We start from the raw sequence: 144,179 nt of genomic DNA, 5'->3' as shown, positions 1-144,179 counted from the left end.
CTTAAGAAATATTTGATTTCTCTTTAATATAATGCACCCTAAATGGTACTTGCTTTGTGGTGCCCAAAGTGCCAAAAAATAAATAAATAAGTGAAAATAATAAATAAGTGAAAAGTCTCTTTCCATAAATCATGAACATGCTGTGAGCTGTTTCATGTATTCAAGTATTTTCTCTTTTACTACACCTGCCAACAACTTCACTCATTCTGCAGATTAAAGCCCCTGTAGACAGCAAAAACAAAATAATAAAGCATAAAATAAAAATAAAGCATAAAAATGCTCACAATAAGGTCTTTGGAAACATGTCATGATTTCTGGAAAGAGACATGCCTGCTGAGTTTTTCAATTGCATTTTTATGGTGTTTTGAAGACCACAAGGTCTGCCATCTAGTTCCATCTTAGAAGAGGCAGCTGTAGTTCAGGAATCACTGGAGTTCATTTCTTGGGTGTGGTCTGGCTGTACACATACCATGCGTGGAAAAACTTATTTAAGCAACTCAGGGTGCTGTACACTTAACCACGCCTGGACGTGGCATGCAGCAGCCATACTTGTCAAACAAACTGGACTTTGGGATTATACTCAGTTGCAGATACGGACTGCAGCGCACAGAGTCATCATTCCTGTAATGCTTCTTTAAAATCTGACTGAAGGGCACATGTTCAATCAGTAAAGTGTAGTATCACAATGTGTCACAAAAAACAGCAGGCACGCAGACATCTACACACAGATCCTAGCACTTGCTGTCCAATGATGAAATTTACATCTCAGATATAAAAGGATCCTTTTCCATGTGAAAACCAAAACACACATTCAACAGAAGGGCGATATCTCCAAAAACGGGAAACCTACGTCAAAAATAGTCTAAACAAGAAGCACTCCAAGACTGCAAACCTCCACTGGGGCAGCTCACTCTCTGGGCAGTATTTACTTTTAAGGGAATCGTATTGTTTTTTGTATATTCATTTTGTGTTCTTTATTATTTTTAAGCATAATTTAAGAGGTTTGTAGTGCAGTAAAAATAACATATTTGGGGGCCAACATGAAAGAAAGGCAGATGTAAAATGAAAAAATGAGGTCAGAGGTCAAATGTGACATGGTATTTGGATACAAACTCTGACGGGATACTTAGAACCCCCATATATCATTCCCTATATGGCTATATGTTGTCAATGCAAACATTGGATGTAAGAAACATCTTACTTATGATTGGTCTATTGACCTTGAAGGAGAGGTCAGAGGTCGCTTTATAAGGTACGTATTATTCGTTGACAATAGCACACTTGTAAAAATCATAGGTTCTAAGTTATAAGGCTTTTTGTCAGTTTTCGATGAATAAATCGTTAAGCTGACTCTGAAGACCTTGAAGGACGTAAGCCAAGTTTAAAAGGATTGTTGACATGAGTCAAGTCTACACCTCTGCAAAGTGTTATCAGATTCCATTTAAAACTTTTTGAGCTATTGTGTTTACAGACAGAAAGAATGACATGTATATATGCATGCAAATGCTACCCCCTTGGCAGAGGTACAGTAATAAATTAATAGCTGCACATGTTCGGTAAAAAAAATGGACTTTTTTTGGAGTGGTGATCCACTCTTTTACCACACTTTACAAAATAGGTGAAAACTGTTAACCACCAAACTCTTTGGCTATCACCATTTCCAAGCTGTTTAATTAGAAACACACTAGCAGGTAGCCAACTGTTGCCTCCTTCAGTTTAGGAAACCTAATTTCCCATATCCTTCAAATATTTCAGATCTTACTGGTAAAAGAGAGTCTGATAAAATTCACAAAACAGCAAAGTGAGATTACTGACAAAACCCCACTAAACTCTGAGAAAAGATCGTATCTCTACCCTCTAGTCTCTCTTTCTCATGCCGTCCTCCTCTAACGCTGACGGATATCCAGCACTACGTCTTCACTCAGCCGTGCACACTTGCCCTCCCATTTCCCTGCTGAGAGGTCAGTGCTGTTCGTGTCTGCTGGAAAGCTTTCACAGGAGCCTCATCTTTAGCTACTCTGAGCTAACAGCAGGTAGTTTTGCTGTTGCCTCTATTTGAAGTGATTCATTTCATCCCTTGACTTTGAAGTGTACAATGAAGGAACATTTGTAGTGTTGCCGAGTGTTGATTCAGAGAGAAACACTTGTTCTCAGTAGCTCCAAAATGATGGCAAACGCATGACTTTTGCTGCTGAGGTCCCGAACGTGTTTCGGGGTTATTTCAGAATGTGTATCTGCTGCGTTGTTGCCCTCTAAATGACCTTTTTTCTAGTCTGCTAAGCACAACTGGATTGAGTATGATATCAATCCTTGGACTGCTCTGCTACACCAATGATAAATAGTAATAATTCCCACTTTTGGGGTATGTGAAAATGATAGCATGGATGAATGGCATCCCTGCTGCCTTTGGGAGCAGAGGACCTCAGAGGTTAGCATCAAAGCATTTGGGTCCATGACTCTCGGGTTAATGTACTCTAAATCTCTCCAAGGCAAACATGTGAAAAAATGCCATTTGGATCTACGCATTCACAGGCATGCAGGGAGCTGTATTTCACTTTTTTACGATTTTCATCAGATGCTGATTTGCAGCACTTGTTTTGGAACTTATCTGAAGGTAATAGCGTCCTCGGTTGATTAACTTTATTAGATCTTTACCCAGTGGCCTCATTCTCTGTGCCTGTAATGCCGACTGATTAGGTGGGAACTGCAGGGCACCAAATTGCAGAGAAGGATAATGATTTACATGCGGGAGTGATGAGAAAATGGTATTAGAAGTTTTGAAATGTTATTAAAAATGTCAGTTGTAGACCTGGATACACATACAGCAGGTGCAGATAGAACAAGAAGAATCAGAGGAATCCTAAAGAAGGATTCATGTGTCACGGTGTGCAAACAATTTAGAAGCACAAAATCCACATTCACAGGCACAAACCCCGTGCACTTGAAAACACTGCACTTCAGCATGTGCGTTTACTGTATACACTGCCTCTCTGTGACTTGCACAGTGTGCATGTCTTTGTTAGAAGAGTGTTCATGAGTCACCACTGTCTTTACCCTAAGGCTCAGCATCCAGCCAGCTGAAGGAGGGGATGGATGTTTTATTTTTGTCTCTCTAATATGGCGTGAAGACATCATTATCTCGTAACGTTTTTTTTTTCCAGAGCTTTTATTGTTTAAAATGGCACTGAATACGTGTATAACTTAAACTGTTTCATCATTAGACGTTCAATCCAGCGTGCGTCATTAGGAAAGGGTTTTGTTATTGCGAGCCTAAGCAGCGTGTGGCTGTATGAACCCTCCTCGGAGAACGAAGGATGTTATCTTTTCTGTCATGCTCATACCAGCACTGCCCATGGGGAAGAGGTGAGCATGCAAGGAACTTGGCTGATTGAGGGCACAGGGCACAGAGGCGAGCTGTGCACTGCTATGGCTGCCTGTGAATACTAAGGATGTCTCACAAGAGAATCTTTTGTCAGCGTCAGCGCCCTTTGAGAAGAGTCATAAATAGCACAGGGGGTGTGAGATCTTGTCTACATTCCTGCCATATCATCAAGATTTCCTATTTCAGTGTTTAAAACCTTTGTACTTAACAAAAACTCATACATATAATCGATAAATTATGTAAAGCTAAAAATTTTCTAACTTTCTGACACGGTGAGGGGCGATCATATTAAAAATCGCCACATTTCGAAAGAATTTCTCATGAAGTCACAGTTCAGGTGACTATAAGCCCTCAATTTTAGCTACATTTTGATACATTTTTTCACCTTTTGGCTCTGTTCGATGAAAGAGCCTTCTTCTTTTGCCTGCTCTCTTTAGGGGTTGCCACAGTGGATCATCTGCCTCCCTCACCCTCACTCCCTCTAACCCTATCCCAGCCATCCTCCTCTGTCGCATCAACCCTCTGCATGTGTTATGGTCCTGGGTGTTTGACCCACCTCTTTGAGTTTGGGGCTTTCACGTTCTTTTGGAGATTATGTATCGGAATTTCAGGAGCAGGACCAAGCATCCAAACACACTCCTTCCGGTTGTCATCTATATAGGTTCGTGCCCCACCCTCCCTGCCTCCTTGTTCTCCATTCTTTAACTTCTTCACTTCTATTTAGTACATGGGGATCTGCCAGGCCCGGGAGCCATCGCCAGTCCTCTTCGATGCCTTCCCCAAACCGCAGCTCAATTCATGTCAAAGCATTCACTTTTACCTACTAAAACGCTGTTAAACCTAAAATGAGGACGTGGGCCCAGCTAGTGAATTTATTGTTAAATATTTTCTGTTTGTCAGTTAGTTTGCTCATTATTTATGCTGTCATCTTTGTGTTATTCCTTAGCATTTTCAGTCTTCAGTGTTTAGTTCCATTTACTTTCTCTGTTTCCTATCTTATTCATTGTTCCTGCATTCTCCATTTAGTTATGGTCCTCACTTCCTGTTTTATTTTTATAGTTTCTCATTTCTAGTGTCTTGAGTTTAATTCACTTCCTCTCCTGTGTAATTGTATTTGATTACTGTGACTCTTGACCCTCCTGTGTCCACTTCCCCATAACGACTTTGTATGTAGGTAAGTTTATTTAAATAGTGCTCTTCACAGACACAAAGGTCACAAAGTGAGACAATTAAAACACAACTAATATCAACGGAGAGCCTTTAAACCAGAAGACAAATAAATAAATGAATTTAAATAAGTTTTTCAAAGACTCCACAGAGTCAGCTAAACGAAGCTGGAGTGGTAAACCGTTCCCGAGGCTTGGAGCCACAGACTGAAAAGCTTTGTCCACCCAGTTTTTTTCTTGTGTGTACTCAAGCTCTTCCTTTGTCTTTTGTCGCAGCATCTGTTAACCTCCTCTCTCTGTTTCCAGACAGTTTGGGAGTTTGTTTAGTTTTCTGATAGACTTTTTTTATGAACTTTTCACCAGCCAAAATAAAGGCTCACTTTTGATTCTGCACTAGATCCATGAGCCTTCTCCATCTTTTATTTCTGAGCTTCATATTCACCACCTGTTGTCCAGAGCATCAACTACTGGTTCGAACCATCTCAACCCTGCCTCTTTAAGTCACCAAGTCCAAAGGGCTCAACCTGAGCTCCCTCTCTGATCTACGCATGTCTAATCTTCTCCTGTCTTTTTTTTGTCAGTGCCGCCGTCAACAAACCATACAGCGTGGTAGGTCTCACTACCATCTTGTAAATATTCCCTTTCACTCTTGCTGTTCTCTTTCTGTCACAAATCATCCCTGACGCTCATCTCTACCCTGTCTGAAGAGTGATATTTTCTAGCAGAAACACTGTCTGGTGTCATCTTAAACTCTCCTCACATGTAAAATGAAATCCACTCAGCTTTTTTTTTTAATCATTACTTTACATGGTTCTAAAATTGTGTTACTATCTCACTATGCCTCTACCTCTCTCTCTTCAAAGACTCACATTTACCAGTTAGCAAAATATCAAATGAAATTTGGTATTTATTTTAAATTCCTAGTCCTGCTTTCCTCTGAGGCCAAAAAAAGAGTTGTTCCCAGGGCTTTTATGTCTGTGCTGGATTATGTTGACGTTATTCGTCTGCAGGCATCCTCGCGGTGTTTACACAAGCTTGATGGATTCATCACAAAACTCAAAACTCTTGCTGTTGCACATTGTATGCTTGAAGTGGATGAACTGTTTTGTCCTCTTGTAAACTCATGAACAAGAACATTTGGTTTTGCAGAGCCTACAGAGTTATATCCTTCAAAAAAGTATACAAAAAATATGTTTTTGGTCTTATGGATGAATTACAAAAACGAAGGGGACTTTTAAAGATGCTGCTTGGGATCAGTAGCAAAAATCTGTTCAATCTTAGTGAGTTGGTCTCACCAAATGACTAGAAGAAGCAGTCACATCTGTCTGCAGCTGTATGCATGACCCTTATTACCCCTGTTTTATGCTTAGTTGATGTTTCAAATCCATTTGCATACGTGTTTAATGTGAATACCTGTGTGCACACTGGATGTGTATTGCACATAATCCTGATTGAGCTGCTGCCTACAACTTAGTGAGTGCTCTTGCAAAGAAGATTAGATTAAAAATATAATCATAAATGATAGTAACAATGAAAATGGCACCAAAATCAGTTTCACTGAACTGTGAATATTTGGGCCTCAAATGGATTTGTGATTATAATATATGAATATGTAAGCGTGTTAGCGATAAAGCTTCAGGTCAGGGAGAATTTGCAGAGGTAAGAAAATGGGAGAAGCTCCGGGAGGAGCATCCTTACTTTTTTGCCAAGATTTTAGGTCACAACATCAGAAAAGAGTTAGGCCAAGAAAAGAGTTTTAGATAGGAATACGCTGTGTATAAATAGGTATACTGCACAAAGGTACAACGCTAGAAATCTCATTGGTATTCCATACAGGTTCAGTAAAGGTTTGAAATACTTTTTAGACTCTTTCTGCTCTACAGTAACAAAGCTAAGTAACTCAATAACCTCAATCTCTTCCATGCACCCACACTGGTAGACACACATGAACGACAACGCAGGAATCCCGACTCTCCCTCCTTTTCTAATGGAGCAGCCACCCAGTGCGTCAGTAACCTGATTACCCCAGCTGTCAGTCTGAATAAGGCCAGGCTTCGGGATCCTCCCGTCGTCTGATCCTCACTACAGGATAGAAGCAGTCCTCCTTGAGATTTTGGAGCAGAGCAGGACGGACACAATCACAGGGAAGGGAAAGAACTGGTAGGACCAGAAAAAGCCAGCAGGTAAGATGCAGTAGTTAAAACTTTGATTCTGGCTTCTTTGGTTCTGGTGAGTCTAAGTTTCTTAAATATTTGGGAGAAGATTATATTTTAAGGTAGACACATTATGTTTTATATTTACAGTATAAACACATGTGCTTCTTGCTCTATCTAAACCTGAGTTACCCTTCCAGATTTCTTTGGGAGTATTCACTTTTAGGCTTTGCATAACTAAATAAATGACTTGAACTGATGATAAAAACGGAATTATTTATTTTTTAAAAAGGCTGCATGTGTGGATAAAAGCAAGTGTAGGAGTATCAAAGTGAGCAGCCAGTTAGTAAGGGGAGGGCTACAGGATACAACTAGTGGGTGGACCTTGATTATTGTTTCCGTGCACAACAAGTCTCTCATTTGTGCCGTCTTTACCTCAAAACAGGAGAACTTTGAATGACTTTGAATAAGCTGCTGCGCAGAAAGATTAACTGATCCTTCAACATCTATATTTTATTAATCTGCATCTTCCAGTACATCTGTTGGCTTTCCACAACTACAAGCTTAAAAACTCCACAAAGACTTTGGATCACTCTCTGGACTGACTGAACAAGTTAGAGTACGGCAGAAAAACAGTGAAGGCACTGAGCTGCACTTGGCAGCTCCAGAAGCAATGGCAGAGTGCACACCGGATGTAAACCCCACCAACGTAATCCAGAATCCAGAGGCTGACATAAAGGAGCTGAGTGAGGTTTCGGCTGAGTCTGCATCAGCGGGAGCAGCCAAAGTCAGACCTGCAGACGCGGGGCTGATTCGAAGTTTGTCCAAGTCAGACTCTGATTTGTTGGCATCGCCACTTGGAGAGGAGGATGGAGGTCTGGTTGGCCGAAGTGGGTCTGTGTCTAACTGCAGCTCTGGGCAGCCATCCATGGAGCGCATGCCTTCCTTTGCCTCTGAGTGGGATGAGGTAATACTCAAGTTCTAGGGATGGGGAAAAAGTGGGAGGGTGTAGAGGACAGAGGGAGTGGTACTGTCACTATTCAGGCATGGACAGGCTTTCGAATGGAGCGTGTTAATGTCTTTAAGAGAGAGTGTGTTAGCAAGTGTGAATGTGTGAGGGGGAAAACAGAAAACCAATAAGAGAAGTAACTCTGGATTAGTGTGAAAAAAGACAAATGAGAACGGGCGAGGCAGTGCATTTCATGCTAGAGGAAGGAAGGAAGGAAGGAAGGAAGGAAGGGAGAGGGGGAGAGCGGAGGCAGCGCAATGAGAGCGATCAGGAGTCCAGCAGAAGCAGTGATAGAGTAACTTTACCCAGGCTGTTGGCGGAGAATGCCTGCGGGCGAGTGCTTGAATGCATGAATGGCTTGATCACTTGCACCGACCTCCCTGTAGCAGCCCTGGCATCCAAGACTAATTGGGCTTGTGCTGTCATTCCATATCCACTCAGTACATGTCTCAAGGGCCGACCCACGCTTCCACTGTATCCGGCTCTCTTCTGGCTCCTTTTCTACGTCTTGCGCCATCTACTTTCAGCCCAATGTGAATGGTCCTCCACCCCCCCATTATCCCCAAAAGCCTTAACTTGTGATTTCTGAGCACTTTGGAGCATCAATGCAGTACACCCTAAAGCACTGCAAAAACCACGGAATGAATAATCATTTCTTAGCAGAACTTAAATGGTTGGAGACAACGAAGACAATGGCTGACGACTGATAATATATTATTAAATTATACAGCTTAGAGGCAGAGCAGTACAATTTTTTAAAATGTCCACAGCAAAGTAGAACATATCTGACGCTTCATGCCTGGTGCTTATTCCCCATCACAATAATAACGTGAAGGATTTTAATCAGATTATCAGATTAAGTTTTGGCATAGTGCCATATGTCATCAAACCCAGCTGATATCTTGGCTAGCAAATGGTTTAAGTCGAACTGAAATGGCTCTTAAGAAAAGGCTTTAGTTGTCTGCAATTTATTTGGGGAACTCAGTTCTTCCTGCTTGCATGAATTTTTTGCTATCAGTGCTTAAGCAAAAGCTATTGGCTCCACTGATAGTTGCAACGTGACCGATTCGTTTCTTAAAAATCAATCTTTTTTATGCAAAACAGAAGAGAAACTACAATTGGGCAGCCAAATGAGCAATACGAAACCCTTTATTTTGTGGATACTCTTTCATTACATCCACTAAGACTTTATATAAAAGATGGATCTAAAAAGTCACTGTAATGCAAATGTGCATTCCTTAATGTCCAGCAGGGAAAAATGGTTGCAAAACAAGGTCACATTATACACATGTCTTTGAGGAAACACTGCTTCTGCTCTTTTACTCAATTTTATTTTTATTTACTCATTTGCTAGCTTCAAGTGTTATTGAATACATCATCATGCTCAAGTTGTAACTTGTGGGTCCAAAAAGAAGGTAAAGCAGGATATAGTATCCTGTAACTGTTAGATCTCGCTTGTTACATCCAGTTTAAAGCCCATAGATCAGCTAATGTTTCACAACAGGACTTCACTTAACATTGGGTCACATTGTGCTCACTACATCCATCTTTTATATTCAGTCTGTCATCCATTATTTTTGGTTAGGCTGGGACTATTCCAAAGTCCAGCATCTGAAGACACTGCTGTCAGGTTTCAGTTATCCAAAAAGAAAGTTTTCCTCACATTCTGCTCTCTGTGATTGTAAACCAATGCCTGTGATTCTTGTTTTCCATATATTATCAGTTGTAAGTAAATCTAACACAAAACAAAGTAAAATTCATTTTTAAGATTTTAGAATTTGTAACGTGCACCAGAAGGACAGCACTTTTTAGTTTCTTTTAGATTTCACTGATTTCATAATTTTATATATCTAATTATTTAAGATTGCAAATTCAAAGAAGACTTATGTTTGTATGTATGACTTTTAAATGACAATTAAACACAAAATGCCTTCCCTTGATGTCAATGATGGCCCTACAGGCTCCAGAAATCACGACTGCTTCCTAAAAGTTTAAAAGCCTTTACTGTTATTTTAAGTGTATGTATACTGACTGCACTGGAAAGTGCCATATGCCTGTTGGGGAAATCAGTTTTCTTTTCATTTTTTCTTCTATATTTGTAATTAATTTACAGCACTTTAAGCTTTTCTTAAAGAATGCTCAGAGTGAGTTGTTACAGTAAACGTTGCCTAAATCTGTCTCACTGTGACCATCAGTAAGACAGCTGACTTGTTTGTCCTTTTCTTGACTCAGTTTTGAGCCTGTTTGGACTTGATTCAATTTTAAAAGATTTATCTTAAACTAATCTTGCCTCATGTTTTAATGAAAGCATTTTAAAAAAATATGTTCACATTAAAAACGTATGGTTTGTACCATATGTTACAACAAGGGCTGCAATGAAGCAGTTTAGGGGTCCGAGACATCTTGAACTTGGATCTCTCTCTTTGTCAGCCCTGCATGCCCTGTGCCTGTTCTCCACTCCACCCCTGTTCTCTGACAGGCCTGTTTACCCAGGCTATGTTGGGTGGGGTGTCCTGTTCTCAAGGGCATCCTGTTTTGCAGCTGTCCTGGAGTGTCTGTTTCTCTTCCACATGTCAAGGGATTTGTTTGGGTTGGGGATATGGGTGTGGGTGAGGCTCAGGGCAAAAGTTAAATCAGTTTGTGCATACATGTGTTTATATACACTATGTGTATATATACAATAGCACCAACACTTAGGGAGACTTACACCACATTTTTATTGCATTAGCAAATAAAAAACAGCTATCAAAGGCATTACATTAAGCACAAAATGTTTGTTATGCTTAAGTTCAAATAAGGACAAAAAAGTACTTGGATGCTCTCTGTTAGCATCAAAGTCATAATATTTTAGTCTTTGCTTTCTGTGTTTTTACTTGTAGATCAGCTTGACAGCTTTCTGTTAATAGCTATGGTGAAGTTTTTCCATCATGTTTCAGTCAGGAAAGCTTTCAGAGTTCATGATTCCTTCAGTGAATAGATACAAGTTCACCTGAACACTGCCTCAAACCTGCATGCATCCACCACCTTGCTTTGTCATAATGTGCCAAAGCAAGGTGGCCTGACTGAAGATTCCCCCCCTGGCTTTCTCCATACCAGCTTTCTAGCATTAGATCCTTGTAGGTTGAATTTAAAACCATCCAAAAATAACACAAGTTTTAAAAAGCCTTACTGTGCATGTTCTTTTGCAAATTTAATCCTTGCTGCCTTATTCTTTAGGCCTACAAACGGTTTCTGTCATATCACTCTCCCTCTGTGCTTGCTCTTTCTACTCAAATGGCCTGTGAGCTGAATTTGTCTTGTTAATCCTGTTGATGCGTGATATGATTCTTGTGTTTACCAAATGTAAACACAAGAATGTACAAAACCAATGACCCTATGAAATTGCCTTATGGATCTTTCTGAAAGTCTGCTGATCCAATTATTGAGCCAATGTATGTCATAATGCAATCAACCACCACATTAAACATGAAAACATCAATGCAACGTACCAGGCCTAGAGGGGGACTGGGCTTCAGGTCATATAAATAAAATCACTTTTGTGGCAGTACATGCACACAAAGAAAGCCAAACTGTGTACACATACTGGCATTCAGATGATCTCATTAAAAAAAGAAACCTGATACATTTAAAACATTATTATATCTGGTATGTTATATAATTATAAAGCATTTTTTGTTCTCCTTTATTGTGAAAAGACTTGTTATTCTATGAAAGTTTTATTTAAACAAAGGCAGGCATTAGTTTTTGTGATGAGAAAGCTTTCCTTTCTGATACTGTGGATCAAAAATCTTCAGATTAGCCATTAGTTCAGCACTTAACGTTGTTGGTGTAGAGAGTGATACTACTGTGTAATGCTTTGACGCATACAAATCCTTGTGGATTTGTCTGTAGTGTGATTAAACTAAGCTTTAATTAAGGAAAATACTCAGCAGAAAACCTCAGAGCCCTGAAATGGCAGACATCTGCAGGGTGAGTGGTGCTGCTGCATCTGTTGTTTCACATTTATGACATGAATCATAATGTCCTGTGCTTGTCCTGTCAGCTGTTGCTCGATTACTAAATGATATTGCTGACATGTGCCTAGGACTTGCACCCTTCATCAGAATTTCTGCCTAAAGTAAGATTGTTTTGACTCCATATAATTTTATTTTATTGAAAATTCATAAAACAGATGAACAATTACATTTCCTGCATCCTTCATATTTTTGTAATTGTCCCAAATTCAGTTTAAATATGTAAACTGTATTAGTCGATATACCTTGGTTGTAAAGTTGTTTTATTTCCTTTCTGTCAAACACAATAACCACAGGTGAGGGTTTTTTTTCAATGTTTAGAACAGGTTTCATGACTTTGTAATGAAGTATTTCCTTTTGATTTTCTAAAATATTTTTCCTTTGTGAATTTGACTCTGTTAGCCACTTCTCCATTTTAGTTCTTTCCCACTACAAATAAGCTGTAAGACCAGGAAATGCTGCCTGCTTCACTGTCACTCTGGAAAGCTGAGGAATATAACAGCCGGGTGTTCTGAGAAACCGTCCTACTTTGGCAAATTGTAGGCTACCTGTAGGCAAATTTGACTTCTGACAAACCCTAACCATAACCATAACAAATATTCACAATAGCTTAAAAAAATGAAGTAAATTTGGGTTTTGTGTTGTGCGCATATGCAGAGCATGCGCAGAAACAAGGGGTAGGATAGTTTGTAAGGTAGGATGGATTCCCTCACCTAGTGGGGGTGAGGGGTCATAGTTTGGTCCCGCCTTCACTGTTGTGATTGGTGTGGGGGTAGGGACAGGCTTAGGGAGTCGGGGGGTTCCCCGGAGGCATCTTCCTTGTGGGGCTCAACCCGGGGTAGCGGTCATGTCCAGTTAGGGGCTCTGTTGGTTCTCAGGTGACTGTTTCCTCGTGGCTGCGTGCAGCGGGGCTAGGGGAGGGTCTGTGCTGACGGACGTGGGTTACTGACCTGGTAGCCTGGCTGCCCCTGGGTGGGTCCGGGATGGGCGTGAGGTTCTGGGGGCCCTGGCCAGGCCTCGGGGGATTGGGTCCTGGTTCAAGTCAAGTCAAGTCAAGTCAAGTCAACTTTATTTGTCAATTCTGCCACATGTACAGGACATACACAGAATAGAAATTGCGTTACTCTCAAACCCTAGTGATTAGAAAAATGCAAATAAAATAATTAAAAAGTAAAAATTTAAATAAATACAATACAATTTTACGTATAACAAAAAAAAGCTATGCAATATACAATATACAATATTCAAGTAAGAAGGCATAGTGGTGCAAAATAGGCAAATAGTGCAAATGGGGATTTAGTAGTGTACGGTAAGAGATAGTGTAACAACAAAGTCTTATGAGGTCCAATGCTTAAGCAGTCCAATGCTCCACAAAGTGACTGGAGCAGGCCAGTGAGTGCGTCAGAGAGTGAGTGTGTGTGTGTGTGTGACAGAGTTCAGTGAGACCGTGGTGGAGAAGAGGGGAGAGGGGGGCAGAATCGGGAGGGAGTTTAGCTTCCTGACAGCCTGATGGATGAAGCTGTCCTTCAGTCTGCTGGTCCTGGCCTGGAGACTCCGCAGTCTCCTCCCTGACGGCAGCAGCTTGAAGAAGCTTTGCATTGGGTGCGTGGGATCAGCCGCTATGCAAAGGGCTTTTTTAGTGAGACGGGTGCTGTAAATGTCCTGGAGGGAGGGGAGAGAGACACCAATGATCCTCTCTGCAGCTCTCACTATGCGTTGGACGGTTCTATGGCAGGACGCATTGCAGGCTCCAAACCACACAGTGATGCAGTTCGACAGGATGTTGCCAGGGTTGTGGGCGGGTGGGTGCATGGGGGCCCAGGTGCCGCCGGTGCGTCGAGCCACCTGGGGGGCACTTCAACTGGTGGGGGAGATTGTCACATCTTGCAGGAGCTTTCCTCTCTTCAGGAACTCTCTCTGCAGGAGGGGGAGATACAGGAGAGGTGGAGGAAGATCTCAGCCTGGGCATCTATTGTCTCATGTAGTCTGGAAGATGAGTGGATGGTGGGGTGGGTGCAATTTTCTCTGTGGTGGGGTTGGGTGGACTGTCCCGGGCCCTGTGGGGCCGGGAGGTGCTGCTGCACTGGGCCCCGGTCTGGATGGGCCTGGGCCCCCTTTCCCTGGCGGGTCGCGGAATATGGGGGTGCCTACTGGGAGGGGTCACTTGCCCCTCCCTTCCTTCCCTCCCCATCTCCAGCTGCCTCCCTCTTCCTGCTCCACCACAACCACCCACACATGCAGGGCCTTGGAGTAGGGGTATGTCACCAGGGTGCAGAGGAGGCTACCCCCCCCCCATTCTCTGCGGCCTGCTGGAGCGGGGGGGCTAGGAGGAGGAGTTGGACGTCCGACTGCGGTCTGGAGTGTGGGGCCTCCCTGCTGCTGCGGAGTCGGGGCGGTCTGCCTCTCCCCACCGCAGGGAAAAGGGTAACACCACCTGGGTCTGGGTGCAGTTCCCCCCTCCAGGAGCAAGGGTACCTAGACCCGGTTCGTAGAGTACGCTTGGGGAGTGTGATCGTGTGTACAGCGTCTCTTTATGTCTGTCTCCACGTTGGTTGAGTGTGGAGTAAGTGCATATGAGAGCATGAGGGTGGGAATGGATGTTTGTATCTGTGTGTGCCTGTATGTCTGTGTCTATATGTCAGGTTGGGTATCAGACGCCACCTCTCTGGGGACATCTCAGGCCCTCCAAGGTTTGGAGGCCTATCTCCCACCACCACCACTTCCCCTGCCAGTGGCGGACTCCCTCAGACATCGGTGCGTTGGTGGTTCTTTGTGTCTGGGGATGGGCGTCCAGGTACACACCGGCTCACTCCTTGGCGGCCGCTTATCGGGGCCTGGAGCCTGGGGCTCGGTCGGGCCACTTCGGAGGTGGGGTGCCCCCGGCCTCTTGGCCTGGGGCTCGGTCACTCAGGCACAGCTGGCTGCCGGCGGAGCTCACGGGCGCGTCACTGCAACTCCCCCTGGCTTCTGCTCCGCGGCTGCTGAGTGAGCCCTCATCTGGGACTCTCCTCAGCTCTTTCTGGGACAGTGGCGCAGCTGCCCCTCTGTTGGTCTTCCTTGGTCTCTTGTGTTCTGGGGGCCTCTGGATGTCTGGAGCCTGGATCTCCTCCATGCCTGCTTCATGCCCTGGAGGACGGGGCTGTGGCCCCCCCACACCCTCTAGCAGATCATTACATGAAGGAACCTTTTAAAAAAAACAAGCGCGTCCATGCTCACAGGTGTACACATGGGTGATCACACCCACAAACTACACCCTTTTTGGCTTCTACCTCAAAGCACACTGTGTTCTGTTGATCTTATGTGCTGCACAATAATGTTTAATATTTAGTATTTACTGTCATATTCCCATATATCATTGTGATGTTGTTTATTCTATTACTCTTGTTCTCTTCTGCTTGCTTTCTTTTTTCTTTCTCAACAGGTGATCCAGGTGATCGATATATGCATTTTTTCCCTTTTTTTTCCTGCCCATTCTGTTGGTTTTTGTTTTTTGCCAAAAATAAATAAATAAATAAATAAAATAAATAAATAAATAAAAAGACTTAATTAACAAAAAAAAAAAGAAAAGAAAAAAAAAGGATGGATTCCCAGGACACCGGCATTAACTTCAACACCACTGATGACAGCAAAGTTTGAACTACTTCTGATTTGTGGTGTCTTGTAAAACAAAATTCAAGTTCAAATTTGGTTTTAATTGTTTGTGTAAAACAAAATTACTTATGCATACATATCTAGGTTAAATCTTACAGCCCAAATTAGCTAAACTAGTAGCTAGCTAGCTTAAAACAGGTGCAGCTGAAGTTTGCTAACATTAAAAAACAAAATGTCTCATAAATCAAATAAAATTGTAGCAAGTGTTAATATTTTATGGCAAGGGTTATGGTAATTATTATTAATTGAGAATAATTTAAATGGCTTGTAAGTGGTGATATTTATTTTAAAACCTGATTTACACTTTTTTTTCAAGCACAACTATATGTTTTATGAACATCCCACCAAATCTAAATATTCCAGTACATGATTTTATGTCAGCATCCTGCACTATTTTTGTTTGAATGTATATTTTAATTATACAGGAACAAGCAAGTTTTTTCTTCTTTCTTTGAGGATAGGGAAAAAAGCACTAGCCTGTTAATAAAAAAAAAAAAAAAGATTATCTGTCAGTGATGTGATTTGAGCGTCTACGTTAAGCTTCAAAAATGCATCTTAGACTACATCTTGCAGGCCTTAATAACATTTATTAATAACTACTCAAAGATAAACTACTATCCAGTTTTACCATTACTGTTCCTGTAAAATTAAACAACATTTTTAAATTGGTTTGATGGTTATTATCAGTAGCAGGCATTTAGCAAATTTCTCCCAGTAAACTGACTACTTTCACCTTTTACTACTTTTACATGTGGATTTAGTTGTGAATTTCTCCTTTTCCCTTTTTGACATAATGCTACAAATAACTTCAATTATAAAGTAATTTTCACTTCAGTCATCTTAATGTCGTTAAGGTGATTGGCATCGTCAGTACATGTGTTGAACGCTCAAAAGCCAAAGGTTAAGCAGCCACATATTGCAGATGCTTAATTGGGTTCATTTCTGCATGTACTCAAAGTTTCCCAGTGGTATTTCTGGGGTTTCAAATTATTCTGTGGTTATAAATCACACAAGCTGATGTGGCCCTCCAATATATTTTTATCTTGTTAATTTCGTTCTGTTAAATATTCACATGCTTTATGCATGTCATAAAAAAAATGAAAAGGGCACAAAAATATCTTAATGTTGTAGATTACAGCTGGTGCCAAGTTTTTTACAGTATGTGCAAGCTGGTTCATAATTTATACAGCGAGCTACAGCAGAGTGAACACATTCCAAGATCTGGTTTGACAGATGTGGTACATTAATATGAGAGTAATGGTGTTTTCAGGGGGCTTGGTGGGGTGAGGCACAGTCCTGCTTCTGATGCCGTGTTGTCTGTAACATTTCACAACAGGTGTATCAGAAGCAGGAGACTGCTTCCACACTGCTTCCAAACTGCTTTTAATGCAGTTTTTGCACATGTGCAAGAGCTGAAACTATAATTCCTTTCAAAAATGGGAGTTTAAAATTTTGAAAATAGAAATTTCAGATTGTACATTTTAAGATGTCCCAAACTGTCGAGCCTAATCAGCATCCTCTCCTATTACCTGATTCCACTCTTTCCAGGCCTCCTCTAGCATTAAGATCACCACAAAAACTGTGACCTATGATCTTCATGGCATGAGTTCAGCTCCATTAGCAGGTCCATGTAGCATAGTTTTAATTATAAAACTGCATCAATTTAACATCTATGATTTAGAGTAACAGAAAAAAAAACATATTAGCACCCTTTTGTATGTTTTCTGGTATTTCACTGGAGAAATCTGCATTTGCATAAAAGTGAACACCCTTTTTTCAAATTTGGTTGATTTTGTGACTTGGCACAGATATTTATTTGGAGGGTTTTTTTGACAAGCAGGATTGAATAAAACTTTATTATGAAAGTTACATTTAAGTGGCCCTTAAATTTATTGCAATGTGAGCTCAACCTAAGCTAGCAGCTTTCACAATAAATCTTAAAATATTTCTTCCTCAAAAGAATTTTAGAATCTTGTGAAAAAATAGTTTCAAACCTGTTCAATATAACTATATTTACATCATATGGATTCTTAAATGATACTTGAAAAGATGAATAAGCTGAACCATAAAGGCATTCTTGACTTTACTGTTACTATTCTCGCAGGCTTTATTTATGCTGTGTGGTTTCAGAGCTGTCAAATAAAATCCGGTGGATAGAATTATGTGTTGCTGGTCTTGTATACTGTGGAGCTGCTGGGCCATCTGTCTTTATTGACAGTGATACTGAGGCGCTAATCCTGTTTCCAGACAAGGGACAGTGAAGCAGGCAGCCTTTCTAAGTAGTCTTTTTAGTATTTCTATATTCAGCCATCTATTTCTTTGTCTTTTCTGTTCTGGATTTGCAGCCATCATTTATGCGCATTCAGACTCTGGCTCAGTGAACAATAATGCTCTCTAAAGGGCATTGTTTAGGATCATTTCACATTATCTCAAACATGTTAGCTAGTATGTAGTTTGTGGAATTTAAATGCCTACTGTTGTTACAAAACTAGCTGAACTGCAAATATTTGTATATTGTAGCATTTTTATACTTTTTTGTGTTCTTGCTGCACAGAAAAAGGGAAATTAAGAAAGGATGGTGCTGATCAAGTGTGTGACACTTGCCAAGCTTAGCTTGTCATCGGGTCTTTAATATAGCTTATACCTCTTCAGCAATGGCCCCATCTGATCAATCACAGTCATGAACAGTGTTGGTCAAGTTACTTGAAAAAAGTAATCAGTAACTAATTACTGATTACTTCCCCAAAAAAGTAATCCCGTTACTTTACTGATTACTTATTTTCAAAAGTAATTAGTTATTTAGTTACTTAGTTACTTTTTAAAAACACGATTTACAACCTGAATAGGTGATAAAGTGATAGATCTTTCAGCCCAATTCTACTTTTTCTACATAATCCATCATACAAAATGTAATCAAATGGAAAGGTCCCTTTTTAAAACTTGTTTTATTAATTTTAATCTTTTAACTTTATGCATCAAGCAAAAATTTTATTATATGCAACATTCTCTGACTGGAAGAGATTTGTTTAATATTTAAACCTATTTTCTGCACATTCCGGCACATAATTTTTCTTTTTTGTGTGTGTTTACACAGTCAAATAGATGCAAGTAAAACACAGCAGAAAATAAATAAAATCAAAGACTCAGCGGTCCTTTTGCTCTATTTTCACCTGTAAAGCAGGAGCAGGGTAGGCGGAGGTTTACCCTGGTGCAGGTGTGCTGCATAGGTCAGTTGAAGAATCCGCGAGTTTCTCTGTGAATTTCCCATTACGTCGTTGCGCACTCGGTGCTTGTTTGGAAGTTTGGGGGGGGGGGGGTTTTCGCTGTAAAAAGAAGTTTTCTTCCCACGCACAACGGATGCTAATGTTTTTGTCACGTTTTATGGAATCAAACTTAAAGGAAGGTCAGTACTTCCACGCTTTAAACGCTGCACGCTCATACTCTCTCCCGGACTCCATATATTATCCACTGTTGATTTTTTTTTTTTGAATACGTTTTATTGACAAAGCACAAAATACAGATATACAAATACAAAATAGCAAACACAATGTCAGGGGGTTCGTATAAAAAAGCAAAATAGACACAGTCTATTATAGAATCACATGATATTGAACAGGGAACATAGGTTTATGGTTTTGACAGCTTTTTGATTGAGAATGTTGTATGGTTTTAACATATTGTTTGGTTTCATTTAAAAAAGCACCGAAAGGATGGTTTTTTGCTTTAGATTATCCACTGTTGATCTGCAGACAGCTGTTGTCACAAATGTCGCACTTGTTTACGTCACTGTCATGAGACATTCTTGCAAAAAAATCACGGTTTTAGTAAGGCAGTAACGCAGCGTTCCTACGGGAAAGTAACGGTAATCTAATTACCGTTTTTGCAATAGTAATCCCTTACTTTACTCGTTACTTGAAAAGTAATTGGATTACAGTAACGCATTACAAGTAACAAGTATTCAATCAATCAATCAAATCAGTTTTATATTTCTATAAGCCTCAATATATAACCCGTTACAAGTAACGCGTTACTGCCCATCTCTGGTCATGAATAAGTCTGCTTACAACGGACTGATGCATGCTACAAAGAAAGATAAATCTAGAATGTTAGAAAAATATGAATATGTTAAATATGTAGAGCCAGCAAGTATTAGTGGTGTTTGTGTGTATAATTGAAATAGTGCTGTACAGTAGTTATTAATGTGTGTGTGTGTGTGTGTGTGTGTGTGTGTGTGTGTGTGTGTGTGCGCTTTACTATTTTGGCAAGTGAAAATGTGCTACTATATTAATGATTTTTGCCTTTTTGAGCCAGACAAAACCAAAAAATATAACTGTAAGTTAACAGACTGCTCTGTCAGTAAGACATACCACTTGCACAGGGAAAATATGATAGATTATAATTGTTATTCAGTTAAATTGATGCTCAGTTTGAGTTTTTATTCTTTCTTCTGCAGCGCTGGTGGTGTTTGATGGTCTCAGACCAAGTAAAGAGTATGTGTAAAAATAGAAAATGCAGTCTTAGTCTAATTTAGACTAATTAATTTAGGCAAATTTAGGGTCAACAAGTAAAAATAGGGTTCCTGTTTTAGGGTTATATATTGAGGCTTATAGAAATATAAAACTGATTTGATTGATTGATTGATTGAATGAACAGGAAAAAAAAAGGATTTTAAGGAATTAATTAAGGATTAAAGTTGAATTTTTATTTATTACTGATGTTTAGCAAAGATAGACAAAGATTTTAGACGTTCAAAAGAAATGTGAGACTCATTCTTGGTATCTATGAGAGGTCAGAGGGATGTCGCAGGACTGTTGACACTATTTTCTAGAGAACTGATTGGTCAGAAGGTGATGATTTTGCAGCTTTTTGTTCTCTTTTCTTAAATATAACCTGCTCTAGACCGGCTTTTTTAATCATGCTTTTAAATCTAAGCCCTTTTCGTGGGACATTTTTTTAAGGGACATAAAACATAGTAAATACACACATCTATACTGTGATAAAGATGCAGTATGTCTGCCAGCACAAAACTGGAGCTGCCTTAGCTGTTTGCTGACTTGTACTTCCCACTTTGCCTGTTGATTGGTTTTTTTGGTGGAAGGGACAGGACAACCGAATAGAATATTAATTGTCACTTTGTGCATTTGACATGTTGCGTTTGTAATCATTTCAATTAAATATAGATTTTAAATGTTTTGAAATTAATTAATTGCATTCTGTTTTTATTTATGTTTGACACAGTGTCCCCAGACAAGCAGGTCCAACAGCAACTAAACCCTCTGTAATTTTTGCCGCTAGCTGAAGTTGGGGAATTTTCCATTTTTATTGTATAAACATTAAAATATTCCATCTCCTGGTTTCCAGCAGTACTTGAGGGTCTAGAATCTCTTGGAATGTCATCACACGTGTATTTATTTCTCATCTTGTGTGCACTAAAGCACCCATGATGAGAGTTAGTATCTAAAGACTGTAGAGTAACACTCACTCAGGCTGACTACCCCAGGATAAAATTGTCCAAACCCTGGCAAATAACAGGCCTGTCTTAAAGATAACAGGCTCAGTCACCAGCATGTTAAAGTGCCATTGATTTAAGTCAGCAATGTGTTATTTGTATTGATTTGTCAGTGATATAAAGGATACACAATACATCCCAGGCTGTAAAGCAACACAACTGAGTTATTGTTACAGTTCTGATAACTGACTTTCTGCTGATGATAAAATGTAGGCTGTTGCAGAGGTGTGGTCCCTGGGTTTCGGCACCACTTGTAAAATGCACTTCACGCACACACAGTTTGATATAGCGAGATATCACGTTTATTTCTGACTATGCTTTTTGTGACAGTTCACAGTCTGGTCAGCTCCGGTCTCAGCTGTTTCAAGCTTCTCTCCTCTCGTGTCCCGTCTCACTAAAAAAGGGGAAAAACTGTCATCAGACCAAACGCCACCAGCTGTGTTCTCACCTGCCTTCCCAGCACCGCCCCGTTGAGCTCACTGCACCACCCCTCCCCTGCAGCCAAGCCAGGGACCACACCTTCTCCACATAGGCAAACCTGATTTCTAACGTGATTTTTGTGTTTCTTTTCCTGCGTGCAAAACGTCTCACTCACGAGTAAAGCAGCACCAAGAGATCAAAAATGACTTGATGTTATGTCTTCCTAATTAGCTCACTTGAGTTGAGCATCATCCTCTGTAGTTAAAGCGCTGCTCCTTCCATATTTACAGCAGTTTTACTGTCCTCTTGTATGAATAAACATCATATCACCTGGTTTCTAATTAAATAGCTTTGTAAGTGTCTTAAATAAACTTGCAGATGGGAGCAGGTAAAAAGTTGCTTTTCTTTGAAAGGATACTTTTGGCCTTTTACCAGCAGAGGTCTTGATTCTGATTACAGTAAGGGGCATTGTTCTTGTAACGACAGCAATGCCTCTTTGCTGTTTGCTGTGTCTGAGGGGCGAGGCTCCAGTTCCACCATAAACTACAACATCATCCCCACTGCTGCTGTGTTGTAAACCTTTTTGTTGAGAAAAACCAACCAGCTTGAGTGGAGTATATTACATTTTATTCACACCTATGCTTCTAAATACATTTTGCAGTATGCACACATCTAATTTTAGATGCATGCAAGAAAAATCCTCATGCTGTTGTGCCTTCCTCCTTAGTTTTCCGTGCAGCTAAGAACAGCCTCTTTATCTCAGTATCCCCAACTGCTTCCTTTAAAATGAAAATAGGCTACAGACAACAGGAAAATAAAAATTGCAAAGCATTTCTTAGTACTGTTATTGACAGAAAGCAATCATTGGCCTGAATGGGGAGAAAAATTGGGCAATCAAGTTGCCTGATATACTTTTTTACCCACAGTTGGTTGAGAATTGTCAAACAAACGTCTCTAAACCAACAAAACCTGCCTTTATATCACCCACACAGAGTGGGGGTGAGTTAAGGAGTTAAATTATTTAATCACCTTGGATTTGTGTTCAAGTCTTAATCTCCTAAATTAGATCAAGACCAGTCCTCCAAAAATTTGGTCTCTGAGACAAAGTGGAGAAAAACATTGTTGTGGCAAGTGTAATTCAAAAAATGTTGATCTTAACTTGTCCTTTTGGTCAATAATTAGGATTTAAAACCTCTTCAGAAAAAAGCTTGTTTCAAGATTGAGAGGAATAAGTCATGATATCTGGAGGTGTTACAGAGTAAGTGCCAAGGACTGAAGGAGTGATCACAGGAATTCAGCAGGGCAGTTGATTGCATTGGAAAGAAGCAAAATTATTTCACCTTTACCATCAGATCTTTTTCATTGAAGCACTCGAGCATGAAAAGGTGGCACAGAGTGGATAATTTTTTGCAATATGTGCATGAACTGAGGAGCGGCTTAAACTGTATTAACATCTAAATCACTTCAGGATTTAGTGCTATCATTCAGCTGAGCACCGATTTTTATGATACAGCCCACTCAAACCTCCAAGTGCTTCATAACAGCATTATCAGTAGCATTTCAGTGTGAATACATCTACTTGATCATATCCCTTCTGACTCCCAGACATTTTCTAGAAAATACGGTATGAGTTAAACTTAATACCATTGAGAAAAGGCTGGGTTAACTTCACCTTTCAGATATAAAGGTGGGACACAGGGAACAAATAAGCCTCGCTCTGTCTAAAGTCCACAAAATCTGCCCACCAGCACCTCAAATTCAGGTGGCTGTAGCTCAGGTGGTAGAGCAGGTCATCTACTGATCGGAAGGTTGGTGGTTCGATTCCCGGCTTCCCCTAGTCTGCATGCCAAATATCCTTGGGCAAGATACTAACCCGAAATTGCTCTCCGATGCATCCATCGGAGTATGAATGTGTGTGAATGTCAGTTGTACTGGTGTGAATGGGTGAATGCACAAGTTGTGTAAAGCGCTTTGAGTGCTCAGAAGAGTGGAAAAGCGCTATATAAGAACTAGTCCTTTTACCATAATACTTAAGGAAAAAGCAGTGCTTAACTGGATTCAGAGAACAAACTGTGACTTTATAAATTGTTATTTTATACCTATTTGGTTAGGTTGATGCACGCTAGTTATACTGCTGTATTAGGCCAACAGAGCACTGCTTCCAAACTCCAGCATTACTTCAGGTCCCTGGAGTTTCCATTGTGGGTCAAAGCCTTTATCTTTATCAGGCTGGGTTCAGGTGTCAGACACTGTGTCTATTATACATATTAGAATTCAAATATATAACTTTTTGATAAAGCTAGTAATTGACCTATTCCTTAGTTATGCTGCTGTAGGCTTAAGCTGCAGGCAGATCTCCCATAATGCACCGAGCACCTTTCCTCTCTTCCACTCCCCATGTATTTGTACACCGTTACTGCATGTAATTAGCTTTGTGTCTTCTTTCTCTTGTAGTTTGCGCTTTGTTCTGTGATTTGTTTGTTGTGTTTCTTCCTTCACCCCAGCCGGTCGTGGCAGATGGCTGCCCTCCCTTACCCTGGTTCTGCCGGAGGTTTCTTCCTGTTAAAATAGAGCTTTGTTTTTTTCTTTTCAGTAATGCAAAGCCCTTACTTCTAGGCTATTGTTGGGTTTCTGTGTCTCATGTTATGGTGCCTTTACCTTATACTATATAAAGCATCTTGAGATTGGTTTTTTTAATAATTAATTTTTTTGTGATTGGACACTGTATAAATAAACTGAATTAAAGTAGGTTTTGCTTTGTGTTGATGCAGAAAGTCTGTGAGATGTGTCTTAATATGAGTTAGATTGGTGTTACACTGAGTGATAGAACAGCCTGCTGCTGGTTATCTTGGCATTAAACCTACAAACAGGTTTAATTGGCTATATTAGTTTTGTCTAAAACCAACAAAATATTCCATCGAGCAACTGTTATGCTTATTTTTATCACCAATTAATATATTATATAATAAAATCAGATATTTTATTCATGCAAAAACCAAAGTTTGGAAATAGAGACTATGTGTTTTGGCTGTTGGTGATTTCGTTGCTGACTTCTTGGGAGCTGTTCCTGGGAGTGTTCATTTTCTGTATGGAGTCGAGATTTAACAATTACTGAGAATTTGAGGTGCTGGTGGGCAGATTTTGTGGACTTTAGACAGAGCGAGGCTTATTTGTTCCCTGTGTCCCACCTTTATTCTAACCTGAAGAAGCCAAATTGTAGGTATAACTTCATATTTTGTGTGCAGATTTGAGCGTTTTATTGATCCTCTCTTCTAACTCACGGCAAGAAAGCCAACAAGCACATTTTCCCAAATGTAGAACTATTGCTTTAATTTTCCTTGTGGTGTAAAGATTCCTCTGTAACATCAGTCTTTCGTTACCACCATTTTTAGCTTTGGCTTAGGGATAAAGTAGACTTACTTGTTAGTGGATAAGTACATTTGGTACAGTTCACATGGTAACTGTTTCGTGAGAAATACCTTCAATATACATTACAGTGCAAAACATTTTGGGCACCAGGTAAGGGTACAAACAGTAAACACAGAGCCAGAATAAAAGCCAAAGAATAAAGCCCTGATTTTATGGCGCCTAAGTGTGGGAAGAAGAGATAGGACGAACTATGGCAAGCACTCCAAGATATTGGGGACATCCTACTCGCTCTATAAAACTATGTAAAAGTGTACCTGGGAGAATTAATGCAGTTTTAAAAGCAACAGATGGACTTTATATGAACTTAATCGACAAACTATTCATGCCTTTGTTTTTGAAAGCAAGCTTTACTTCTGGTGGGTGCAATGTTTGCACAGTTCTGTGTGTTTTAACGTATATGATGGCAACTTTCTCTTTTTGAAATCACATAAAATACCCTAAAGGTTTTTTGCAACTATTGTTTGGGGAATTGTATGCACCGGATGAGGCCATATGCACATGAAGACATTTCAGCACTTTAGTTATTACGTAATTAATTTCCTCAGAAGCAGCATTTTTTGGTGACGGGTCTTAATACAGGTGCACTTAAGCTTAGATGTAATGCACTCCTGATGAGTGTGTCTATGTGATATAGAATGTAACTGGGTTAATTCATAAAGTAATGTGCGGTCTGTATTGCTGGAGGCATATGCTGTGTGTCCCACGTGCCTGACTTCCAAATGAATCAAGGCAATCCACAGTGTTGATGCCACTAGCGAAGTGCATAGGGCTTTTTCAAACACTAAATATTACATCAAATAAGCCTGGCTGTGTCTCTGGTGTCACTAGTGGAAGCAGAATCAGTTTTTCAGGCTTGCAAAAATCTTCATGCTGATTATGAATAGACTACTCCAGTGTTTCTAAATATAGTCTCTAGCCTGATTCGCAATACTGTGTTCATACATTTTAAGGTGACCCCAGCCTGTTAATTGGCTTGCTTGAAGTTGTCAGAACTTGTAGCTGGATTTACACTTGTCTGTAATAGCTGAAGGATATTGAATGTTATTTTTGTAGTAGATTCTTTTATAACAGAGTGACTGGTACAGATCATTTGCCTTGTTGTTCTTGATGCATGACTATACACCTGGCCAGTGGTAGGGCTGCCACGATTAGTCGACTAGTCACGATAGTCGACGACTAATTTAATAGTCGACGCGTCGTTTGAAGCTTTGTAAGATCCCAAAAGACGCAGGAATAAGTAGTAGGATTTAAGAGTGTAATAACGGACTGAAACAGAAGATGGCAGCACTGCATGTACAAGGATGCCAGCTGCCGTTAAACCCCGAAGAAGAAGAAGCTGTGTCCCAGAATTCATAGCGCGGCCCAGCTCAGTTTCCAACAATGGCAGCAGCTAGTTAGTTTTAATATTACTCTTATTATTCATTCTGAGTCATAAAATAAACGTTTAACGTGTTTTCAGGCGAGAATGTAGCTGTGTAAACCTCAAATATATGTTCAGTTTATCAAGACACCACATATTTTCAAAAGCGCTCCGACGTTTTCAGAGACGTCTGTTACCCACCAGCTCGATAGCGAGCCAGGGTTCAAGCCTCACTAGAGCCCGTGAGAACACCGGACTCTGGGCAAATCGTTTTCAAACCCACCGCCGTCTTTCGCTACTCAGGTTAAACATGAAATATAAGTCACTTAGATAACTTAAAATTGTTATTGTTTGGCTTTTTTCAGTATTTTATTTGTTCCTGAGTAAATCGGCTGAGTTTATTGAACTCCACCGCAACAATCTGCACATTTCATTAAAATTTAATAAACTTCCATCTTGTCTTTATTTTTAGTTAGCACATACCTTAAACACTTCAAGCTGTAAGCTAGTGATAGTTATATAAGAGCAGATGCATGCTGGTGCAATAAGTCTGTTTAACTACAATAGATGCATGATCTGATTAGTCGACTAATTGCAAAAATAATCGGTGGACTAACAAAATAATCGTTTGTGGCAGCCCTAGATTACAGTGATTATTATTCATAGGAACGGGGAATAGGGTTGTAATAAATAAAATATAAGGATGTCCATTTGATGGCCCTGTAATGTACTGGCAGTCTGTCCAGGATGTACTTTTTCTTTTGTCCTCTGACCAGTGTCGCCAACTCCAGAGTAAGGAAAATCGCTATTGGCTGTCCTAAAAGTCGCTAGAAGTCGCTAAATTATGTCATCGCCTAATTTGCATAATTGGTCATGCTAATGTATTGTAACCTATGCAGTTGGAGAGAGAAATAACATCGAGGAAGAGAGATAAAGTCAGTAAAAACGTCTTAAATCCATTTATAATTTATATTTTTTGGCAATTATTGTTTTTTTAATGTCACAATTCCAAACCTGCTCCTTTATCCGGGCTTGGACCGTCAAAAGTGACCCGAAATAGGCACTCTGTTGGAGTTACTTTGTGTGTGTGTGTTTATAAGTATTTTAAAACCTTGTGGTCCACAAAACAACATAACAGTAAAAGAACTGACTGCGTTACAGTCAGTGCGGGAGCAGCGGCTTCGCTCATGCGCGATTCATTTGCAGTTTGGACGCATAGGTTTGAGCGTCTCCTGCCCTGATAGCAGCTGGGGGTGAGCGCTTTGGCATGGGCGAGGTGCTCATGGCAGCACCCGCTGCTTATTGAGAGTAAGGGCGATATGCGTTTTCACGTCAAAAAGTCGTCATAAATAAGGCTCCAATAACACCAGAAGAAGTCGCCAGATTTGTCGCTAGTCGCTTTTTATAAAAAAAAAAGTCGCAACACTGCCTGTGAAAGCTAAGATAGAACACATCCCGCCCACAGCCCTAGGTTGGAGAAGTAGTTAACAAAATGCAGAAGTAGACTAATAAAATTCACATCTATTTCATCTTTGGACGTCTATTTTTATTTTTTAAGCTTCAACCAAATTTCTTTAGCAGGTGAAGGCTCCAAATACACAGGTCTAGAAACCAGTTGGCGACCCAATGGCAAATCACTGGTCACTAGGAAAAATGTTTTTTTCCCCGGCCATTTGGTGAGTGATTGTGCAAAATTAGCCTCACAGATTTGCTTTGATTGCTAGCAAATTTGCAAGGTTATCTATAGTTTGTAATGAACCGACCCGTCAGCAAACAGATCAAACGTTTTCAAGTTTTACTTCCACTCAGCCAGTAGTATGCAAGTGTCTGCCGGCAAGTTGGTGTGGGTAAGTTGGTGTAAACTGTGGGTAACGGCAACAATCTGCTAGTGACCAATCACAATGAGGTGTTTGGTGCAAAACTTCCTTTGTAACTTTGTAACTCACCTACACATTTTTCCATAGCACCAGAGATTGTCAAGGTGTTGTCGACTGAGCGCTTAGCTTGGTGTTTAGGGTAGTTTAGGTAGTACCAAAACCATGACTGATTGAATAAAATTGATAGTGGACATAAGTGTATTTGGAACAACAGTAAGCTTCGGTTCAATAAGAAGCGATCATTAGAATGAACTGAACATGATTTATTGATGTACAAAATTCAATTTGAGGTATTTGGCGTTCAGACCCCGATGGCCTAGCACAGCAGAACATAATCCCAGCTGTGATAGGGATAAGGGCAGGACCCCCCCCCCCCCAGAGTCTAGACGCTGGTGGTGGAGATGAAGATGGAGGCTTGAATGGAGCCTGAGTGATGAGAGGCGGTGATAGGGAGGAGGTGAGTTGCATGAAGGCGACTGCAAGGAAGAATAACAGATGCGCAGTGAGATTTAAAGTAGCCGAGTAAAGGCTGATCGGCCTGAAGGAGGCCAGCAGAAAACTGATTGGACTAGACATGTGATGTCATAATCAACTTGACAGCGTGGGAAAGTGGAATTGATGTAAAGCTTAGATTATCCGTCAACACCTGGGAAGCAGACAGATGGGTGACGACAGATCTTCCTTATTGAACTTACGCATAAGCTTCATTTAAATGTCAGTCTCATGAAGAGGATGTTTCAGAGCCATTTCAGCTTATTTCACCGGGCTAAAGTCCAAACTTTAGATATTTTTTTCTTTTTCACATTTCCTAAAATTGTAAAACTTCTAGATTAACATGCAAAAACAGATTTAATTTTATTAGTTTATTTTCTATGAATTTCAACTTGAAGATGTCAAACTGTTCCATTTTTGAATTATTGTGTTTAGTAACAATGCAATAGTCTCTCTCAGATAATTAAACTACTGATAAAAACAAGAAATCGCAGATAATCCACACAGGGTTATCACCTCTGGCTAAAGCTGGAAAAATCTCCAGCATCGCTAAGGCTGCAAATTTCACTAGCTGGCAGGCCAAGTTGCACCTCTAAACTACCTTTATGCCAGTGAAGATAAAAAAAAAACACTTGGAAAGTCCTGCTATTCTTGATTGCGTCATTTCTTGACTGTTTTTGTGCACAGCTGGGATTCTCTGTCTCGAGTATATAGCAAATGCTGTGTTTCAAACTTTGGAGTGTAGAGTGTAAAGCTTGTTTATTATCATTTTTATGCAATGAAAAATGTAGAAAGTAATTCTATCTTGCCTTTCTCAGTGCTTCAATTTTTGACAAACTTTAAATCAAGTCTATGAAGTGCAATAATAAAATACTGGAGTTTTCTTCAACTGCTGAAATGTATATTCCTATATATCTGTGCATATTCATTTCTATTGGGATGAAAAAAAATAATGTTCATAGCTTGTCTTCCTTGCCTTTCAAATATCAGCTGTGATACCTTTATCAGTCTCCAAAAGCATTTCACTAGAATCTGCACAAATGTTCTGTTACTCAGCAAAATAAACAAAAACAAACAACCTTAAAATATATTTTGGCTCTGGAAAATCAGAGTCCTCTTAAATAAACACGCTCAGCTCTAAGCCCCAGAACAACTCTTTTTTGAGTTGTTCTGTAATCTCCTGCATGCAGCATTGTGCACACTTAATCTTGCAGTAAGCTATTGCTTTATTCTCTGAAGCCACAGGTCTGAGGGGGCAATCAGTTACTCCCTGAAACAGTCAACAGCAGCTCTCATTCTCTTGGGGCTTAGTTTATGCATTTTGGACCTGGTTACAGAACTTCCTAGATATTCTTGCTTCACCTTAATCAACCGTCTGTGTTTTTGCTGAGTGAAGCATTAGTCATTGAATTGCTGTCCACGTTGGACTGTTGCTCGTAATCCATCAATGCAAAGTAGCCTGCCTTCTCTCCAACACTCCCAGCAGTAGCAGTGCACAGACCTAACTCTTCAGGCAGTCTCACTCCTTCCTGTTTTATAATTGGTTTGGCTCAGGTAGGATAAAGGAAGGTTGGATGTGTGTTTTACATTAATGCATTAAAGTCGATCCATTATGATGTGTTGCCTTCTGTTTTAAAGTCATGAGTTAATATGTCAGTCTCGGGTAAGGTAATTTTTCACCAGTGTTTCACGTTTATTTCTCTTCAACAGATTGAGAAGATCATGAACTTAATTGGAGCAGGAATTGAAACATCCAAAAACAAGCAGCCCATACCAAGTTCAGGTAATCCATCAGTAACCAACTTGAATTTGGAGTCTTTTCTTCTCCACAGATTTGACTTTGTGGTGTAAATGCAAAATAACAACACTGTCTGAGGTATTAAGGAATGTTACTCATTTACCACTGATGAGTTAATTGAGCACGATTTATATAGAATATTATCTGCAACCAGTCATTTTACACCAGCAAGAGCTCCTTCATGGCATTTAAACACGCCTTCAGAAAGGACGAAGAGCTCTTTTATTGTTCTCACAAGTTACAGTGATTCATGCTGACTTTTGTTTGGCACATCATTGTTGTTATTTATTACTCACAAGGTTTCCACTTCATGGGAAATCAAATTCTAAATTCCCCTCAGTGTTGTAATTTTTTTTCTCGTGGTACTGTAGATCTCAATAGGGCTTGATTTGATAGTACGCTTCATCAACTGTCCTTCAGGCAGTACAGAGGGAGAAGCCAGCTGGCATCATCTCAGTTTGTTTAGATAACGCAACTGAGTTGATACAGTGTAAACCTACCCCCATTACATACTCTGTAGGAAAGGAGGCTTTGTCGTACAGGACTGTGTAAGGGTGTTTTTCTGCACAGGACTGCGTTTTACGTGTCTCATCAGATTTATTGGGATAACATTTTCATTAGTAATGTGCAGTATGCTTTATGGGCTGCAGTGTCTGCTAACGAGAGAGTTTCTTTCATCATATTTCTGATTCAATGCTGTCATTTCTTCCATAACATCTTCCTGTATTCCTCTTACAAATGTCCATTTGGTGTATTTATGTGATTGCTTTGACCACTTTTAATATAAAATAGTGAAGATTGTAAATTTTCTGTTTTGGATTTAGCATTAAATTTTATTTTCAGTCGTCATGTCAGGAAGACAATTGATTTCTGTTAGCCTTGAGAAGTAAAACCTATATTGTAAAAGTAAATAAACATTATACAGCTTTTTGAGTGGCAACAATATGGTGAAAATTCTCAATGTTTATGATTTCCCCTAAAGTAAAAAAATGCCGATCAAAGTGCTTTTAAGAAACTCACAATTTAGAAATGTACATTTTCAAAAGAAGAGGACGAAAGTATATCAAAAACAATAAAAATAAACTGTTCTTAGAAATCATTAAATGTACTTATTTCATCACAATTCAATTCTTTTAAGGATAATTTCTGTTCATTCATTATCTTTAAGCTCAAATATATCTTTTTTTAAGGAAAGCTTGTTAATTTATCATTTTAATTTTGACTTAAATTCCAGCTCAGTGAGCAGTGTTGGATTAAATGCTATCTAAGCAATTAAGACCTGGAGTTATTCCACATTACGTAAGAGCAAATATGGTGTTTGTTTTCGCTACACTTATAGGTGTGTACTATTAATAGTCCTTGTTTGAAGAATGACATGCTGAAAGTGTCCCAGATTCAGCTGAGTCATACACTTGCTGCTCCGATTTAAATCGGAGATTGTGCACAACTAGTTCTGATGGTTGCCAGGATGCTTTTTTTGTGTCTCTCTTAATAAAAAGGTCATATTTCCTTTTTTCACTGTGTAAGGGAAGGATCGGCTACCCTTCAGAGTAATCACATGGGGAAGGAGGTACACATAGATAGGAGGGGAGAGATGTAGGAGGGATTATGCAAAGATGGAAACCTAAATTGTAAATCTTTATTCCACTTTTAGCTTTTGTTGTGACAGGATGAGGAAAAACTTATCCACTTCATAACACAAGTGAAGGATGGTCATTCATCTTCTCGAAGCAATTTCTGAAAAGAATCAGATTTTCTCGGCTAGCAAAATGTTAATGCAGTTTTGTACCATATAAATCCTCAAAGATAATGATGTTTGTGTTGTGTGCCCATCACAAGTGCCTTGATTGTATGAAAGAGTTCACTGAGTAAATGTGCTTAGAATAAGAGAGGGACTGGAGAGAGACCGCACAGCTAACAGCACACAGGAGGCATCGGCTCGGTTTGTGTACAGGCACACTCTGACGTTCAAAGGAAAAGAGTCCGCCTTCAGTTTCTCTGAATTAATTCAGCTTTGCGGCTCATTTTCTCCAGTGCTTGGGTGTGTTGACAAGGAGCTACTGCTTTTCTCCTGCTCTGATAAAAAGGCATGGCTTTATCTACACACAACCTCTACCTCTTCTTCGGTAAATAGGCCATTCGGGGTGTTCCGTGGAGCCAAGTCTAGACCTCGTAGTGCTCACACAGCACAGAAACCCACTTGGACAGATTTGACAGCTTGGGCTGTTTAACAGGGGATAAGACAGTGACCCATTTCCCCCCACCCCCCATAGGAGAATTGGATCCTCTGTCAGTCAGTAATTAGGTTTTACTATCGTGGGAGGTGTTCCTGTCCCAAAAGAATGAAAAAAATTGGGTGGGGTGGATGGTATTTTGAGCAGTTTTGTTGTATCGTAAAAGCTGAGATTGGTATGAGGCTTAGAAGAAAAGTGTAAAGTATGAGAAGGAGGAGTTGTGGGATCTTGTAGTGAATCATAATTAGTCCACTTCAATCCTTCTTACTTCCTATTACCATCTTATCTCACCCATATGTTTCATCGCCGCCTCCTCTATTAGTCTTTTTCCGTCTTATCTCTCTTGCACATTCTCTCCTTCTCCCTTCCTTTCTCCTTCCCCCTATCCATCATTCTTGTCCTCAGTCACAGAAAATTTAATAGCAGCCTCTTTTCCTGATAACGAATGATGAGCATCGGTCCTTGTGGATGACTGACAGGTCATTGAGACCTGACTTGGCCTTTCACCTAATTGTTAAGGGCGAAGAAACAAAGGTATACGTGGCCAATTAAAGAGAAGGTTCAATCAATAGCCCTTCACTTTGCCTCCCTGTGTTGTCATTGCTTCTCCTCGCCCTCTCTACCTTACTGACTGGCTGGCTACCCATTGGGGAATGTGTGAGGTGATTGCAGGCTGCTTGAAAGCCTGCATAATAATGCTTTGCCTGGAGCTGTACTGGGATAACACCACTGGACACCCTGCGTAAGTGAGTGAGAGAGTCTTTCAAGCCTTGTTCACCTGTCATTAACATGCATTTTTGGTCAAGATCACAAGTGGACAGTTCTAATTACAGGTGTGAATATACTCAAGATGTACCGAGATCACATAGCTCAGACCTCCATTGAAGGTGGTTTGATTCACCTTTTTTGTATATAAAAGATGAACGTAACATTTGGGACATCAGGGATTGGTTTGTGTAGACTGCATTTCAAAGCTCAGGTGTTGGGTTAGTGGGTCCTGACATGTTGTGAAAAAAGACAGAATAATGAAAGATGGACATATTTAGATGAAAAAATGAAGTGCTAAACTTGGTTAGCAAATGCTTCCATAAACCGTGGAGGTGCAAAGCACATACCACACATATTCACAATTTAGTTCTAATAGTACATAAAATAATAGATTTTTATGCAATAAAACTGAGGCACAGACTCTTGAACTGTTTAAATGTCAAAAGGTCACCAACACCACAAAGAAAGTTACAGTTCAATAAGCTATCTACTTCAGGTACTTTAGCATTGGCTTCATTTTTCAGCCACTTGACTGCAGAGTTGCACTTGTCAACTGAAGCTTTGCTAGTCACTAAAATACAGCTGTGCATCTGCCATTGGCTTTAGCAGTTTGAACACCTGTGGCTATTATTTATTATTACTTCTGCGAAAGACTGTTGGATGATTTTGTAATTTGTGAAAGGCACTTTAATGCAATTCAATTCAGTTCAGCTCAATTTTATTTACATAACACCAAATCACAACAGTAGTTACGTCAAGGCACTTTATATTGTAAAGCCTACAATAATACAAAGAAAGAAAAAGCCCCTCTGAGAAAGTTCTTTGGTGACAGTGAAGGAAAAGCTCCCTTCTAACAAGAAGAAACCTCTGGCAGTACCTGGCTCAGGAAGGTACTGCCATCTACTTAGTGATAGCTTACAGTAATCTGCTGTTGTGTAGAGCAGTGAGATGCTGGTTTGAAAAATTAGACTGCAGCAGGAATCTGGTATTTGGTCTTATCATTAGTTTTTGTCATTGTCTCTCTTTTTCCCCTTATTCTCTTTCCCCTCAACCCCCAAACCAGTCGAGGCACATGCCTGCCCCTTCCTGATACTGGTTCTACAGTGTGTCTTTTCCAGTTAAATAAGGTTCCTTACTTCCCACCATCATGAAGAGTTAGCTCACAGGGGGCTCAATCATTGGGGTTATATTGTATTGTCTTTACCTCCAATTCAAATGTCTTGGGATGTTGCAAATGATTAAAAGCGATAGCATGGCATTCAAATGCCAAGTGTGAACTTCTGCAGTTGTCCAGTTGTGATCAGATTACTAAAGACATGTTAATGCCACACATGACCTGATTTGTTTATTTTTAACCCCAATTCTAAAAATTTTATGTCATCTTACTTTCTTATGCAGGCTTTTTCCTGTAAGAAGCCTCTGTTGTGCTCTAAAAATGGTTGACATGACATGAGCATCTGGAAGTACATAATGGAATTTGCCTCTTTTCTGTCATGCTGGATGAGATGGAGAAGAGGCAGGTCTCGACATGTCCTCTTCTCTTCTCTTCTCTTCTCTTCTCTTCTCTTCTCTTCTCTTCTCTTCTCTTCTCTTCTCTTCTCTTCTCTTCTCTTCTCTTCTCTTCTCTTCTCTTCTCTTCTCTTCTCTTCTCTTCTCCAAGTGTATTAAAAACTCTGCTGACTTGAATCAATGCTGCCCCCCCTTGTCCTATCATCAAAGTAAGATGTAAATGAATTAAAGCCTTCTGGTAATAAGCAGGGATTTGAGCAGAGTCTTTGTTTCAATATCCCATGTTAGCCAAAAAAACTGGCGTGGCTCCTGCAGAACTGGATCGAGGTCCCATCATCCCTTTAAATTCTAGTCATTCTTAGCTGGAAAAGACTGTGATTTGGGGCTTTCGGAGCTTGTTCCTCGCCTCTGATGGTGGTGTCCTTTCTCCACTGGCAAGATCAGAGTGCTTCTGTGCAATTCTAATCAGTGCAGTGGAGGGGGAGAGAGGGGGAGAGGTACGTTAAGGTTAGAAAGGCACTGCCAGAAAAGAGTGAGTATGTGTGCATTTTATTGAGAGAGAAAGAGGAGCAAGATATAATGGGAAGGGGTAGACAGACAGACGATGAGTCGAGAGAGAAAGTGTGCGTGCGTTTGCATCTGTCTGTGTGTTTGAGAACGAGAGGCAAGGAGCAAGACAGAGTGAGGGAGAGTGCAAGCCAGAGAGGGAGAGAGAGGCAGAGGGAGGGGAAGTGATATAGTGGGAGAGAGGTGGTTACGTGGAGCAGCACCCCACTTCATCAGGCAGCATACGGCAGCCCTGCAGTGCGATCACACAGTATGGGTATGGGGCTATGAGATTGAGAGAAAGAAAGCTGAGAGAAGCGAGAGAGACAAGAGGGGGGGGGGGAGTTACAAAGAAGAGCTTGAGGGATTTGCTTGGATGAGAAGGGGGGGGGATGAACAGTGAGTCTGTTGGCTGTCGTGGATGTGAGAAGGACGTGGCGGCAGTGGCTGAGCTTAAGGCAGATCGTTGGTCTCCTGTGTAGAAGTAGCCAGCGTGAGGACGCTATGCCCTGTGAGCAGTGAGGGGTAGCGTGTGTGAGCCAGGAGCAGCTGCTGTGACTGCATCTGCGCTGCCTGCGTGTCTCCGACAGGCAGGGGATGCAGCAAACCTCTGCCCTGAGCACAGAGGCTGCTAGCTGCACCCAGCAAGGGGAAGAACCAGGTGGGCTGGGGAGGGAGTGGGGGGCGCCTGCCTCAGGAAGGAGCTACCTTAACCGGCACTGTGGTCCTGCAGTGATCCTCGCTTCAGAGTCAAGAGGCTCACCTGCCATCTGTTGGATCTGAACCTGGATTTACTGCTTTCAGAGATGAGAAGCACGTTCTTTGGCTTAGCCGCACATCCAGCAGCTTGCTGAAAAGTGTGAATGTGGGCAGCACAGGGAGCACTGGTACCACCAAGGACATTGAGCCTTTTTCCTTTGGCAGACAGCTTACCTGGAGCTTTATCAAGGAATCTAAACTTGGATTTTATTATGAATTGAGGAGTTTGGAATCAGCACACTGTGGAAAGCCTAAGCCAACGTTTCTTTGATGTAGGATTTACAATATGTCTACCTGACCGTACTCCGTGTGGCTGTGGAGTAAGGACGAAATATGATTTAAGCAAATGTCTATTCCTTGATCAAAAATTACACGCGTACCTCAACAGTACTTTAGAATGCTGCTACCTTCATTGTATGAGCCTTGTCCTAGCTCTCAAAGAGGTTGACCAATGAAGCCATGGGACTCAGCCAGAGCTTTACAAGTATGTGGTGAAAACCCTGACAGATTCATTTTGGGGGAGCTGAGTATTTCTGTGTTACATCCTGATGGAGTAGTTTCTGATTTTAGAATAAGTGACGGGGATATTTTTAACAGAGTAAATAATGTCAGGTATATGAAAATGTCTTATTTAGTGAAACATAATTTCCATTTCCACTCAGTCTGAAAATGATCTAGTCTCTTGACTTGTAGTGGTGTGTTGTAATGATTTTGGACGAACTAGGCACTTGTTTTTACACTTGCTCATCTGCTCACTAAAGGAATGCTTAGTGAGCTCGGTTTGTTGGAAGATGCTGTAGTGGCTCAGTCCAACATAACTTAACAATACAGAGCTTCAGATGGGCTCCCTTCCCCGCACTACCTCCACCCTTGCCTGACATATCTAGTCAGTCACACTAACACCAGTGGGTGTATATTAGCCTAGTCAGTCCCCTGCAGGGCTTGAGCGGTGCCTGCAGCACTTCCTTTCCTCCTCCTGTGTTTGAGTTTAGCCGGGCCCCCGCCTGTACTGTGGGAGCCCCTCACCCCCGGCCTGGACCCTGTCTCCCCCCTACCCTGCCTGGTGCTGCTGCACTCGGCTCTGCTTCTGCTGGCCGAGGATGATGTGGCAATGCCATGTGTCGTCCTCTGAGTGCCGCTGCTACCGGCTGAACGGCTTCTCCCTGCTGAAGCGCTTCCCTCTCTCGGCAGATGGGGCCTGTGGTAAAGCCCTGGACCAGCCGGTGGGAGAGTGGCTGGAGCACGTGGGGCTGCCGCAGTACGAGAGCAAGCTCCTGCTCAATGGCTTTGATGACCTACGATTCATGGTGAGTCACCTGCAGCATGTCATCTCAAGGGTCGGTTCCACTTTACATCACCCTGTCTCTCCACTGTCAAACAAGCTGCATTAGTCTTTTTATGTCACCACTCTGCTTGTCTCTTGGTAACTCCACGCCCCCTTATTTCTGTCTCTCACTCACCCTTCCACTCTCTCTCTTCCTCTATAACACTTTCCCATCTCCTCTCCATAACTCCTCCTCACCTCTGTGCAACGCATGACCCAGCTAAAATTTATGGCCTCTTCCTGAATCCCTATAAAGAGTATGAGCTGTCACCAGTGGGAACACACAGACAGCCAACATTCATTAACTTTTTCCCAGCATTCCCAGTCATCTCATTTACTGCAAAATTCAAATGTCTGTCTCCACATCGATTCCCTTGATTTACAGCCACTGTACTTGACCTCTGTTTAGGTATAGTCACTTAACCAGGACAAACAATTCTTAATATAAGCACAGCATGTTTTATCCTAGATACACTTTGCATGGTTGATTGCTAAATCTTATTAAATCCTCCACAGATTATTCTCTGTACTATCCATATGGTGGGCCTATCTTGCATTTACTGTACAAGAGATGATTACACTGCAGCAGCATGCTGTTGTGCTGTATTTTTTTTTACAATGATATGCTGCAATTGCATTACATATGTTTGCATGCATCTATTTTTCTATTTTCAAATTTTTTATTTATACTGTAAAAAATGATCAAAATCACAGTTTTTTCCACTGTGGTGGCTAAAAAATGATGCCAGAGATAAGTTTTCCTAAAACATAAAAAGTTATTGAAGAATTATATACAATTTAGCATTTTTTTTATGCAACAGTAAGAATCTAATATTAATATATTCATACTAAAGTGATGTCCACAATCTGTCTGAAAGCTTTATCATGTTTCCCGTAAAGAACATTGTGAGGAAACCTGATATTGCATTTGACAGGGATAGCCAAAAACACCACTTTCCATCTGATAGTCATGTTTCTCTGAAAACATGGCTATATGCTGTAAATAAGTAGGCCTGGGGGTAACATTTCTCAGGCCACAGAGTTGCAATAGCACCATGGGTTATATGATACAGTGCGTCTGATGTCACAGTGGAATTCAGTCAAGTGAGACCAGTGAGGTCAGAAAAAAAGAGTGGTTGTATTGACAAATCAGTATAGTTTATAAGTGCTACTGTCTTTTCTGGATTTCTTTTCCCATTTTGGGTAGAAATGAGATTGCAGTATAGTGGAAATTTGTAAGAATGTGACCATTCAGATGGACTCAGCTTTATATTTGTTTATGAGGCGATAACACAACTATAAGAGCATGGTTGTAAAAAATAAAGGAATACAGTATTTGGTAGGTGATTACAGCTACACTAATAAATCAGTTATCTCCAGAATAATACACTGGAGTTAATTAAGTTGGAAGTAATTTACACACTGAGAGATTTGGAAATGCTGTTATGTAATTAACACTAGTAACAAAAGGGCAAGTTGACTTTTTTCAGTCAGAAAATGTCCAGCAAAAAACACATTATGGATTCAGCCAGTTGTACTGTACTAGACAAAACTCAGGTCATCTGTATTAAATTCAGACTTCAGTGCATAAGATTTGAGGGGATGAGTCCTTTGGCACTAAAAAAGGATGATTTCTAACCTTGACTGATTAAATCTAATCTTTATATGTTTTTAGTCCTCTTGCAAATGACCATGTGGGAGCAGGTACTTCATTTAGTTGATGGAGAAATCTGTTCTTCTTATTGATTTGTTACATAGGCAACATAAGCCAACAAAAGCCAGATGCAACAACCAGGTAGAATAACTGTCATCCTCAATTGACTAAGCAATATCTCTGCCTGTATTTTGTTATTTTGCCCAAAATGTAACATTCATCATTTAGTAGATATAGTAGACTTAGAGAACAAAAAGCGAGCTTTACCGTCTGATTGGGATTGAATGAATCCATGTAGATCAAGATTTCCAGGATACAGTGTGATGTGGACTTGGTTCATTAGCCTTTCTGATGTTCATGTTCATGCCACAGTTAATGTGTCTGCTAGACTTGATGCATCAAGGAAATAAATCATTAGCTTCACAAGGCAAATTAGCCATGGATATTTACAAGGATGTGGAGGTTGCAAACAAGAAGAAAGGTCAGAGTAGGCAGGCACTGTGAATGTTTAATATTGACCTTTTAGATCGTGCTAGGCTTGCTTCAGATGTCATCAATCTAACTGAACTTAAATATCAGAACTCATTTGTGGGATTCATTGCAAATTTGAGTAAAGTGATCAGTAGAGGGCAGTACTGTGGCTCCTTTTTAATTCCCCGTCATGTTTGATTTCATTTATGTATTAACACTGTATTTAGGAACAATGCAATGGAGCCCAGAGGAACATGTAGTAATATTTAACCATTTCTGGAAATCAGCTGACATAAAAACAGGGTAAACCCAGAGCAGATTTTACTTTAAACACTATATCGTTTGTGAGCCCAGAGGGGATTGAAAGCTCTTCCCAGTTTAATTCTGCAGTGACAGGAGTCTCAGCACGCAAGCCTTTCTGTGCCCACAACCCACTGCTGTCACAGCTTAAGATACACTGTATAGTCCTGCTTGGAAAGTTTCCTTGTGTCCGCCCGTCAGCGCACAAGAGCAGCCGCTCACATGAGTCGGCAAGGCTCTCTGCATGTGATGATTGCTCTGAGATGCAGCTTTTGAGGGATCATAAATTATGAACAGTTGTGTGCCCATTCTCATAATTTTTACACGATGATAATCATTTTTGCACTACCAAAAGTGGGGCACCCGTAGCTTTCACTCTCTTGGCCTTCATGGCCACACATTTCATTTGAGTGAAAAAATACACAAATTATTATTTTTTTTTTTAGATAAACAATCTAGTGGAGGAGAACATCTTAGAAGTCTGTCCATCATCATCCACTTGTATTGCATCTCTTCTGCATTAATATTGCATCAGACGCTACATTCCCCCCCATTTTCGAATATCGTAATATGGAGCTGAACATCAACATTCTGATCCGTAAACTCTTTATTCTTTATCATTTCCCTGTTACGTCTGCTTTAAAAATGGAAAATCTTTATGCTTCCAAACTATTCCTCTGTGGAGAAGGGGAATGGAGCAGTTCTAATTCACTGTTGCCTTAACTGAGTGCATTTAGTGAGATGAAGGACTTCTACCATGGCTACATCTGCAAGGCATATCAGATCAAATCACACTACCATAGCTTATAAGCTATGTAAGAACTGAACCATACATTCCTGTCACATGTTTCAAATGCGGCATGAAATAACAAGTTTGCAAAGTCTCCCGAGGCATCATCAAACTTCCAACCGTGTTAATAAAAGTGGAGGATCTATTTTTGGACCTCCCTTACATCAGGCCCGCTTCATTTTGACCTTTTATTCTTGCGATCAGTGAGTAATCTCCCAACTGCACCCTGATAGAGGCCTGTGAATACTGCTGCATTGTGCTCTGAAACCAATCCAGAGAGAGCAGATTGAGTAAAGACTACAGAACATTTTAACATTCTTGGCCAGAGAGAATCAATCTGCAGCAGTCCTCAGGGAAAAACGCTTAGCTCTTCATTTTCATGGTTCTCCTTGTATTTACATTCCTACCTATAAACCAGTAGAAGATGATGAAGCAAGTGGGGCTGTGATTTGAATAAGGGAAGAATTTTCTTTTTGAAGCTTTCAGGATGTGAGAAAAAAATCTATTGTTCATTGTTTCCACACCCTAAATTAACAAATAGTCTCAAATTGTTGTGGAATACTTCCTCTTGGACTGTTTGGTGTCCCTGGATGAAGCACAGCAGCACAGGGATCCTGGAGACGCAGCAGCAATTCTGAAGGCTTTGTTCCTGCTGAGTCGCACCAGATCAGATTGATTACTCTTGGCACGCACAATTTATTTGACTTCATTGTCCTCCCACTCTGCTGTTACTGCTTGTGTCAGAGATGTGCATATTCTGCGTGTTTGCGCATGCGGTGTGTGTTAAGAGCAAGTGTGTATTTTTTCAGTCACAGTTTTACCCTTGCAGTAAGGCTGTGGAGCAAGTCATGATACTTTTGAGTGGATTGTTTATTTCTGTGCAAATATGTACACGGTATTATAAATGATTTTTCTTGCATACTGTTGTTCTGTATATCCATTTTCATTCTGCGTACTGTCTATGTGCTTGTGTGTATGTGATTGTTTGCATGCACGTATGTCTGATGACTACGCCTTTGGGTGTGCCTGTGTGTGAATGTGTTTATTTGTGTGTCTCTCCTGTGTTTGTGCACATGCAGGGAAGTAACGTGATGGAGGACCAGGATCTCAGAGACATCGGGATCACTGATCCAGGACATCGAAAGAAAATCCTCCACGCGGCACGCAACTTGCCCAAGGTGCTTAATATCGTAGGTTATCTTCAGCACTAAGGAGACCAGCAACTGACAGGATCTCAAATAACAAAAAAAACCCAATAAGGACAAGTACTTCACTAACAATAGCAAATAAGCTAAAAATAGATAAATGGCACCCTGATATGTGTTATAGTGTTGAAGGAGTATTCATGCTGTCCATAGAGTGGGTTAAGCCTGAAGCAACAAAGCTGTCTAAGCAAACAAAATGACAGAGTGGGTTCATTTAAAACCTATTATCTTTCATTCAGGAATACACACTTTTCACTCTATGATAGCTGGGATGGGCTCCAGTTCAGTGACCCTCAACTGGACAACTGATTAAGAGGATAGTTGAATGAATGAATGGATGGATGAGTGGCTTTATTTGTGTTTGTTATACTCTGATATCTGTTTGATATCACTGCAAATGAAAAAACGAGTCATAAAACACTAGTTATTACTTTTTTTTTAGACAACTATCCATTTTTAAAAGACAATTTTTCTCCTCATTTACAATAAAAAAAATAAATATAAGGTATGCTTGAGGGAATTATGTTTTATACTATGCTAGTATTATTTTAACATTAATCCACAAATTAACCGGTGACTCTGTTAAAAACATTAAAATGATAGCATTATGCAGTTGGTCCAGCACCTTCGTGATGCAAGTCCTGTTTTAGTTCACAGATGCTTTCTGTGAGATTGAACTCTGGTTAATATGGAAATCATTACAGTTTAATGAACTCATTTGGCCTCTTTCACTACAATGTTTGTAGAAATGTTGTTAAACTGAACAAAAACCAACTGTGCATGCAAAATTACTGTTAAATTCATGTAACGGTTGCACTGGCCAATTTTGTTCTTACCATCGTGAGTACGATAGTGAATCATTCTGATCTTGCCTTCTACATTCTGCATACGGCGACACCTCCATTTCTCCAAGGTCCATTTCTTGCATATTTACTTTGAGGTGGACTATGAAGGAAGCTGATGAAGTTATTTTAAGAATGGAACAATATTATCCAAACTGCTTTATTAAAAGCAACTCTTTTCCATGTTCTTGGTTTGAACTTGGTTTGAGCAGATCTTGACTATGTCTACGTGCCACTGATTTACTGTACAAATCTCTGTCTGTGTGTTTGTTTTTTTTGGCTGCTAACTCCTCCTACACAGTCAGGAGTTGAGCAACCAAACTTGGCACGCAGGTACATCATAGGCTCCTGAAGGTTATTATGTATATCAGGTTTCTGATGTCATCAGATTCCCTAGCAATTACTGTACTAAGCAACAGGCTAAAATGACTTGTTTTTAGTGTTTAACAATTATAACACCATCTAAAAGTATTGTATCTTTTTTTGTCATCATAGTAGCATCTCATTTATATCCACAAAAACTGAATTATACATGATCTATGGTATGTTGCCTAGCAACCACATAGCAGTTAGCTAAACTTACCTATTTACGTGCCTACAGCAAAGCATCATATCATTTTCATTTCATGGCCACCAGCATGAACAGGTCAAACAATGCTATAGCATGGGCATGTACTAGTTCCTTTAGACCACCACTTGAACAAGTGTACCTAAAGAAGTGGAAGCAGCTGTCACCTAAGATCATAAGCTTTGCAGTGTTGTACAAATTACATTTTTGTTCTGGAGATGAGAAAAGTTTAGATGGAATATGTAGGGATCAGCAAAGTCAGGAGTAACCTTCCCCGGGGATTATAAATGATGATTTCACAGCACTCCATCCGGCAATCGTTGATGTTCCAGTCAAGAGCTGAACTGACATTGCTGTTTTTTAAGCTACTTGCCTAGCATGGCCGCTGCAGCAGTCAGCTTTAGTTGGGTAGAAAACCCAAATTGTCCTTCCATAAAGTCACAGTTCTTGCTTACTTAGATGCATCTGTCTCCATAGGTAAAAGCACTGGGGTGTGATGGCAGCACATCTCTTGCCACTTGGTTGGATGGCCTTGGTCTGCATGAATATCTGCCCAACTTTCTTGCCAGCGGCTACCGCACACTGGAGTGTGTTAAGAACCTGTGGGAACTGGAGATCATCAATGTAAGAGGCCACTGATTACTCAAATTATAAATGCATGCACTACGAGTAATTAAATGCATAAAGTAGCAAAAAAATTACTTTTACTTATTTTTTTCTACTAACATTTTGCAATGTTTTATGACATTTTTCCCTTTCTGAGTCCGAAAACATTTTTTTTTCGATAAAATAAATGTTACCTAAAAATATAATTAAGTAAGTATTAAGTATTTAACTGTGTCTACAATAGTCAGTGCTCACCCATTAATATTGTATGCGCTACTCTCCTTAGTACTTCTATATTTGTACCATTATGTTTACAGTTCAGTTGCTTGGGTCGTGTTTTATTTACCTTCATGTTTGAATAACAAAGCTGTCATGGCTGAGGTGGGTAGGTGAGCTAGTGACTAACACTGTGGCACCGCAAGGAGTGAGCATGCTCTGCTCATTGTTAAGGAAGAAAATCTTTAAAGTTAATATTTTTAAGCTGTCTTGCTGATGTTCATCAAGAGCATGCAATCATACAGGTCATTGTATTATATAAAGCTATTCTTTAACCAGGAAGTTAAATTCTTCAGATTCTGATTATATCTTTCATAAGAGTGTCATGGGCTGACATAAGCAGGATTAACCTAGCGTGTTTTCTAATGTCAGGTAAAACCATAGATGCAAGAAAAAACACTCTGCACCAGGAAAACATGCACTCAGGGACACAGAAACTATATTTTATAGCTACAAAACTAATTTCAAAACGGTAGAGGAAATGTAGTTTGTTTTCGTTTGTCACTTGTCATTCTGGCAATTGTTTTTAACACAGCTAGCATGAAGTTTTTTTGAGACTGAGAGGTCTGTGTGAGTGTTTCTGGATTCATTCGGTACATTAGAGAGAGCAGTCTAAAGAAACTGAAAAAGGTAAGTTTGTATGATAATATATTATATTGCAATCATATTCTCAAATTATACATGCCCTGTCTGTAACATCTGAAAATAAAATATAATAAATAATAAAAACAAAGATCGACCAAATGGACCAATACGGCAATGCCACGATGATCCATTTGGCAAAGTAAATCCATTGGGTATCCTTGTTGGTCTTCAGACAACAATTCTGATGGCTAAAGAACCAAATGGGACAGGCGGAAAAAAAAAAAACAAAACAAAACAAAAAAAAAATTATACATGCCCGTCATAACTAAGACTAAATGAAAGAAAACTAAAATAAATTGAGACATTTTTTAATAATAAATAATCACATAATCACTCACCATACCTTTTATACAAGACAAGAGTAATGAATATTGATTGTATTTAAATGTGACATTCAAAAATGGATATAGAATACAATTTAATAATCCTTTAGTTGTCCCACAGGGGGAAATTTGGTTGGAACAGCAGCAAAAAAAAACACATATACAAACAGAACAGGACACAGGACATAGAACAGAAACACACAAACATTTTTATATATTTACATCATGGACAATAGCTACCAAAGCAGTAGTGTACAGTTATTAAAATTAAAGTACAGATATATAGCATGTACTTGGAAAATAATTCAGAAAACATTTGATTTAAGTTTGCCTTAGTTGATAATTAGTTGCTTTTGTATTAAGCTCTATGAACTTTTGAGGGTTTACAGTCCAGCACTGATTAACTCTGTGGATGGATGAAGTCGAGCCAGTTCTCATAGCCTTAATAACAAGGCCATCCTAATATGTGGCTCCCAACGAAGTTAAGCAGTACTTTAAAATGCTGAGCCGAAATATCAGAAATGCTTCGTGATGGAAGCATTTGCATAAAACTACAGCAGAGACAAAATCACCACACAGTAATTAGTGGATAATTAACAGATGTGTGTAAATTAAGAGACAAAGTTGTGACTGATGACATGGAGAAATGTAATTTGGTTTTATCCGTATGGAAATAGTGTAACATTTTATGATAATTTGTAATTAGAGAGGCGGTCTTATTAATTTTGCCTAGAAACATGGGTGCAACATGTGTAGGAGGATTGATTTCTCAGATTGTGTGTACATGGAGAACAGTGTTTTTCTGACAGGTTTGAAACATTAATACTAGAATATGGAAGTAGAAAAACACATGATCATTAGTTAGAGATTTTTCAAGACGGTGCTCTTTTTAAAAAATAATTTATAATGAAATATTGATAATATTGGCTACATGTAAATTATCCAAATGGATTAATCTGCCTGTGATGACGATTTGCAAATAGCCATGGCCTTGTCTGCTGGAGTCACAAATCAAAGCGCTTAAGCAGTATTGAGCTGCAACAACTTTATAGGCATCCTTTTGATGTTTTTCCATTTGCCACTTGATACCTGGTTTATTCACATTGTATTCACATTTCACTTTTTATAACTGATGCTAGAGATCTTGCAAAGTGGAAGTTTATTGTTGATCAATTGCTTTAATATGAAAGCTGTGCAATGTCTGCAGCATTATCTCCTTTTTGCACTTTATAAGAAGGAGAAGCTTGTGTAAATTCAGTGTTATGATATCATCTTGCTCATGTGAAGAGCAAGAAACTCATAAAAAGGTAATTTACCATGAGAGAGTGGTGATCTCTTGCCTATATCATAGTGGATATATATATATATATATATATATATAGTAAATGTCCAAACTAGAACATGTCTGAAGTGGGCTGTTTCCTTATGTATGCTGCATGTGAGAGATGACAACTGGAAAATATCCCAACTTGATTTTCCTAAAACTGTCCAAACTTCATATGTGAAAATAGGATAATCCAAACGTGTCATAGGGTTATGTTGCTGACATCGGAGCAGCAGAGACACAAGGGTTGTGAGAGTCAATACAAGCAAGTTTGTCAGACAGAATGTGATGAGACAGGAATGTGCGTTATATAAAGCAATACATAAATCCCATCTATATGCCAATACAATTTTTTGTGTTGTGCAGCTGTCTGAATGCAGCCATCTCATTTGACCAAATGGTTGTCAATCAATCAACAGTATTGTGCATTTCCTTTGTTCACTGCAATAATGTGATCAATATTTCTTACTCTGAGAGAGGGTCTGACTGGATCACTGATGTATATGGAATCAAAATCTGTCTGTCAGTTTTTAATGTGGTGATAATGTTTCCGTGTTTTCTGATTTATAACAGATTGTGTTGAAAATATTATTTATTTTTCTTGTTGTGACTCATAAAAAAATACCAGCAATGAGATGATCCAATATGGCTCATACGCAAAGACAGCACCGCAACAAAGCTGATACTGAGTCATCATTTTTCTTTTTGTTTTGTTTTTTTTTGCACTTCTCACTCAGTTTGTTTGTGTGCATAGTTATGAAAAACACAAAAAACTGTGGCGGTAAATTAGCAGAAACCAGCAACAGCTGCAGTCACAGCAGCAGCAGCAGCAGCAACAGTCGAGCAGCAGCCAAGCATACTGTCCATGCAGTGTGTGAGAGATGGTGTCCAGCAGACTGCGATGCAGAAGGATGGGGGTGTGAGTGCAGGGCACATTACTTTCAGTGTGCAGAGTAGCAGAACTGCCTCTCAGCATCTGAACTCACTTTGCCCATCACATCTCCGACATCCTCCTCAGCGTCTCACTGCAAACAGCATCGAGCACTGAGATGATCTATGAGCTGGTTCCCTGTATAATCCCAAGGTGTTCTTTATTACTATTTAAATTCCGTCTCATTTCACAGGCCTCGTGCACACTGGCCTCACTGGGATTCTGCACATAGTTTTGATGAAAACAGCACCAGAAATCCAGCACACAAACCAGTTGCCTCTTCTGCCTCCGACTCCCACTGAATAAATAATTGAAGCTTTAGACAAAGAATCATATGAGCCTGTTATGGAATATTTTGTACCCGTGACATAATTGCAAATGTAACATTAATCACTCAACATCCACCTTTACTGGATGAGCATGAATGTTAATAGCCGATTATGCAAATTGTCAGTTTTGGGGTGATGGGTTTTGACTATATAAAATTAGCTTATTGTTCCTTTTGTGATGATTTGAGTCTCACTAGCTGCAGCGGCCTTTGTAAAAAAAAAAAGTTTAGCGAGACAGATGCTGTGGATAGACGAGCAGTGTTTTTATACTGTGAATGGCAAACACAGTGTGTATTTACATAGTGACACTGTTATGCTTTATCCTTTTCATATGTCACATGTACATAAATCAGTAAAGTCTTGTGTGTTTTTTAAGCACTATGTCCAAAAATGGGTCGTAAATTATAGAGCGTCCCGAGAAGGAGACAGTGCGGTACTTCAAGCTTACGGCAAAACAGATTGAGGTTGAATTATTGACGTGAGTCATTTCTGTTTGCCTGTGGATGCCTGCCAGTGAGGGGTGCTTGCCACCAACTCTGTGTCAGTTTATTTTGAATATAAAGTATCTATATTATTTTAGTCTAGATAAACTCCTGTATGTAAGATATGGATCTAAGAGTACAGGAAAGTCTCATGCTATGCCCTGATGTTGTCCTCTCTAGGTTATTAAGGTTGGTCCTCTGGGTCACAGGAAGAGGATCATTGCCTCTCTAGCAGAGAGACCCTACGAAGAGGCTCCATCTAAGTCCCGTCGTCTGTCCCCAATTATGGTAATGCATTTCATATTTTCTCACATTTTCTCTAGAATTCACAAAAATACGGTCAGCTCTAAAAGATGGAAGATGTTTTTATTTAAAGCACCAGCCAGACTGCAGCAGTGTTAGTGCTGCTATTTAACCACTGTCGACACTTATTCGATTAATAGATCAGATATGCTTAATGTGCTTAGTAAGAAGGATAGCTCTGCTCATACCCTCAGTATAACACACATATTGATTTTTTTTTCCCTCAGCATGTTTAGCCTCGTTCCTGTGTGCTGTTATATTTTAGTTTATTTTTTTCTTACTCTACAACAATCCAGACAGAGCTGAAGTGTAAAGCAGCATGGCACGGTTGAGCTGTTTTTCTATACCGACATCATTTTGTGAGAAAATGGATCCTTTTTCTTTCTGCAGCGGAAATCTAATTTTGGAATGAGATTCTTCAATATCATTATGTTCACAACAGTTAAATACTGAGGGCTGATTTCCCAGGCAGATTAAACTGGGCTAAAAAGAATTGAGAATCTCCATGGAAGAGGCTCTTTTTGTCGAGGATTAGGCTTGGATGTAGATCAGGAAAACCAGCCTGTGTAGACAGTGCTTTCAAATCATTAATCTGTGTGTGTGTGTGTGTGTGTGTGTGTGTGTGTGTGTGTGTGTGTGTGTGTGTGTGTGTGTGTGTGTGTCGATGCGTATGGCAGTTCCATGACCTCCTATCCCAGACCACATCTCCCCTGAGTCAGCTGGACCCCTACACCAGTCGCTCCATGGACATGCTCCTTCCCCTGACCGAGTCAGATCGGAGGCGAAGAGGAGTTGACCAAGACTGTAGTGTATCTCTGCGTTCTTATAGCGAGAGGCCACGTTCTGTAGTGAGTGCCACCTTCTTTTACCTAAATGCTTTTCTCCAACAATGTCTGTAGCTTTCAGCAGATGCAGGAGCACAATCAGGCACAAAGAAATGACAAAGATGCAAAGAAAACAGCCTGTTCTCTGTTTCCGCACACAGAAAACCATTGACAATAAGTCAGTCAGATTAATTGCAAGCCTTTTCTACAAACCCTTGTTTGACCTTCAATCTAACATACATAATATTTACAGTATATTTAGTCTTTCTAGCCATAGGTTTGACATCATTTGTCTTATCCAGTGTCTAAAATTTGGGTTTTTCTTGGTACTGAGGCTCATATTGTTTCCTGCTTGTTATCAAGTAGAAATAACTTTGGGGGTATTGGTATTCCGTTTTAAATAATCACATCACTCTGACCTCTTCTTTCTTTTTTAAATAAATAAAAGAAACAAATAAATAAATGCTGCCGAAAGTTAAATGTGTTGTGCTGGTCCGGATGTAAAACGAAGTTTTGCATTGAAGGGTGGATGTGCAGAGTGATTGATTAAAGCAAAATGTAACTAGAACCAGTGAAAAAAGCAGAGGTGCATTCAAGGTTGTTGGGTTTTTACATTGTATTTTTGCTGCGTAGCCAGGTCTAAGCAGAGATGTTCAGACATCCTTCCACTCAGCCACCTCCTACAGCTCTTGCTTAGTCCTTAATCTTGGAGATATATAAACTCTCCAGTATGTCCTGGGTCTGCCTGAGGCTCTCCTCTTGATTAGACATACCTGATAAACCTCAACTAGGAGATGTCCTGGAGATATCCTGATCAGCTCATACCACCTTGTGGCTCTAATCTTAAGGATGTGCTCAGATGTACGTAGAAAATACAGTCGATGGAAAGTTTTGGAAACCCACATTTTGGAGCTGACATTTTGAATCAATATAGTTGGAAAACTCAATGTCATATTTAATCATCTGTCTGATATTTTCTCCCTGTCCAAATAAACATTTGAAGCACTGCTGATTCTTAATGAACAAAAACTTGAGTTTATTTCTTATATATAAATATGTGTAATTTTAGCTAATTAAGCTAATCTTAACTTCCATTAAGTCCCCAAACTGATAAATAGAATATAGAAAATATGTGTAAAATATAAAAAAAATAAATTGATGATCATTGTGATGAAGTAGTCTAAGGAAGAAAAAACAAAAAAGACATGAAGTGCCATTGAGCATTTTTTTTTTTTTTGTAGACTATTGTTTCTTCTTTAAGAGAAGAAACCAAGAATAACACAGTGATCAAATCTTAGCATTTGTTAAAGGTCAAACTACAACACAAACAGTGAAGCTGGCATAGCTGCTTTCTGACTCACTGAGGCCAATCTGGAAGCACACGGGAGCATCCACAAATAAGGAAAGGGAATATGGTACCACTGCTGTATAAAAATCAATACTTACAATTTCCATAAAATCTTAGTGTGTAATGATCATCATAAGTATATTTTACTCTGACAGTGATTCATGAAAGCACTGAGCACAGCCTACACTGACCTTAAGGCCCAGCATGCATAATATTTATTCGTTTCCTAGCATAAAAGACTTGCATTAAACTGCTGACCAGACATCTGCCTTCACACTAATGTTCAGCGGTCAGAAACCCTTTACCTTGCCAACTTGATGGATGCACAAATGAGTATTTGAAATGAGTGTGGTTACAAAGATCCTGCAAAACATTGAAAAAATAGCATTTTATCCCCTTTAATATCTACAAAAATTGAACACAAGGCAGAGAATATTTTGTTCTTGGATCAGTCTGTTCTCTTCATTGCATTTAGCAGCCTGTTCATTTGCATCTGCAGGACAGACACAGCGACCGGCATAAAGAGTCTCGTCTAAACCTCCGGCCGCCGAGCCACTCTGCTACCTATGCCACGGTCTCCGCCTGGCATCACCAGCCTGAGAAACTCATTCTGGACTCCTGCGGGTACGAGGCAACAGTAAGTCACTTTTACTGTCTTCAGCATAGATGCCAGAATATGCTGTAAATATGTTATAGATGGACTATTAAACACTATTAAACAAGAAATAGTGTAGAACACTTTTATTCAAATACATCCTGTGCTTGCGATGGCCTGTCTGTGTCTGTAGTTGACTTCGTTTGCCAGCACCAACTTTTAAATCATTTTTTAAATTGTGTTTTGACTCTTTCCTCTAGTATCTAGGATCATTGATAATCAGGGATCTACGAGGGATTGAGTCCACACAAGATGCCTGTGCAAAAATTAGGGTAAGTATTTGCCAATGTCCTTCTAAGAGCAAATGTAAAAGCCATCGTGGTAACACCCAACGCTGACGCGTGGTTGGGGAGAGAGCTATAACTTTATGTATAGAATAACCAGTTAAACATACTTTTTTTTTTTAAATTTGAAAAAATTGGTGGTATTTTCCCAAAATAAGGTTTAAAAAGCCTTTTTTTTTCTTACAGGTTCTTGCCGGTTGATTTTTTTTTTTACTACTTTAATTTACATTGTGGGCAAACACCATGCTAGTTCATGCCATCAATCCAATAATAAATAAATTTTTAAGTCCACTAAAATACAATAAAGTAACAACTAGATGTATCTGGCAGCAAACAGCTGAAACTAAACCTTTAACTTGCTTTCATGTGAGCAGCAATACTGTTGGTTCATGATCTGTGTTCAGGTTATTATAAAGGAGATGATCAGGCATATTGGTTCAAAAGAGCCGATGTTCGGGGGTTGGGAGGCAGTCGTCTGCTGCGACTGGTGAAAACATGAGGGGAAAGAAGAGAGAAAAAAGAAGTATGAAACAGGACAAAGCCTAAATTGTAATAACAATAACTGAAAAGTGTTTTTATCCGTCATAACAATTAATAAACTCCCCAAAACAGGCAGTGATTTTTTTTCTTTATTCTCACTTATTCTTTTTGTATCTATTCCAGAAATCCAAGGACTCCAAAAAGGGTCCAGTTGTCATACTGTCCATTACCTATAGAGGTGTTAAGTTCATCGATGCAGCCACAAAGGTAATGGGAATTATTGATTATTGACCTGTCCAATGCAAACACTGCTGTTGACTTTCTCACTGTCCATTAGTGGTTGATTCCCATTTAGCGCTCACTTCATTCCTGTCTTCATTAGACTATAGTAGCAGAACATGAGATCAGGAACATCTCATGTGCCGCGCAAGACCCAGATGACCTCTGCACATTTGCATACATTACCAAGGATCTGAAGAGCGGCCACCACTTCTGTCATGTCTTCAGCACTGTGGAAGTGGTGAGTAACATCAGCCCTGTGATTGATTTAATAGAATTAGAACTATAAGCATAATACACTGTAATTATGCTAATATATTAAAATAATCCACTACAGACAGCCCCATATTTTCATATCATTGTGGAACATTTTGCAAATTTTGGGGTAAATAAAGAAAGAAAACCAAAATGTCCCATTGTAGGACGTCATATATCCTGCAGTTAAACCTGCCTTGAGCATCCTATGGATTATTTTCTTGATTGGCTCATCAAATAGCTTGATTAAAGACCCACTCCTGCTATGCATGGCATTTCCATGCACAAGCACAAATTATGTTGTCATTTGAGTCGAAAGGTCTGTTAAAAGGTCAGCAGTGAGGTTTCATTTTTGGCAGCTCGACCACTGTGGGGGCACTTTAACTGCAGGGAAAAAATTTTTGTTTGTAGGTTTGTTTGTTTGTTTTTTAATGAACTGCATTGAAAAAGATCTTTACAGGACCAAAAAAAACACTGCTGAGCCTCGATTATTTATACTTCACACAGTTCCTCCATGCACAGAATGTCAGATTAAAAACTGCTTTAGCTTTTCTCTGTAAATGCATCATATTTAAACAAGAGCCTGTGGATAATTATACAAAGTAATTATCCTAAAAATGTGAAGAGCAGCGCTTTTGTGTGCTGCGAATTTGCTGAAAACAAGTGTTTGCTAACCAAATTGAATAGTGGTTAACTCAAAACAAATACTGTAACACGTTCAGAAGACTTTTTTAGTCCAAGCTTTGTAGCGTAACTAATACAAGGTGCTTAGTTGTGTTTTTTTATGGAAATTAAATGTTTACTGAGCACACAAGCAAAGTGCATAAAGATTTTGTCTTTGTTGTGTGCGGTCATTTAAAGTCAGCTGTTAAAAAGTTGTTTTTGCCTGCTTTGCTTTTCGTCACATATTTCAGTACAATGAATCTTTATTTTCCACTCACACAGACACAGACCTACGAGATCATCCTAACGCTGGGACAGGCATTTGAGGTGGCTTATCAGATGGCGATTCAGTCCAGGGCGAGACACTACATGCCTCCTTCATCTCTGGGCTCTGAGGTCATAGACACCAAAACCAGCCGTCCTGTATCTCAGTCCTGGAGCAGCATGCGAAGATCAGCAGTGAGTACCAGCCTATAAAACCTTAAGAAAATCGTGGCGAACGTGTGCATCTCTGAGTGCATTTGAGTGGTGAGGTTGCTCTACACGTTAAAACCAAAGCGGGTGTGAAGGAACATATTGTGCAGTCATACTTCAAAATAGGTAGACAGACCCTGTGACCCACTTTTTCTCCACTGCTGAACCCCTAATGGGCCACCTACAAAGGAGGATTTGCTGTGCGTGTGGTAGAAAGTGATGAGTCATTACTTTGCTCTGTGAGTCACTCCAATCAGAGGAGACTTTCTTTTTGTGCATATGTGAAGCGTGATGAATGATTCCTTTTATTTGTTGCTAACAGTGGGGTGGGAGGAGGTGTGTGATTTCCTCTGGGATTTTTCTAAGCTTGTGCACAGCCTCGTTGGTCAGAACCACCCGCTGCTTCCTCACTTCTGATTGAGTGTGCTGCATAAATGTTCAGGTATACCCTGAGCATTGATGTATTGACCTTTCAGGCTGCATATAATAAGCACTCAGTGATCACTGTCACCTGAGAGCGCTGCACAGCCACCACTAGGAGCATGCACGCACACACACTGCTGGACCACTTGCTTATTCAGAGACACAAATCACATTGTTTTACTACCTGCCTGCAAGGATAATATATGGAGTGATCACAGAGCTGCATAATGAGCCTGCTGGTTGTTTAAGTTTTAGATGAGAAGAGTGGGGGGGGGGCTGATTTCTGTCAGCTGCGATTTGTTTTAATACACTTCACTGCTACCAAGTGAAGTGAAACAAAAACTGTGACAATCATGAAGGTTTCTTATGTATTTTACCTAAGAAGAGATTGACTGTTTGCTAAGCCCTGTCCTCTGTAGTTTGCATAAAGACAATATTTCCTAAAACAAAAAATATTTATCAACTGTTACTGTCAGGTTTTTCCCCCCTCTGGTTTTAAAACAAAAATATTGTAAAGGAATCTTAAGTATGCATCTCAAAATGAAAAAAAAAAAAGTCCAGTGTATGCCCATTGGCCAGATTCGTTAATGGCTGTTTCCCTTAAAGAAATCCAGTTGCGATTGGTCGGTGTATTTCTTACGCCAGGAAAAGCCCCACCCTACTATTATCATTAAAATACATAGTTATCAGAAATAATGCAGTGACTAAAACATATGTCATTAGATGACATGTATACATTACTGTTATTGGGTTAAATAGTACTCAATGACATGACATATTAGGAAACCAAAATATTTGAGTGTTTGCCCATTTAGTGTCAGAGCTTTGAAATAAAGCAGAAAATGGTAAACATAAGTGAAAACAACTGTTAAACCAGTGTGCTAAGACAGATTCAAAAGCTGCACACCTCTGGCTCAATTTCACAAACTTCGCCAGCTCATCATCTATGCACAAATATTTTTTGTTGTGTCTAAAGCTAGCTAACCCTAGTATTTTATCTGTGCTGTGGATAGAATATTTCTAAAAATGCTTTACAAAGCTTCCACTGTTAATTAGCGTGATGATCAAATGTTGCTTACTTGAGTAACTTTAGCTGGAGTGTAAATGTGCCCATATTCAATAAAGAAAAGGGCCTAGCCAGTAATGTTAACCTTTGACAGACCCCAGGATGCACTCAGTAAAGGAACAGTGCAAAGTGGATTTCTTAATAATGATGTATGTTCTTGAGTTTCTTGGCTTTGGGAATAAGTTTGTAATCTTTGGTGTGTTTGTTTGCTTTTTAAATTGGAATATAGGAACAACACTGATGCAACCTTCATAGCTGTTTCCAGTATATAATCGCTTCACCGGGATCACTGACAAATATTGATATGTGAATTTGAACAATTTATAGAAATACTGTTACCCTGGACAGTTAATTTCTCAAATCAGATGCATGCACAGTTATTGTAGGTTTGTAGGTACTAAACTAGTCTTCTGGGCATGCTGCTGATTTCTTTAAACAGTAAAAACACTCGTAAATGAATTCCTCACACTTTGCTCCATCTTTACTATAGCCACATGCACGCCACTTGAGCAAGTGGAGAAATCCAACGCTTCACAGACCTGCCATATGGAGGGCCAAAAATGACACAAGTATAAATAAATACTGCCATGCCTAGCTGGAGCTACTAAGCTATAATTGGACCGTCAGTATTCATGGACAGGGTTAAGTAAACAGTCAATGACAAGAAAACTCAAAGATGCTGAGAAATTTGCCCTCTTGAGCTTTAAGGACAGATAATGAACTGCTCGTTCTGCTGCTTCTGGATTTCTACACTGTCTGTTTAGTGCATATAAATTCTCTGTCCCTCTGCGCTCTTCTTTTTTTTAACATGTCTTTATTCTTGTCTTCTTGGTCCTCCTGCTTCCCAGGGTGCCCCTCTGCTCGAATGCCGCTGCTGTCACTGTCACACGTGTACTACCCACCGTCCTTCCTTCCTCCCGTTGCACTCTGTTAGCCCTGGAGTCCAGGTCCTTCTCTTTCCTTTCCTCTATTCAATCCTTAATCATGCATCTTCTTACACACAATTCCCTCTCCTCTTTATTTTTCTTGCATCTGAGTGCTTCGGTGCACCTCGCCTCCACGTTGTGTGGTTATTAGTATTTCAACCATGAACCTCATCCTTTTATTTTCCCATCTCTCATCTTCATCTTACATTTTAGTGTTAAAATGCAATTAGCTCTGTGGTTGGAGCGACTCATTGATGTGATTTACCGTCTTTATATGAAGACTGTTGGCTAAATTATGCCAGTGTGGGTTTAGCCCATTGCGTCAATAACATGATGGCTGAAGTTGTTTCTGCTCGATGGTTTTAAACTGTTTTTAAGATATTTTCAACTGAAGGTGTCTTTCATAAGCAGGAAATTTCAGATTGCCAAACGCCTACGTTGAGATTTTTTTCAAGCTAATTAAAAGTCAAATGTATTTCTAAGTAAATTACTCAGCGTAATGCATGTAGAATTATGTGTCTTTGCCGTTTGTGCTATGACAGTAGCCAATGGTGTAGAGCATGGTGCTTTTGAACTACTAATCAGCGTATGTTTTAACTCCCAGAGGGTCGTATTGTTGGTTTTACTGCCGCTGCTTATACAGGCTGAGGGTCTTTTCTGTCAGACATCATCCATGTTGTGGATTGAGCCCTGAGTGTCTGTGATTATAACATGATCACTGGACTGTACCTCTAATCCACATGCACGTGTGTGAGCTGAGGACTTGTCAGTGTGGCGCAATGGCCTCCACTGCCACACGTCTCACGCCCTCCTCTCGTCCCTCCTCCCTCCCTCCCCCGGCAGATCGACCCCCTGGAGATGGACCCAGACATGCAGTCCCTGGGCAGCACCACCTGGCTCTTGGACCAGCGGGACGCCAACAGGCGCCCTGTCAGCACCAAGTACGAGACCACCATATTCTGAGGCCGGACTCCCACAGCCGCCCCTCTGCACCCCCCTGTATTTTCCTCTGCCCCTGCATCTGGTTCTCTATTTATCTCTCACACTCACACATATATACATGTGAGCCCCGTGCCTTCTCACTGTGATGGTATAGCATCCCTCAGGGCTGCCTACTCCTGCACCCTCCTTTGCCCTGCCCAGCGACCCAAACCAACCTCCTACCTGCCATGACAAACACTCCTGCGGCTCCCCCATGCCTCCCCAACACCCCCTGGCAGCCTCCGTCGCCTGTTGCTGCTACAGCCAATGGCGGAGCTCTGGAACGGATGATCCTGGACTGATCTCATTTTACAGTGGCCCCGCTCTCTCAACCAAACTGCCTCTTCCTCCTCATCCTCCTCTTCCTGACAACTTGCATCTGCCTCCATATCCCCGATAGCTCCCAGAGGTTGCATCTTTATTATTCTTCCTCTTTCAAGCCATTTTTTTTTTTTAAAAAGTGATTCTCCACAGACAAAACAGGCATGCTCATTTTTTCTCTTGCTCTGTCTAGACTTCACACTGGCTAAAGGCAAGTTGAAGTATTTCCAGAAGTGTTGAGTTTATATTATTTTAAAAATGGTTTTCTGTTAGACGTTTTGGGAAATATGTCTAGCAGAGAATTACGTGAGGATATTGACAGTCTCACAGGTGTATAGTTAATATAAAGCTGAAACAGAAATCACACAGGCTACATATCTCAATAAGCACATTCACCAAAGCATTCTCCCACTGATTATTGACAAATTTCAGCTATTTAACAAATAGCTAAAGAAACGGTCTAATATTATTAGATAGGTTAGATTATAAGTATACTGCACGTTTTAGTTTTCACACCAGCCTAGACACAGGCGACCCCTCCTCTCCCACCCTGGCAACCTCCAGTTACTAGGGGAAAAAAAGTGTAATGGTTGCTGAGGTTATTGGTTGTGAAATTGGTTGCTAAAGCCCATCGTGCAACTTTCCTTGCGATTGTTTTGGTTTCCAGCAGATTGCCACTGGTGCCCGTTGTTCACATGGAAGATGCCAACTCATCTGCAAACACTTGCTAATTATGCACAGAGTGACCATTCATTTTCAAAGTAAAAGGTGCTGTTGAAATGTGTTGCTTGGATGAAAAGAGCAATTTTTACTTTTGAAGGTGAACAGTCTCCAGTTTTAGTCTGCAGTGCACTTCCTAAGGTTTCACTACCACTCGGGAAGTAGCTGTGGCAAGTGTTTATAGACAAGTCACCCTCCTTGATGTAAAGTACAGGTGAACTTGCAGTCTTAACAACCAGTGCAATCACAAGCAAGTTTTTGATGCAGCTCCATTTTAGCAACCAAGTTCACCCAGCAGCAGCCAGAAATCTCCGCAACTAGTCGGGGATTAAATATTTTCCACTAACGACCCATGGTTGCCAGGGGGACCAGTCTCTAGGCCTGTGTGACTGAGGCCTAACTGAGATGTGGGTTTTTTTTCCAACCTAGCTTTTGTTTTTCCATTCAGTTTAAGTTAACTATAACAACCTCAGTCCACATCCCAAATTTCAAAGTTCCTCCCATCAGGGTCCACAGATTAGGAACCGCTGGGTTAAACAAGCCACATCGTTGGGGAGCTTTAGTGGTGCTGATTGTGTTTCATTTTCTAAAGGCAGGTTAGCTAGTTATAAGATTGTATGCCAAACAGATTAAAGCATTTCTACTTAGTTTATCCCAAAAGTTGGTAAATGTCTGTGTTATAGCAACCAAAACAAAAAACACAACCAAAAAAAGAATGGCTTAAATAAATTCATACAATAAAAATAAAATAACAGCAAAAACTACTGAAAAGAAAGTTACATTTTCAGTTCAGTATCGGTTCTTGTGGCAGCTGAGCTTAATTAAGCAGGTGCTCTGCTACCTGTAAATCCAGTCAGCTCCATATTAAATGTACAGTTGTGTCCCCTTGCATAATTCCCAGCAAGCATATTCTCCAAAATGTTAACTTTTTCTTTATTGTGTCTTTTTGGTATCACACAGATAGATTTCGAGTCTGTAGCTTATATTTAGTTTTTTTTTTAATTATTATTATTAACATATCTTTTTCATTTACACAATTGTTTGGTTGTTTTGCCTCTCGACAGTTATAATTTTTTTTCTTTCTCCATCTGTAGCCTGTCCTGTCTTACCAGGCATCTACCACTGTGAAGCACTATGAGGAGGCTGCTTTGATAGCATGGGATGCAAGATGGACAATTAATCAATGAAAGACAAAACAGCAACATGCAGCAAACAACTTGTGTTTTCTTTTTGTTGTTGTTGGGGTTTTTTCTACGCATTTGTACAATACTCATAGAAAGACCACAAGGAATCGGTCACGAATCTAATCACTGATGTCTGGACTCAAAACGGACCAAAAACTGAGACCTCGTAAACTCACACAAATACACACATACACACCCAGAAGGACAATATCAAGGACAACAGCCTTACTTCATTACGGTTATCTATAATCAACTAAAATCCCCTAACCTGCCCGAACACCACCACCCAACAACTGCACGCCTCCACCCTGCTTCTAAAAGACTTTAAAGGCAAAAAAGAAAAGAAAAAAAGGCAACACTTCTTATTTCCTGCTGTATTTAAACTGACTGTGACTAGCTGGGATGACGTTGATGCAGAGATGGTACAGTTTTTGTCAGGATGAGTCTTTGCTCTGGCCTTGTACTGCCCAGTGCCTCTCAGCAGTCGTGGTAGCACTGAGAGCCTGAAAATCACAGCTTCTTCTTATTGTCAGTTTAAACAAAGAAAAAAAAAGAAAAGGAACACTGTGTTTAAAAACATGGCACTATCCCTTTTAAGACCTTGTTTTCTTTTTTTCTTATGGTGCAAATTTGACATTCGTGGATTTTTGTGATACTTTTTGATAGACGGGGCATAACTGAAATGTGGGTTGGGGGGAATGATTACGAAGGGATTGTAAAGAATCCCAACATTACTACCAGAGGCAAAAAAAAAAAACCATAAACAAAACGTAAACAAAGTTTAAAAAAGAATATTGGGTGTATTAATGAGCCTCTAGCACAATCTGATGCACATATCCCGTCATAGCATCTTATTATCATGATTACTTGAGTAGGTATCCATGCTGTTTCACTCCAGTTTAGAATTAGGTACAGTACATGCAAAGTGTGTTACTTTGAGGGGGTGAAAAGATTTTATTCCACTACATTAAAAGAGCCAAATCTAAATGTTGCTCTGGTGCGAGTGGATTTGTAATGCTGAGAGCGTGGTACCATTTTTTTTTTTCTTAAAAGATTTTCCTCCTGCACTGTGACTGGAAAAAAAAGGTCGTCGTGAAGTCGACACATATCTGTGGGTTCTCCCCTGTGTGCACTACCTGCTGTGCGTGCTGTATGCCTTGTTTCTGTCTGTCCTCATGGGAGTTTGGACTCTTACATCACTGGCCACTGTCCTTGTTTTTTGTGTGCTGCGGGAGAAGTGAAGGATTGAGCTCGTGGAGGCTGACTGATTTTATTTTTTTTATTACGGTGTAACCGGCCTGCGTGCGGTACCGTGGCTGTGTCATTGCCACTCTGTTTCTGACTGTTAACTGTTAGCTTCCACTGACGATTGCATGTTGGCAGTGTGTTTGTGTTTTCGTACCCTTTGATGCACTTGGCCTGAGCAGTCTCTCTGTATGTACCGTAGCAGTGTCTCGTCTCCTCTCACTCACCTGCCATTCGCTTTTTACGTTCCCTCTCCCCGTCACACGCCAACTCAGCGCTTCACCCTCATTTCGTTTTGCCATCGTCGTCCAACATTTTGTCACGTATGTTCTCCCATTCTGTGTGTCACCGAAACAACCTGCTCTATTATGGATGCACAATATAAAAGCATTACACTTAAATGAGCAGCAAGCTATTTAAAGCAAGTTTTGGTGGCATGATATCGCTGTGCATGTAACCGCTCTTTTTAACATTGGTGTTTTCCTTGTGTAGCTCGCCCCAGCGTTCAAGTTTCCGGATACCAAGCTGTGAGTTGAAGGGGAGCAGCCGATGCGAGTGTGTTTGTGTGTGTTGAGTTATAGCGGGCAGAGCAGTGTGAAAGAGCTAGAGAGAAACTGAGAGGTAAGCCTTATGCAATGTGCAGGGCCAAACCAGCGCTTACTCTGACATTTAGATCTCACTCCGTATATCCCCTGCTCCTCCACTGCCCCTGAGATGAATCCCAACACAGACTAAAAGGTAAACCGGTAGTCCCACATCACTGGCTAAACAGGACCTGTGTATCACTCCTGTCTTGAGAAAGGTCACTCAGAAAGGTCAAGTCTATTTCCTGGCCTCCGTGTGACTTTCTGATCTTGTTATGTAGGTACTGTAATGTTTAGAGCACTGTAGACCATTAATGATATAGACCATTAATGAGCATTTCTATTGATTCAGGTCTATTGAAAATGTGGGAATTATTATTAAAGGGTAACAAAATGTAGAGGAAAAGAAAAAAAACTGTACCAGCATACAATGCTTTGCCCATGTTTCTGGACAGAGTATGGTTTGTCAATGAAAATGTGATACTGTTTCAAATTTCAAAGCAATATTATATTAATGTCATTAAATAATACAAAGACTAAAGAATCCCTCTCACGTCTGTTGTCAGCATTGATTTCTTTTATATGGCTGAGTAGTTAAAAGCAGAAACATTACACCAGCTGTTTAAAATTTAAAGTGACAAATACAACAAACATGGTAATTAATGTACAATTATACTTTCACTCTTTCTCCTGCCAAAGAGATTAGTGGGTGGTGCAACTTTTTATTCTAAACAAACGATTAGCCCCCAGTCTCTGTTTCTCTCATGTCTCCAACTGCATTCAAGTCAGAGCCAAGCATCCAGGTGCCTGGTGAAAACACACACACACACATCAGTATTCAACACAGTAAACGTAGCATTTCCACAACATGAAGAAACATTTTTCTGTCAGGTATATGTTTATCAGTTCTGTTGGGACGTATAGCAAAGTCAAAGTTAAATGAGAATTGCCTGTCCTTTTTTTGCATGTTTTTGCTAACCGTATGAATACAATTCTTCAAAACTGGCATTGTTTTAGAAATGTTTTATTTTAGCTACATTCCAGCTATGGGTATACATTTAATTTAAATAGAAAATGAAAAGCTGACTCTTTAAAATGCATGTTGGGTCATTCTGCATAGCTCTCGAACCTAACAGCTCAGTCACACTACAGTAAAAGCAGGGGAAAAAAATTGCCCATTGCTTTGTGTTTGAATCCATTCGTTTATTCAGTTTTTGCAACTGGAGACCGATTGACTATAGTTGTGGCGACCAAGTGGTCAACCAGAGGTTGAGCGTGTAGCACCCTAAACCTCTGGACAAGCACACTGGACTGCAAGACGACTGCATTGGTCACCGATAATCCCCAGAAAGTCAAATAATTGCCATTTAATTTATAAACGCAGACAGACTGGCAAACAATCTGAGTTAGTCTACTCTGATGAGTACAACCTGCCTGCTGTCCTGCAGCAACTATGTAAGTATTTGAGGAGGAATTTCAAATCTATGAGGGGCTTGCTGGGCCCCACTGAATATAAGTTAATGTTGGTTTCTGTTTAATGAGAATTCCTGAAGCATTTGAGATTTTCACTCATTTATCACATTTAATTGCTGTATTTTCACAAACGCAATGTTACTGCAAACTTAACTCCAGTCAGCCACAAACTGATAGCAGACTGGCTGTGCTGCAGTCAGATTCCAACGTGATGCAATAATTTGGTCGTGTCATGGTCTCCTACCACTGCTTTACCTAGTGTGACTGTAGCATGAAGTATTAGAAAGCAACAAAGCAACACTGGAAAAAGTTAATATAAACTTTATCTTTACTGAAATTGATTGACTGAATATAAAAGGTGGATGTAGATAGGGGTGGATGAATCTGATATTTGGATCTGCTACCAATGGGTCATTCTGTTCAATTTAAATCTAGATTTTACTGAATTAATTTCATTTCTGTGTTTCATGAGTCAAAAGCATGGAGGAAGCTAAAAGCAAAGAAATAGGAGTTTATTTATGACTTATAAGTTAACTTATTTGCTGAAAAGCTCAGACTCGGATGCTTTCTCTATCAGCTTCTCTCTCTTGTTTGCTCACTCTCACTGGTCCTCACTCTTGTTATGCTCAGTGTAACACTTGTTAAAAAGCTTTTATTGCATTACTACAGTAACATACAGTAACATGTTGTCAGCTCCATGTGGTATTATTTCATCTCATGTTTCTGTTATTGGCTTTACCCCACGCATGCATAAAAGGTGTGCTCACAGTGACAGCAGGTAAAGGAGAAGTTCATTTGAATTTCATTTATATAGCGCCAAATCACAGCAGTAGTAGCCTCGAGGCACTTTGAGAAGTGTCACTGTAAAGTATGCAGTGGTCACTCGCAGAGCTAAAATAAGACTAATTTGAATAAATTAGACGGATAACATTTTATTTATGAAAAGTATATTTGAAAGTATAATAAGTCTTTTATTAAAAAACAAATACAAGTTACCAGGTATCGTATCATCACAATTGGGTGCATCACTAAGGTAGCGACCAATGAAATCACCAACTGTCTGCTTCTGTATTTATAATTATTATTTATTGTATGAGCGGGGGGAAAAAACTGTATAGTTGTGACCAAATCTGTTTTTGTACCAAGATTGTGGATTAAACATGAGAGTCAATGGAGACACAAGTGGTCACTAAAGGAACTGCAGTTTTTCCTCACTCGTACACTGTCTGACTTTGACTGCTTCCAGAATTGGCCCCTGCTGGCCATTATAAAGAATCTAGGTTTAAGGCGTTTATGCACTGGCTTTACTTTATAGACCCCAGGGCTATGTCCATCTTTTTTATACAGTTTGTTAATGGGTTACAAAAATAGTGCCAGAAGCAAATAAAAGGGCACAAATTGGTTTCTGAATACTTCCTTTGCTTGTTGGCAGTCAGCTATAGCACAGTCACTCCAAACATTTGAAATGTTAGCGTGTACATACATTTAAAACAGGACTCTTGTAAGCTTCACTACAATAACATGTAATGGGGGAAAAATACTAAAAACCGTATTAGTATTTTTTGAAAAGAAAAAAAAATACAGATTTTAAAATAAGACCTCTTTAGGATTTAACTTATCCCATTGTATGTGCATCCTGTAACAGTTTTTTTCTGAAATATTGCTTAAAATGTAACAAGGTGAACGATAATTTCTTTCAAGCTCACGTGTTTTCATGTCTTTGAATGGCTGGTGGAAAAAATATATCACTTTGGTATTTGTTTAGTAGCACATACCCGCTCCAATGTCAACGACTGAAAGAAACACAAGTATATTTTTGATTCAAGAAGAAAAAAATAATAATAATAAAAATATTGAAAAGGTGCATGCTGTCTTTGGTAAGTTACTCATAAACATTTTTCAACATGAAGAGCTACATATTAAAGCTTAAGTATTATTTACAGACTCATCATATGTTCTTTGGTGCTCTGATTTCTAAAACCATTCACATTCAGCGTCTTAAAATGGCTAAATATAATAATTATAGCTTTCACCTGGGTCAGAATTACTAAAATTTCTTTCACGTGTTTGTTTTTTTCAAGGCAGTAAATATGTATAAGGCAACACAGGATTTTGGTTCTGTGCCTTTGTTTCTTTAAATTGCCTAAGAATGTAGCTACAAACTGAAAGGGTCAGCCTCAGTTTAGCGCGAGTCCTCCCCAGCCTCGGCCCCTACTGGCTGGAACAGCAGTTTCCTGAGGATGGGCGCATAGAAGGGACCAAAGACTGTTTGGTTGAAGTGGACGATTCGCCCAAAGGCCGTCCCCAGCTCAACTAGCTCAGCACTCAGCAGCCCGAGGGGAGCAGGCAGCTCTGGACTCCTTTTAGCAGGGCCGCCCCGCAGCGTGTCCTGGAGGAAACCCTGTACCCTTTCTCCTGTTTGATGGAGAGAAGGAGGGAGAGAAGTCAGCTCTGCAGCAGCACACATCCAAGTTTAAACAGAGATTATCTAAACTCAGCAGCATTAAAGTGCAGGAACATGTACTTATCTATCTTAATGAAAATATTTTTCCAGGACCGCTTTTTTTTAACCACTCTGTTTGGCCAAGTTATCCTAAATTTTAATGAAGTAAGAACTTAACCAAAAACCTGATGCCTTCTCAATGTCTTTGAGGACACACTGGACATCATGCCAACATATGCCAAGTTTTCAGCTAATAGCTCTTGTTGTTTATAGATTCAACTGAAGATATGGGAACAGGCTGCTAATAACAGTGTGACAAACACTGGTTTGTCCCTTAAGTGCTTATTTGAATGACTCATAAGTCAGGTTCAAGTGGTTTAACAAACAAAAAATATTCCTGTGAAAATGGTCAGGTACAAGGAGTGGACAGAAAATGAGTGGAAAAAGCAGCCAATAGTCAAAGCACACGTTCAAAAGACCTTCAGAAAGCGTGGAGAACCATTGCTCAAGACCACTACAATAAAGTCTGGCTTTTCGGAAGCAATATATAAAGAAATACAGAGTAGATGCTTATCTGTATTATAAATATTATAATCTTATAATATATAAAATACAAGATAATATTTCTTTTTAAAAAGAAGGAAAAAACATAAGCAAATACTCTGTAGTTTTTATAATAAATACTTTGAGGATTTATTTTTCAAGGAACATGATCTGCGTCAACATCCTGATATCACCATGGTCTTTCTTGTGACATTTTACACAAATAAAAAAGATCAAATTAACTGATTAGTTTAATCTGTCCATTGAAAATTGTGATTCTCCAAACATGAGTTTTTGCTACGTAAAATATACTTCTTTTAAAAATGTTTTTCCAGTAACGGTAGTCTATAATGGCCATTTTTTCCACTCACACCTTACAAAACGTAAACAGCTGACATTATATAGTAATACACACTGATGTAAGTCCAATATGTGGATATATTTCATTTCCCCCATCCTGTCTTACCTATAAGCACGCAGACTGGGTTGTTGTGTTTCCACAGCTCAGATATTTGTCCCTTCAGCAGATCCTGGCTCTCCTCCGGCAGGGCTGCTCCTCCCTGAGTAGCCAGCGCTTCAGACATCTGCTGCAATACTATCTCCCCAATCCCCAACAAGGCCCCCTTCAGGTCAGCTTCCCTGTAGCACCAGAAACCGGTATCAGACCAACCATCAGCATTCTTCATCAGACATATATTGTCTCACAGGCCTACGCATCTATGCACAGGAACTGATGGAAGTAATAAAGGAGTTCTCCAAGAGCAGGATTTTGATTAAAGTTCCTCTCCTGCCCATTGATTAAACTCCTACAAACTCATCTTTGTTTTTCACAATTACACATTTGTTTCCATGAGTGCACTCCTTAAAATGGCTTAAATATAATTCTACACCCTTGCCTCTTTTTAGTAGATGCGTATTTATGAAAATGCAAATTAGTGTCGTCTTCTGTGCCCTCTCACCTCGTCTGCTGCTTGCCTGCTGCTGAGCCATATCTGCTTTGCTCTGACAGTTAACACTGAAAGACTACTTTCTGCTATGCAATGATAAAACTAACGTAGGAGTAATTGAGCCACAGATGTTTGACATGGAAATAGATTTTGAAGAGCAAATGCCAGATTGTCTGGAACTCAATTTTTCAGAACAGCTTCTACAGTGTTAGAAATTTTAAATTAGAACTATTATCCTCATTTAGACTCCATCATTTTAAAGTTGGGGAAGTTCAAAATATTCCTTACTCCACTTCTACTACTTCTACTATCTCAAACAAACAGTGTTAGCTCCTCTAACTCTAAGACCACGCTCCCTTTTAAGCCAACTTTCTTCTGACTGGCTGTCGCTGTCAAACAGACGGTTTGAACAGCAGGTAGGTGGGGCTTCTGTGCTCACAGGCTGCGCTGTGACCATATTAAGGATACCTGCTCTTGTTGACAAAATTTAGAGCCAGAGTTTAAAAAAAACACAACAAAACAAACCAATGTCTGACAAAATTGGAGAACTTGCCAAATATCAAACATTGTTTGTATTTTTTCAAGAAAACATCACAAAACAATTCAAACATTTTTTTTCAAATCTATGAAATTGATTTGAGGTCATCTTCAGCCATGGCGGAGATATGCGGTCTAGGACTGCTTTATTTTGAAACTCTGGTCATGTTTAATATTAGCATCCACCATGGTAACAGTATATGCATAAAAGACAGTCAGGTAAAACAGATCCAGTTCATAGAGTTCATAGATGATCTGAACATTCAGGCTTGATTATAGCTGATAACTCCTCACAAATGTTAGATAAACCTCGTACCCCTAAACAGCTCTAACAAGTTAGCCTCATCTCGCATGCTGATTGGTTCAGTTTTTGAAGTTTGTCAACTATGAATCCAGGCCAAGTTTGAGATATTCATTGTTACAACACACCAAAGCAAAAATGTTCAACCATGGCAATGGCTTCTAATTTTGCTCAGGATTTCTTTTCTGGCGTTTAAATAATGCCTTTTATTGCAGCTCGGACCAGAGTGCAAGCAGACCTCGAACATTACAAGCTGCTGTTCCACATTTATCCGCTAATCATGACACGCCCTCTCTTGAACAGAAAGAATGAGGTTAGCTGGATCTGTTCTGACAAGCTAGTTGCCTCATGTCACCTCCATTGGTTTCTTTCTCATACAATACCTGTTCCCTGTGACAGCCAGTACATGCATCACCACATCCTCCTCTTACCTTGTGTGACTGCCCTCCAGCAGGGCAGTGATGGACTGCCTGAGTTTACCTACAAACCCCTGCAGGGAGAAAACGACGCGGCCGCACTGAGCGTTAGTCAAGAGCAGCACCGACGCCTCCAGGACCAACATCTGGAGCCGCTGACCAAGAGCATCCAGGCGGGCCCGATCCATCAGGATGGTCTGTGTGTGGAAGGCAGATTGGGGTCACAAGGGGGCAATGTTTTCCGCATAAATATGAAATCAATACCTCAATAAAGAGTCTAATGGTTATAACCCTAAATAAGATTGCGAAGCCACAGGTAATTGATGAATTTCCAGGGGTCATAGAGTATATAAATGCAAACTGTCATGATTCATCAATTATATTAATGCAGCGTCTAAAATCAGTTCACATGCTTTTAACCAGTGAGGAGGAATGGGTAGGCAAACTGAACATTCCCTCATAATCAATAAAATATCACCGGGTCCGATGAAAAGCATGGGCGTGATGTAATTTTTCAGACGGCAGCTGACCTCAGGGTATTTCTGGTCCTGTGGGTCCCAGTGGAGAAGACGTATGTAGGCCCGGTTGAGGACAGCGGTGGGGCTGAAAGGACCGCGGCTGTCAGGACCGGGAGAATCAGACTGCGCCTCACACGGCGACACCACCTCAGACGCTGCTGTCTGAAGCCAAGCAGTGGTATTGTCCAAAGAATCTGAAGAGAAGTGACAAATTATGAAATGATTAAGAATATACTAAAAAACTGAAACTACACAGATGAGACCGACTAAGTGAATCATGGATTTTAGTGGCTACTGAGCGAGACAGAGCCATAGACTGTTCATTAAAGATGGATGTAGCCATGGTTATGTCACTGTGGTTTGTCAAGCCTCGAGCTGAGCATTTTCACCATCCCCATTTTAGACTTTGTGATGATTGAGGCGGAGATCGACTGAGAAACTGAGCAATAACTCCATGCAACTTAAAGCATCCCCTGCTTTATCATCAATTTTTAAACTAATGAGACCATCATTTAAAAAAATAAACATGCTCTATTCAGTAGAAACTAGAAACTCATGTAGGGATTAGCTGTGAATTCATACTTGAGTTATTTTGCTAAAACTGCGTTTACCTTGTATGTGTTTGCACTTATTATTTACATATTTAAATATGCACCTTTAAAGCACAATAATTTCTTAAATTTACCTCTGTGGTTTTCCCCACACCTACCTTAGTCTAAGACTGTGGTGCTCTGTTAAAAAGTCAATCATCTCCATCCCACTTTGTCTTTTTATGAAGAGTAATCTATCAGCATATATTGACCTTTTATGTTACATTTGCAATTGACCTGGGACTATAGCCTTGGAGTTAAGTCTGTGGAACTGGTGTCGGATGTGGTGGAGGAGCTGGACCCAGTAAAAGGTGGTTTCTGGTTAGAGACAGCTGGTGAAAACCTGATTGCTGTGATGACTCTAGAACAGGGGTGTCCAACTCCAGGCCTCAGGGACCAGTGTCCTGCAGGTTTTAGATGTGTCCTTGTTCCAACACAGCTGATTTAAATGGCTAAATTACCTCCTTGACATGTCTTGAAGTTCTCCAGTTCTTTTGCTGCTCTTAAAAAGGACCCGTCTCGTCTTCTCCTTTTCCTTGACATGTCACTCGATGACACTTGGAATACGCTCCAGTAATCCCAACAAAGGCTTCACATGGGATTGCACCAAGTGTCTCTCCCAGGTGATAAAACTCTTTTGCTTAACTCATGATCTGGCTTACTATTTAGACTTTTCAGTATTTAAACTACTCACCAGAGTAGTGAGAAAAAATTGTTTGGCAAAAATCTCCCACTGCAGGTAAATTTTTTTAATCCTGAAAATCAAACCACGGGGAGTTACACGATTCTAATTCCCATTTTGACCACTTGGGGTCAATATCCTAAATGGCTGTTACTGATTATTTGTCTAATGACTCCATAAGCATGGTGTCTACTCTGGAGTTTATTAGATGAAACAATTACATTAAAAAAACAACCCAAAACAAAACAACTAAGTGTGGATGTGAGACTGTGTGGTTCTCTTTGTCAGCCTTTTGTAAAGGCTGACTCTGACTATATGACAGCTGGGATAGGCTGCAACTCCCCCCATGACCCTAAGTTGGATGAGCGATTAACAAAATAAATGGATGGATGCTAACATGGCTTATTCAGCACCAGTGACTGTCACGCTGCCAGTTACTCTGATTAGCCAGCGCTACAGAAGCAGAGTACATGAGCCAAAAACTCAGTTCAGGGATTGGCTGTCCCACTCCTTACCCAATATATGAGAAGCAGAAAAATGGCAGGATGGTACTTTAGAGAGACGAGGGTCAAAAGAGGTTCAATTGAAAACTGAAATATCTAGCGACCATAAATGTAGCACTCACAAAGTCACCTTTATCATCTATCACTCGTTGCACCAGTGAAGTTGAAGATTGAAGAGTGCTGGAAATGAAATCCCTTCTCACCTGGCTGCTTGTCCAGGATCTGCTGGAATTTCGCCCGCTCGTACTGTATGGCCTGCTGCATGAGATGAGGCCTCAGGCTTTGAATGGTGAAGTTAACCATGTCGGTCTTCATGAGACCCAAGACACGGAAGATCTCCCTGGGAGGAATAATGTTTGAGTAAAACCTTTTTTGACATTCTTGGAAATAAGGTAACCTCAACCACTAGAGGGCAGAATTTTAATAGGCGTTTGGAGATGTTTTAAACAGTGGATACTTTAGCTCTACATGCATTTCCTCAAGAAATAGCAGGTAGAGCAAAGGACTTGCCCAGTTAAATAAAGGTTACACAACTCACAGCATCATCATGTGGCGCAAAGTGGTATTACATGATAGTACAGCTTGGCCAAAGTTCAATTTTAGTTAATATCTCTTCAGCACAACATATAGATGCTTTGGATATAAATTAATAGATTTGCATCTTTATATTGTTTAAATAGATTTAGTTAATTCTGGTGGGATTTATACTATTTTTAAAACAAGAATTTACAAGCACTTTTAAATATTTGCACATACTGAAGATTATTTTTAGTTCTAATTGGACATTATGAGAGGTATTACTGCAGAACGGAGCATCCAAACTCACACCAACTGAAAAGAAGTTTGGATTTATCTTATATTGGTACTGCATTACTAAGCAGAAAACTGATCAGTGAATGTATATTAATTCGGTTTTACGTTACATTTCATGGTAATAATGTGGTCTGCAAGTGATGTCATTACAGGAATACAGCTTGCTGCATGCTGGATTTTAAACAGGGCCACAGCCTGCCACTGATTCCATGTCAGACACAAGTTTATTCGCTGCAGGTGTTGTTAACCTGCTTCTTACCTCAGGAGCTCCACAGGTTCCTTGAGATCCCGCAGTGCTCTGACTTCTGGGTCGCGCACCGGAGCACATAAAGATGCCATGGTGTTGATAACGAATTCCGCCAGTCGGTGGAGGTCCAGAGCCCCGTGGTCGACCTCCTGCCCAATCAGATCCATATCCAGCACCTCGTCAAGCTGAGACCTCAGTCTGACGTGAGCAGGCAAGAGCAGGGACTGAAGCATCTAATGTGAAGAAAAATGTCTGTTTTCACTAACATGTTATGTTTTGTTTCGAAGTATTCAGTTTATCCAGTTCTTTTAATATAATACACTGCAAACACTCACTTGGAACTGTTTTTTAAGTCTATTTAATAAAGATTTAGCTACTACCAAGTTTACAATCCCTGGGCAGATAAACACAATCTTAAACAAGCTATAAAATACAAGCACACATCTAAGATAAAAGTAGAGTAGAATATGGGTTTGATTAAAGATGACATGGCCAGTTTCTTTCTGTTTTTTTAATTTCTTCTCCTTTTTTTTGGAATCAAAAGAGAAGATATGAAAATCTACATATGTGCTCAAGGGATCTTATTCCATTTCTTATTTAAATTTACAGGAAATAGAAGATTGTGCAAAGACAGAGCTTCTCTAAGTAAATGTACACTCAAAGCAGCCAAACCTGAACCTCTCATCTGTTTTAAATAAATCTGTGCAAACCTTGTGGAGGCGCAGTAGTGTGACTATATTAAAGATAAACATCTGGGTATATATGTTGGGGTTCCCAGAAGCTACAAATACACTTTGCAGTGACCTAATATTTCATCTCAAAATATGCAATGTTGTTTTTTCAGTATGATCAAAGAAATGAACTGGATAATCACTTCCCTTGTACTGTATATTTTAAATCACCAACATTTTCATTCAATGTAAGGCACAAAGATTTCATCAATTTTGAAATTCTGAAACAAGCAGCTGTTCAGCTTCTTTCTTGTGTGAAAAGGACTGGGACATCTGCCCACAACAGGATTTCTACACATCAAAGTGATGTATAAACTCAAAGGACTGCCACACAGTTGCCAAACCCAATCTGTTGTAATATCATTGTGACGTGTATTTCTCTGATTTTTCTGTTTTATGTCACTTTAAAAATGACTTTTTAATTGGTACAAAAAAACCCCTAAAAGATCTAAAATGTAAGATTTTTTTTGTCTTCACATTTCTTATAAACCTGAATATTTTTGACAGCATCATAACAAATACATTGTGAATTAAAGTAATGCTTTATTGATCAGATAGCGCTAATTTCTCCTTTTGTAAGGTTGGTGATCATGTTTGTGCTTTCCTTTTGACCCTTACAATGCCAGATACTCACAGTTTTGACTTCCTGCAGCAGAAGGACAGCGTGTCTGTAGTTTGGAGGATCGCTGTTCAGCTGCTCCTGAAGACTGTCCCAAAAGGCCCGGTGAACGATTTCTGTCACTCTACCCTCCAGGCTGCAGACAAGCAGATTAAAAGAACAGCTCAAGGGTAAAAACACTCATTAATATAGGAACTAAGAATAACCAAGGTCACTGTAGATGTGGTTAAGTGTTTTCTTGCCTGTCTGTAGAAGGATTTCGGGGTTTGAAGCAGAAGTCTCTGTTCACCACTATCTCATGTGCAAGACTCATGTTGGAAACACAATTTTCCAGCTCCATTAGACTGGATAATGAGGCAGTGGGTGGGCTCCCTGACACCACAGACAGGACACACACACCCACAGATAATTAAAACTGCCACAGTGGTAATATTTCAATTACTAATGGCCCCTGAATGTGCCTGAAAACAATAACTGCTGTAATAACTGCCACGTACCTGTTGGAGAGTCAAGTTTTTCCAGACAGGGAAGGTCAGCAGGGGAATCATCAGTGGCTCCCTCTCTCTGATTTGGCATTTCAGAAGAAGTCTAGACATTTAAATCACTCGTTAACGTGGTACAAATAGTCACTTTTGTCAGGTTTTAACTACGCCTCCACTCAAAATGGTCATGGTTGAGACTGTTCGTCAATTGATTAACAATCAAGCAACAGTTTTAGTCATATTTTAATGAGAAACAGCACAGCTACAGTTTCAAAGATTTGCCCCCTGGTTTGGGGACTAGTGATCAAAAAGAACATAAAGTGTGACTACTTCTAGGAAATTATAAGGGGTTTTCATCTTTTTCTATAAATGTACAATAGTCCTGTATCTATATTCAACTCTATCTATATAAACACACATTTTTCTATATTTATATATACACACATACATATGTACACACACACACACACACACACACTATAGCAACTATTGATATAAATATGTTTATTGATATAAACATAAATATTTAGGTTAAACATTATTTATTAGGGAAAAAAAAGAAAACTAATGAAGTTGGGTACAAGGGTAAAATTGGGTACACCTACACTCCACACACAGAAAATGTACTATTACATGTGTACATTAAAGTATTAACAAAAAAATTACATAAAATAAAATGAGTAAAAATGTATTTATTAAAGTCAAAAATAGGACTACACAGAAATGAAAATATGACACCTTTCTAAAGGCGAACTTACCTGTTGCTGTTATTTAAAGAATATAGTATAGGTTTTAGAGGTGAGTAGTATGTTAGAAACGTTACAGTGTTTCTTTCCGCAGTTTAAAAACCTCCAGTTCAAAACGTCGTTTCAAACTTGGACTAAACCATTTTCACCAATAAGGGGGGGATGGTTAAACAATGATAGACGCCTTTCCTGTTTCACAGCAACATCTATCCTGTATGCGTGGCTGTGGTCACATAGAAAAATGCAGCTATAAACATAATAAACCATTGAACTAAACTATTTTCTACCTTGAAAAAGACATTAAAAATGCCGCTACTTCTTTTGGTTTCGTCCGTTCTCAAATCAAAACAGTGGGCGTGTCTGTGCTGCAGTTTTCTGTACTCGTCTCTGCGTCTGAAACAAAACTAGAGCTACCTGTTTCTTCATTATAGTTCGGTGGAAACAAAAAGGAAACCGCCCGTCAGCCATTGTACGAAACGTTATGAGAGCTCAACACCTGGAAATATCTTTGTTCCAATTTCGAGAAAGAGCAGGTACACAGCTTAGGAACGTGAACCGTCAACCAGTGCGTTATACCGAACTACTCAAATGCTGCACCAGTACTTTTAAAAGGCCTGTTCTAGAATTACTAATTTTTTTGTGTATGTTCTGTTTACTTTATGCTTTATAAACCAGACGATCCATAATTATTTTTTTTTATATTGTGCGTGTGTTCAGGTTCCAGGTTTGTTACATACTGGATTTTATATTTATTTTATATGATATTCAATTTCCTCACCTCCCTCATCAAGTAGGCCTAATGGAATGGACACAAATGGAGCTAAAAAGCTACTTTGCTTTTGCGTGTCTTCTCAAGCTCATGTTTTCTATATCATATCCTAATAATAATAATAATGCCATCATTTCAGATGGTGTTCTGTTTGTTAATTGTTTTTGGATTTCATTTGTGATCAGTCTATAGATTAGCATATTTCTTTAAATACTTAATGTGACAGGGAGACTGAACATGTATCAAAAGAAGAAATATGTGCCTTTAAAAAAAATGCTTTGGTGCCCGGTTATATTTAGATCTTTGGTGCTTAATTGAAGAAATCTCTAAATATATTGCCAAATCTGCCCATTTTCAAAACCATTTTCCATCTTTAATTAAATAAAACTGATGATATTTCAGCATTTTAAGTTTCGGTCCTCATGAGTCTGGAACTTCAAGAGAAAGAAACAGTGGTCATAAAATTCTGATAACATGCTCCAAAAAACACAAGCACATTCAAATGGAATTTGTGAAATTAAATGCTTTGTATATAAATTAACAACTAGAGGTGTCCCATTAATAAAATAAATAAATAATAAAATCCACAGACACACACAAATGTCCCGACACAGAATTGTATAGCAAATTATTTATGACTGCAAAATGTGTAACAAACAGTTTTGATAAATACAAGCATTTAACAAAGCAGTATCAAAAAGAAAATGTCAACTTTCCAAACTCGCCCACAAAACAAGTAAATAAGAACATTTTTCCCCCCATAGAAAACAAACAAACAAACCCAAAATTCCCAAGCCAATGGTACTTTATACATTTGCATATTTCAAAATATCAAACACCTTTTATACTTTTGTTAAAAAAGCAAAACGATAACTTAACAGATTCACACTCTTCTTCCTCACTTGAGCTTTGATGCACATATAAACTTTTTTTTTGGCACCGCTTCACAAATGCCACTCCAGATTTCTCACTTTTAGGTGAAGCGTTTCCCCAACATTAAAGCAAAAGAGAGAATAAGTGCCAAAAACAGAGCTGCTACAAAAAGAGAGCAGCGTACCCACATTTTTTCTTTGATAATTTAGTGTACTTTTACAAATCTCATACAAGAAATCAATATCATATTTTAGTAAATCTTTAACAACAACAAAAAAAAGAGCAGCTGAAAAAAAATCATTTGTAAGCAGTGTAAGTTCAGAGGAGAAAACTGGCAGATGGAAGGGAAAAATCGATGTCACAAAAGAGGCTGCTTAAATGGTTTCTTCGCATTCAAGCTTTGTATTCGAGAGCTGTGAGAGTCCATTGTGAGAAAAGGCAAAGGAGCATCAAGTGAATAAAAATGGGCAAATTAATGAATGCAATCTTCTGTTCCCAGCCGCACGTACAGCCACCTCGCTCTCATTCACACGCTAACCAAACTGTACAAAAACTTGTCTAATAATATAATAAATCGAGACTTCTCTCATGTTTTGTCCCAATGCCTCCATTCAGCACTGACTGTGCTGCAGTGTGACCTGGCCCAATCATAACTGAACAGGTAATGCACCTTGGCACTGTCTCTTCTCGTAGCCACATTTTCCCTCAGTTAAGCTTTTAGAGACTTTAAAAAACAAACAAAAAAAAAAAAAAACCTTCTCCAGGGAAAACATAACACTTCATTTTTCTGCAATTATCACAGGATCAGTATCTTCATCTGGAATCTGCTTAATGACATTTGATAATTGCTGTTACATCTGGTACTAAAAGGACACTCTTGTTATCTTAATTCTCCTGCACTGTGATCACAGCTTAACAGATTACACATGTAATAGAAGATTATCATTCCCCAGCTTGAAAAGCTGACGTTATAGAGGTGTTTTCCCCCGTCGTCTGTTTATGGCAGAGAAGCAGATTATGTAATTGATGGATGTAGTGCAACATCACTTATCAACTTATGGACTGGCACTTTAAACTTTGAGCTATATGTCCATGTTGTGTTGGAGCTGTGGTGAATCTATTTGTTCAATAACAAAGAGTGCTATCAGTTAATGCTGGCAAGCTTGGTTTGTAAGCTGCATCTATAGTACAGATACCTGCACAGATAATAAGTTCAGCAGTGCTTTAATACCATATAAAATGTCAGATAACGGCATTAAAAAAAAGCTCCCAAAGGCACCAAACACAGTTGAGAAGTTAAATATAGCGACTCTATTTAGCTGAATGGAAGCTTTGCCAAGAGCTATCAGATACAATTAGGCTGTTTGAAGGTGTAATCTATCCAGAAAGACCAAACCATTTTTTGTACAGGGCTGCAGACATGTTTATTGATACAGTAAAGTTGAGCATTTTAACATTGGGGTCTTAAGTCTAGCTTATGTTACTCAAATTGCTTGTTACACCAACCGTGACGTCATTACAGCCCTGTACCCATTTATACTGGTGCTTGACGCACATCAGATTCATCTCCTATTAAGAAGAATCCTTCACAGGAGCATTGGTATAGGAGAAGAAGAAAAAGGATGCAAAGCTACAGCAAAGTCATGTTTTTAAGCTGTTGCTGCATCTGCCTTGCTTTAAAAGTCCCTCTAGAATCTCTGAGCTTCTGTACGACTGTGTCACTGAAATGGTGGCATGATAGTACACACCAGCCTACATGACACTGATGTGTCGTGCTTGCCAGCAATTGTGATGTCACTGTTGGCCAGTACCACTGTTAGCGAGGGCGACAACGGGAAGCATAAACTTGGTAAGGGGGATTAATGGCTTTTAGAGCCAGCGACTGTAGAAAAACTGCAGTTTTTGGCACTTGTGCGTTGGCTTTTTCAGCCCCAGAGGCTGCTGCTTGCTATTAACTTGTCTCCAGTTTTGACATCTGGTGTCTTTTCTACTAACAGTTATACTCACATCAACTCATTTAGTTTTTTTGTTTTTAACCCAGAAAGAACTCACCAGGTGCACTGCCAGGTGGAAACTTATGCGTCTGCTGTTTCAACCATGTATACTTTTAAAGTATAATTTCTTTTCATCTGGAAAAATAAAAGATTTTGGCACAGCTTTTGTACAGGCTCCTTTAAGGTTTAGCAACTGAAAAGCTTCTCCTGTGACTGCATGTAAACACAGACTGAAGTGTCTGACACGTCACTCTAACGTTACCAAGCAGAAGCATAAATGGTCACAAGGCGACTGAGCTGATGCCGGTGAGTATGATCTGGTTTGGGAGGTCGAGTCAAACTTGAGTGAGATTCTGGATGACAGGAACCAGTCCAGTAATGGAGCAGGCCTGCTCACAGTGCAGTCAGTACTCTGTGCCATCAGTGCTATAATATACAAATACACACAAACAGACACACCCATACACACACACGGTTTCCTGCTAAGAGTCTTTGAGCATGTTGATGCGTGCAAAGATCTTGAGTGCAGGTCCCAGCTTAATGTTCATAGTGCTCATCAGGTGGTCCTCCTTTAACAGGAGCAAGGCCTGTCCATCGATTTCCTGAGAGCGAAACTCGTCTGCTATCTCCTGGCAACCTGTGAAAACAGCAGAGGCACGAGCTACAGTTAATAACAGGTAAACAGGTTTCATACACGGAACACATCGGAGTATAAAGCATTATGATTGTGCCTTCTTAGCAAAGCCTACTCACCTGGTAGTGAACGAATGAACTCATAAACCTCCTCCACATTCCATTTGGTGGGGTCGTTGGGTACGAAGCGCTGACAGAGCGGTGCTCCATCTCTCCCAACGCAGGCCTCCTGGTCCGAGGCCCTGCTCGGCTGACGGCGGACAGGGACCTGGGCTGGAGCCGGGGCAGGAGCCAAAGGTCCAGAGCTGGCTGCTGACATGGGAGACGGTGGCTCCTCGTAGCTTGACATGTCTGAACATGGGCTGGATTCCTCCTGACTGGGCTGGGAGGGATGTGGTGAGGATACAGAACCGCCCTGAGTTTGCTGTGGTGACAAGGCCAGCTTCTGCAAAGCAATACAAACAGGAGTGACATCAATTGTTACATTTAAGAAAGGATAGCGCATAAGTAAAACACTCCCAGGTCAATATAAAAGTCAACGCAAAGATTAACGGGGTAATAAGTAAGATTTGTAGGGTACAATAGGTTTAAATGCCGATAATACACCTGCAGGGATATGATGGGGATTAATGGATCAATACCATTGCCTCAAAGATCACTTTGTCTTTGAATTGCAAAGCCCTAAGCATATTGGTGTATACATGACACAAAAGCACCCCCCACTGGAGGTTTAAAGCCGAATCCTTATAACATTACATAAGCTGTCCATAAAATACTAAAAAGCTCTTGATTAAAAAAGAAAATTTTACACCACATTTTACTATTGTGGTGTAAAATGCTTGCTTTATATTTTCCACTGAATTTCTGCTGTAATTACCTAAACTGCTTCTCTTTAAGATCAGTTAAAGGATAATGTGTTACGTCCCAAAAGAAGGCTTTGACGTGTGGGGAGAAAACTGTGAATCCAGTTGTTATCTACATCTATATAACTTGTGCAAAAGGCAGAAAATCTCTACTAATGCTCTCCCATTTCTGCCGGTCACCAATAAAGGCTGATGAAGATCATCGAGTACTTAATGACCCTTTAAAGACAGAGGGAGATAATCGGGCTCACACAAATTATGTTCAACTTCATTAAAAAGCAAGAGGCATGAAAAGTGCAGGGTTTAAAATGTGCAGCAGAAGCAGTATCTGATGAGAGGTAAAGTGTTGATGAGGAAGTTTTATGACAGTTAAGAAGCATGTTTTTACCTGCTTTTTTGCCTCAATACTGGGGCGGCCCTGAGACCGTCGACGCCAGCGATTTGCTGGTTTGTTCCTCTCTGGACGGAAAAGTCCAATTCGCTTCGTACAGCCTACGTTGTATCTGTTCATACAAATAAATATATATATATATGTATATTCTTAAATTCCTTTTTTGTAAACATAATGGAAAAATTGCTATTTTCTCACATGAAAGAAAAAGAAGCCAAGGTTACTTACCTCTTTGCACAAACCACCGAGCAGAACCTTTTAGAGCCTTTGAATGTGTAAGCAAAATCAACCCAGCCACAGTATTCACACGTCAGCTTGGGCTCATCTTTTTCTGGGGGAGAGGAAGCAGCATAAACACAACACACATGTCAAGTATTAGACTTTCTTCTGAACAAAAAAAAAAAAAAGAGACATAATACTAGGCGTGCAGAAAATTAAAACTGTAGGTAGCTCATCTAAACCAGTGGTCCCCAACCCCCGGGCCTCGGACCGGTACCGGTCCGTGAGTCGTTTGGTACCGGGCCGCGAGAGTTGAGGCTCAGGTGTGAAATGTATAATTTTCAGGGTTTTATCGGTTTTCAGCGTTATTTTGTTATCGTTTTTATCTTTAACTCGGTCTTCCTGGGTCTTTTCACATGTGTTATGAATAAATCTTCTTTTTTTCGGTACCGGTACTAGTTTTATTTTGTTGTATTTTTCCGTGACACCTTAAAGGCCGGTCCGTGAAAATATTGTCAGGCATAAACCGGTCCGTGGCGCAAAAAAGATTGGGGACTGCTGATCTAAACTATTCGGGGCCCAATGTTAAAGCATTATTTCTACTTCTGATGGAGAGTCATGGGATGGTTAATCAGAATCAGAAATCAGAATCAGAAAGGGTTTTATTGCCAAATGTTGAGCAGGTTTACAACATTAGGAAATTGCTGCGGTGCTTCAGTGCAAACATACTGTCATAAAAATATAAAAATAAGAATAAGAATTAAAAGTGCTAAGTGGATAGATATATACATGATATATACATGAGTGCAGGTGGTGATCAGTGCCAAACATGGAATGATGCAGTGAACACAGCGTAGGGTCATGTGTTAGTGGTGGGAACAGTCATACGGTTATTGTTCATGTGTCCGACAGCAGAGGGGAAGAAACTGTTCTTATGGCGAGAGGTTCTGGTGCGAATGGACCGGAGCCTCCTGCCTGAGGGGAGCAGGTCAAACAGACTGTGTCCAGGGTGAGAAGGGTCAGCTGAGATCCGAGCTGCACGCCGCAGTGTCCTGGAGGTGTACAGGTCCTGCAGAGATGGGAGTCTGCAGCCAATCACCTTCTCAGCAGAGCGCACAACACGCTGCAGTCTCTGTTTGTCCCTGATAGTGGCTCCAGCGTACCACACGGTGATGGAGGAGGTGAGGATGGACTCGATGATTGCAGTGTAGAATTGCATCATCGTCCGTGTTGGCAGGTTGAATTTCTTCAGCTGCCTCAGGAAGTACATCCTCTGCTGGGCTTTCTTAATGACGGAAGTGATGGTGGGCTCCCACTTCAGGTCCTGGGTGATGGTGGTACCCAGGAAGCGGAACGAGTCCACAGAGGTGATGGGGGTGTCAGTCAGGATGATGGGGGGGAGTGGAGCTGTGTGCTTCCTGAAGTCCACAATAATCTCCACTGTCTTCTGGGCATTCAGCACCAGGTTGTTGTGGCTGCACCAGGACACCAGACGTTCAACCTCCCTCCTGTAGGCAGACTCATCCCCGTCCGAGATGAGTCCGATAACGGTGGTGTCATCTGCAAACTTGATTAGCTTGACAGACTGGTGGGTGGAGGTGCAGCAGTTGGTGTACAGGGAGAAGAGCAGAGGAGAAAGAACACAGCCCTGAGGGGAGCCGGTGCTGATGGTCCGGGAGTCCGAGACATTCTTTCCCAGCCTCACATGCTGCTTCCTGTCCGTCAGGAAGTCAGTGATCCACCAGCAGATGGGATCAGGCACATTCATCTGGGAAAGCTTGTCTCGGAGATGGTCTGGAAGGATGGTGTTGAAGGCAGAGCTGAAGTCCACAAACAGGATCCTGGCGTAGGTTCCTGGGGAGTCCAGATGCTGCAGGATGAAGTGTAGGGCCATGTTGATGGCGTCATCTACAGACCTGTTGGCTCTGTATGCAAACTGCAGGGGGTCCAGGAGGGGGGCCGTGAGGGTCTTGAGATGGGAGAGAACTAGGCGCTCAAATGACTTCATGACCACAGATGTCAGAGCCACGGGTCTGTAGTCATTTAGTCCAGTGATCCTAGGTTTCTTGGGGACAGGGATTATGGTGGAGGACTTGAAGCAGGCAGGCACATGGCATGCCTGCAGTGAGGAGTTGAAAATGCCAGAAAACACTGGGGCCAGCTCGTTTGCACAGTGTCTGAGGGTGGCAGGAGACACACCGTCTGGGAGCTTTTCGAGCATACAGACTCTTAAACTGCTTCCTCACATCTGCTTCATGAATATGAAGAGTTGTGGTGGGAGGAGGTGGTGTGAAATCCTCTTTTGTGTGGGGTGAGGAGGGGGGTGTTGTAGGTGAACAGTTTGAAGGTGGTGATGGCTCTATGGAGGGGGGAGAGGTGGGGGAATGAGTGTCCAAAGTGTCTCTATTGTTGGGGCCGTTGGAGGTGTGAAGGCTGCCTGATGGCTGGTCAAAACGGCAGTAAAAGTCGTTAAGGGTGTTGGCTAAGAGCAAGTCGTCAGTGGAGTGGGGGGTTTTAGGCTTGTAGTTGGTGATATTCCTAAAACCTTTCCACACAGAGGCCGAGTCATTCTCTGAGATCTGCTGCTGCATCTTCTCAGAGTGCTGATGTTTAGCAATGTCCACTTCTTTAGTGAACCTGTACTTGGCCTCTCTGTAGCAGTCCCTGTCTCCGCTTCTGAACGCCTTTCTCTTTTCCAGCCACAGCTTTTTGAGTTTAGGAGTAAACCAGGGTTTGTCATTGTTATAACTCACCCTGGTGCGTGATGGCACAATGCTGTCCTCACAGAAGTGGATATAGGAGGTGACAGTGTCCGTAAACTCGTCCAAGCTGTTAGAAGCAGCCTTCATTGTGTCCCAGTCTGTAGACTCCAAACACGTGCGAAGCTCCTCCACAGCCTCGTTGCTCCACAGTTTTTTGGTCCTCACGACAGGTTTGGAGAGCTTCAGCCTCTGTCTGTACGCGGGGATTAGGTGGATCATGACGTGGTCAGAAAGTCCGAGTGAAGCGCGGGGCACCGCACGATAGGCCCCGCTGATCGTGCTGTAACAGTGGTCTAATGTCCTTCTCCTCTCTGGTCGGGCATTTAATATACTGCTTGTATTTGGGAAGCTCATGGCTCAGATTGGCTTTGTTAAAGTCCCCAAGAGCAATGATGAGAGAGTCCGGGAATGTCCGCTCAAAGTGCAGTATCTGCTCCGCGAGTGCGCACTGAGCTGCCTGCGCATCCGCATCTGGGTGCAGAAGTCAAATACATACAAACCTACATTGTTTTGAACCTCTTTCAAGAGATTTCTCTGCGAGTGCAGTGAGTCTGGTCTGCTTTGTTTACATCAGTTGGTCAACCCTTGTAAAGCTACTGATGGCACTTCCTCCCCACATTAAAGTGAAGGCAAAAAAACCAGGCATTTGCAGCAAAACCACAAATGTCAACATTAGCTAGTGTTGCCAAATATCTACTCCACACCGTTTCCGATATTTTCAACACTTTTCTACATAGGTCTTTTTCTAACTTATAAATGGACAACTTGTTACAACATGTTAGACAAAGGTAAAAAAGAAGCATGTATCAGGAAACAGGAACTGACAGAACATCTAATTAATAATGAACTTCCAGCAACTGAGTTAAAAACACTTCCAGAGGGTCTACATTATTTAGAAGTGTGGGGTTTGACTGTTGGGGAAGAGGAGCAAAATGCAGTTTACATGGTTAAATAAACTCTACGGACACACCAGGGTCAGAGTTTCTGTCTGTTGGGTCGGTGTCTGCTCGTAACACCTTCCAATACTATGAGAGGATGATCATTGTATAGTGAATTCCTTTAACCTTATGTGAAACCCTGGCAGGAAAAATCAGGAGCGACAGACTAACACCTCCAAAACCTGGTGAAGCTACACAAAGAAATATACACAATCTACACTGTAATGTGTTCGGTCTCACCTGGTTGGCTCATGTCCTCGGGCTCGGAGTCTGTGTTGGCTGCGTTGCTGACCGGAGTTTTGTCCGGGTCAGATGAGAGCTGATGGTCCAGCTTCTTTGGACTATCGATGAGAATGGGCAGACGCTCCACCTGGTGTGGGGCATAAAATATTTATAAATGGACTAAAAATGAAACGCTGCACTCAACAGTAACAAGAAACAATGGGTGTGGTTTAAGGGTTTACATCTGGACTGCTTTATCACAACAGCTGCATTCTGTCGCCGCAGCAACATTAACGCAAAGACTGCTGCTACTCCAAATAATAACCTGGAAATCAGGGCAGCTGTTTCACTGCACAGCCCCACTGCGCCTCATTACCGTAGTATTAATGAGATGATTTTTTTTTTTTTTTAAGTCAGCTGACTGCTGGCCATTACAAGTTAAACCTTTTAGACTTAAAAGGAAACAGTGGTCACCAACTGAATGTTTTCGTCTTCCGGATGTTAATGTTTAAATATATAGCGATCACAAAAATAACAGATAAACACCATCATTGTTAAACCACCACAAACAGTGACCATTTAAACTGATAATGTAGACTTGACATGTTCACGTCAATGTAGTCTGATTTTCAAGCATTGCATGTCGCACACATGAAGCTTGCATACAGTTAATTCTCCTGTCCATATGGCACATAAAGCAACTTGAATACCAGCGTATATAAAGTAACAGTTAACTGTTAACAATCAAGTTCTTTTACAGGACAGTGTTGGCATCATAAGAAATATATACTCAGTGTTTAATTTATTCTTCTTCTTTTTTTCCCCCTTTCTTTTTCTTTTTTTTAAATTGACAGAACACTGAGGTGGAAAATGTAATCAGATTCATTTGAGTCATAAAATGAATAAAAAATGTATTACTATAAAAGGAAAAATAATCCTCAGCTCTGTGTGTCATCACGTGTGTACGCATCTTCATAAATACTGCATTTTATTTATTTTCATGTGTGTTGATTAAAAATTGGAAATGTAATCTGCTTGTTTAGCCATGTGTGCATGTATATAGAGCATTTTCACAAAATGTCCAGTAGGAGGCAGAGAGGCCAAAGCCTAGAAATTAAAACTACACTTTTTCCCCCCCTAATGACTAATACAATTGAGAAGATACAAACATTAATATATAAGCACATGTTAAACTGTACAAACAATATGAGATAATAATGAACCAATTTCAAGGGAGATGACTACACAGATTAAGGAAGGATTTTAATGCCCTTGATTAAATGAACTGACTACAGAGCGCTGCTCATTACCTTCTTCCATCTGTATTCTTTCCCATTCACAGGGTCTCATCTCCCTGTAATTAACGAGTGAATCAAACAGAAGCTGTACGATGTCACTGCTAGCAGTAACAGAGGGTATGTGTTTGCCTGCTGACAGTTCCCTGCAGGCGTGTACACTGGAGACGGTGCTGGCTTTGGGTTGTTTATCATGTTTGTCTGCCAGTATTGCCGAGATTGAGCACTTACACACACGGGAAACGGCTCAGCTCCTTCCTGGATGACAAAGCCTTCGATGACATGTGTGAGGACCTGGGGCTTGACGATGGCCTGAGGTGGTTTGTTCTCTCCGTTTTGTGGCGTGCTGCCCGTCACGGTGGGCACCTCGCTCTCATTTCCTGAGGTCATGGCTGGAGGTGGGGTCCCCACTGCTGCACTCGGCCTCTTCGCTGTACCCCCACCTGATGGAGAGAAAAAACAAAAACAAAATGGGTCTATTTAATACAAAGGAGCACGTATCCATTGAGAAATGTTTCAGTTTGAATGAAATTAAAGCTTAAAAAGAAGTAGCTGATGATCGTTTCAGTCATTTAGAAAAGCAGAAAAGACAGATTACATTTTCAGATTTGAATGGTTAATGCTTCTACGATAAGCTGAATATTTTTTGGTTGTACATTGTTGGTTAAGCAAGACAAGTAGAGCTGGAGTCCTTTTCCTTTTGTTTGTTTTTCAATAGAAATGTCAGATTTTCATATAATCATAATTATATAAAATTTTATGTAATTATCCAATATACTACATTGGAAATATAAATATATTGGATTGTATACATATTTATACACATAAATATAAATACAGTGTGTTAGAGTAATATTGAAAAGGAAACCATAGAGTATTTGTTTAATAATTTTCTTAACAATGTACTTAAAATGAATCATTTTATTGTGATGCTACGTGTGCATGTGCTGCAGACAATGCTGAGATCATTACAAACAACACATTTGCAGACACTATGCTGGACATATTATGGCATTTGCTATAATTTCATGTTTAAAAACACATGAAACAAACAAAACTTCAGCTGTAAAACCAAGCATTTCATTCCCATTTTAATTTTGGGGAAATTTTATCAAGCATATTTAATAAAAGTAATCATGTCATCAAATCTGCATCACATTTAAGTGAAAATGTTCAACAGTAACCCATCTCAGTTTCTTAAATTATAATAATTACAATTTATTACACTCGCCATCCACTTTGGCGAATTCCATTAATGAACATCAATTTAACTGTTTAATGCAATCTTCCAATAACATTGATGCATCAGAACGGAGAACGAAGGTAATTAAAGTGACTTTAAACATGTCTGATCTACTGGATTTTCCCACACGACCAGCTTACGAAGGGTCTCCAAAAAGGAGAACGCATCGCGTGAGCAGCAGTTCTCTGGGCAGAAATCCCTTGTTGATGTCAGCGGTCAGAGAAGATTTACCAAAATAACCAGTCATTACAAACAAAGTATGCCTTGAAGCAGATGAGTGACAGCAGCAGAAGACCCTGCCAAGTGCCACTCTTATCAGTTAAGAACTCAAGCCTGGCCGATTTTGTTGGAATATCAGCCGCCGTAAGCCTTTTGTTACCACTATTGGCGTTTATAACAGCCAATAAATGAAAAGTAAATAAGACACAGGAGAAGAGCCCCAACCATGTTAACCACCAGAGGGCACTCTGCAACCTCCCCTGTTGGCAACAAGTTCAAAACATTACAAACAATCAGCTGATCAAAGCAGGGCATGAATGAAAAAAGAAATAACTATAAATAATAAATGTTAGGAAAAGCTGTCTGTGTGTCTGAAAGATAGAAAATAAAAAAACATATTGGAATATGGGATTTTTAAATCATCAAACATAGGCATCGGTATCCAAAGTCCAACAGTGGTCAAGCTCTACTTGAAACAGATGGACTACAGCAGCAAAAGACTACACCAGGTGCCACTTCTGTCAACTAGGAACAGGAAACTGAAGCAACACACTTAATGTGTTTACCAAAACTGGACAACAGAAGAGTGGAAAAAGGTTTCCTGGTCTGAGGAGTCTGGATTTCTGCTGTAACATTCAAATAGTAGAGCCAGAATTTTGCAAAAACAACATGAAAGCATCCTGGCTTGTTCAGCCTCCCCACTGCCAGGGACCATTCTTGTGATTTGGTGCTATATAAATGAATTGAAATTAATATTTCAGCCCCTTAGTACCAACTGAGCATCCTTTAATAATCACAGCCTACCAAAGTATTGCTGCTGGCTAAATCCAAATCCCTTTATTACAACAGCATACGCATCTTCTGGGGGTCGTTTCCAGCAGGATAACACAAAGCTCCAATCAAGTCAAACTGGTTTCTTAAACGTGACAATGAGTTCAGTGTACTCTTATAGCTTCCGCAGTCACCAGATCTCAGTCCAACAGAGCACCTTTTGGATGTGTTTAAATGGAAGATTCATCTGATTGAGGTGCAGCTGATAAATCTGCAAAACCTGTGATGCTGACATCGTTAACTGATCAAACTCTAAGGAATGTGTCAAGAATTATGTTGAATCTATGGCACAAAGAATTAGAGCAGCTGTAAAGACAAAAAGGTAGCAAGCTGTACCTAATAAAGTGGCCACTGAGTGTGTGATAACAATGGAGTTGACACCTCCGCGGTTTGCAGCAAGCAAACATAAACTTTGTTTTGTTTGTTATGTTTTATAGATAAATAAATTTATGAATAACGTAATTAGTTGCAGCCATAAATTTAAAGGCTAAACTTTTGAGAACACGAAGCCTATTATTATTATTATTATTATTATTATTATTATTATTATTATCATTAGTAATTAGTAGTTGTTAGTAGTATTATTTGCAACATCGTAAATGTCTGTCTTCATATAACAGCACCGAGGACTAATGCGATTACATTTCGCAATCTCAAATGTCAAATTACGGTCACTTTCAGGCAAATTAGCGCAGTTATATCCACCTGCTCATCTGCCGGCAGACCTAAACGATCCCGCACAGACCTCCTGTAACAGTGCACCAGTCAACATCAACGCAACCACCCCACATCTGTCGCTTGCACCGCCACAAAGACGCTTCGGCTTTTTGTGAAAACCCCCTCCAAAGCGAAAGTAAACACCGCTCCTCTGCGCTTTGTCACCCTAAAATCCGGCTGGATTGAATGAGAAAGCGTTTTCTTACCGCGCAACTTCCGCTCTGCTCAGTCAGAAAGCATGTGCGGTTTGCAGTTTGTTTTTGCTCCGACACGCCAGCCTGCCGCTGTTGTGCGCGACTTTAAGCTGCAGCGCCGCTTCAAGTAAATATCTCCCCGCCTCCCCGTTTCCTCCCACGTTAGTAGCTCTGATCCTCCTCACTCCGCCTGCTGCTGCACAACAACACAAACCAGCACAGAGCCTCCAGCTTCAACCTACTACAGGAAATATCTTCTTTTTGGCACAGACTTCAACCAGTCTCTCACTGAAAATGCAAGCAATCCTCAAATAACCCTGCCACAAAAGGCATGCTTTTCAGCAGGGCTGCAAAGAGGATTTTAGAGTTACACGGGCCATCCAAGTCCCCCAATATACACTCTACCCCCACACACAAAGAAATTCCCCAGAACACATATTGGAATCATCTCCACACTATTTAGACAGTTTGGTCCGCACTTAATTGGGGGAATGCTGGGGGAGCAGCACAGCAAAGAGGGACTCATCCAGGCTGGAGAAACTGATCAGGAAGGCTAGCTCTGTGGTCTGCATGAAGCTGGACACTCTGGTGACAGTGGCAGAGAAAAGGACATTAAAGAAACTGCTGGACATTATGAACAATGCTGGGCATCCTCTGCACACGGCCATAAACAATCAGAAGAGTCTGTTCAGTGACAGGTTGCTTCTCCCCAAGACAAGAACTAACAGACTTAAAAACTCCTTTGTCCCACACGCCATCAGACTGTTTAACTCCTCTCTGGAGGGGAGAGGGAGGGGAAACAGGAGGACAAAGGAGGGGGGAACAACTAAGCTGTAGTGCCTCTTCACCTCACTGCACAATACCTTGTGCAATACTTTTTGTAAATAGTCAACAGTGCAATAAAAATATATATATATATATATATATATATATATATATATATATATATATATATATATATATATATATATATATATATATATATATATATATATATATATATATATATATGTATATATGTGTGTGTGTGTGTGTGTGTGTGTGTGTGTGTGTGTGTGTGTGTGTGTGTATATATATATATATATATATATACACACATAACAATTCTGTAACTTCGGTCGTTGCTGTGCTTTTTTTGGAAGTCGAATTTCCCAGAGGAACCCACCCGAGGGATTAATAAAGTTCTATCTTATCTTATTTTAATGAATTACTTCATAGAAGCAAAACATGGTCTCAAAGCATTCCCCAAATGGCTGTCTAAATATCCTTTATCGCCCCTTTTCGATTAGTACCTACTCAGATCAGCTCGATGCGGGGTACAACTCAACTCATTTTCTATTACAATCGAGTACCACCTAATGTGCTTGGGGTTATTATAGCAACGCAGCCAAGCGTCCTGTGACTTAATTAGTATGTGACACGAACGCCACAACAAAGTGGTGGTTTTGATTTTCGTGAAGGAGACGCCCTCATAACTGATTGCGTGACGCCACTGACAAACCAATAGGTTGCGTGCAGTGTGCTGACATCCCCTCGAATCGTTTGGAACCCCAGCAGAGTAAGTACAAAAACAGTACCTGGTATTATCACCTAAGGTTGGTACTAATGGACAAGGAGCTTATGTGGAACTGTGCATCTCCACCCCACACATTCTAAGGCAATACTTCAGTCTCCTTTGTCAGAGACATACACTTTTTGAAAGTATGTGTTTTACTAAATGACTATGAACGAGACAATAAAGATTAGTGTGTAGGAAACGCATGACGATAGTGTCAAATTGCCCGTCATCAAAGAGAAGGTGCAAGACTTGAAAACTACCACAAAGAAAAAGACAGGTAGAAAAAAGGACCGGTAAACTTCCCATAAGTGAAAGAAACTAAATGAGATGTAAATCCCAGAGCTCCTGCCCAAAGTGAAAAGTGCCAGTGTGCCAGTGAATGGATGCAACCCCAATAAAATCAAAATGATAACTAGAAAAACATTCAATTAAAATAACAATTTTAAAGGTTAAGACTAAAGCAAACCCCAAGTGTCAGGGAAACATTTTAACCATTTATCAACTCAGGGTCATGGTGGGTGTGATGGCAGCAGCCACACAGGGGTAAATTAGTCCATTTTTCACTTTATTATTTTGCTTTGCAGTATTCTTCATTAATATAATTCATTAATCATTTGGTTAAACCTAACACTGGTATTATGAGGCGCGCACATAGTAGCATTGTATGGTTTTTCTAAAATGTTTTGTTATATTAATTATGTTTCTCTTTCTTTGAGTTACCTGGGTTTGGGCGGTGGCTGTTTCCTGTCTGGGCAAAAGGCGTGGCTGAGGACTCTGGGGACAAAATGCCTGCTCAGCAGGACCAACCATGGGCTTACCAGGAGCAGGGGTGTTTTAGGTTTAGTTGGGTTATTCTGTGCTTAGTTAATATTAGTGTGTGTTTTTGTTTTCCCCCCCTATTGTGTTCAAATGGTTTGGCCAAATCATTATAAAAGCTACCCTCATGTGTCTTTTTAATTAGGTCAGTTTGTGAGTTAAGTTGTGTCTCACTTTGTTGTTTAAGTTTTTGGAAATTACTTTTTGTAGAGTTATATTTAGTTGACCTGTTTTATGGGCCTGTTAAGTATGGTTTTGAATTTTGTTAATTTTGGACTTTTTGAGGGTTAAAATAAAGAAAACCCTTTTTGAAGATATTTTTTGCTTGTGTCCTCTTTGCTTTGGCTGCTTGGTCCCTCACAATTGGTGGCAGCAGTGGGATCTGCCAGTTGAGGACACAGTATTTTTTTCTTTGAGGCCTTTTCACCCCCAGAAAAAAAAAAGAAAAATGCATCGTGGAGGAAAGGTGGAAAAGAAGAAAGGAGTAACTGTTCAGAAGGAAGCTGATGCTGAGGAGGAAATTGGAGTCTCTGAAATGGTGGAGAGCACTGAGGTTGAAGAAAGGGAGCCATCTCTGTCAGATCTGATGTCAATATTGCAAGCTCATATGGGTCAACAGGAGGCTCGGGAAGCAAGGCAAGAAGAGGTAACTGCACGACAAGAACAAAAATTCAAAGCATTGCAACATCAGTTTCAGCTTTTACAGTTAGAGGTGCAGTCCCGGACATCACCAGTACCAGAGCTACCATTACCTACCACAGAGTCACCAGAGTCAAGGGAGCTACCTCACATTCCTAGTTCTCCTCAAGCTCAAGCTGAATCCAGTCAGTCATTATCAGGTCAGTTTTCATTGCATGAACCCAGACTGGAAAAGTTGACTGATAGTGATGATATTGAGCATTTTTTGACTACATTTGAACGCATTGCCTTAGCATATCGTTGGGAAAAAACAGACTGGGTTTTTCGATTAATACCACTGCTAACGGGCAAGGCAAGAGGGGCATACGTTCATATGGATATTGATGACTCTCTCAGCTATGACAAAGTTAAAGCTGCAATTTTGTCCAAATATGATGTTAACCCTGAGACCTACAGGCAGCGATTCCGTTCACTGGAAGTCAGGCTTGATGAGAACCCTAAGGAGTTGTATGCTCGACTTAAAGATCTGTACGGGAAATGGATTCAGCCAAAAGGTAAAACGAACCAAGAAATTGGTGAAATAATCATCCTTGAACAATATTTGAGAATGTTGTCCCCTGAGCTACAGGTTTGGATTCGAGAGCACAATCCGTCTTCTGCAGCGAAGGCAGCTGAGCTGGCAGAAGTGTTTGTAGCTGCCAGGAGGAAAGGGCAACCTTGGACCTGTAATGCAAATAAAATGCCAAAGGAAGGCCCCAAATCAGCCCAGATGTATCATCAAAGGCCATTGTCAGCAGAAAAAACTCCTGTGGGTGAGAACCAGTTTGCTGGCAGACCATTAAAAAATTCAAAAAAGATTGTTTGTTACCTCTGTGGGTTAGAGGGCCACACAAAGCCAATGTGCCCAAAAACCTCAGCTAAGATGGTTCAAATGTGTTTCATGCCACGTTCACATGCTGAACATGGGCTCCAGTGTGACCAGACTGTTAAAATGATAAAAATTGAAGCTAATGGAACAACTTTAAGAGCTTTGCTTGATTCTGGCAGTTCTCGTACACTGATACACAGAGATTTTGTGCCCCCCAATATTGTCCGTGTCAGTGATACCATCCCCATTTGTTGTGTGCACGGAGATGAGAAGATGTACTCAACAGCTGACATGTACATTAAAGTGAATGGACAGACTTACCTTTTAAATGTTGGGGTGGTTGATAACCTGCCTTATTCAGCTATTCTGGGACGAGATTTTCCAGTGCTTTTTGATTTGTTGGAGTCAGACCAGAATCATCAATGCAATGTGGCTGTTACTAGAGCCCAAGCTCAAAAATCTAGTGAAACCTCAGAAGTTTTCAGTGCCTTGCCATTTTTTGATGAGGAATGGGAAGTTGCACTTGTGAAGCCTCGGAAAAGTCGCAGACAGAGGAGACAGGAGAAGTTCCAGCATACTATAGTACACCCAGAAATGCATACTGACCCAGACTTGCCTTTGGGACTTCAAATTCCTGGCAATATAATAGAGTTGCAAAAAACTGATCCTAGTTTAGCTTCCTGTTTTCAGCGAGCAATAGACAAGGACCAAGTAGAGGAGGCAGGCATTAACAAAAGTGACTATGTCTTGCAAAATGGCATACTTTACCATCAGATGGGCTCACTTCTGAAGCTAGTGGTCCCCCAAGAGGTTAGAGAAACTGTGCTTAATTTGGGACACTCTATTCCCTGGTCTGGCCACCTTGGTAAGCACAAAACCACAGCTCGTATTAAACAACATTTTTTCTGGCCTGGCCTCCATAGAGATGTAGCCTACTTCTGTAAGAGCTGTCCTCAGTGCCAGATGACATCCTCCAAAGTCCCTTCCAAAGCTCCACTCCAACCACTGCCTATTATTGGTACCCCATTTGAGCGCCTCGGAATGGATATTGTTGGACCTGTTGAGAAGAGTAAGTCAGGGAATCGCTATATGCTTGTAATCACTGATTACGCAACTAAATATCCAGAGGTCTTCCCACTGAAATCCATCAAGGCAAAATCAGTAGCTTTCTGCCTTGTACAGCTCTTCGCAAGAGTAGGGTTCCCACAGGAAATACTGACTGATCAGGGGAGTAACTTTATGTCCAACTTACTAAAACAGGTGTACAAGCTGCTGGGCATTAGAAGCCTGAGGACCACCCCATACCATCCTCAGACTGATGGGCTAACAGAACGGTTCAATCAGACTCTGAAGCAGATGCTCCGGAAGGTGGTAGATAAGAATGGTGCTGATTGGGATCAGTGGCTTCCTTATCTTCTCTTTGCCTACAGGGAAGTGCCACAAGCCTCCACTGGTTTCTCTCCGTTCGAACTTTTGTATGGGTATGAGGTACAAGGACCTCTAGCCCTCCTAAGAAACATCTGGGAGGGAGGCAAGGAAAAGATGGACTCTGTTAACATTGTTTCCTATGTTGTGCAGATGAGGGAGCGACTGCAGAAAATGAGTGAGCTTGCTCAGTCAAATATGACCAAAATCCAGCAGAAGCAGAAGTTTTGGTATGACCGAGCAGCTCGTCAGAGGTCTTTTAGTCCTGGACAAAAGGTGTTGGTGCTCCTCCCCACTGACAACAACAAGCTATTGGCTAAGTGGCAAGGGCCCTTTGAGGTTCAGAAGAAATTGGGGTCCACTACTTACCAAGTGTTCATCCCTGGAAAGCCACGCTCCAGCAGGGTTCTGCACATAAATCTATTGAAGGAATGGGCGCAGCGCCCTGAAAAGACAGCAGAGGTGATGCTCATAAGGGGTGTGCCAGAGGAAGAAGAGGTTGGTGAGCAATACTTGCCTTCTGCTGATGTGGTAGATTTTGACCTTAGTCATCTGCCAGATGATAAACAGCTTCAGGTGAGAGCTGCATGCAACTCTGAGGTGCTTCAAGTGAATCCTGGCCAAACAGATATTGTTGAGCATGACATTGTCATTAAAGAGGGCGTCGCAGTAAAGCGTTTGAGCTACAGGATCCCTGAACGTCTGCTAATATCCCTGAAGAAGGAAGTCGACCTCATGTTGTCCTTGGGGATCATTGAGCCATCAAAGAGTGAGTGGTGTAATCCAGTGGTCCTGGTGCCAAAGAAGGATGAAAGCATGAGGTTCTGTATAGACTTCAGGTACCTAAACTCAATATCACTGTTTGATTCATACCCCACACCACGCATTGATGATTTGCTGGAACGGCTGGGGAAGGCAAAGTACTTGACCACACTTGACCTGTGCAAGGGATATTGGCAGGTGCCACTAACGGAGCGATCAAAGAAGTTGACTGCCTTTCGAACACCTTGGGGTCTCTTCCAATTTACAGTGATGCCATTCGGGCTGCATGGGGCTCCAGCAACCTTTCAGAGATTAATGGACCAAGTACTATGTGGTTTCTCAGATTTTGCATCTGCATATCTTGATGATATTGTCATCTACAGCACCACATGGGAGGAACACTTGGAACATCTGCATGCTGTCTTCGACCGTCTTGGCACTGCTGGGTTGACGGTGAACCCCTCTAAGTGTGTTTTTGCCTCTGCTGAGACTGCGTACCTGGGCCATGTGATCGGGAATGGGGTGATCAAGCCTCAGGTCAGTAAGATCCAAGCCATTGAGTCTTGTCCTCTCCCACAGACAAGGAAGCAACTAAGATCCTTTTTGGGCATGGCAGGCTTTTATCGTCGGTTCATACCACGATTCTCCACCAGGGCAGCTCTACTAACGGACTTGATAGGCATCAAGTGTCCTAATCAGATTAACTGGACAGAGGAGGCTATAGCAGCTTTCAAGGACATCGGTCAATCACTGAGTAGCGAACCAGTTTTGTACAGTCCAGACTTTAATGAGCACTTTTTCCTTCAAACGGATGCATCTCATAGGGGTCTGGGAGCAGTGCTACTTCAAGGTTTGGAAGGAGAACGTCATCCTGTTGCTTATATCAGCCGAAAGCTGTTCCCGAGAGAGGTTCGATATTCAACAGTGGAAAAGGAGGCCCTTGCAATCAAGTGGGCCCTTGATTCCTTCAGGTACTACCTTCTTGGAAGAGAATTCACCCTGGAGACGGATCACAGTGCACTTCAGTGGATGGAAAAGATGAAAGATAAGAACGGAAGGATCACAAGATGGTACCTTGCTCTGCAACCTTTCCGGTTTGTCATCAAGCACATTCCTGGGAAGAACAACGTTACCGCCGACTTCCTCTCTCGCTGTACCAGCGAGAGTCCTGAAGAGGGGGGGTGTGTGATGGCAGCAGCCACACAGGGGTAAATTAGTCCATTTTTCACTTTATTATTTTGCTTTGCAGTATTCTTCATTAATATAATTCATTAATCATTTGGTTAAACCTAACACTGGTATTATGAGGCGCGCACATAGTAGCATTGTATGGTTTTTCTAAAATGTTTTGTTATATTAATTATGTTTCTCTTTCTTTGAGTTACCTGGGTTTGGGCGGTGGCTGTTTCCTGTCTGGGCAAAAGGCGTGGCTGAGGACTCTGGGGACAAAATGCCTGCTCAGCAGGACCAACCATGGGCTTACCAGGAGCAGGGGTGTTTTAGGTTTAGTTGGGTTATTCTGTGCTTAGTTAATATTAGTGTGTGTTTTTGTTTTCCCCCCCTATTGTGTTCAAATGGTTTGGCCAAATCATTATAAAAGCTACCCTCATGTGTCTTTTTAATTAGGTCAGTTTGTGAGTTAAGTTGTGTCTCACTTTGTTGTTTAAGTTTTTGGAAATTACTTTTTGTAGAGTTATATTTAGTTGACCTGTTTTATGGGCCTGTTAAGTATGGTTTTGAATTTTGTTAATTTTGGACTTTTTGAGGGTTAAAATAAAGAAAACCCTTTTTGAAGATATTTTTTGCTTGTGTCCTCTTTGCTTTGGCTGCTTGGTCCCTCACAGTGGGGCTGGAGTCCATCTTAGCAGTCATATGGCAAAAGTTGGTAGGCTACTATGAGGTTAACACAGAGACAGAAAGCCAGCTTGTATTTGTCATTTTGTTAAACTGCTATACTTCAGGTTAGCTGATACTTTAGGACTAAGGCCATAGTTAGTGGGATCTGGTATATTTGTGGTGTAAAAACTTTAGCACACTATACAAATGTAAACACATTTCGATGTCAACTGCTCCCTATTGGCCAGGTGAGTATTACACAACTCGACAGCAGACAGCATGTGCCAAAACAAGGCAGGAGCTTACAGAAGGAGCGGACATTATCAGAAGAGGTTACAATTGAGCACCTTGTTCTACCAGTTTTGATCTTGATTTTATTTGATTGTAAAATTGCTTATAATCTGAATTGTGTGTTAAATTATCTGTAGCATTTAACATTTACCACTGTGTGCCCTTTTCTGCTTACAATTATTAGAATATCCGTTTCCTTCTTGACGGTGTACCTCTTGAAAAAGATTTTTAATCTCAGTGGAACTTAGCAGAATTAAGGATATAATATAAACGTTTTAAAGTTTCTATTATCATTTTGATGTATCAGTTTACCCATAATGAAATCAACAAATGTCTATGTGATGGATGTATGCTGGAAAAGAGTGAAAAACTGGATTCATTATCATACCACCTTTGGCAGAAACCCCCTCTGATTCATAAGATGAGTGGTTAGGGTGAAGTCATGACCACAGATATGGAAAACAATAAGAAGAGCAGTGTGAATGAGCTGATAACACATGTTTTGATGTAAGAACAAAAATGTATCTTCCCTCATTATGCAAGTGAACAGATTAAAGACATCAGATGTGAGATGGCTGAATTGTCGAGGCGCAAATTTGTAGCTAACAGTTGTTTAACTCCTACTAGTAATGTCGTCCCAGAGGCAAGTACATAAATTATGTTCTTAATAAGACTTTCAGCTTAGAAAATCCCACTGAGTCTCTACCTTGCTGCTGAACAGCTGGTGTGGCTAAGTCAACCTTGGACTGCTCTACAGGCTTGGAGGGTTGGGATGGAGAAGCTGCAGGTTGCTGTTGCTGCTGTTGTGGTTGTTGCTGTTGCTGTGTGGATGGGGTCTGACATGTCTCTCTGACTACCAGTGAGGTCGGCTTATCTTTACTGTCCTGAAGTAGTCGGGAGGCCTGGAAAGTGCAGTAGAAACAAACAAAAAGTGTGAGAAGAAGACATCTGAGATAAAACAACAAACATCAGGGACTGAAAAATTGAAATCCATCAGCTTTGGAAAACATTACATGAGGGGGAAAATATAATACTGTGAAGATTCCTGTGTTTTGGGGGTTTTTTCCCTTTGTGTCTCTTAGAGAAGAAATGAAGACTGTGGAACTGCTGTAAAAGTAGTTTTTGTTTAGCTGGTTGCCACTGTCAAAATACCAAATTCCAGAACGTGTACCAGAACTCAAAATACTTTAAACACATTCATTACGCAATTTTGAAAAGGATAGCATTACTCTGAGAGAGATATTTTCCTGTGGTTTCATATCTACAGGTAGGACACAGGTGAAAAGTTCACTTTGGAGAATTGACTTCTTGAATTGACATTTTTCATATTAGAAAAGAAAGTCTCAAAAATTTGAACGCAAATAGCTTTGCACATCTAATCGTGATTTTACTTAAAACAGATGGGTTACATTCATTTCAAGGACATATTTTCACTCCTCAAAATAATCCTCATTTACATTTTGCTGAGATTTGGTGTAGCCCCTAGGTTCAGCTACCACATCCTCTCAGGTTAAAGTCAACTTTTTCAGATGAGCTAGCAGTCAGACATAGTTTAAACAGCAGGTAATTAAGTAAGATCACCATATTAGACACATTTGCTCACCTTGCCATTATAAAGATCCAAAAATGGGAAAAAATGTCTAAAACTGAGCATTTAGAGCAGTTTTAAGTCTGAGTTTGTGACTCACAGGGATTACGCACAGTCATTATTTAAAGTAATGACCACGTTTAATATGAGTGCCCACCACTGTCATTGCAAATAAACAAGAGACAATAAGGTAAAGCATAAGAAGCCTCCTTGAAAAATGATCTGTGGAGTTTTTGACCTGCTATAACCGTTTATTTATGGGTAGGCTGCCCATTTGTGTCAAACTTGCAGCATTTTCACAACCTAGAAAAATCCTGTCTTCAAGCTCTTTTGTGTGTGGCATTAATCTGCGTTTGTGTACGTACCGTTGGCTGGATTTGTAGGTTGATGGCAGTGAGCTGGACAGGCTGAGCTTTGGCATGGTTGAGGGAGGAGTGAAGGGCATGTGGGCTGATAGTGGAGTGGAAGATGGTAGCCTGCTGGCTCGGTGTAGAAGGCTGGTGAGGAGCAGGTTTGGGCAGCACGGGGACAGGATGCTGTGACGGCTGAACGGAGGCCGTCTGCAGCAGCTGGCCCGTCGTCCTTTGGGAACCTTGGCTCTGCTGAACCACAAACTGCTGCTGCTGCTTGTGTTGCTGAACCAGAGAATGCGGCTGAATCTGGGTGTATGCTGGAACGAGAACACAAACACTTATTTCTGAACGTGATTTTATTTCAGCTATGATTATTTGGTAAAACTATTTGGTAAGAAAAAGAACTGTTCATAAATATCCTTACAAAGCAAGTCATTGTCATACAATGAGCATTCTTTATTTCATGCATGCTGACAACTGTCCAAACTCTTGATATCCGGAGAACTGCGCCTCAGGCTCATAAACATTGAAAAATGTAGACGTCTGCACAAAAGAGCTTGTTTTGCAGCGCCTTCACCTGTAAGTCCCTTGTTGACAGGATATAATATTAAGAGCTTGTTGAAAGGTGCATAGAGAGGCCCACTGTTGCAGTGTTGGCCAGACCATTACTCACAAATAGTTTTAAAATGGCTTGTCACCACCTGTCAGTGCTGCTGTGGGTAAAAGGACATCCTGAGCTCATAACTTGCCCCCAAGCCCAAGACACAGCACATCAATCTTGTATTGTGGGAGCATGTGCGAGTGGGAGAGTGTTCTTTGGAAGTAGCCTGAGGCTAGTCTAATATTAGAAATGCCTCAGGAAGAAACATGCAGAGCCAACTATCTATGACACCCTGTATAGAGTTAAGGATGAGTCAGTGGGTACCAGTATCTCACACACCTCCTTGATTTCTAAGAATTTTATCAACAAAGAAAAAAAAATCTGATTACTAAAAATCCCCCCCCAAAATGAAGAGTTATCCCTGAAAACTACTAAACAGCAGGTCCTGCTATATAAGCCATGTGAACCTAGAGGTGCATCTGGTTGTGTTAATAAACATCACAGTAAATCCCAGAGTGGAAAACTGCCAAGTGCATCAGTGTTTGTCTTAGATCCCCCTCGGCCCCTCCCTCCGCCCCCCTGTTCTTTTCGCATTGTTTCGTGTGGGACAGGCTCCATCTGGTTTCCAAGTTTCCCTGTGAGGCAGTAACCACACTGTACCCTGCCGTGGAAAATATAGACATTTCTATCCAGCAGAGTTTGCATGTCATTAGTCCCTTTAATGGTACGAGGACCGCTGAGAAGAGTTTTCATTTTCACATGGTGAGACACAGTGGAACCCACTGACAGAAAATTTGGTTAGCTGTGGCGTCGGTGAAAACCTTCAGTTAATATTTATTATGTTAAGAGAAGGATAAATATAAGATGTGGATGGGTGGATAAAGCCAGCTAGATGCTAACCATTAAAGGGAATTTAAAAAAACAAACTTTAAAAAACAGACCGTGGAAAATTATATCCATCAACTCAACAACTATGCACATGGGTGGGAAAAAGAAATGAGTGGAGACATGCTTTTTTTGTCAACTCAAGCATCACAGCCCCAAAGCCTTTCATTTAAAGCATATTTTTAATGTAAAGAGTCTGCGTGGTAGAAGAGAATAAAAACGTAAAGTTTTGTGTTGGTCATGGACACGGCAAACAAAAGTCCACTCATTCCCATTTTAGCAATCTTAATTTACTAAATAAAGTTTACTCAACTGTCTTCTTGTCTGAGACAGCCAAAATAAATAAGTGTAGAAAAGCAAAGTTAACAGTCTACAACAACTCTACAACAAGTCTCCCAAAAATATCTGATCAGGCCTCCTTTAAGGGTTCATAAAGTGTGAAAACTACAGATAAGCGGAGCACAAGAATAGATCATGAGAGTGTCCTAATCATTAATTGCCATTCAAGCCAGAGCTCTGAATCATGTCCAGTTTTTACAGCCTTCCTGCTGACAAAGACATTACACACTGCCGGCCAAAACCACCCCAAAGATGGTTAAGCCAAGGAGCCACACTGACGCGTTTCTTTAAGTTAAAACAGTAGCTTTTTAAAAACACACACCAAATGTGAAACAATTGAGACAAAGCTGAATGGGAATGGTTTGAGAGTTTAGGTTTTTTTTTTGATGGGTTATTATGCTGTGGTTTTGCTGGTCAGGCCTGTGTGAGGTCAAATTGGGCTGTATTCAGCACATGAGCTAAAATGAGTCTGACACCCCTGCTCTGCATGATGATTGCGAGCATCAAATGCCATAGAAATCCATTTTTTTAAAGACACAAACCCTGTTTTAGTGCAGCCTTATGGTTGCACTAAAATAAAAATAAACCTACTGACTGTGGTGATTCTTAATCTCCTGGATAACATGAACATTTGTTCTGAACTCAAATATTTCTTCAAACTGGATTTTCTACAAAGTGGTAGAATGACGATGATGATAGACATGCTACATAAAATCATACTATGTGTAAATACCAAGTAAATGGACCAGAAAATGAGATTGTTTTGAATTGATTTTAACATCGGACATCTTCCCACAGCAGAAACATGAGTTTGTATGAGCACTGTGGTGTAACATCCACTGATGTTACAAAATAGTGTAATAATTTTAAGACAGCTCTGGCTGTGAAGTCAACCTACTACCTCCAAACACCACAAGTTGTCAAGAAAAGCAAGTTTGTTGCTGCATCTGCTATTTTACAATGTTCATCCAAAGTTATGAGGGAGCCACAGTCTGCTGTTCTTAGTCTTGAATGTAGCAAGAAGGCGGCTACTCAAAGTTAGTGCTTGTTGTTGTTGAGTTCAACTGATCGTTGGGTATTGGAGACTGAGTATAATTCTGTCATTACAAACTGACCATCTTAAGATATAAAACAGTCAGGAAAGGACCAATTACAGTAGCAGAGCCTGCTACATGTATGTCTGTCTTTAACTTGTTGGTTGCCATATTCAATAGTTAACAAATGGTGTGCACATTTACCCATTTTATTAATGATTATTCTATTGTAATGTGATCAAAGAACAAACGGCAGCAGAAAGCTCCCTTGCGGCAGTTAAACTGCGTCAAACTTGCAGTATCAAGAGACTCTCAGCCTTCTGTAAGGGAGGAGGAGGGGGATTTCTGAATCAGTACACACCAGATACAATCAGCCCCTTCGCATGAATCCTGACATCTTTCTCAAGCCTCTAATGAGTAACAGAAAGAGGTCTTGAAAGAAGAGGAAGATTTGGAAATTCGTTTAAATGTTATTCCCCCTCAAGGTCTTAAGATTAAGGACTGGAATTACTCAGGCACCCCACACCAATATATACATACAAATCATATAGTCTACAGTATGCGGAAACCAACTCCCTCCGCCCCCAACGTTGTGAATGTTTGTAGAGTTCTTACTCTGTGTATTGCCGTGCAATGTCCTGAAATTGAGGACAGTATGCATTCCTTCCAGCTTTTGCAGCACCAGGCCCTGGAAAACCCCAGAGTTTCCACATTTTCACTGACTCCTGCTTTGGCTTACCATCTTGAAAAATATTGACCAACAACACCACAGCAACAGTAGACCTTGAGTCACCTTTCCTAATTTTAATACAATTCCAAATAAGGATTGAAGATTGTTTATCAAGGAAAATTAGCTCCATGAATCCGGTTCTCAAATGGCTTCAAAACTTACAGTACAGTAAAGGTTTTATACATAAGTACACCTTAAAAAAAGAAAAAGAAAAAAGTTTTCATCTTTCCAGTTTTTTAGTGCTGATGGGGTTTCCCTGCTGTGGTTTTATAGTGTGGTGCCGGCTCTTTGTTGCTGAGAGAAGGTGATGACAGACATACACTTGCTGCATCAAGCCAGACGGCCTAACATTTGCTTCCTCCTCAATTCCCATGAATGTGAATCTGACAAACTCTCAGCGTAACCACAATTAATCAATTTGTTCTGTGCTGAGTTCGATTTAACACAGATTTGGTAGAAATGAGACACGTCAGGTGTTTGTTTTTTCTTAAGATTCTATTTGTGGCGATAACAAGGGCACACGAATAGGAGTCTTTTGATGGGAGGTGCACGTCCGTTTTGTTAAATGAATTATAGAGTAATACAATATATACTTTGTGACTATAATTGGCACAAATGAGCTGACACTTTTGTGAGTGGATCTATTCCAACTGCATCTTTTAGTCTTTGTCACACATGAAACTCTTTTCCGGCCTGCTGCAGGTTCTGGTTGGAGTGGCCCTCCAGAGCAGGAAGAGGACTCAAAACCTGGAGTTTGTCTGACTGTGAGATACAGCTGACAGGTGGACTACCTCCACAAGAGCAAAATGGGTGAAAGGCTGGAATGAAGACCATAGAGGACCAGAGCAAGCTGCTAAGCTTGTGTAACCTAAAGTTTATGTTTGGGTAATACATACTAACACATGCTGCGCACACCAACCATTTAACTGCATCTATTATCTCTTTCTTTTTCACTTTGGGAGGCTGTAAGGCATCCTTCACATGAATTATTAACCCTACTTATTAGGGCTGAGCCATATTATACCGTTCACGGTAATACCGGTATAATGTTGGGCAACGATAAGAAAATGAAATATCGCGATAGAATATGGGTCAAACGCGCATGTGCAGTGCCTTTGTTTTCATACGCATATGGCGGCGACGGCGAATGAGAAGGGCGAAAGCGGATCGTTGAATGAAACGGATGAACCAGAATTGGTTTGTAAAAAATGCTGCAACTTCAGTGGTGTGGAACTGGGTTAGCTTTCGTCTGTCAGATACACAACAAAGCACTATTTTTGGTAGTGGGCCGTCGTTTTTTGGAAAATACGGCACACTTAAAATCAATCCTTTGATTTTTCTGGAAATCGACAGTGCCCCTTATAATCCTGTGAGCCTTATGTATGAATTCTGGTTGTGTTTACTGACTTCGAAACGACTTTATGTGGTACACGGCGCTCGAAAATCTGTCAAATGTTTTAGTACGACTTTGCTAAGCTACGAACCCGCACCGCTTGATGGATTGTCGGAGCATTACGGCTATATTAGGCAGGAGCCTCGCGGAGTGATATGTACTGCGCTTCAACATAACATTACCGTATTGTGTGTGTATAACCTCTTTTTAAGTTTTGTGTATATTATACATGGTTATGCTGAGGATATGTCGGCCAGTTTCCACTGGAAATGCCTTTTGGTTAAACTGTCAGCAAGGAATTTGCATTTGCACTGTTACATTTTTATATAACTTTAACGCACATAAAAAAAAACTAAAAAAAAAAAAAAAAAACAGCTGCTTGTTTAAGTGAAAATACATTGATTTTTTTTTGCACTAATAAAGTTGTGGAGTTGTAAAGTATTTTGTTTAGTGTCAAGTATATCGTTATCACAAATTTTCAAATGTATATCGTGATAAATATTTTTGGTCATATTACCCTGCTCTACTACTTATGAATCCATTTATCAATCTGAAATTATGATGGATATTTTTCACCACTTGTTTGGCCGGGAGTGTCCTGTTTAAAACAAAAATCACTGCAAATATGCAATATTGTATGTACTGTATTCTTTTTTGAAATATAAAAAAATAATTAAAGCAAGGTTATTGATGTAATTATTCCTTTTACTTGTGCAAAAAACATAATTACCATATTACACTTCTAAACACTTCTAAAGTCTGCAAGCCTCCTGCATAAATTCACCACCCATTTTGTTAGGTGAATTTAGGCTAAACGTCTAATATCAGTCAATGTCTGTGTAGTAACTAGCAACAAAGTTAGTAACATTGCAACATTATAGGTGGTTCATTTGCCAAGTGAAACTATTAATAATTGATATCATGAATGTGGACTGTGCAAAACCACTAGCTGAGTTCATATCTAAATTTTCCTGGTGCGTAATAGCAATGAGCTACTTTTGAAATGCAACAGTTAAGTGTCATAATTTTATTAAGACTAAAATCACTAAAATTGCTGATCAATTACATAAAATGCTAAGTAGCAATTACCTCTACAATCTTTCATGAACCAAAACCATCCTCAGGGGGTGAAATTACCCACCAACAACATGAAGCAAAATCTCTGGTTTCCTGCAGCTAAAAATAATGGCTGCTCCCTTCTATTACCAATTTTACCCTCTAAAGCAAAGTGCATCTTGACCCAGCCACAGTCAAGTTGAATCCAAACTTTTATCCTAATCCGAATCCCATCAGCCAGCCACGCTGTCTCTTCTCTTCCTGATCCACAGAGTAATAACTCCCCAGCATCTCATGTGCACACCTGTCCCTCGTGGGCTGCTGCTATGGCAACCCATGGTAATTTTTTCCCCCCAGACAGCATGCTGCCAGATTTTCAGCTTCCATCCTCCCTTTCATTTTATGCGAATCTATTACTGAAACAAAGCAAGACACAGTTGTGCACCGACGTGCACAGATAATCCCCACCTCCCCCTCTCTTCACAAACACACAAGCCCAAGTGCGCACACACACACAGACACACACACACACACACACACACACACACACACACAACACCAACCATAAATGTAAAGAGTGTTACAGCCATGCAGTCATACAGACATAAATATGGCACATGCACAGACAGACAAATTATTTCGCAAGATGTGATTTCCTATGAGGACCCTCTTTAAAATGCATCTAAAGGTTACTTATCATGCAAACAAATGGGACTTAATTTGACGTAATCAGCTTGTGCTGCTAGAACATTCACAACCATTCACACTAAAAAGGGGAGAAAAAAAACATAAAAAAAAAAACAAAAAAAAAAAAAACAGCTGCTGACTTTCAATTACACAATAAGTGGTTTAAAAACACTCTTGCATGGCAGTGTGCCTTTCACAGCTTCTAATTCACAAAGCAGCTAGACTGTTCCAGACACAAAACCAACACGCTGTCTCTAATAGAGCTGGTTTCACCCATTTAGTGAGTGAATGGATTTGTGAAGCAGGCCCCGACAAGTCATGGCAACAGCCAAGAAAAAGCTTTCAAACGTCCATGTGTGAAATGTCTTTTCATCTAATCTCACTATAAACACTAGAGCACAGCTCTGTATATGTATATAAGACAGCTGTCACAAAGCCAAAATCTTTCTTGAGGTTTGAAATGTACATCTGATACATAACAGAAGCATGCAGCCGCCGGCAAACAGTTTGTCAGTTTCCTTTTTCTGTCCACAAAAATGAAACTATAACTTCGCTGCAGTTTTAGAGCTTACATGCTCTGTGGACCACATGTTTTCAGAGGAAAACATTGGTGCATTCAGAACACATAGCATGAGTAGCACAAGAAGTTTTATCTAAGATGTGCTCAGAAACAGCATTTAAAATACACTAAGATTAAAGATTTTACTGGCTATAAGACAATTTGATTGAAGAAACACAGAAGAGGAAACTCAGTGGAGACACTAGGATTCATGCTCTTGTGACCACCAATTTCTGCTCTGCATAATTTCATGGCAATCCAGTCGAGCTGCTGATATAATTTAGTCAGAATCAAAGCAGTGACCTGACAAACATTGGTTTATAAGACTGCTTTTAAGTTGCTACAATACATGATTAGGGACATTAAAATGTAATCTGTTATGCTACAGTGTTGCTTGCACATGTTGGTTAGATTGTCTAGAGTGTATGGCAGTGTCACCACTGCCTTTAGAAGAGAGTTTAATGCCAGATGCCCTCCCTGACATAGCCCTCCTTCTCCTGGCCTTGAACTTCCACATGTTAAATGTGTTTTAACAACTACACTGTGGAGCCACAAGTTTTAACTTGTATTAAGTGGACCCAGACAAAACTCCACACAGTAGGGCCCTGTCAAGGTTTCAACCCAGGACACTCTTGCTGTGAGGAAATGGTGCCATCAATTGAACCACAATGCTGCCATTTAATACCAACACTCATATTCAACAAGACCTAGTAAGCACATCTTGATATCTTACACAGAGTTTATTGCTGTTTTTTAAGACTTTGTGTTGCAAACAATTTGGCAAGCGCACAAAGCATTAGGTTTTAAACACATTAAGGCTGCATGTATCAATAAATATTGGTTGAGCTGCAGACAATTTTCTTGATTAAAAAGAGTGACAGCAGTAAGTAAAACAAGAAAAGTATTACTTCCTGTACTTTTAAAGATCAAACAAAACAACCTGTTAACCAACCATTTGTTTTGGGTTTGTTATTTGCATCACTAATATCCATCATTATTATTTTTTTCTCTCACTTGTGTGAGAGACATTTCTTTAATGGATGGGATTTAATGTTGTGGATATGCAAACTTCTCTTACCTGGAGCAAGCAGAGGCTGAGCATTCACAGCGGTGACACTGCGGCTCATGTTTATAGCTCGGACTTCTGTGACTGCTGCACTGTCCCCCTTCTTCCCTCCTTCAGAGGGACTGTCTAAGGAGCTGGTCTTCCCCCCTGCTGAGGCCTGGGTACCTTGACTTGGGTTTTTGATCAGTGACGCAGGCTGGATAGGCACAGGGGCCTGCTTCAGACTGAGAGCCTGTGGCATCTGAGTCTGAGAGGAGGATGTTGTCGCCCCCTGCTGGCCACGGATGGCCAGATTCTGTACCTGATTCTTAAATACAAAAAGAGAGACAAGATTCACAAATGGCTCAAGCTGTGGATTTTTTGACTATGTTCATAAGAATTTTATTTGTAAAATGCTGGAAATTCATTTAAAGCTTGTAAGTTTAATATTTATTTTTATGGATTACTGCTTTGCTACATATGTGTAAAATGTATAAAGTTATATTTACGAGAGGGAGCTGGAAAAGATGTTAAGACGAGATAAAAGACTGCTCTTGTATTATTAGTGATAATATAGGTTCCAGCAATATTACCTGTGAGGAGGCCTGCGTAGAGCTGTCTGACTGCACAGCCGTCACAGTGGCAGCTGGGGTAAAGATGAGCTGTGGGGACAGAGGAACAGCACGACCCAGGCTCCTCGCCACCTGTACCTGGGCCTGGAAAGTATGGCACACATTAAAAAAAAGGGGGAACTAACATAGGAGAAGCAAACTGTAAACTAAAATTACTCTCCTGTGTCATTACTGATCATATTCCCCCACCAACTAGTGAAACTGCAATTTTAATGATGACAAAGACTTATATCACCAAATCAGTATCTAACTACCTGTGAAAACTGGCTCAGTACCCAGGGCATGGTGTTGAATAATGGCCATAACCATTTTGACCTGATGAAAGCCAGAGGCCAAACATGCACCTATGAAATAGGTGTAGGTAAAGCTGTGCCAGAAGCATCCATTCTGCTTTAGAAAATATGACTCAGTACCTTGGACATGACACTGAATAAGGGCCACAGGCTCCCAATAAATGTTAAAACACACTATTTACAAAAGTATTTACAAAAACTTAACAAGACAGAAGATTATTTAATCATGGGGTGCTGCATGTGTATATTCAGTTAGTTTTTAACCTCGGGTGTATGATAAGACAAAACAGGAAACTAAAGAAAATATTTTGGGACACTGATACGAGTAAATGTAGCACCAGGAAACTGTACTCGAAATAAAGTCCATGACTAAACTGACATGCAGTTTGCTTCCTGCCGCAATCATCACAGACATCTGATAACGTTGTGTTTTTGCTCGTAATAAGCAGGTTGTTCTACCACCTCATTGCCAGTTTCAGTTTGCCATCAGTTGTACAATCTGGAAACTCCAACTGACAAGCACTCAAAACCAGCTATACCCAAAATAACCAATTTCTATTCCTTCAACAAGAGAAAGAGAGAAAACACACACACACACACACACACACACACACACACACACACACACACACACACACACACACACACACACACACACACAGAAAAATGTTTTCTGAGCATTCACGTTAAAGACATCGACTTCCATGTTTGCAAAGAGCTCTCTGTAGGCAAACGCATTATCCTGACCACCTACTCTACTGCAAGATGACAACAAAACACGTCATTTACAGTGGAATTGCTTACAAACACAATATGTATTTTGTATATTTTATTTATTTATGTATGTAATGTTCTATACATGTGCAATAACGCCTTCATTTATTCTTTTTTAACTCAGCCCTGTTTTTATTGCGAGTTTCTCTCTGTGCATGCAAATTTGTTCAGTAATGCATCTGTGATGTATTGACTGCATGACAATAAAGAAATCTGAATGGCATAAACACATACACAGGGCCGCCAAAGAACAGAGTTGTGCCTATTTAAATCAAGCAATACGAGTGTGCTAGTGTTTATGCATAAAGTGGAGGATCATGTAAATGTGCCTGTGGCCATTTCTTTTCTTTGTAGTCTTACCATCTGTGCACGCAGGTACATCTGTGCTTGGGTGGGTGTAAGAGTGGGGCTCGATGGGCTGCCCAGCAGAACAGCCTGCTGGGAAATAGTGGTGGGGGTTGAGCTAATATTCTGAGCTCGGCTGATCAGCTGAGCTGCCGCTGGAGACGTGGTCAGGTTGATCTATGGGGAGAGATAATCAGGATTATTAGGTTATACGTACAAATCCTGAATAGATGTGGGGAGTTCTGAGACAAAAGCATCATATCCCCAACTATTAAATTCGACAGCATCAAATTCAATAGTTAAAATGTGTTCATTTTGCTAATATTTCTTACAGCTAAATACGTACAAAATCAAAAAGAAACTTGAATCTTTTTAAAGGTAAAACAGAAGGAGCAACCAAGCTGCTAGCATCCTGCTGCTAAAAATCAACTTGGCTCGATGATAATCCAACTGGACAAAGATAACTTAAAGAGGCTTTTAGGAAGGCAGCACTCCAAACTGCACTTACCGTAGCCTGAGTAGATCCTGTTTGCTGAGATGAAGTGCCATTTTGTGAAGAGCTTTGCCGGCCAGCCGCGATACTGGCCTATCACAAAGGTAGAGAGAGGAAGAAGGACAGGGTGAGTGATGCACAATTTCTGAAACATGTCTTGCAGCAGGTCAACAATAACTGCAATCATCATCTCTAAACTGAGAGAATGAATTATTTGTGATGCCTGCTTGCTGACCTGCTGTACAGCAGCCAGGCTGAGGCTGTGCTGCTGCTGGAGGGCTGCAGTTTGCAGCATCAGATGCTGCTGCTGAGCTGCATACATCTGCTGCAAGTACTGTGCTGCTGTGTTGGGCTGTCTATGCAATGCCTGCTGGAATACCTGCAAATAAAAACAGGTGCAAAAAAAATGGCCAGTTTAAAAAAGACATTTGATTTTTACATCTGAACTAAACTTTCATAAAATCCAAAGAATCACAAATTCAGTCACCTCGAAACAACATCAATTCTTCATGATATGTCAACAAAGCAAACCAAAGCCTCTGTGCCTCTACCATGTGGGTAATCTCAGTACAAATTTTTACATGATAAATAAAAAGAAAAGAAAATGGGTTTTATAATTGTATTTCTATAGCAATGCCATGTGTTTACATTATCTAATGGCACAGCAAGTAGACAAGCCCAGATATATCTGACAGCCACAGCCATGTGTCCGCCTACAGTGATGATTTGTTAAAAGGGAGCTACTTCATCATCCTCCAACATAACAATGCTTTCCAAAATATGCAAGAAAACCACCCCTGCTGAACATGGAAAAGGCAAACCTGTTTCACCAAAAACACACCCTAAGTATAACCATGCAGCTTCAGTTCTATTGTGTGACAATGTTGTGCAGGTTTCTGAAGAGTTACAAGGTTACTTTAGTTATTGCGCAAGTATTAAACACTTATTTTAGACTTACTTAAAATTTCCTTGGAAAACAATACCTGTGTGACTTGTTGCACCATAATGCTGCTATTGCTGGCACCACTTCATTCACAAATAAAACGCTTTCTGTATTTCCAGAAATATTGTTGCAAATTTCATTGAAATATTGTGATATAATCTGAGGTTGTATCACCCACCTCCACACTCTCCACATTCTTCTATTATACAACCGCTTAAAGCCACCAACATCACACCTATACTAAAAACAGTTCTGTTCTTTGTACAGCCTTACCTGTGGTTTTTTGAAATGATTTGCTCTTTTACAAACATACAGCGGTGCTAGAACCATGCCAAAGGCATACAAAAAAAAAAAGCAGGCAACCCAAAAACTCTGATACCAGTAACAGTTGCTAATACATCCCCATATTTAATGCAGTTTTATTTACTAGGATCTTTGCTCATGCAGATTATCTGGTGGGAAAAATGAAAAGAAAATTGTGTGATAACAGTAAACAACATCAAGAAATGTCAGTTTGATTGCATGGTTATTATGAATTTAACATTTTACAAACTTTACAAAGTTTTAGATTTATAATTATTTTATCACTTGAGCTTATAAATCTTGTCCTGATTGTATTTCAAAATGCTTTACAGACCAAACTGCTGATTTTTCTTCATTAAGCAATAGTCATTAGTATGCAATATCTTTATCGAATCCTAAATGTGGTACAATCAAAATGTGTTGAATCTGAACTGATTGCATCACTGCCTATTTAACAGAATAATCGGGAGACAGAAGTCAGGGTTTCAAAAACCTCCAATTACTGCAAACACACAAACAATTCTTTTTCCCTAAATGTGGGACAGAAAGGTTTCACACTGTGCCAGACACAACTCTAAGAAAGTTAAACCCCTACTACTGGGAAACCACCTCTCCAAGTGCCCTATGCCATGTTTCCAAGGATTTTGACCTGCAGTCAACAGTGTCACAGAAGCATCCGGACCCACAACGTGTCGCTGACGGGCACAAGTAGCAAAGATGAAATACATGCATGAACTGATTTCCAGCAGTCCTTTATGCTCACAGTGCTGCTCAGTGACAATAGTGATTGCCTTGTGATTGTCAGCATGCTGAGGGGGTGAAAAGAAGGACTCAATCTAACAAAAACCCTGCTGTCAAACCATCAGCACTCAAAGTTGAGTGGACCTAATTCTGAGGGAGGCTAAGCCTGTGTAGAGGCTTACCCCGAGGGCAAGGGGTCAAAAGCACTAAAGCACAGAAAACATTCTTTCCTGTCTCCAAATTGGAGACATGCTCCAACATTACCACATATTTGAGATCCTTTACTGGGAAGACAAATTCCCTTTTTCATCAATTCCCTTTGTAAAAAACGATGCTACATCAAAAACAATTTTAGAAGCTTGTATGTCACTTTTAAACACCAACAGAGGGCAGTAGAGCAAAGAGTGTCAGGATGTTACACAGAATACCTCAACTTAAGCTCTCAGCAGATTTATTACAGAACCAAAACACTCACCTGTACTGTACGGTCAGGTATTCCACTGTAAACCGATATCTGAGGCACTGCCGGTCTTCCAGCTGTAGTACTACTGCTGGAAGTACTGCTAGTGTTAGTACTACTACTACTACTACTGCTGCTGCTACTACTATTACTAATGCTAGTGGAAGTAGTAGAACTAGTAGTAGTTGTAGTAGTATTAGAGGTACTATTACTGCTGACAGCAGTGGTGCTGGAGGAAATGGTGGTGGACGTGGTGGTGGCTGCGGTGGTCCCGGTACTGCTGGCAGTGGAAGCAGGGGCCCCTGGCTCACTCTCCATGGTGCCCTCTGCTCTTTTCACCTTTGACCCCCGGCTCTTCTGAATGGCTCTCCTGTGCCTTCAAGAAAGAAGCAAAAAACCTGATGAATGTATGGAAGCTTGTTTCTGCCACTGATACAGAAGTTGGAATTGGTAATTTTTTTAGACAACCAACTCAATAATTATTAACCCAGAGTTTTGGCTCATGGATTGCAAAAATGCTTTAGGTTTCTATGTTTACATACAACTGAATCGAGACAAAGTAGTCGAAACAAGATGCACCTGAACATGGTTGTCAATAAACCATTCAACACCAGGTAAATGTAAGACCAGTGACACATCTACCGCATCAAAGTTATACCCAAACTGTTTTAGTCTTATGTTGCACTATAAGTCAAGGGCAACAAAATTAATTTTACCACGGTTGGTCACATCCAAGGCCATATACAGTTTACGGCTTATTATGGTTACATATACCAGATATTCTTAACAACAACTTGTACAAAGATCCCTAACTATGTCACATCATTTAGTCAAGCACAAATATCTCAAGGTAAAATAATCAATCTAAAAATTCTTAAAAGCATGAACCTGAAAACTCAGTACATGTGGGGAATTTCAAAGAAAAAAAGTCAAACTTAAAGATCTTTGAAAATTTTAAACTAAATGAACTCCACAGGGTTCTAGGATGAAAAAGGAGATTCACATGAAAACTTACAAATGACTAAGAAGTTTTTCAAAGACTAAACTGATTGGCAGGCTGGATTAAAACTTGCAAAGGACTGGATTGAACCCCTACGTCTTCAGTATGACACATGTGCCACAATCCCTTTAAAGTATGAAAAATAAGTAAGTACTAATTAGCGCATCACCCTGCCACCAAAACAAAAGGCAAATTAGACTCATAAATGATCAAAGGGCCCAAAAAAGGAACTCAAATTAAGTAAAATCTCTTCTGAATAAAAACTCTGAACTCTGGTTATGAAGATTTCACCAGGTCCAGGTTTTGTGGATTTTATATTAATGTAAAGAAAAATTATCTCAAAGTCTCAGCTTGCTCAAATTAGTACTTGACTTCAAAAAACATTTACTACATAACTATAAAATCACTGTTTTACTTATAACTTTTACAGTTGAAACTAATCTTTATCACACCTATCCATCTTCTGCTCCTGATCAGGGTCTAAACCAATACCTTTAGACCTCCCTCTCCCCTGCTACCTCCAGCTCTTGTGATACACTGAGCCATTCCCATGGCTCAAAACACCTCACCCAGGAGGAGTCCAGAAAACACACCAGTCAAGTGCCTGAATCACCTTGCATGAAAGCGTAGTCGTTTTACTTTGAGCCCCTACCAAATTATTATGCTTTGAAAGAAACTCTTCTGCCATTTTGGTATCTGTGATTTTATTTTTTCAGACAAGACTCAGAGCTCATGTCCATAGGTGAGGTTAGGAATGCAGATCGACCAGTGAATTACCAGTTTCACTTTTTCCCCCCCAGCTCAGTGAGCATTTCAGTGCTCAGTTTATCCTTCGCACCCAGCTGCAAACCAGCCCAGTGTAAACTGTAGGTCACTGCAATCTTTTACTACAGCAACTACCTGAATAATCTCTCACTGCAGAAACCATGAAAGAGATCACGTCGAACTCTGCAGCCAATCATTAACTTTTTTTTTACCCCGACTTAATTTGACACCCACATCCCTGTTGCCATGACTGTCCAGCCCCCACTTTGACAAACTACACAAAATATACATATATGTTCTGATACTAAGCATTCTCTCTCATACAAAACAAGACATACCATCTTTTTGGGGAGCCGCTTTCATTTTGTTGCTGCTGGGTTATGTAAGAGCCCCTATGCAATTCTCTTTATTAAGTTTCAAACAGTTTATACTCCCTTTGCTTTTACTGTTCAAAGAAGGGAGTTTTCATCTCATTGTTTACTTTGTATTTATGTATTCAATAAACTGAGCCAAGCTAAAGTTATATAAAGTCAGTACAAGTTACAAAACAAACATAAGGATATCTCTTGTCATTTTGCTTAAGTCACACCTCTGCTGTCTGTTCTCAAAGACGGATATGCTGTCCGACTGCACGAAATGAATATGCAGGATACAAACACGAGCTGGAAAATAAATGATACCTCTGTTTTCATGTAAAAATACACATAAAAATTGTATTTCAGGAATCCAGTGAACTCCACTGAATTTAGCATAAATATAAGGGGTAAGCAGACACTACAAGCCTAAATTAAGTCAACACTCAGTCCAAGAATGTTGAGTGAATAAGATTTTAAAAAATAAAATAAAAAAATGAATCCATTCCATTCAGTCAGTCACAAGAATAAGGAGGAATGATTTAGGGTCCTTCCATAAAAGCCTTTTTAGGTTTGGTCCCTTGGTGCTTTGCTATCCATTAGCGCAGAACGAAAAAGGTTCAGAGCTCTCCGGGTAGACAAGGTGGAGAAGATTTCAGCATGGCAGCTGATAAAAAGTGAAGATGATGGAAGGAGATCAAGCATCCTTCCTTGGTGGAAAATAAGCAATCTTTGGAAAAAGTCAAAGATTCTTTTGTTTAAACAAAGTCCAGCAGTTAATTTTAAAAAAAAAAAGAAAAAGAAAAGAAAAAGAAGTTAAAAAAAAAAAAAAAAAAAGCTCTCAGAGCAAGAAAAGAATCTGAACTCATTAAGATTCTGACTAGTGTCAAGAATGGGATTAATGAGCATGTTTGATGGGGGGATCAGAAAGAATAACAATCACTGTATGAGTTAGAAAAGGGGGGAAAAGGGAGGAATTTATAGCCTTCAGGTTATACAGGTTCACATTAAGTCACCGCAGCTACAAGGAAAAAGGAGCAAGTGAGAGGTGAAGGTTGAGTGAACAGGTTCAGGATTTTAAATGGGCAGGAGTGGGACGAGTGTGTAATGGAAGTAATTAAATAAGGAGCAATGCTGCCGCCATGCTGCAATTCTTAAGCCATTTCCTCCACATACTCATTCTTTTGAGCAGATTAGGAGCCAAAGCAAAGCTCTACAGCCCATTTAGGCTACAAAGGAGACTTGGAAACAATCTGCCATCTCACTAAACCACATGCTATTCCTTAAAATGGCAAACGCAGAACAGCTCACAAAAGGTTACAAAATATTTGAGCAAACCAGTGAGTGAGTTAAAAGACATTTTTTTAACATCTGTTTAAACAGCTTAAATGCTTTAATTGAAACCTTAGGTTGCATAACAAGAAAGGCAGCAACCAGTCAAATTAGGGCAGTACAAGCATCAATTAAAAATGCTTTTACATATTAACCTGATATATCTAACACCATTAAAGCAAAGAACTAGATCCTAATTTAAACTGGATGAAAAATGGAAAAATGTAAAAAACATATTCCAAGACCTTCTAAATTAAAAAGACCCTTATTTTCCATTCAGCGGTGCCTGTCACTGATTGAAAACTTGATGTTTTCATATTTGTGGCTGAAAAACTGAAATGCAGTCAGGCAGTGCTGGGTCCAGGTTGTAAACAAAGCACCACTGCTGCCAAAGCCTGCTTGTCTGTATGCCATCATTAGCCTACATCCCACAGTGTGCTTCATATTGCCTCCCCATGTGGGGAGAGGGGAGGGAATCCCCTCTGGTAATGATCCCTGCAACCCATGTCCCTCTGAGAGGAGTCACCCATCAATCAGTAAACAGTGCCATGTAGATCACCCCTTGCTCAGCCCCATCCAAGTACCACTTTTACATTGTTACATCCACAAATCTGGCTTTGAATTGGGTTTCATGGAGGACGACCCCTTGCACCCATGAAAAGTGCTATTCAGCTTTTTTAAGACAACATCAAAGCAGCACCAGCAGCATGAAACACAGTGCAAAGAGCCAGTCAATGCCATAACAATGTAATTTAAGTGCTGTTGGAGCATATTGATCCCCTCATGCTAGCATTACAAGACCACAAGAACTGACAGTCAGCTTTGCGTGTGATCCATTTCGCATATCCAGCAGGACGATGAGAGCTGTTAAGAGACTGTCAGACAGACTGGCTGTCTCTACAGAGCTTACATCACAGTAAGGAAGTGCAGAAACCTCCATCAGTGCCCATACAACTCTGATGACCCACATTAAAAATACTATGAGAATGCATTTGTCAGCTCCACTAATCGATTGATGTGTGATAATAGCTTTAATAGCTAAAAGATCCACAGAGAAATGTGTGCCTGTGTGTATTTTTATATATAAATTTCTGTGTGTGTGTGTGTGTGTGTGTGTGTGTGCGTCTATCTGTGTGTGAAGAGGGGTACTCTGCTTCTGAGACAAAGCCCCCTAACTCTGGTGTTCCTACCTCCTCCGACACCCCCAACGCGATGCAGGGGTATGATGCCCCATCCCCCGGGGAGTGTGCTGTCCTCCTGCAGGATGTTGCTCCTCTTTCCTCTTTGTCTGCCTAAGTGAGTGGCTGGCTGCCTGGCTGACTGAGTGAATAAATGAGCGCGTGCAAGGGTGTTTCTGTGCAGCCTCCAAACCCCCTGCCCCTCTTGTCTACCCCCAACACACAGCAAGCTCGTCGTCCCAGCATCAACACCCAAGTCCACCAACCAGGCCACAGCCTGCCTACTAATTATGTGGTATCCTAGCGACAGCCAACGGGCGCTTATGGAATCCCCATGCAGAGCCGCATCCTGATTGGACAACAGGATCCTCTTTAATGAAGATGATGGTAATGATTTTACTCTCCCCTCCCCCTCTGATGCTTCCTGAATACTGAATTTTTTTTTTAGGATGCTTAGACCCTAACCCCCCCATATCACCCAAATTATTTCCAAATAGCTGAAAATCCAAGATAATGAGGCATTTCATAAAAATAACCCTGAAATGCTTTTTCTTCTCTTTTGCTTAGTCTAGACCCGAACAGTGGAAAACCGAAGGCTTCATTCCTTTTTCAGTATTTCAGTTTTCACTTCAAGTCTGCAGCACAATTTCCACAAATAACCTGCAGTTGTAATAGGCCCATTTTCCTTAGCATTCAGCTAAGGACAGGAACAGTGAGTCACAGGCTGAACAACGAAGGGGTTACATGAATAGGATGAGGGACCTATGGAATCTTCGATACCCAACATCCACACTGATGGCGAAACTAGCAGCTCAGTGTTCAAACATTGTGAATAAGGACTGCTCTCATGTCTAGAGATTGACAAGGAACAACACACATGCTACGAAGGGGGAACCAGGACGACAGTCGGGGGGAGATATCATCACCAACACTGGATATCATCACAGTCCAGGATGAGACAACAAACATCCGCGAATGAAGATGGCCCCAACCGACCACGTGCTCAGTGAATACCTCAGGCAGCAGAAACCTGAGAAAGAGGAGGAATAATCATGGAAGGATAGACCCCTGCACGGTATGTACCACCGGCAGATAGAGGAAGTGGCTGACATCCAGACGTCCTACCAGTGGCTGGACAAAGTTGTACTGAAAGACAACACAGAGGCACTAATCATGGCAGCACAGGAACAAGCAGGAACAAGGTTGGGAGACGCCACAAAGGGTGATGGAGAATGGCCGAGCTAAGATCCTGTGTGGCTTCCAAATACAGACGGACAAAATGGTGGTGGCTAACCAATCGTACATAGTGGTGGTAGAGAAGCAGAAGAAGACAGCCGTAGTGATATATGTAGCATTACTAAATGACAGCAACATCAGGAAGAAGAAACACAAGAAGCTAGAATTAGTACCAAGGGCTCAGAGAAGAACTTGAGAAGATGTGGAGGGTGAAGGAAACAGTGGTCCCAGTGGTAATTAGAGCACTAAGTGCAGTGACTCCCAAGCTAGGCGAGTGGCTCCAGCAGATCCCAGACACAACATCTGAGATCTCTGTCCAGGAGAGTGCAGTCCTAAGAACAGCTAAGGCCATGTCCAGACTAACACGTTTTTGTTTGAAAACGCATCTTTTTCTCTCCGTTTTGGCCCTCCATCCACACTGAGACGGCATTTTCGATCAAGAACAACGCGTTTTGAATACGCTCTCCAAAGCGGATACATTTGAAAACACTGTTTTTGCGTTGCAGTGTGGACAGCAAACCTGGAGCCTTTTCGAAAACGTTGACACATTTTAGTCATGTGTTGCAGTCATGTGACCAATTAAACTAAGATAGCGGAGGGCATTATACAGCAGTTGTTTTGCTTGCGCTCAATTTTGACAACCCTATTAAAGATTAATATCAAATGTACATGCTCCAGAGAGCTTTTCTTCAAATTCTTTAATTCTCACTTGCTTTTGCAACTTTGTAGTTTAATGTTACTTGCAGCAACAACTCCACCTCATTGTTAGTCCATTTAAAAAACTCGGTGCTTTTCCTCGACATTTTGCTGCAATGTTTGAAAGAGCCGGAAAGTAAATAAACAGCAGACAGAAATCAGGCAGGTCGAATCACCTTGTGTTTCACACATGCGCAGTACTGGAACATAAGCATTTTCGGCCGTTTCAATGTGGACGCACAACTCTGTGAAAATGACTGAAAACGATAGTGTGGACGAAAATGCAGTTTTCAAATTTATCTGGGCTAGTGTGGACGTAGCCTAAGACACTGCGCTCAAGCTCCCAGATCCCACAGGGACGAGAGGTTGTTTTTTTTTTTAAGAAAACAAAACAGATTTTTGATCCACAAAATTGTTTCATTATTAGTTGTGAAACTGAGACTAGCATCATCTTAAGTCATGACATGGTATTGCTTTATCTCTGCTGACATGAGCTCTCAAACTATTCAACTGTTATTCTCAACCTTTGCAACTTTTTTGTGACACTATTCATCTGCAGCATGTCTTGACAGTTTTTAAAAAAAATAACAGTGTACACACTAGACTAGAGTGATTTATTACTGAAGGCTTTGAATAATTGGTGCCAAAGATTTCTGTATGGACATCAAGCTTAGAAACAAAATAACAAAAGAGGAAAACCAGCAAAACCCCTCATAAAAATGAAATGAGATAGCTTTAGAGTTGAATTTAAACTCCTCTTTAATGACAACAGAATTCGTTTACATGGAATTGGGAAGATAAAAACCAAAGGATAATGGCATACTTATGCTCTACCCCACAACATTAACACGCCACCCAACTGTCTGGCGGTATGAAATGTGGCTATTTGAGTCGTTTGCTGGTGCAACATAGTATTGATTGGGGCCAACCATGCGTGAACCTCATTGATTATCATCTTCTCATTAGCATATAGATTAGCTGGCAGTGCATCCAGAAGTGCAAGCCTGAAATCTCACACTTGGCTAACAGAGCTGTGGCAGGGGGGTTGGGGGGTTAAAAACAAGAAGGAAAGACCAATAGTGTGGCTCAGTGAGATATCAGCTCTTTGATGATAAAACTCAACATCCTAAAGCTCAGTCTCCAAAACTGCTATCAAAAACAAAGTGATTACGATGCAAGGAGGTGTTCAGCCAGGGGCCTAATAGACCCTAACAAGAGCTATGATGGTAAAAGTCTAGGTTAAAGTTAAGTTGGCAAACTAAATTATTTGAGGATGAGGATAATGAAGATATTTAAAGATGCCAGATGGCAAAAAAGGCAAGATATTATTAAATTAAATTGGTATGAGTCAGACTGACAAAATGAACATGAGTTTGCCGGGGCTATTTTGTTGACATCTATCTCACAAACATTTAATGAACCATTTGAAGTAGGGCATTGCATTTTGTTCTAAGTAACTTTTATGCAAAATTTCAAATGTGGCAAAAAATTTAAGGCACTCAAAATTTATTATGGTAATGAAAAGAAATAAAGACAGACAAACCTAAAACATAGGAATAAATTCAATATAATGATAAACTGATAACTGGTGTTAGTTTAACTATTCAAAAGGTATTGATAGGATTTTACCAGTTCATTTTTATCAATGATAATTTTTGCTTGTAAAAAGATAAACAGAGCTACCTTTGACACACTGGTTAGGTCTCAAAAGCTTTTCTTTAGACTTCATAAATTGACAAAACTAATTCTCTCTAGTTAGCCGAACAGCTCTGACTAAAGTCAAAGTAACTAACGAAGTTCAAAAAGACCAACTTAGGATGGGGACCCACTGTCTTTATTACTCACACCTAATGGCTTCATTTGTTAAGTACAAGATTTCCTCTTACAATAGAACCTCTGCACAAAGACCTTACCTCTAAGTAGGGCTGGGCCATATCATACCTTTCATAGTAATACCGGTATAATGTTGGGCAACGATAAGAAAATGAAATATCGTGATAGAATATGTGTAAAACTCACATGCGCAGTGCCTTTGTTTACATCAGTGGTTCTTAACCTGGGTTCGATCGAACCCTAGGGGTTCAGTGACTCAGTCTCAGGGGTTCGGCAGAGCCTCCGCCATGACATGCATGGCTCATTTTGTGCACCAGTAAAAAAATCACATTTTATTTTTCACTAAAGAGGGGTTCAGTGAATGCGCATATGAAGCTGGTGGGGTTTGGTACCTCCAACAAGGTTAAGAACCACTGGTTTACATACACACATGGCGGCGACGCAGAATGAGAAGGGTGAAAGCGGATCGTTAAATGAAACAGATGAACCAGAATTGGTTTGTAAAAATGCTGCAACTTCAGTGGTGTGGAACTGGTTTAGCTTTCGTCCGTCAGATACACAACAAAGCACTATTTTTGGTAGAGCATGCTAGCGGGCCGTCGTTATTACAGTCTTTTTTGGAAAATACGGCACACTTAAAATCAATCCTTTGATTTTTCTGAAAATCGACAGTGCAGCTTATAATCCTGTGAGCCTTATGTATGAATTCTGGTTGTGTTTACTGACTTCGAAACGATTTTATGTGGTACACGGCGCTCGAAAACCAGTCGAATGATTTAGTACGACTTTGCTAAGCTACGAACCCGCACCGCTTGATGGATTGTCGGAGCAGGAAATGTCTTTTGGTTAAACTGTCAGCAAGGAATTTGCATTTGCACTGTTAAATTTTTATATCACTTTAATGCACATAAAAACAGCTGCTTGTTTGAGTGAAAATACATTGATGGGGTTTTCTTTGCACTAATAACGTTGTGGAGTTGTAAAGTATTTTGGCTAGTGTCAATTATATCGTTAGTTATATCGTTATCGCAAATTTTCAAATGTATATCGTGATAAATATTTTTGGTCATATCGCCCTGCTCTACCTCTAAGAAACTAAAATATCATTTTAGAGGGTTGGGCCTATTTATTTAAACTTTTAATGGGTCATTCCCTTCCAATCAGTACCTCCCACCCAATTTTAGTGTATTAATTAAGCAAAGCCAAACTTTGACAGTCAGTAATTGCAAAAAAAAAAAAAAAAAAAAAAAAGCTCAACATAAATGGAGTGAGTTGGTATTTCCCCAGTATTTAAGCAATCAGAATTACGGATTAAAAAAAAAAAAAAAAAAAAAAAAAAATTACGTCACAGTCTAAAGCCCAAATCTAATTAAATTTTTGTTCAGAATTAGAGCTCTTTGTAGAAAAAATAAAGTTTAATATCATATGATATACCATAGTATCAATATCATAGTAGAACTGCACCCATTTAATGTCTACAATGCAGTGTAACAGATAAAAATAGTGATTACTTGTATCTCGTATTTGTTTTCTTATGATCAATTGGAGAAGATTTCAAAGAGTGCATTGTGGGTAAACCTTTGAGGGTCATATCACCGTGTGTGGGAGGTCCTCAACATTAGGTCCTGAAGAACTTTCTCTTCAATGCTATTTTACCACGCAGGACCTCAATTATAGAGGGTCTCAGATTTCATTGTTCTTTCAGTGGAATGAACCTCAAGTCAGAGTCAAGATCATTTGTTCTGAAAAAGCATTTCCTTGGAGAACTCTGGTGATGCTGGGAGAATCCCCTGAGCCTGATGATAGCTGATGGGCTTGTCCAAACACAGCAAGCAGGCCACTGCCCTCGCTAAAGTGTGTAAGATAGCGATACCCTCTGATCCCAAGGAAAGGCCTACCATGGAAGCGTAATTGAGCCATCTGATTCCGATTCAGCTGTGGAACTTGCCTTCCACAGCTGAGTAGACCAGCACAAAGAGACTCTGGCTGCTTTCCAGGTTAAGTGTGCTGAGAGTGTGTGCAGTTCCAGCATATGTAGGCTCATGCTGCGAAGATACAAAACACTTTGACTTTACTCTCCAGAGAGGACCCTGGCTCATTTAGTAAGGGCTAAGACTGTAAGGTGAAAAATGCTCCAGTAGATGCTAAAAATGTCTCAGACTATTAATGCCTCTCCAAATAAACACAGAAAAAGCAGGCAGAAAAGCACACATAGACTGAGAGGCTGAAGTGGTGCCGACAGAGAAATGAAAGATTCTTTCTCTGATCTATAAATATCACCATTAAATAGTTCTGGTGAAGCTTGGAGATTATCAACGCTTTTCAATCCCAACTATTCTATCAAAGCAGTCTCTCGGGCATCACTCTCAGGAGTCTTTCATGCCAGCAGAAAAAAAAAGAAAGCGAAAACTGGGTCAGGTATAAGGCAGAGGCAAATAGAAATGTAGTGCTTCCTTTAAAGTCCTTTAAATATATATCAATGCCAACAGGGAACCAGAGAGACAACAAAAATTAGAGCTTATCCAAAGGATAACAGAGAAGCCACTTTGTCATTTTGAAGTAGCCGAGAGAGCTTAACTGTGTTAATTTACTACCTTTCAGAAGCAAAATCTTGTGCCCAAAATAACAGATGTGTTACTCAACAGGTTTAAAATTATGAAAAACATAACACATGTTGACATTCTGACAGAAAGCTTTAGTCAATGTTTATAATGTTAAAAGACACTGAAGTAGACACACAGGCCATGTCCAGACTAATACATGTTCGTTTGAAAACGCATCTTTTTCTCTTCGTTTTGGCCTTCCATCCACACTGAGACGGCATTTTCGGTCAAGGAAAACGCAGCGTTTTGAAAACGCTCTCCAAAGCGGATACATTTGAAAACGCCGTTTTCGCATCGCAGTGTGGACAGCGAACCTGGAGCCTTTTCGAAAACAATGACACATTTTAGTGATGTGGTGCAGTCATGTGACCAATTAAACTAAGATAGCGGAAGGCATTATACAGCAGTTGTTTTGTTTGCGCTCAATTTTGACAGCCCTATTAACCCTTTAAAGCCGGTCAGAGCGGGCACGCTCTGTTTTGCGTAACTATTTTTAAATCCCGTTAGCTCTCAAACCACGTAAGCTAGCGCAATAATTTTTTTTGCATATGAAACCGGAGGAGTTGTACTTACATCTTATGCCATCAGCTTGTCCTAGGTCACAGTTTCCTTCCACATATAGCTTTGCAAAAACTGCATAAAAAGCGCTTGGAGCAACAAAAACATAATATTCCAGAAACACGCTTTGCCGATCCGATCAGCTGTTCATAACACTTCCTACGTTGGAATAGACGTCAGCGCGAATTTTCGCATGTCCACCATTACATGCCCGAAACCGGAAGTGACGTCGTTTTTGCGGAAATGTAGTTTTTTTTACCATCAGGACCTCATGAGCCTATACTGGTGTTTTTAAAAGTTATCTTTGACTTTATGACTTTCTGTGTCATTTCTGGGATGCTTAGAACTCATATTGCACTGCTGGAAATAGTTTATTTTGATGCATATGCTGCTTTTTTGCAAATTTGCACTATAATATTTATTTTCGTTTTTCCTGCAGTATATAAAAATTGGTGTATTTCAAAAATAAAACTATGAAGACACTCAAAATAAATTTCCTGTGGTAGGAAACTATTTTGTGCAACTTTTTTGTATTTACAGTTTTGAGGGATAAGCCTCTTAAATTTCTCTAACTAGAAATATATGTTAAAAAAGCAAAAACGATTTTCAATTTTTTTTTGTAGTTTATTGCACTTTTTGCAATTTATGTAATTACTATGCACTTAATGCAGACATATTATTAAAATCTGGGCTATAATGGTTGTATTGATGTATAGCAACTTGAAATGCTCCCAAAAATGGCACCACACCATGTAAAAATATAATATAAGCTCTGGCGTACTTGGTTCTATGGTAGGTCTTAAAGGGTTAAAGATTAATATCAAATGTACATGCTCCAGAGAGCTTTTCTTCAAATTCTTTAATTCTCACTTGCTTTTGCAACTTTGTAGTTTAATGTTACTTGCAGCAACAACTCCACCTCATTGTTAGTCCATTTAAAAAACTCGGTGCTTTTCCTCGACGTTTTGCTGCAACTTTTCAAAGAGCCAGAAAGTAAATAAACAGAAGACAGAAATGAAGCAAGACAAATCGTCTTGCTTTTCACGCAGTACTGAAACGTAAGCATTTTCGGCCATTAAAATGTGGATGAACAACAATGTGAAAACGACTGAAAACGATAGTGTGGACGCACAGCGTTTTCAGACGAAAACGCAGTTTTCAGACGAAAACGCAGTTTTCAAATTTATCTGGACTAATGTGGATGTAGCCAAAGGCCAACCTAATAATTTACACCTATGTATGGGCCCTGGGATGCAGTTTAAGGTCATCAGTGTGTCATAGCATTATTTCACCTGAATTGTCATCTACTTTAATGAAGAAGTCCATTTTCATACGGTGTCAGCTATAGCCACTATGTGACCCTGAAATAAATAAGCAGTTTAAAAATAATAATAATAAAAATGAACAAACTGTGTACTGAAGGGTAGAGGCAGTTGCAAGTCACAAGTAAATGTAAAGCAGTATGCATATGTAAATGAGCTCATCTCTAAACAAAACATAGGAACAAAGTGTGGCTTCTCTCTCTCTCTTGTGAAATAAACAAATAAACCTTTTCATAAATACCTGATAAAAGCCCATAATTAATTTGAATAACAGCATCAGATCAGGTGCTGTCTATAGGAATTGAAGGGTAACTAATTATCTCTGCTTGATTTTTCACAGCTGGCTAACTATTCTCAGGTTTTTAAAGGAGCCTCTACTACAATAGCTTGACATGCTTTTAAGTGGATAATGCATAATTCTTCTTCAGTTAACCCCAGTGTCACTGTAGAAAATCTACAAGTTTCTTCCCTAAGCCTGCTGTGTTATTTTTCTGCTGCAGACAACTAGTCAGTTGTTTGTATGAGCTGAAGTGATGTAAATGCTTGCCCCCCCCAGCTACAAATCAGTAAACATCCCTAATCTAAAAAAGATTCACTGCAAGTTAAATATAGGCATGGATATAGGTTTAACAGTTTAGTATTATTCTCATCATAATTATATACCGCTTATAGATTTTGACGCCTCACAGTTTTTTTACAGTGATATTCGGCACCATCTTGCAGCACCTTTTGAAGTGGCCGTCTCAACTCACTGGCTCCAGGAAACAGATGCAAATCAGGTACAAAATAACCTTCAAACCAAGGCCATAACAAGGCAAGTAAAGCACAACACCCTCTGTAAATTAATAAGCTGAACTTTGAAAATTAATAAGATTTTAATAAAACATAGAAACCAAACCAAGCCTGGACCTGTAGTTGTTCTGCTTAATCTGATTTTAATTTAAATTATAACTGTGGCTTTAAAAGAAATCCAACATTTGTTCAAGAGCTATCTGGAAGAAACTGTAAAGGTAATCTAGGTAACTCCGTGAAAAAACCATTAATGGCTGCAGCTGGTGTCCAGATGATGATGGAGAGGGTCTTTGAGCCACAATAGTGACAGGCTCTCCATCACTTCGTGTGACTACCGTCAAGGCGAAAAATGAAGCCAACAAGAAAAAGGAAAAAACAAAACTCTAGTTCCTCTAGATGCCACTTGAGGCTGGCTCCAAAATTCCCAGAAACTTCCATGTTAAAATGGCCAAATTTATAGCACTAAAACCACATTCATAGCGTGGATGGTTTTACAACTCAGGAGGAAGGCCAAAATAACCGACAGGTGTTCAAACACACACATCTGGAGCCCATGAAAGTCAAAGACCAAGCTCCACTACTTTAGAGTCCTTAAAGTGGACCTCATTATCATGGCTTGTAGTGTAGTAGAGACCATCCAAGAGGTTGTGCTTTAGTTTGGGTGAGTTTTTCTGTTTTTCTGCCTCACAGATTTCTGCTCCTAAAAGCACTGCTAATTTTCCTTAAATGGACAGACTGTTCCATGCAGCTTTTTAAAGGGCCCGGGCCATCGGCTGTGTTGACCTTCACTTGTCAACATAACTACCTCCTTTATGCCAAATGTCATGACCTTAGGGGCCACAGCTCCTTGTTGGTATCCACTTGGCCAACTTTGCCTAGCATTTCAAAATTAGCAAAGCTACACCCTACAGACACTGTTGTCAATTAAAAACAAAAAGGGAGGCTTATTATTGGCCAAAACATTGCATTTAAACGTTTCGCTCATGCGCTGTCTCATTCATAAGCATTTTTACTCCTTTCCTGCTGGCAATGAATTCCATTACAAAACTAGCTAACGTTAGCTACATCTGAATTGTTGTTATTCATAATAATAACACAATTTTGTTCCTATATGAGGATTTGAACAGTAAACTTAGCACTTAAACTAACGTCGACGTTAGCAAGTCAGCTAGAAAAACGCTTGCTGCTGTTCTGGGGCCCGTGTAGACGTCTGCTTGTGCTATCGACTAACCTCACGCGTTCCGAAGCACATATAAACACATACAAACAGGTATGTGACCCTTGTACGAACCGTGACATCCTGCGCCAAGAAGCCAAATATACGTGACCTTACCGTTGCCGAAAACCTTGTTTCGTCGCTTCTCCTTCTGACTGCTCTCGCTCAGTGTTTCTCCTGATATTCTACACTGGACGGTGGCTCGCTGCGCCCAACAGACTCGGAGCACTCCAGCAACGGCAGAAGAAACAGCGGCAAAGGAGACTTGGCCTAGGGAGGGTAGACCGAAGCGACTCTTTCGTTTGCATTCCATACAGGCAACGTGATGCAAAGCGGACCAATGAGCGTAAAGGGTGAGATTTGAACCCACCCCCTATTGTCAATTAACCCCTCCTCTCCTCTCTTTCCATTCACCTGTCAAGTGTCGGCCTCAGTCCTGATCTCCATGGTAACAAAGAGCTTTAATCTTTGCACTGTGCTCTGTTTGCAGTGCAGCTACGGGGCCACAGAGAAGCTTTAAAGATATGTCACACTTTGTTTGGCCCTCTTCAAAACGGAGGTCAACATCAGCGACCTCAAAACAGCACCCCTGGAGTCATTTGATTCAGGGTTTTGTTCCGGGCCACTTCTTTGCCTTGTAAGCTTAGCAGCTATTAAATTCTTTCACATACAAGCATGTGGACTCTTTTTCTTGCACGCTCACCATTCTGCCGTAAAATAGTATTATTTTGATCATGTTTGCTTGGAAGATGAATCTAACCTGAAGTGCTGGCTTTTTCACAATTTTCAGTCGTCATTATTAGAATGTTTCTTCATTTGTAAGACAATCTAGACTTTAATGCAGGGGGAAACTAAATAAAATTAACTAATTAATACCAAATTAAATTAAATTCAGAGAATACAGCGAAGGAGATAAACAGTTCATAATGTAAATCTTATGGCATGGGCATAGATAGAGGCAGCAGGTGAATTCTGAAGTGTACAAGGTTATTCTCTCTGCTCAGATTTATACAACCAAGACTGCAAAAGTGATCCAACAGTGCTTCATATGTGCAAACAATGACCCAAAGCATACTGTAAAAAGTGACACAAGGGTTTTTCAAGGCAAAGAAATGGGATATTTGTCCGTTTGTCAATTAGTCATTTGATCCCAACCCATCAGAGGATGCTTTACTGAAGACAAAGCTGAATGCACAGAGACCCACAAACAAGCAGTAACTGAAAGTTACTTAAATAAAGGCCTGGCAGAGCATCTCAAGGGAGGAAACAGCATTTCATGATGTCTTTAAGCTGTAGAGAAAAGAAATTCATTGACTGTATTTAAAAATGCAGCATTTAAAAATCCTTAGAATTAACCCTTTCATGTATGAATTATCACAACCTCAATCAGGATTTTTTTCTTAAGTATTTCTATTCATCTTTAAGAATGAAAAGATGAATAAAAATACTTGAGGAAAAAAATCCTGATTGAGGCTATCATAATTCATGCATGACAGGGTTGAATAACAATTAAAACAAAACAATTAAACAAAACAATAAAAAATTGCAATGAAACATGTCAAACATCTATAGTAACATTAAATGACCGGTGGGTGGCAGGGTATGGAGTGACACATCAGTGTTCAACATAGTGGTTTATGAGCAAGTATACCATCAACAATGACACAAATACAAGAAAACAGCCTTTGAATAGCTGTCCACTGTAGTGACCACTATGCATGAAAGGGTAATAATTGACAATAATTTGTTTAAACCTCTTGAATAAAGATTGAAGAATGAAGAGTGTAGAAATGCAAAAATATAAAAATTGAGTCATTGTCCAAACACTTACTGACCTAATTCTATTATCTAAATTAATTTTGCTAATAGATTTCAATCAACAGGACATAAAAAACTGCATGTGTATGATCACCAGTCAAAGCAGATATAAAGACAGACTGATAACTTTAAATACAATAAAGATGCATGCGCAAAGAGTTCAGAGTTTCAAATATTTAAATACCTATATAAACCCTATTCACTGTATTAATTTGAATGGCAGTAAGATATGCAAGCCAATAGGAGTCTGACACTGGAATGCAGGCACTGTTTGTATTAGTTACACCTGTGTCTATGATAATGAAGGTGTAACTAGTCAAAGGAGCTTGCAAAGAAAAGCGTCTGGACTTCTTTAAGTTCCTTGAAGACGTTTCACCTCTCATCCGAGAAGCTTCTTCAGTTCTAAGGTCAAATGGTGGAGAGTCCCAGATATACACCTAGTGGGAGTAAACCCCCACAGAGGGACAAAAGGACCCCCTGATGATCCTCTAATCGCCTGAGCCAAGGTGTGAAACTGGGTGTGGGTCCCAATCAGCCAGAGTTTCGGGTGTGTTCATTGTGAAACCTGGCCCCACCTTATCATGCGAATTCCTGAGGTCAGATGGCCCAGGATGTGAGTGGGCGTTAAGGCGTCTGGGAAGGGATCTCAAAACTGGATTATAGATGGCAGACAGTTGGTGTCGTAAACCACCGCCTCTGTTCAAAGATGGTCGCTCACAGTGGACATAGATGGCTTCTTTCACTCCTCTTTCAAACCATCTGTCCTCTCTGTCCAAAATGTGAACATTGGCATCCTCGAAAGAGTGTCCTTTATCCTTAAGATGCAGATGGACTGCTGAGTCTTGTCCTGTGGAGGTGGCTCTTCTGTGTTGTGCCATGCGCTTGTGAAGTGGCTGTTTGGTCTCTCCGATGTAGAGGTCTGGGCATTCCTCACTGCACTGTACAGCATACACCACATTGTTAAGTTTGTGTTTTGGCGTTTTGTCTTTCGGGTGAACCGGTTTCTGTCTGAGCGTGTTGCTGGGTCTGAAATACACCGGGATGTCATGCTTGGAAAAAACTCTCCTGAGTTTCTCTGATACACCGGCTACATAGGGGATGACAATGTTGTTGCGTCTGTCCTTCTTATCCTCCCTCGCTGGTGTCTGGTCTTCTTTTCTGTGACTCTTTGCTGACTTTAAGCACGCCCATTTAGCCGCACGTTTTGAGTGCTTCCGTGCAGCTATCCTAACTGGGCGTTGGTGGGGCCAGGTTTCACAATGAACACACCCGAAACTCTGGCTGATTGGGACCCACACCCAGTTTCACACCTTGGCTCAGGCGATTAGAGGATCATCAGGGGGTCCTTTTGTCCCTCTGTGGGGGGTTACTCCCACTAGGTGTATATCTGGGACTCTCCACCATTTGACCTTAGAACTGAAGAAGCTTCTCGGATGAGAGGTGAAACGTCTTCAAGCAACTTAAAGAAGTCCAGACGCTTTTCTTTGCAAGCTCCTTTGACTACGATGACCTGGATGACTGAGAACCTTCACAGACAAGGTGTAACTAATGTGATTATGCAAATATTTTGTACCCCACAAAAGCGGTTTTGGCCTTCACATTTTATTGACTCGTTTTATTTACTCAGCTCTATCTGCAGAAGAAGAGGGGATGAGAGGAAATGTCAGAAAGTAAAACACAGACTGACCAGAACAACAAAAAAGTAAGGAAGTGCTTATGTTTCTGTACCTTTTCTTCTGTTCTGTTTGTTTCAATTTAGAATTTTCAACACACAAATTTGTAGTTTTCTATCATTTTGTGATTTTTGTTTTCCAGATTCCTTAAAAACTGCCATCTTTCACAGGTTCGGGTTGTGGTTGTCTTTGCTCTCTGCACAGACTCTTTAGCATTCCACATGCAAGAGTAGGCCCCACTGAATCTGTAATTTGTATCCTCATGGAAATGACCCAGCATTGTAATAAATTGGACAGTAATGAACTGCTAATGTTTCAGTAAGTCACTGTTGTGTTGCCTGCAATATGAGGAGGCAGCACATTCATACGCCTGCAAATACTGAATAATTTATCTGAATATGACTTATTTGGTTGGCCCGCGAGTTAATTATGTGGTCTTTCATAGCTCCCCTGATACATCCCTCACAGCATCAGTATGAGCACAGCATCGTTCCAGTAATGCAGTTAGTCCCCAAAGATACGCTGTGGGATTGCAGCCAAGATTAATGTGTGATATTAATGTTATAGCAGAGGTAACAGTGAAGTCAAACACTGCTCTGTTGGACTGGAACATACCTTCAATGTGACGCTTGTATGCCATAATGGACTAGCGGTAATGGTGTGCTGATAATAATGTGAGAATCTTAATGGAATATTTATGTGTGGCTCCCATTCAGCTTTGTTGACCAATAAAATCAGAGATGGAGTTTTTATATTTTTTACAGTGATGCAAATAATTTTAAACTTAAAATAATTTAGTTAGCTTTCTTTGTTCTTTATTGCTTTAAGTAAGGTTTCAAACATAAAGTGTGACTTTTTTGTGGTTAGTCTGATTATACAGAAGTACAATTATTAAACCAAAGCCACAAGCAAAGGGACACAGGTTTATTGTTTATTGTTTAATTCTGCATGAATTTTACAGAAAGGCTATTCTTCTTCTTCTTTGTTTTTTGTTGTTGTTGTTTTTTACCAAATGAACTGCCTTTCAAAACATGTGGGAGTTCAAAGCCCCAAACAAAATGATAAACTGTGGACAAGCAGCATTAATTAAAGTATTATGTTTCACATAGATGGAACCAGTAGCTTTTATGCTTAGCTTTTCAAAACACATAAAAACAAAATAAAACATATATTGTATTGTCTTTGGCCTCAAGTGAATTTGTATCCATACATATTTGTATACATATTGAGGGATGGTGCAATGCCTCTGGATTGGCGGAGTGGGGTAGTGGGTCCCTCTGTTTTTAAGAAGGTGTGTTCTAACTTCACAGGGATCAAAGTCCTCGGCCTCCCTGGGAAAGTTTATCAAAGTTGAAGTAAACTTTATTGTCATCTCTGCTATAAACAGTACAGTATATAGAGAGATGAGACAACAAGTCTTCAGTTCCATTCAGTGCAAAAAAACAACAATAAATATAAGAAGAGAATAAATATACACTTAAGACTAATGTAAAAGGATCAATGTGGACTGCGAAAACAGGGGGCAAACCATGACACATTTTAGTCATGTGATGCAGTCATGTGACCAATTAAACTAAGATAGCAGAGGGCATAATACAGCAGTTGTTTTGTTTGTGCTCAATTTTGACAGCCCTATTAAAGATTAATATGCAATGTACATGCTCCAGATAGCTTTTCTTCAGATTCTTTGATAGTCACTCGCTTTTGCAACTTTGTACTTTTGTGTTACTCGCAGCAACAACTCCACCTCAATGTCAGTCCATTTAAAAAACTCGGTGCTTTGCCTCCACATTTTGCTGCCATGTTTCAAAGAGCCAGAAAGTAAATAAACGTCAGACAGAAATGACGCAGGTCGAATCGTCTTATGTTTCACGCATGGCACGTAAGCGTTTTCAGTAGTGATGTGCGATACCACTGATTTCCTTTCCGATCCGAAAAAAAATTTAGGGTGGTATCGACGATACTGATCCGATACCGATACTTTGTACAAAAACTTACTTTATTTATTGTATCTTTTATTGTATCTCAAATTATAGCATCATCATGATTACAGGACATCATATTACTTGCTCTTATCACTTAATAATGCAGAATTCATCATATAGAAATAAAAAAACTGAAGTTGTGCGCTATTTGAGCACGCTGCCTACCTGCAGCACTAAAGGATTCAGTGAGAGACGTCTGTCTCGCCCTAGCAGCACCTGTCCCTGTCCTCCTCTTCAGTTCGCCTCAACATAAGCTCGTCATATTCTGTGATCTGATTTACTGTGAGGTATTTCACGAGGTTAGTGGTGTTGCCACAACACCTCACTGTCTTGCCACATGTATTGCAAACCACATCTCGGCTGTTTGTGGAGGTAAAATACGTCTGCATGTAACTCCAATTACACTCAGCCATTGTTGTGAGTGCACACGCCAAGGGGCTGGACACATTTATACAGCTGTATTTTGCACATGACTATGAAAGGCAGAAGAGGAAGTAGTTCCTTCCAATGTTGACAATCCGAATGATATAGTTTCTTTCCACTGTGTTCCTGTTAATGATAAACTACAAATTTACCCTAAATTACTAAAATATTGATATTTTAATGTGAGAATCGATTATAGAACATAAATGACTGGTATCTGAGGAATCGATATTTCAGTATCGATCCGCACATCACTATTTTTCAGTCGTTTCAGTGTGGATGAACAGCAGGTGGTGTTGGTCATCCAGGCGAGGTCTGTTATGAGCGGCTGTGTGCAGACAGGAATAGGACCCAAGGTGCAGACCCCGGAGACAGATGTGAACTCAAAACAGCTTTAATGTTAAACTCAAATATAACATAACTGGAAAAAATCAAAATAAACTTACACCGGAGGCCTGACAGAACACACAGCTAGGTAAACGGTAGATCGCAACACAGACACAGAGAAACACAGGGCTTAAATACACAGAGGGAGCAATCAGGGAATGAATAACAGGAGGGAAACACAGCTGGGGCAAATCAGGCCTAACGAGACAAGGGGAAGCGAAACCAGATACATTAACCTCAGACAAGGACCTTCAAAATAAAACAGGAAACATGACACTGACTGAACTAAAGACACAGACTCGCATGCACTGCAACAGAGGGAACAGAGACGTGGGACCAGGGCAGACACAGACACTGACTGGACACGGAGATATAGCAACTAAGGATACACAGAGACGCGAACTAGACAAGGGAATACAGCTGACAGGGGAGACAGAGCAACTAGAGAAGACAGAGACATAAACCATAAGACAGAACTCAAAGAAACCAAAGACTAGAAATTATAAATATAATAAACTCAAAAACCCTGGGTCAACGACCCAGGCATCCTAACAGAGGTCATTTGAGATGTTGAGATGCTGAACCTCATCTCTGTACGCCGTTGCTGCTGATGAGTCCAACCCCGGTTGTGTCGTCAGCAAACTTGATGATGTGGTTAGAGCTGTGTAGGGCGGTGCAGTTGTGTGTCTGGAGAGTGAACAACAGTGGGCTGAGAACAGCCCTGAGGAGCTCCTGTGCTCAGTCTGATGGTGCTGGAGATGTCACTGATTCGGACAGACTGAGGCCTCTCTGACAGGAAATCTAGTATCCAGTTGCAGAGAGAGGCGCTCAGTCCCAGCTTGCTGAGTTTCTCAAACAGTTATTGGGGGATAATGGTGTTGAATGCTGAGCTAAGGTCTATGAACAGCATTCTGACATAAGTGTCTTTCTTGTCCAGGTGGGAAAGGCAGAGGTTAAGTGCAGTGGCAATGGCATCCTCAGTCGACCTGTTCAGCCGGTATGCAAACTGCAGCGGATCCAGTGAGCAGGGGACGTTGCTCTTCACATGTGCCTTGACAAGTGTCTCAAAGCACTTCATGATGATGTGGGTCAGGGTGATTCGACGGTAGTCATCAGGCAGGATACTGAGGATTTCCTTGGCACTGGGATGATGGTGGTGGACTTTAAGCATGCTGGGACGATCATCTGGCTCAGCGATGAGTTGAAAATGTCTGTGACGACATCGGCCAGCTGATCAGCGCAGTCGACCTGGGATGTTGTCTGGTCCAGCAGCTTTCCGTGGGTTGACCTTGGTGAAAGTTCTCCTGCAGGCAGAGCTATGGTCTGGTTGGGGGCGTGGCTTTCTTCGTTTGTGTGTTGTTCAGTGCATCAAACTGTGTGTAAATAGGGAAGTTGCAGTCCGTTTGGCCTCTCAGGGCCACCGTATAATAGAGAGAAAAGCCTGTCCTTTTGCTGAACCTCGGCATCAGACAGAACAATATAACTTTTGTTCTGGTTGTGGAACACTGGACCAGCTCTTTATCCTCTCAAGGATCTTTGAAGGTGTATGGGTTTTTGCTCAAACAGTCTACATATTTTTTGCACATTTGTAAAAGGCATTTGATCACGTCCCTTGGGTTGTCCTGTAGATCAGCGGTCCCCAACCTTTTTTGCGCCACGGACCGGTTTATGCCCAACAATATTTTCCCGGACCGGCCTTTAATGTGTCGCGGATAAATACAACAAAATAAAACTAGTACCGGTACCGAAAAAAAGAAGATTTATTCATAACACATGTGAAAAGACCCAGGAAAACCGAGTAAACGATAAAAACGATAACAAAATAACGCTGAAAACCATACATTTCACACCTGAGCCTCAACTCTCGCGACTCACGGACCGGTACCGGTCCGAGGCCCGGGTGTTGGGGACTGCTGCTGTAGATGGCACTTTGGAAGTGTGGGGTATGAGTCGTTTTGAAACCATACTAAGAACTGGGTTCATATTGATAGCAATAAGTCAGACCTGTTCGGTGGAAGTTGGACTTTGCTTGGGCTGACTCAGTGATTATATTCATAAATTTAATGAATTTCAAGGTGAATGGGTCTGATGCGCAGATAAGACTTGCATTCTAGATCATTTCGAGCCAGAATAACAGCAACCACATCCAGTGCTTTTGAGCAATTGGGGTGCCGGTGTAAACTTACCACTGGAGACAAAAGAGGCGAGGGGGAAGGCATGTTCAGAGGAAGTGAGAGAGAAGGAAAGGTAGGCATAGGGACTTTAAATATAGGGACACTGGCTTGGTAAAAAGAGAGATCTGGTATGATATGATATAAGGATATGATATCTTCAACCTTTCCCTCTCTCTGTCTGTAGTCCCAGCCTGCTTCAAAATGGCCACCATCGTCCCTGTACCCAAATCCTCCACCATCTCCTCATTGAACGACTGGCGACCTGTAGCCCTGACCCCCATCGTGAGCAAATGCTTCGAGAAGCTGGTCAGGGACTTCATCTGCTCTGCACTACCCGACTCACTGGACCCTCTACAGTTCGCATACCGCCACAACAGGTCCACTGATGATGCCATAGCCCTGACACTACACACTGCCCTGTCACACCTGGAGAAGAGAGACACGTATGTGAGAATGCTGTTTGTAGATTACAGCTCAGCATTCAATACCATCGTTCCCTCAAAGCTGGACAGGAAACTGCAGGATCTAGGACTGAGCAGCTCCCTCTGCAGCTGGATCCTTAGCTTCCTGTCTGACAGACGCCAAGTGGTCAGACTGGGCAGCATCACCTCATCCCCCGTCACACTGAACACTGGTGCTCCACAGGGGTGTGTACTGAGCCCTCTCCTGTACTCACTCTACACCTACGACTGCACAGCCACTAACAGCTCCAACATCATTGTGAAGTTTGCGGACGACACTACAGTGGTGGGTCTTATCACCAACGGTGATGAGACAGCTTACAGGGAGGAGGTCAGCGCCCTGACCCACTGGTGTCAAGACAACCATCTCACCCTCAACGTATCAAAGACAAAGGAGTTGATAGTGGACTTCCGGAGGTGCAGAGAAGTACACACCCCCAGCACCATCAACGGCGCTGCTGTGGAGAGAGTGAGCAGCTTCCAGTTCCTTGGCGTACACCTGGCTGAGGATCTTACGTGGTCAGTACACACAAACAAAACAGTGAAGAAGGCGCAGCAGCGCCTCTTCTTTCTCAGGAGACTGAAAAGATTCAGCATGAGCCCCCGCATCCTCAGGACCTTCTATCACTGTGCCATTGAGAGCATCCTCACTGGATGCATCACCACCTGGTATGGCAACAGCACCGCCTACAACTGCAAAACTCTCCAGCGAGTAGTGCGGTGCTCAGAACGGATAATTGGAGGTGAGCTTCCCTCCCTCCAAGACATCTACAGGAAGCGCTGCCTGAGGAAAGCGGGGAGGATCATCAAGGACTCCAGTCACCCCAGCCATAAACTGTTCAGACTACTTCCATCAGGAAGGAGGTTCTGCAGCATCCGGTCCCGAACCAGCAGACTGAGAGACAGCTTCTTCCACCAGGCCATCAGACTGCTGAACACGTCATAGACACCTCAGCTTCACTACTGGAACTTTAACATTATGCACTCCATACTGTACAGTAATGCCACTGTTTTGCACATGTGTCACTCTGTATATTTTTATATATTTTATTTATTGTTTACTCTATTTAATTTGTAAAATATGTGTATACACACACACACACACACACACACACACGTAGAAAAATATTTAGTATACACATCCAGAAATGCATATACTATTATATATTGTACATATATTTATTAGTTTCAGATGTAGCCATTCTTGTATTTTGCTTGTTTACATTATTGTATTTTGCACAACTCTGTTGCTTGTGAAGCTCGCACACAAGAATTTCACTCACATGTACTGTACCAATCTACCTGCACATGTGATGTGACAATAAAAGTGATTTGATTTGGATGTAGATATATTGTATTTGCAAGAGACCAGGTAGAAGGGAAACAATGCACAGGGGAACATTAGTAAATTCAAACTCTTCTACTATTGCTTCTTACTATAGATAAGAAGAAAATTTGATATGGATTGGATGAAAGAGCGAGAGTGTTCTCAGGGGGAGAGAGTGATACCTTTAGCAGGCATATAATAGAAGAGAGGAGATGAGGAGGTGTGGATTATAATTGTTGTTAAGGAGAGAAATGCAAAAAAAACCCCAAAAAAACCACATGGTAGCAGATTTAGCGGAAGGAATCAAAATGACTATGGTGAAAATATATTTCAAGAAGACAAAGGAACATAAATGAAGGGAAGTACACACAGGTGGATTATATGCAGAAGGTTCAGTATGAAAGAGGAGCTGTGGTGACCCTTAAAGGATCGAGGTGTAAGAAGATGAAAAAGAACAAGAAGAAAGGAGATTTATATTGCAGTATATAATAATATTATTATGGACAAATTTTAAATTGCAGGACTGAATTTGTTTCAACAGAGGCAAACACCATGTCTTTGTAATACAAGTAATGTTTTTAATAAGGCACTACATACCCTGTTTCATAGCACCTCAATTTTCAAGTCCCACTGAACTTATTTAGTGTCAAGGTTTGCTGTGTGGCAGGCAGGAAATGGGACCCAATTGCAGGACTCACGAGATGGAAAAATTAAACTCAAAACGCAGCTTCATTTGCTGGCGAACTTGAACATGAAACTAAAACTCAAAGCATGTAGCACTAACCAGAAAAACTGGGGAAACTTGAAACAAAACTGAACAAAGAACTAGACGGTTACCAGAAACACAGAGGGGAAACCACAGCACGACAAGGGTACAACACTGCCAGAGAGAAACACAGGGCTTAAATACACTGAGTGATAAGGAGGAAATAAGCCACAGGAGGACAGCACGGCTGGGAGTGATCAAACATAACAAGACAAGGGGAAGCAAAACTGGATACATTGCACGCAGGACTGAGACTATCAAAATAAATCAGGAAACATGAGACAGTTCACAAAGATGCAGACATGACACTGAGAAACAGGCTAAATATAACATCAAGAGAACTTAAACCATGAATACAATTAACAAGAAATATAAATTAAACACAAAACACTGGGTCACACCCAGGACAATGACACACAGCATAAGAAATCTAACTTGAAACATTGAAAATGAAAGGTTTTTTATCTTAAGAGATCCTTAAAAGAGCCTGACATGCAGTTTACAGATGTTAAGTGTCTGTTGAAGAGTTTACAGTAGATTAGAAATGTTTTACAGCAGAATAGGAGCCAAAAAGAAACAAATTTAGGATATTGCCTCTTGGGCTATTGAGCCTTATACTGATGTTTGCTTGGTTGGACTATTGTTATTTGTTAAGCTGTCCCAAATGTTATGTTGTGTTAAGGTCCTGGATTTTGGACTCCTGAATCACGTAGTTATTAAGAATTATGAAGTACTCTCTATCTGGTTATGATCTCTATATTCTGGATTTTCCTTACTTAGTCTCATTGTTTTTGGTTCTTGTTTTCTTGCTTATGCGTACGTTTCATTTATTGATTCTAGTTCTATGTAACTTCCAGTTGATTCATGGCCTCCTCTCTTAATCCCTTTCTCTTTTGTTTCTCAGTTTGATTCAGGTCTTTAGGATTCTTAGTCTTTAGTTTCTTCTGTTTTCTCTTTGGTGTTTTTTAGTTGTTACTTGATTCCTTCCTTTAGTTTGGTCTAGACTTTCTGGCATGCCTTTCTGTTTTGTTTCGAGCGTTTGTCACTGTGTTTCATGTTCCTCTGCAATGCTACTCCCTGTTTTATTTAAATAGACATTTGTCTTTTGCGCCTTGGTTTTGGTTTTACTTCCCCTGGCCTCGTCTGGTTCAGCTGTGTCTGGTTTCCCAGGTGTCTCCACTCTGCCTTAATTACCTTTCTGTATTGTCAGTGTGCTTGTTGTCTGTTTATATTCCTACCTTGTATGTGTTCTTGCTTTATGACTGCATGTCATTTTATGTTCTGAATTTACCTCAATAAAAGCTTTTCTGTCTTTTAACTTCAGCCTGATTTTGAGTCCTGCAGTGGGTCTTCTTTTCTACAAATTGTGACAGTTTCCCTGAGGAGCCTTCAACTGATTCAAAAAGTTCCTGTGAGAGTACTGATAGGAACTAGAACAAGAGGTGATACTCTTCCCATATTAGCCTCTCTTCACTGGCTTTCTCGCATACAAAGCCCTGAATGATCAGGCCCCATGATACTTTAAAGAGCACATTAATCCAATAGAGGATCTTGCTCTCAGAGTGGAAGCTTAATTGTGATTTCTGGAGTTTCCAAAAGTAAAATAGGAGGCAGAGCCTTCCACTTTCATTTAGCACTTATTCACAACGCTTTTCTCAAGGCAGTTTTTTTTAAAGGCTCCTATGTTGTGAAACCAGTTTTAATTCAGGCAACAGAAAGACTATGCTTTTAAGATTAAGTGTAAAGCTGTCATCTTTGATGAAACTTAGGCTATGCTCACACAGCAGGTCTTAATGCTCAATTCCGATTTTTTGATCAAATCCGATTTTTTTGTCTGCTTGTTCACACTACAAATAAAACGGGACAGCAAACGCACTCTAGTGTGAACCTTCAAAGCGGTGACACTCAGTGTGACCCAGAGCAAACAATATTGTTTGACTGATGGCCCTTAATATAAAGACTTCGGACTTTACGTTTCCTAATTTTTACAGTTTACAGTAGATTAATTATTAGGTTATAACCAGATAATTATCCTTATTGCTGTTTTAGAGAGGAGCGGTGCTTCAAAGGATAGTTGCAGATTTCTGTCAGATTATACAGTTCAAATAAAATGTTCACGTTGTCTTCCCAACAGTTTCACTGACATCTACACGGGACGGCCAGGAAGCGTTCGCGATGTCTTCTCGGGCGCTTCTCCGGCGCTGATAATTGGCGTCTGTCTTGTGTCAGTGACGTAAAAGACGGATTTAATGCGACTTGACCGTTCACACAGCAGTCGCTTTCTAAAACATCGGATATGTATCGGATTCAGTACCACATACGAAAATGACCCAGATCGGATTTGTGCCGTTCACACTGTCATACCCTGATCAGATATGGGTCGCATGGGGTCAAAAAAAATCGGATTTGATGCGCTTTTGCCTGCAGTGTGAACGTAGCCTTAGTTATGCTGCATTAGATTCAGGCTGCTAAAGGACCTCATTGTTCCCTAACTGTTTCTCATGAAACGAGATGGGCGTGTTCTTTGATACCTTTATTAATCCAGGATATGCTCTGTGCTATTCTTCCATTTAGGTACTGAAGTCTATCCCGCTGCAATAGTTCCATGGTAAGCGATTGTGTAGTTTCCTTTCATCCACAAGGGGGCGGCATCGTGCTACTAGTTTGCAAAAGCCTTTCCTTGCACAGTCCCAGATTCATTTAAAACTGCACTAATACGAAAAAAAAAATCAAATACAACTAAATAAAATAACAGTACTGCTTTTATCTGCCTTCCCTAACGTTTTTAAACAGTAAGGTGTTGTGTTATTGCTTTCTGGAGAATGTATGTTTATGTGAGCCTAAAATCCATTATTTCATTTTCAAAACAGACACCTAAAGGATATTTGGAGAACAAAGCTTCAAAGAGTCTTAGTCAGGAGAAGTTACGTTTGAAATGATCTTTTCTCAGATGTCATCATCACCCAGGCTGGTAAGGGGCGTTTTATTTAGCGTCCAGGAACTAGGTAAATTGTTTCTGTGAAACAATGAAAATTCCTGAAGTCAAAGGCAGTGTGCTGCTACTTCCTCTCTGGTCACTCCTGTTGTGTTTGCTTTCATGATTTTCTTCAAAGACAGTGTAGACCACCATCCTGATGCCTTTTTGATTAGTTTTTTTTTAAATGCATGAAAGTGCTTGGGAATGACGACAGAGAGGCCTTTAGCATCAAAGTTTGCTTATTAGTTCAAGAATTAGTCAGTTTTCTCCTCATTGTGTCGAAGTTCTCAGATTTGTCGCGCTGCTGTTTACACAGCACAGATGACTATTGTGAGGAAGGATATTTAGTCTGATTCAGTCCCAGCAGACATCCACTCCCTGCTGCACACAAACTTCACAGAAAAGGATTACAAGCATCCTGTAGTTAGCCCTCTGCAACTGGACCCTTAATCATGATGTGGCTGAACTACTATTGTTCGTATTTAAACTTATTATTAAAGAGTGTTGTGCAATAAGAGGAACTCTCAAGTCAGTATGAAACAAGAACATGTAGCAGGTTCACTGTCCACTCACCCAGACTTTAAACAACCTCTTGACCTTTACAGTTGTTTTTGTCAATGTATAAAATGATTCATTACTCCTTTCTGGCATTGTGGAATATGTTTAGAAGGATTTTCTTTGTAAAATGTCCTTTTCTGCTCTGTCACCTCCACTTGAGAATAGCTGCATTTATTCTCCCTGTATTGATTTTTCCCCCTCCCCATGGCTCTTTAAAGTGGCATTACTGGACTTACAGAAGCTTAAATTGTCTCTGCAGAAACTGAATGACCAAACACACTCATTACTTCAATTCTCGCGCACCCGATCAGAATAATAGGATTTTTGCCATCAACATTATGACACGCTGGGTTGTGTGCAGCGATGTGTGTGGAAGAACAAGGGTCCAGTGTTTTCCAGGGTTCCTATTGCAAATTAGCGGTCCATCAGCTGTTTGTGAGGCTTGCCTTTTGGCTCAGCTCACTTTCATCATTTTCCCTTGTAGATGAAAACCAGGACTGCCAGTTCCCACAGAAACAGCTAATATTGGGATTGAGCTATGTTAAAAAGAGAAATATAAACCAAAGTAAAAAAACAAAACAACAGTGATTTAATGTGATAAGTTTACTTGCTTGTACTATGATACCATCTATTCTAATAATAGGAATTTCAACATCATGATATTTAATGTGTCACTGCTTCAAGTTTCCTGGATAAATGACAAACAATTACATTAAATCCTGTAAAAGCATTTTCATCCTGGAATTCCACTTAGAGATTAGAGCCCAAAGGCCATTTTTAAGTCAATGTGATCCTGGCATAGGACCTTTCTGTGTGTTAGCATGTTCTTCCCATGTCTGTGTGGGTTCTCTCCAGGTTCTCTGGCTTCCTCCCTCAGTCCAAAAACATGCATTTAGTGGAGTTAGTGAGTCACAGCTTTTGATTCTGGATTGCCCATAAATGTGAGTGAATGGTTGTCTGTCTCTGTGTTAGCACTGTGACAGTCTGCGTGCCCTGCCCCTTACCCAGTGACAGCCCCAGCCTATCCTTTGATAAATAGAAAAACATTTATGGTAAGTAACAAGTGAGCCTTACTCAAGAAATTTTAGTTTTTCTATCTTACAGAAAGTCTTACGAACAAACATTACCATAAGCAATGGAGGAATAAATGTGGAGCCTGATTTAGAGGTCTTGGCTTTTATTATCTAAACTGAGTAAAACAAGAATCTTTTGCAGGGATTATATTAAGGTAACCACAGTGGCATGACTGTCAGTCATTCCTTGCTTCTCAAGATGAAACTTCATGTCTCATTGTGAAAATGGCATGCCAGTCAAAGGCTGCCCAAGACGTCACAGACATAAATCACACCTAAAAAAAGAATCAGTGCCTGAGGAAATGACACTGAAAGTACGAAAGAGAAACTGCTCATAAACTCAACTTGCTCTGAAGACGTTGAAAACCTTGAAAAGGAAGCCAAAAATACCCCCTTAAACTCAATATCAATGCAAACCTTTATTTCAAATAAAGAAAAATGAAAAAAAAAAAGGGGTGAAAAAAGAGGTACATCCTCGACAGGTTACTGTCACGGTCTGGGGGGCAGACCGTGGGGGATGTTGGAGAAAGGACCCAAACGCTGGACTTAATGAAATGAACAGTGGGTTTATTTACAGTGAGGTAAATGTACACCACACATTGAATCTCCAAAAGTGCTCCCTCGACTCCCGTGACGTGTCTTCTCCCAAGTGCTGGTATCCCGTGCTCTCTGCCCCTGTGCCTTCACACACCCCGTGTGTCTTGCAGTCCTGTGTTCCACTCTCCTGAGGAAAAAACACAGACACAGCCGTTATGGCACCAACTCCAGCAGGCATACACTGACCAGCACTACAAACACTGACATGGAGTCTAACTCAACGATCCTGCGCCGGAGGAAGCTCCATCGCTCTGTTAAGTAGCTCCCCCGACGATCCTGATCAGAAGCAGGTGTGTGGTAAGCTAGGCGTGACCAGCAGCTGGCAGGGCCACACCCATCAGGCCTGCAGGTGGCTGTCCTTCATCCTCCAGCCTCACACACATACACACACCAGCATTGAACACAAGAACACAGTGCAGCAAACATACATCCAATACACTAATAACAATAAAGGTCCACACTGTTCACGAACCCCGAGTCCCCGGAACCGGGTCCGTGACAGTTACTGGACATCTGACATCAGCCTTTTTTTAAACTTAATTAGTTTTCTGACTGCATTTTTTTTAATTGTATTTATTTATTTAATGTTTTAGAAGGATTATAAAAATCAAAATCACAATATTTTTTTTATGATGATGCAAGAAGAGAACAGAAGCAATAAACAAAACTAGTTCCCTTGTAGACTGGCAGAGCATATTAGTTTGAATAAACCCAAATATGGCTGTGAGAATCAGTTTCTCCCTCTTCAAACTAGCCAAACCAAACATGATACTGACTGATTGAAGATTATTATTATCTGCAAAGAACATTGCTTTCTCTTTTCTTGTGTTTTTTGTTTATGTGTGTGCGTCTGTCTAGTTAAGGTTAACTAAGGTGACTTAAAGAGGAAGAGTAGGCGGGGCATGCAAAGAGCCACTGTAAAGCTTGCTGTAGTTTGACCTACATTCAGGCTTGATGGTCTAACAGGAACTAAGTCATGTTAATTGAATAAGGAAACTGACATACTGGTAAAATAGAGTTCACATCTGCTTTATGACATCCACTTCATTTACAGTATAGTTTATTAAAAGCTGCAGGTTACTGACACAGTGTCTGTCTGCACGCACACATTTTCTATTTCCAGTAAGGCAAAAAAAAAAAGTGGGTTAAAACCACAGGGGCTTGTGATCTGCACAGAGGTAGATGGTGAAAACAAGTTTCAGCAAGCTGGTAACCACTGAGTGAGTCAGAGAGAAAAAACGTCAGAGTGTAGATGAGCCTGAGTGCACGTATGCCATGAATGGCTGAGAGAATGAGAATTGAAAGAAATGTAAAGAAAAAGGAGTCTCAGTCACTGATGTAATGAATTCAGTGGAACCACTGCAGTTCTTAAGAACATGTTGCATCGCCATTAACACTCAATGTTTCTTTGGAAACAAAACAAACTGTATCATACTAATATGATAAACCAGACTGAACCTCTCTCATTGGGCAAGAAGTTTGTTGCACAGCTGGTTGGAATACAACTGTAGACTTTTACATTTCAATCAAAACTCAACACACAGATGTAATCCAAAAGAAAATGAAAGGTATTCACAAGCTAGCTGAGCAACTGTTCAGTCTCAGACTATCACAAGTGCTGAATCTATCAATAATGTTTTGCTAACATAAATGTTAGTAACAACAATACTTTTTTTTGTTTTGAGTATATTTAGGCTACACCAGTTTTAATGA

The 144,179-nt window shown here is 40.4% G+C and overlaps 3 protein-coding genes and 1 long non-coding RNA gene across 5 annotated transcripts; 2 read left to right on the top strand and 2 right to left on the bottom strand.

Annotated features, from left to right (window-relative positions):
- The first annotated feature begins 6,681 nt into the window (after positions 1-6,681).
- On the top strand, positions 6,682-61,136 carry anks1ab (ankyrin repeat and sterile alpha motif domain containing 1Ab). Its single transcript, XM_085457457.1, has 14 exons — positions 6,682-6,731; positions 7,236-7,668; positions 30,172-30,244; positions 37,267-37,382; positions 41,694-41,792; positions 43,707-43,853; positions 48,326-48,433; positions 49,126-49,296; positions 51,120-51,257; positions 51,476-51,547; positions 52,223-52,306; positions 52,422-52,559; positions 53,519-53,695; positions 56,969-61,136. The coding sequence occupies exons 2-14, from the start codon at positions 7,375-7,377 to the stop codon at positions 57,086-57,088; spliced, it is 1,737 nt and encodes a 578-aa protein (XP_085313583.1). The 5' UTR covers positions 6,682-6,731; positions 7,236-7,374; the 3' UTR covers positions 57,089-61,136.
- A 3,071-nt stretch (positions 61,137-64,207) lies between these two features.
- LOC146710156 (T-complex protein 11-like protein 1) lies at positions 64,208-74,394 on the bottom strand. The gene is made up of 10 exons (XM_085457458.1): positions 73,764-74,394; positions 73,021-73,111; positions 72,766-72,895; positions 72,539-72,659; positions 71,186-71,406; positions 70,317-70,453; positions 68,351-68,532; positions 67,836-68,017; positions 66,086-66,258; positions 64,208-65,048 (listed from the first exon to the last, which is right to left on the bottom strand). The coding sequence occupies exons 2-10, from the start codon at positions 73,097-73,099 to the stop codon at positions 64,816-64,818; spliced, it is 1,458 nt and encodes a 485-aa protein (XP_085313584.1). The 5' UTR covers positions 73,100-73,111; positions 73,764-74,394; the 3' UTR covers positions 64,208-64,815.
- A 742-nt stretch (positions 74,395-75,136) lies between these two features.
- On the bottom strand, positions 75,137-126,424 carry phc2b (polyhomeotic homolog 2b (Drosophila)). Of its 2 annotated transcripts, none has more exons than XM_085457456.1 (15): positions 126,365-126,424; positions 111,379-111,739; positions 109,152-109,295; positions 108,932-109,009; positions 108,439-108,600; positions 106,973-107,095; positions 106,413-106,707; positions 98,063-98,367; positions 96,816-97,011; positions 84,942-85,153; positions 83,434-83,563; positions 79,503-79,605; positions 79,272-79,386; positions 78,141-78,465; positions 75,137-78,024 (listed from the first exon to the last, which is right to left on the bottom strand). In XM_085457456.1, the coding sequence occupies exons 2-15, from the start codon at positions 111,679-111,681 to the stop codon at positions 77,870-77,872; spliced, it is 2,646 nt and encodes an 881-aa protein (XP_085313582.1). In that variant the 5' UTR covers positions 111,682-111,739; positions 126,365-126,424; the 3' UTR covers positions 75,137-77,869. The 2 variants fall into 2 exon arrangements, with proteins under 2 accessions (XP_085313582.1, XP_085313581.1); XM_085457455.1 differs by lacking the exon at positions 126,365-126,424 and adding an exon at positions 116,004-116,234.
- Positions 126,425-126,431: 7 nt separating this feature from the next.
- On the top strand, positions 126,432-126,920 carry LOC146710154 (uncharacterized). Its single transcript, XR_014920538.1, has 2 exons — positions 126,432-126,600; positions 126,738-126,920. It is a non-coding gene; the product is annotated as an uncharacterized LOC146710154 (long non-coding RNA).
- The last annotated feature ends 17,259 nt before the right edge of the window (positions 126,921-144,179 follow it).

The sequence above is a fragment of the Copadichromis virginalis genome, linkage group LG5 (assembly GCF_057382275.1).
Source record: "Copadichromis virginalis isolate Kocher_CV1m ecotype Utaka linkage group LG5, C_Virginalis_male_GT1.1, whole genome shotgun sequence".
NCBI lineage: Eukaryota > Metazoa > Chordata > Actinopteri > Cichliformes > Cichlidae > Copadichromis > Copadichromis virginalis.
The sequence above is the reverse complement of the archived record's forward strand: the minus strand, read 5'-3'. Positions and strand labels throughout refer to the sequence as shown.

Bases quoted from the DNA above. Each gene is read 5' to 3' on its own strand.
- phc2b (XM_085457455.1), bottom strand. From the start codon at position 116,047: ATGGGGCATCATACCCCTGCATCGCGTTGGGGGTGTCGGAGGAG. The intron at 109,296-111,378 runs GTGAGTGTTTTG...TTTTATTTGCAG, and splicing joins TACCTGACCGTACAGTACAG to GTATTCCAGCAGGCATTGCA. The intron at 85,154-96,815 runs GTAGAGACTCAG...TCTCTCCATCAG, and splicing joins ACCAGCTGTTCAGCAGCAAG to GTGGGGGTACAGCGAAGAGG.
- LOC146710156 (XM_085457458.1), bottom strand. From the start codon at position 73,099: ATGCCAAATCAGAGAGAGGGAGCCACTGATGATTCCCCTGCTGACCTT. The intron at 68,018-68,350 runs GTCAGCTGCCGT...TTCCACACACAG, and splicing joins AGGACCAGAAATACCCTGAG to ACCATCCTGATGGATCGGGC. The intron at 66,259-67,835 runs GTAAGAGGAGGA...CTGGTGCTACAG, and splicing joins CTGGAGGGCAGTCACACAAG to GGAAGCTGACCTGAAGGGGG.
- anks1ab (XM_085457457.1), top strand. From the start codon at position 7,375: ATGGCAGAGTGCACACCGGATGTAAACCCCACCAACGTAATCCAGAAT. The intron at 7,669-30,171 runs GTAATACTCAAG...TCTCTTCAACAG, and splicing joins TTGCCTCTGAGTGGGATGAG to ATTGAGAAGATCATGAACTT. The intron at 51,258-51,475 runs GTAAGTCACTTT...TCTTTCCTCTAG, and splicing joins CCTGCGGGTACGAGGCAACA to TATCTAGGATCATTGATAAT.